This window comes from Manacus vitellinus, unplaced genomic scaffold, assembly GCF_001715985.3.
Source record: "Manacus vitellinus isolate BGI_N305 unplaced genomic scaffold, ASM171598v3 scaffold_10_pilon, whole genome shotgun sequence".
Lineage (NCBI taxonomy): Eukaryota > Metazoa > Chordata > Aves > Passeriformes > Pipridae > Manacus > Manacus vitellinus.
Genome location: NW_021938838.1, coordinates 11,272,362 through 11,416,540, shown reverse-complemented (window position 1 = coordinate 11,416,540; position 144,179 = coordinate 11,272,362). Strand labels below are relative to the sequence as shown.

General features: G+C 37.3%; 1 long non-coding RNA gene across 2 annotated transcripts; it reads left to right on the top strand.

Moving 5' to 3' along the window:
* The first annotated feature begins 61,909 nt into the window (after positions 1-61,909).
* Positions 61,910-141,239, top strand: LOC108641760. Of its 2 annotated transcripts, XR_003916406.1 has the most exons (11): positions 61,910-61,959; positions 62,048-62,270; positions 63,401-63,674; positions 64,884-65,066; positions 67,646-67,742; positions 68,963-69,077; positions 81,580-81,623; positions 89,516-89,557; positions 92,266-92,310; positions 96,821-96,915; positions 141,099-141,239. It is a non-coding gene; the product is annotated as an uncharacterized LOC108641760 (long non-coding RNA). The 2 variants fall into 2 exon arrangements; XR_003916407.1 differs by lacking the exons at positions 67,646-67,742; positions 81,580-81,623 and adding an exon at positions 68,483-68,557.
* The last annotated feature ends 2,940 nt before the right edge of the window (positions 141,240-144,179 follow it).

Here is a 144,179-nt window from a genome sequence, read left to right as displayed (position 1 = left end):
GAAAGCATTCCTGTACAGAACTGTCCTTGAACATTTATTGGTGGAGGAAAGGCTGGTTATTTAATTACAATAGTAAGCAGTTTGCTCCTTAGGAGAGTTGTGCTTTTACCTTTACTCTTTTGAAGAGGTGTAAGTATGTTTGGAACATAATGGAAGTGCTTTAAGAAAACAGATTGAGGGAGTGTCATGTAAATTGATGCAAAAAAATGCTGTCATGTGCAGTTTTAAAGGGCTAAATATCACCTATATTTCAGTGCTCAAAGCCCTTTCAGCACTCATCAGGGTGTGGGATTTACTTGTCTTTTCTTTACCTTGAGAAATTACTGTGAAGTACACCACTGTCTGGCATTCCAGCTCTTTGGCTGTTTCTTTCTTAGTGCATTAGGACACCTTCCTGGTGTTAGACAGTAAAAAAGATGCTCACAAGTGAATAATCATTTATTGGAAGCAGTGTTATGAATTCTGTGGAGAGTATCAAAATACAGAGCAACTTTTTAGTTTGCTTCATTTTTTCAAACATTTCCAGTTGTTTGCAACTTTGCTGTGTTGTCCAATGACAAAAGACAGTCTTTTGTATGAATTGGCCCATCAGCTGCACAGTTGGCCTGCACTGGTTGTGCATAGCCTCTGTTTAAATGTGCCTCTTGCTATGAATACTGATCTGCTCTCTTGAATGTTGTCAGTTCTAGAAAAAAACCCCCAAAACAGGTGGAAAAAGTATTCTGTTTTCTCATAATGACAACTGGGAAGTCCCACCTGGAATAATGTAAGGGTAGTCGTTGTCACCTTCTTTAACACAATGCTAACTTTACATAATATGTAATTTGTCATTTTTTACTTCAAACCCTCATAATTTTGAATTTTTTTTTGTCTATTTATCTATGGAATCAATTATTCTTTAAGATTGCAGAGTATGAAGCTATGAATTGCTGAGATCTTTGGTAGTGAAATTTGCAAATTTAAAGACAATGACAATTTCATTTTCTTACAGTGCTTTTCTAATAGTTAGACGTGTTGAAGCATATAATTATGTGCTAGTGTCAAAGTGAGTTTATACACTTCCAACTCCCTGCTTAAGCTGGGTCATCCCAGAGCACATGGCACAGGATTTGTCCAGATGGTTCTTGAATCTCTCCAGTGATGGAGACTCCACTCCCCCTCTGGGCAACCTGCCCCAGTGTGTGGTCACTGCACAGTAAAGAAGTTCTTCCTCGTGTTCAGGTGGAACTTCCTGTGCACCAGTTTCTGCCTCTTGCCTCTTGTCCTATTGCTTGACACCACTGAGAAGAGCCTGGTCTGTCCTTTTGACAATTACACTATTATTTGTGCACATGTTCAGTGCTACCATAATTTTGTTAAAACAATAGCTGATGTGTTTTTAAACGATGACTGAGCTTTCCAAAATTATTTAAGCCATGTAGGAGTCCTATTATTCTGTAAAATCCCATGAGGCTTAGGCTCTTAATGAGCCTGAATGCTGATAAGATATCAAGAAGCATTTTTAAGCACCAGGGTAGTAGTATGGTAGTTATTCCATAATGTATAGAATAGAATCATAGAATTAACTAGTTTGGAAAAGACCTCTGAGATCATCAAGTCCAGCCCTGCTGTGGTTACCAGACCATGGCACTAAGTGCCACATCCAGTCTCATCTTAAAAACCTCCTGGGATGGTGAATCCACTACCTCCCTGGGCAGCCCATTCCAGTGCCTGATTACTCACTCTCTGTAAAAATTTACTTACTAAAAAGGAATCTCTACATTAGCCATTCTCCTCTTTTGTTCTGCTGAAGAAAATGTCTTCATTTAATTGCATAACCTGGGTATTGTTTACACTATGTATATATATGAAACAGATGCTGTGGGATCTTTTCTTTATAGGGAGCATCGTGTTCTACTCCAATACTGCAGCTGGTTGTAAAAGTACTTGCTAGAGAAGTAAAAAGCACATTTCCAAATGCCTGGGGTCGAGGAGTACGTGAAGTCCACGTTTCACTGCACCACTCTGAGTGCTGTAGGCTGTGTGTGTAAAGAGTGAGTGGCAGCCTGCTCTTTTGTGCTTGGCTGAACCTAAAGGAATCACCTGAGATGTGGAAGAACCCTTGAAAATGAATCCCACTTTCACATTGAGGCCTAATGCAGAACTACAGGAGGATCTTAACGTAGGCAAGACATGGGATCTGAGGCAACCCAGTCTAAACATTTGACATCTACTCACTCTGGTGCCCTGCCACTCAGTTTGCTGTTGTAAAACCCCTTTTCAGACACTGTTTCCTGAACATGCCTATACCTCTTAGCATCCCTACATCCATCAACTAGAGCTGTAGCAAGTGGTGCAGAAGAATATTTCAAAATGTCATTAAATCTATTGGTTATCAGCACAGACAAATAAGTATCCTACATAGGAACACATTTTCATACTGTTCCTTTAGAGAAAGAGGCTGATGTAATAGGAGGAATGTTTTGATGGTGGGAGCTTTCTTTTAAAATTACATTTACTCTTTCAATTACCATATTCATTTCTCATTAATAGGGTATTTCAAGGCCTTGTATTTTTGAAAGGGAAAAGGTTAGAATTATGGGCTAGCAGCTGGTTTTGATAGGGCGCAGTGAGCAAGTTAATGCTTACCAAACATTTGAAATTGCTTTTCAATTTCTGAAATCACTTTGCAGCTCTTCAGCTATTTTTTGGCTGGCTGCACTTTATCATATTAATATAATACTGTGCAGAAAAATATTGCATTTAAGTGTTATGATGAAATCAAGCTGTTATGCTGCATGTGTGTGGTACTGAGTGTATTTTTAATGTTTTTCTTAGCCCATAATTATGTGAGTTTTGGTGCCTTTCAGAAGCTATTTGTCAAGGGAAGAGGTTATGGTTAGTTTTGAGAGGGTAAAATGCATTTTACAGCCTTACTAAGCCTCATTTAACTGAAGTAAACCCCATTTTAGCCACGTCTGAAGGTAATACCTAGTAAAAACTAGCTGTGGGTTTGTTTTTTTTTATTTATTAATTTGGGCAATCCTCTTTCTCATCGGTTTATCCAGTTGGTTGCTGGATCCATGAACCCTTAAATTTACATTACACCACATATGCAGTCTTCTGCCAGGGCCAGAGATATAATTCCAAAAGTTTTAACAACAAGATGTAGAATTATTTGTAGCTGGTGTTCCTGAGAGCAGTACCAATATTGTGCTGCAAAGAGTTCTTGAAGATTTCAGCTGTTCATATAATTCAAAGAAAATGTGCTGTCTGTAATCCCCAAAGCAAACCAAGAGAAAGTAAATCTTTTAAATTATACTTTAGTACATGAATTTTCTATAACAAATTGATTGTGATGGAAGGAAAGAGAAGGAAATCTGTTACAAATTTTAGTAAAATATTTAACTTTATTTAGTAATCTCAGTCAGATGACATAAATAAGGCAGAAAAGCACATTTATTTTCATTATGTGGTCAGAATCATTATCTCTTTTCTCCTGGTACTTTTTTCCCCCCATTCATTTATTTTCCCTTTTTATAAACAAAACATATTAGCCCCCCCCAAATGCACAAATGATGAAAACTAATATGTCTAATCTCAACCATTTACTTCTGCTGAATCTTTTGGACTCTTCACAGGGTGATTTTTCTGTTGAATTTTCTTTCCAGAATAACTTTGTCTGGTGCTGAGCTAGATCATTTATCAGGACCTTGCATTTTTTTAATCTCCTTGGTGTTTGTATCTTCAAAAACACTGAATATTTCAGGTCTGATAATATAACCTGGCTCTTTTTCAGTACCTTTAAATTATTATTACCATGGATGGTTGTGGAGTTGTTCCTTGCAATCTTCCACCTGTTCCGTATAATAGAATTGATTATTTTACTTTTGAATCCAGCAGGTCTTTTACTTTGTGAAAGCCTAGCAAAAGCTCATTGATTTACACCAGAGTTGGTTTGCTGTTTTCTTCAGTCAATACTGTCACATAATAAAAATCTTAAGCAGGCAGTTTCAGCAATGTCCTGTTTAGTGTCTGCTGCTACTGAATACAACCCTGCGGCTTTGATTTAAATAAAAATATAATTTTCTTCCTAACTTAGAATTTGATCAATGTATGGCATCTCAGATGGATCAACAGGAATATTAATTAATTGTCTCAGTCCTGGACAGTTTTGTCTTGGCTGTAACAGACAGAAGCGACTAACAATGTTTTTATTTTTGTTGTATTTTTAAATGCTGGCTCAAGGGAGAGAAATTAACTAATAAGCTACAAAATATGAATAAATTACAGCAGATATTTTGAGAGATGTTCAGATGGCCTAAATCTAGTGTATCTAGTGTTAATGTTTTATTGGCTTGATGCCTTTGAAGGCCTAGAGTCAAACAATAGGAAGCACTTGACACAAAGTAGGTGGAATTTTGTTTGTCTCTGACTGAGCTTCCCAGTTTCACTGAATTTATTTGAACTTCAAGGTTGCTATGAAAAGTTCCCTCTGCAAAAATTGAGACTAAGCAGTGAAGAAGGAATGATTAACTACTTTAAGAATGATGCAGAGGAAAATTAGTACAACAGCACTGCTGTGCTCATTAAGCCTGGCCATTCCAGAGGCACAGAGAAAATCCAGCTCTTTGTTGCTGGATGTCACCTTCTCATATAAAAGTGGAGTCAGTCCCCAGCCGGGAATTGAGCAAACATGTTTAACTAATTTGAAAAAGAGGCAGGGGCCGTGATCTTCCTTTCTTTTGTGAAAGTAGAGTTAGGTTAGACCTATGGATGTCATTGAAAGATGGAATGACTTGGTTGTACACTATAAAATTCATACTGAGGTCACTGACTAGAGCAATGGGAAAATTTCATTTGTAGTACAAATAAATATGATATCAAACTGCACATAAATGAGCTCTAATATTTTTCATTTTTTGATTAAGCAAATATGGTTTGGATTAAAAGAATACTTATTTTTACTTTACCTGAATTTTCTCTTTCAAGATACCTAAATTCCTAATAAAAGTCATACAGTTGGATTTATTTTTGCTCAGCAATTTTTATTTTTTAACACATTATGATCCTATCCAAATTGATAAATGATATACTGTGAACCCTGTTCTGCTTTGTCAGTTCCAATGGTGGCTTGTAGAGTTTTTCTCCTTACATGGAATGGTGGTAAAAGGGACGTTAATCCAGATCTCGCAGGATTTGATAATAAATATGACCATGTTTAAGGCCTGTGAAATCCCACCCTTTCTAATAGGTGGTAGGATTCACCCATTTCATTTGACCATTCTGACAACGTGCAAAGGAGGGAGTTTTCAGGTGTTCAGAGTATTACACACTCATTTAACAGTAACACAAAAAACCTTGAGAGATATGTGTAGCAATGATTAATCAACCATCCATGTAACATCATTACTGCAAACATTGCTTTTATCCAAAGTTGCAGCAATTTCAAAGGGTCTGTTATCAGAACAGCTGTGGCTCAGGTTCAGCAAGCCAACATGTGGGATTATATAGCATTCAGGGTCCTAAAGTCTGCAAAGTGTTATATTCATTTTACATGAAGTAGAACATAAACAACTAAAAAATGGTTCTTTCTATTTAATCTGTTTTATTTTATATTATTTTCCCTTAAGATAAAGTGGGATGATAATTGATTTCTGGTCCAAATTTCTCTGTGTAATAGTAGATGTGCAAAGAGCTTTGGTCCTATCAGCATTATAAGAAAGAAGTTAATGTATTTTATGCATTTTTTGTTGTTCTGCTTCCATGTATGTAATGTAGGGATGTACTTATGTAAATATATGCAGTTATAAGTGGCTTCCAATGGTCAGATAAATAGTTCTTGTATTCTTCTAGGAACAATGGAAAGATCAGAAATGAAGTGCTGACACTGGGACACTGGTTGTTATTGGCCAGAACTAATAATCAGTATTTGAAACAGGGCTATGAACAAGTTTGAGGATTCAAAGACAGGGTATCCTTTATTTTTTATTTTCTGCAGAGAACTGATTGCAGATGCATTGATCTTGAAGTGAGAGATTCTTTCCAGAGCAAGACATAATGATAAAGATCAGGGTACCCATAATGTCAGCTTAGCTTGTGGACAGTGAGAGGACGCTGCAGGAGGTGTATGAAATTTGAGTGCATTAGAGTCCTAAGAGTCTAAATTCTCAAACAAAACTAGCACAATAAGCTCTTTCTCTTATTACACATTAACTTGATTGTGTTTATGTGTTCGTGTTCCATGTGAGTTTCTAAATGTGCCTTTATTTCAATTTGCATTTTGTCCTAAAAGTGTAGATATTAAATTTGAGCAACAATCCTAGCTAGAATCTCCATCAGCAGAGGATGAACAAGAAAATGTAAGCTGATCACGATGCACGGTACCCTTGCCCATGCGGTGACAATGTTTAGATAAAGGCAATTCATGAAAGATTAAAGAACTGACTTTTCAAGTACTTTTAACATATTTGGCTAGATGAATGAGTAATTGAGTGTCATCATATGGTTAAGCCTTTCAAACCATACATTAATTGAGATATTCTAAATGTTGACTGAATCCTCAAAAATATGGAAACCAAATGTGAACCTCACTGCTATGATCTAATTACATCCTCTTTCTCAGATGGTTTCCTTAATAACTTAAAGGTTATTGATGCATTCCTCATATGTTGCAATACTTACATGTGTAGGTCAAGTGTCTCAGTGCATTATTTTGGTGGTGGCTTCATTTTGTCTGGTTCCTTTCAAAGCTTTCTCTCCCTTTTGGAGAGCTTGTTAAAGCAGGAAAGGAGAGAAATGCAACGTGCTTTTATTATTCCTGCACCACCAGGGCCATAAAACAGGCTGCAAAGGTTTTGAATGTCCTGCCTAGCACAGCAGGCACCCTAAGCTAAATATGAGAGAACATCACCTCCTCTCAGACATGGTAGAAAAGAAAAGGCAATGTACATTAGTAGCCTTTAAAATCTGTAAACAAATTGCATATTTGCTTCAAAAATGTGAAAGCAGTTATTGATTAAATGGCATTAGAGTGCCCCTGGCTTTAAAAGACATTTAAAATAGGAGGCAATGCTCAAGATCAATAATAGATTTTATATTTGTGACCTGAAAAAGTAGCACCACCTCATAATTTAAAGTCAAGTCGTTCCTTGTGATTCTTGCTCACATATCAAGATTTTCTTTTGTGTCCTTTACACATCTGTTAAAGCATCTGTGACCAGCTTCCTTTCTGCCAAAAGATGGCAGGAATCTAAGGATTATTTGTTCCATCATGCACAGCTTCGACTGGGCCAAATTTCTCCTATGAAACAATAAATATTTTGTTACAGATCAGTGCAGAATGTTAAGTTCCACCAGTATAGTTCCCTAAATTCTAAAGTAAGGCTTTAAAATAAGCACAAAGAGTGCTTATAACTTACTTGGTGACCTATAGCAGAGGAGGACCTGTTGGTTGCAGCTACAGTGTCTGACTGCTAAGTTTTATTTTATATTGCCCAGAGAGAAGTATGCTTTTTCCCACAGTTGAAAGGTGTGTGTATTTGCTGGATTTCTGACTCAGTCCAGTGAAACTACCCATTTTTATCATTGCTTTGTTTACAAGTGTACAGAGCACAAAGGCTTTTCCTTTAATTTTATCTCAGGGTAAAATAGCTAATCTGTTTTGACATGCTATCTAAATGACACTCAAACTAGTATATGGACTAACTCATCCATAAGTCATTTCTTTTATACACATGTACTGCTGTGTCCAAGAAAAAGAGTTATATTGGCTGCAAGAGTTTGAATAATAATGGTCATTAATATGTCGAATTGAGGGTCACCACATTCATCCCACATATCAAATCCCCTTTCAATGAGATCAGTTCCATCAGCTGTCAGATTCCATTAAATATATCCCCCAGACCTACTGACCAGCTGACAGTAGAGAAACTCAAAACCATACACCCACTATTAGCATTATAAAATGTGAAATCAGCTGGAAGGAATGATAGCAGAACTGAAAACAAAATAGATGAAAATCTATAATGCCCCTGTGTCTTCCTAAACAGAAACCCCTAAGAGTTAAAATGCCCCCATAAAACATGGAAGTAAAAACAAAGGTTGTCACATTGTTTTCTTCATAACCCATAATGATTCTTTTACCTTTTGTTAATGCAAGATTTGCATAAATGTTTCATGAGGTTAATACAATGCATAAACTGAGCAGTTTATTAAGCAACATCTGTGCTGTTTTCTCAGATAATGCAGTGTTGTTTCCAAGTCACTGAAATATAACCTATCATAAGGTTTTGGTTGTTAAAATACTTGTTTTGCAAGGCCTGTGATCACATCTGACATTTTTAGCAGATGCCACAGTAATACAAAAGAATTCCTTAATACCACAATATGTGTTAGCAAAGCACCCAGGAAGAAGTGGAAAGTATTCCACTGAGCTGGTAAAGTTCTGTGCTGTGCATAAGACACGAGAACATCTTGTGTGTCATCTTTCAGATAAAAATACCCTATTTAAGAACTAACACAACTGCCCGTGAGACTTTTACCAAGCGAGATCTTATCGTTCTCCACAGTTTTTGACTTTGCCATAAAGTCGCTTTATAGGTTTTTTTTAAAAATTAAGAGTGGGAAAAACTTCACACGGCCACAGTTTTATCTTGATATTGGTGCCATATGGGAGTCTTTTAGAAAAAAAAAAGAAAGAGAAAAAAGTTATGAGACCAATAATTTTTAATGAAACTTGGCTTAGCTCTTGAAGCAGGTCATGCAGATAAAAAGTGGGTGCATGAATTCTGTAGCCATATTCTTCTGTTTTTCTGGCAAGGATTAAAGAAATGTAGTTTCAATTAAATCAGAGAGTAATGGAGATATGTTTTATATTATTGATTCTGTAAGTAATAATTTGGTCTTTTTTTTTTTTTTTCCCATGTGTTTAACTTACTCTTCACTAAGAAGTATGGTAATTCTGGTCTTTAAAATTTGTGTTCGTATCTGCCTTCCCTCACAAATCCCTGACTTTTTTTGGTTGTTAATTTGAAATAATTTCATGTTTTCATTGCAAGACATCCTTAAACTGAGAGTATGCAGGCCCTAATGACGTATGAATGTTTTATCTTTGGCCTAAAGGTTTTAAGATTACCACTGAGGTAGGAAAACAATATTTTTGGAAACTGTTAATAATATGTTTGCAGCAATTATTTTGCCCTTTATAAGGTTGTACACTGGAGTTTGTGCTTCTCTGTCCATGCAAAATGTCCATTGACCAGTGAGGTAGTAGAAGGGGCTTTGACAAGCAGTCTCTGTGAGAGCAATTAGGCTGATCAAGTATCCCAGCTAAATTCCAGGTTGGGTGACAGTAGTCCAGAACCTGAATGGCTTCTTGTGTTTCCATTTGAGGACATTTGTTTATTTTCTGATCTGTCTTGGATAGTGTTAGCTTGCTTTTGAACAGTTGCCAGATCCTGCAAGATGTAAGGGAGAAAGTTTCTCTGCTGTTGGAAGGGCAGTTCCCTCAGCAGGAAAATGTACCAAGGTCCAGAAAAATCTTAGCAAGTCAGAACAAAATTGTGCAACTTTATATGGAAAAAATCCTATTGCAGACTTTGGCTCAATAGCAGACAGTAAAATGCTGAATCCAAATGAAACCAGGGAAATTTAGGTAGTTATAATGACACAATTATCCCATTAGAATTTGTCTGGAATACTATTGTTAACACATAGTTAGTTTCAGTGTGAACTCAGGATGCACAAGGAATACAAGATCAGACCCTATATAATGAAGGGATCATTTACACACATTATCCCCACAATGAAATGCTGTCACCCCTTGGTGGAAAACACAGCTGCTTTTTAAAAGCTGCTTTACTGTAATAAGTGTGTAACTAGAGCTGGTTGAAAAACATGAAAATGATTTTGTGAAACATTTTAAACTTTTGTAGTTGTTTCCATTTTACAGGTTCATAATAGAATATTTATTCCTCCTCCAGATTTTCAACTCTTTGGTTCATATTGTAAATTATTTTAAATTTTAAAAGATACTTTTTAGGAGAGGTTTTCAAAAACATGTTTCAGTAAAACTAAAAAAATTGTGATTTTCAGATTACTTTGAACTCTGCAGGATATTTGTATTAAAATCAAGATGTATTGCTAGTGTATAATTTTAGAAAAAAAATGCGAAGGAAAGTAATGGCCAAAACTTCAGATAAAAGTGTTGATCTAATTTTGTGTTTGATCTTCAGAAGTCATTAGGGATTTCTTATATCAGAGGACCAAACAGCCATTAGCATTGATGTAACGTGTAGAAGTCAAAGGCACCAGCAGACCCCTGATGGTTTAAGCATAAAGATCCTTTCTGGTCTGGATATAGGGCTCAGAAAGCAGACTTTCAGGAGAACACAAGAAAATAATGTGACCAGTATTTTCATCCAGATAAAAAATTGTTTCTCTTACATGCAGATTTCATTACTTTTCTCATTCCTTTGGAAAGCAGCATATCTTACTTTTGTTTTCCAATTAAAATATAAGCAATATATTAAGGAAAGGCTATTACAAAGAAAATACCCATGAACATTAGAGGTTTCACATTTAGAACAGTTGTGATTTTCCAGCCACAGCTGGAACGATTTTTCTGATTTTTTTTTTTTCTTCTTTCTAATTTTTACTCTCTCTGTCAATAAATGCTGTTCCTCAGGTGTGATGGTGTTAGCTAGTCAGGTGATTTTTGTCACTGCTCTGTACAGCTGTTTTACCTTTTCGATCATCACTTATATTTCTTGGGGCATTTCATTTGCCAGGAATCTGTCCCTCCTGGCACAAGGGACATGCCAGGACAAAACAGTTTGGTTGTCATCAAGTATTTGGACATCATTCTTGGCTTTGCTTGGACATTGTGTTCCTTCCAGTGACTCAGTTATTTACGCCACTGGGGCAACACTGTTGATAACAGGTCTCCTTACACATTCTAGTTTCTTGGCATATAGTATTTTTATTTTGGCCAAGTGGTTAAGTTGCACTAAACCTAATGAACAGGTCTGCAAATTCATCACAGCAGAAGAAAGGTGGTCCTTATCTGTCCCTCTACTGGGACCTCTGCCACATCTCCCTGCTGCTTATTTGAAATAATTTGATTCATCAACCTGGCTAAAGCAATTCCCCACCCAGAGGACATTATAGTTTTCTGAGGTCTCACAAGTACTGACTCGAGGGAAGACATATGGAGGGAGAGGACTTACTCTCAGAAGAAGCAGATAAATTAGTTCAACTTATTGTGAAGCTGTTTCTTAAACTCTTTGGGATTATTTGGCTTAGGTTGGTGCTAAGCTGTAGAAACTTACATCTCGGGTTTACATTCTTAATTGTAATCAGACTATGGCTCTGGGGGGTTATTTCTTTTTATGGAGTGACACATCTCCACAGAGCGAGCACTTCTCTTGACACATTCAATATACACCTGAATTATGTCTGCATCATGTTCAAATATATTTGTTGCTTCTTAAAGGGTTTATTTTTTGTGAGTTGATCCACATGATTAGATAAATACCAGTGCTGGAAGAAGCAAAGGGATAGCAATATGTGACCAGGAGAAGGGACGAAGTAGAAGAGGCTTTTTGCAGTATTTGTTTAGATAAACTGCAAGGGCTTCTATGTGAGTAAACTTTGTTGTTGTGCATTACTTCCAGGATCAAATCCTGGAGTAGTGAGCAATGGGATCAGATTTAATTGAGATGTAGGATTTGAGTTTTATTTATATATTTATTATCTTATTTGAAGATTGAAGACAATGCAAGAAATGGCAATTTTTTTACACCTTAGAAAAATATCATGATGTGGATTCTTTTTGTGTTGTTTTTTTTTTTTTTTCAGTTGCAATATCTAATGAGAGAAATAGGACTTCATATTAGACATTATGAATAGGATATTAAGAAGTCCTAAGCACTGGCCTAGCCCTACTCAAACTAAAATTAATATGAGTTTTTACTTTGATTTCACCCGGAGTATGCTTAACCTGTTAGCAGCCCTAACATAACCCTTTGGCAAAGACTGGAGCTTGAAAACAATCTGGATTATGGATAGATGGCTCTGCATTACACAGAGTTCTGTTTATAAAACAAACTGAAGGGTTTGTTGCAGAAGTGGAAACCTTTTGAGAGTATTCCTCATTAACATTGCCTAATTGCTGCTCTTTGATCTTTAATTCCCCTGGCTCTCTCACCTCCTCTCCTCACTCCATTAATGGATGCTCTGGCCCTCGTTTTCGTGGAGAGGATGAGCCTGTTTCACACACTCAGAACTGGCTGTTAACAGCCATCTGTTGCAAAGACGTGCACACAGGACTCTATTGAAGTCACTGCATGTTGAGATTGATTTCGGTGGGCTTCAGGCCATACTGTCTGTAGCAGACCCTGCTGCAACCCCGAGTGTGTGTGTGTGCCAGCAGTGACTGACACTGATGGACACGTGCAGTCATATGTGGAAAAGGGTTCCTGGGCTTTTGTTTCATTAATTAATCAACACCATTGTCAAATTATTTCCCTTTTACTTTCAACGCGTTTCTAAAGCAGAGAACATTTGCATTCTGGCAGAAAAAAAAAGAAATACTATTTATGTTTGACAAATAAAGGTGTTACTTTTGGTTCCTCTTCGTAAACTGTAGAGAATCACTTACAAGACACACCTGAGCATTCCATCCATAAATCCTATGATAACAGATGACCCTATAAAAACACTGCTAACCCCATACAATCATGGTTTACGCTTTTAAGCACTGTGCAACTCTTCTTTCTCTCTATGGAAAATGGGACTCAAAAGTTGAAGGAGTTGTTAATGCAGCTTCTCCTTAAAATTGGGCCAAAGTAAAGTCAAAATGAATGGGAAGGTTTTCAGTAGATTCAATGGGTTTTGGTCTGACTCTATCTCAGTTGAACTCAGCTGGAACACTGTCTTACTGAAACAAGGTGATTGCCTGAAAGTATCCTCGTAAAAGTAATTATTTTGTGTAGTTTCTTTTACTGGTATTTCATGTCCATTTCTGCTCATCCCAATCTTAAATGTATTCAACATTCCAGAGGAAACCTTCTAATCCAGTTTGAGGCAACACTTTAATTTGCATCAAGGGTCATACAAAGATTAGAGGAAATAATGTGACCTGCCTACTTATAATTTATGAACAGTTCAGCTAAACCACATTTCTGGATTTTAAAGGAAATTCTGCAATATAATAATTGTATCTATTCATGCTATTTGTAATTTCCAAGTGGTAAATCATCATCTGTAAGAAATGCTCTCAATCAAGGGAGAAAAAGACATATAATTATGTCATTTATAATGAATTCTAAGGGAAACAAAGACTTTAGGAGGAAAAACTCTGGAGAAAACCAAGGAAGAAAATCTACACAATAATACCAGTTGCTCCTAAGAAGATGCAGAGCTGATGAAAAATTTGCATTTATTATATGAAACTCAACATCAAACAATTCAGCAAGGGAACTGTCAAAACTCTGGAGTCTAGGCAAACAAGACCTGACTTTTATTAGATAAATTACATACTCTCTTTCTTTTGTAAGCATCAATAATATCAACTTTTTGACAAATAGCTATCTCCTGGGTGCGAGTTCTGAGGATTGCTGCTAATCTTCATCTTTTGAAGCATCCAAAGGATTAAAGGCATATGTCAATAACAGTGGCCTATGAACTCTGTGTGGAAGGTACCACTGTCTCTTTGTAATAGCGAAGTCTGTGATGTGAGATGATTTGTATAAATGCTGAGAAACCATTGAAGAACTCTTGCTGTGCAGAAATCTGTAGACTCTGGAAAGATGCTTTCATACCTTAGGGCTCTTCAATGGCACATGTTGTCTGGCAGAATTGGGCTTAATGCATTCTCATTTAATGACAACTTTAACAAATAGCATCGATTGATAAAAACATATATCCTTAAAATAAACTAAATGGGAAGAGAAAAACAAAATAAAATATCCTCGGTTTTCTACTGACATTTCTGTCTGCTGTTTAGATTTACTGCAGATGGAATTAATTTTAGTGCAAACAGTTTCTGTGCAAGCACTAATTGGTCTTTATTCTCATCTTGTAGATATTTATTAGGCCTGACTCTTCTCTTATGCTAGTATAAATCAGTAACTCAGTTGAAGACACTCTTGTTACATCATCATAAACCTGGTAAGGGAATAGCTTACTGGATGAGTGAGTTACATAGTAACAGCAGTAGAAGAAATGAAGGTGTGGAAACACAGGGGTTTTCTATCTGCTGTGGATGTTAAATACCTGACTTTTTCCTGTCATGGTATGCAGGGTATTATCAGGGCAGAAAGTCAAAAATTCCTGTGAGGTTGTCAGATGGACCTGTATATTTGTATGTGATAGTGAAATTAAGTCATAAAACCTCACTTTCTACTTCTGCTGCTAACATTGATTTCAAAGACACACACAGCTCAGATAAAGAGTAAAGATGTAACTCTGCCTTCCCTGTAGTCCCTGGGACACCAGGAAGAAGCTACTCAAAGTAGTATAAACAAATTTGAGATTTACTGTCCCTGAGAAAAGGGATTGAGTCATTCCTGTAAATGAAAAGGAGAAAGTGAAGAAAGGGACACATCTGAGGCTGCAAACTGGTGAATCCTGGCGACAGTGGATTTGAAAACTGTTGCTGAATAGGGCTCCCACAGAGGGCTGCAGCCTCCTCTCAGGTCCTGACTCTTCCTTTGACTCTTCTTTTAACAGTTTGTATGCCTGGTTTTGTAGGGTTCAAGCACAGGCAAAGCAGGTCATTGCACTGCAATTATTTTACTGTCCCATGTCTGTTTGCTGCTTTGGCAGTGGCCTGATGGCCAAATGATATGGAAGATCACAATAATGGAGAATAAGGAAAAAATACCCAAACAAACAGCATGAAGATAGTAACCTACTTGGATTGATCCTATATGCTTCCAGTGTTTCTTACCAGTGAATGTAAGTTCTTCAGACCACTATCTAAGTCTGAGTGAGAGGCAAATGCTACCATTGCTAATGTTGTGGCTGCTGTTTTCCTGATGTCATTGTAGTTCTGCCTATCAAAATAATTCACCCTGAAAAATAGCATACTGTCAGTGTTGGCTGGTGTCCTGAGAAAATTCAGATTGTCAAAGAAAGTCTGTTCCATCCTCATATCCCTTAGCACATAATTAAAAGCTGAAGCAGGGACCCCATAAGGAAAATAAGTAGAATGAACTGAAGAAGGCAGCTGTTCAGGTGCCTGTCTGTACTCTCAATCCTATCACAACTCTGATTCCTGCAGAATTACTGAGGTGTTCTTTGCACGACACTTACAGTTGTTACATATCTGAGAGTTGACGAATATTTTTTCCTTCTTTTCAGCTGCTAAATGTCATTAAAAACAATTAAAATGTATTAAAGAGAAACATAATGTCCTTGTTCTGTGTAAGAAGATAAAAGGGGAAGGAGCTTGCACAGCTGTGTCTGGAATGGGGCAGAATGTAAGAGAGAGCTTCATTACTGAGGAATGGGGAGGGAACGGATTAAGTAAGTGTAACCTGGATCAGAGAGCTGGATCAGTGATACAAATATATCCAAGACCAAAGTGAGGGCTGTGCATCTGGAACTTCACAAGTATCTTTTGAGTTCTGCTCTCAGGTAGTGATAGTTTCTGCCTTTTGGAATAGGTTGAGACATTAAATGAGTGTGTGTCACAGACACAGTCAGTGCCTCTCTAAAAGGTGGGGACATAGAATTTTTGGTAAGAGAACTGCCAGAGCACAACTTCTTCCCTTTCTGTGGAATAATAACGGTGGACTTCCCAAAGCATCTGACTGATGGCTGCCTGTCCTGAAAATAGAGTCTTGAAAAGCTTTGGGCCAGATATGTACAGCTGTGGGGGGGCTTTGTCATTGTTGAACTACCTGCAGGATATGCCAAGTGCCAGGGAATTTTTTACTTATGGATTCCATTGCAGGCACAAACTGCACTAAACAATACCAAAGACTATCAGAGAACACTTGCCAGCTTATTGTAACAGTTAGAGTGGTTGTGTGGTTTAGGGTTTTTATAGGGTGTGCCTTACTTATTGTTTCTTCTTGGTCACCGTCACCGGTTGCTCACTGCAAGCCTGTGGGAAGGGTCAATCCATACAGGCAGCTAGAAGAAGGCACTCCTAAACAAAGAGTTTCAGACATTATCATTTCTTTTTCTCACCCTTCCCAATTTTTATTCTTTCCAGTAATCTCTCTAACACTTGTAATGACAAGTATTATTGAAAGTTTGATTAACCAAGCAGTTTTTACTATTTTTTTTTTGGTCTGTACTATTCGTGTAAATGAAAACAGTTGTACCTTCCATAGTTGTTAACTTGCCAAGCATTTGGTACTGATGCTTTTAGCAATGCTGCCAAAACCTTTTCTTTGCTGAATTTCTTTCATTTTGTATTGTACACTAGTATTTCAGCATGCAAGAGTTAACAGACTCAGAATTTAGTTCTCTGTAGTTCAAGGCATGGTCTCAACAGTAAAGGGAAACCTCAGTTCTTAGGGCTACATGCTAACTGTTTTCAAGTATAAGATTAACTTGATTTTTTTCTAATATTTTTGCAGTTTTTGAGATTATTTATTTGATAGACTCTTCTTTTTCTTAAGCAGATATATGTGTTTGTAGTGCAGTCTTCTCCATAGGTGTGCTGTTACCATTTTCATAAAAGGCAAAAGTGCTATAATGAATACATACCTTCCTGTATGTCCAGTGGCTGAGACAGTTCTGTAAGGAAAAGTAAGAAATGTAATAAGAAGCTAACACTGTGGGATTTTTTGTGTGGAGTTGTTTTTGTTTTGCTTTTTTGTTTGTTTGTTTTAGATGCTAAACTTTTTTCAAGGCTAGGATATATTCTGAGTATGAGGACCTGTTTCAACATTTATCACAAGCAAACCACTGTGCTATTCCAAACATGATATATTTCACTTTAGTACTGCTGACTTCAGCTTACTAATTGCCTGACAGCATTTTCTTTGTTAAGCTTTAACTGCGATCATCACACTTTTGTTGTACTGACAGTGGAAATATTCAGTAACAGACGACCTAAATACATCATAAGCACAACTGTACTAATCTTTCATAATGGGTGTGCTTTTGGAATTATATGGAACACGTGCATATAATCATTGTCAGGAGCTACATGCATTCAAGTCTCCAAAAGCATCAACTGAAAGCATTATCTGACAAAGCATTCTGATGCTCAATGCACATGACTTACAAAAAACCCCCCAACAAACCCAACAAAAAAGCAAACAAAACAAAAAAACTCCCAACCAACAAAAATCCCCAAAACAAACAAATTAAAAACCTAGACCTATTAAGATGCAGTTTTTATTTTATAGCCAATTGAAGCTGCTTTATTATATCAGAATCAGGAGGATGGACCTGTCATCACCTGCATATGGTGTGGATCAAACTAGTCAATTCCTTTTGTGATGATATGAGCCCAGAGAAATCCACCAACCCTCTTTCTGCTGAATTGGCTAATGTTTCTTGTTTTTTAGAGAAAAGGCAAACTGCATACATCGTGTATGCCTGAAGAGATAGTGTCTGGAGAGATCTAATTTCGCACAAAAAAAGAGTTCTGTAGCTTTGATTGAACAAAGACTGATTTGCTGCTGTTATCACGTTCTAATTGTTAGAAAGGGAAGGTTCAGTCTCCTGACATACAAGCAAAGGTGTGGGAACTCAAAGTCCTGTGCTACGTGTCTGCTCCCACACCAGCTTATTTGAACTAAGTAAGTTTTTGGTTTCTGTGTTCTAAACTCAGCTAATAAAACCTCATTTGTGAAGGCTGCCATAGACTTCTATACAACAGTGAGAAAACCTGCATTATGAATCATGGTGCAGTATAGAAACTTTGTAGTCACTTAACAGCTGTGTGCTGTAAGAGCCTAGAGCAGTGCAGGAGCTGGTCTGACCCCCTGGCAGAGCTCCCTGGGCACTCTGCACTGCAGTGCCCTCACATCTTCAGAGCAGGGAAGGGCATCTCTGTGATTCTCTGTTTTCAACAGCTTTAGTCCTTCATCAAAGCACCCCAAGTTTCTCAGGGCATCATACAAAAACTTCAAATAATTTTAATATACACTAATTTCTCTTACTGGCAGTAATATTGTGCTAAGCAGTACTTCAAGTAGCACCTCAGGTTGAATTACATAAGCAGTGCTGGTTACATGTCAGGGCCTTTAAAATGTTCTGGCACTTGTCATGTTCAGGCACACAGACAGGGATTTTCAAAAGCTCTGCTGTGGTTTATGGCTCAGTCCATTTGGAATATCTCATCCAGGTAACCTACAGTGTCGTCCTTGCCTGTCACTCCATGATCTCTTGCATATTGCTGCATGAACTCAGAAATGATATGTGCCATGTAACATATCTGTCAGCTCCTGCTGTTTACTAAAATATTACCTTTGTGCTCACAGGCACACAGTGTCTATCAAAACAAAAGGGCTTTGGAGAAGATACTCTTTTCTGAAATACTTGAGGAAGAGATGTTCATGAACACCTCCTCCTGCCTTTTTTTTTCCTTAACTGTAGTTTAGTGCCAATGGATAGAAATAGTAACTCAATTCTATGGTGACAATTCATCAAGAATCTTTATTTTTATAAGGCCCCAACAACATTTTATGTATAAGATTCAGTATGCTGTGTGATAAAAATGTCTAACATCAGCCAGTGAGCTTCATCTAAATGAGTACTAAAGGAACAAAGGAAAAATAAGAAAGTTCATTAAATGCAATTCACATTCAAAAATGAGCAGACTGAAATTTAAAAAATGGGGTGAATTTGCAATAAAGTTTTGCATATATGGCATCACAATATTTATATTTATGAATTTGAAACTACTTTTAAAGGGAAGATTTTTAGAATCATAATAAAAAATGACAGCTACTTTTACATTGTAATGGACACAAAACAAGCAAAGATTCTCAGTAAGAGTTACCTGTTTTCTGAAAAACTTTACATACATGTTTACACTTGATTTACCTGTAGTTATCTTATTTGCAGTCAGGTAATTAGCTGAACTCATGAATTAAATTTCTTTTTCTAAATATTTATGCATGTAACAACTCTGTTTGTGGACCTGTGTATATATTCGTGCTGTAGCCTTCTTTGAGAATAATTCTTTGCAAGTCCAGGGGGGTACATCTCTGAATCATTTATGTTCTGAAATAAAGTAGGCATAGATTTGAAAAATCGTGATATTCCAAACTGATTTGACAGACCAATCAGAAGCTGCTTAGGTTGAGATTTTTAAAATTTATGTTATGTTTCAAGTCAATTATTAACATTTTGTTGTATTTCACATATACAGTAATTTATTATTAATTGAATTCTAACTACAATTGCATGAAGAAGTAGCAATTATTACATTTAGCTTTGTAAGTAGTATAATTTAATTTAATTCTCCTATTTATTAACAAAAAAGGCACAGGTGTCAATGTAGAGTTAATACCAAATTCATGGAGGAGAAATAAGTCTCCACATTTCTGTTAGTACAGGGGGAAAGAATAGTAATTTACTTTAATATTTTTGAACTATTTGTTATCAAGTGATATTTTGGATTATGTTCATTTAAAGGCTGGTATATTTTTTTCCTGCTTATAGTTAGCAGTTATTACATTTCTTAGTTGATGTTCAAAGGAAAGCTATGTACTGATTTTTTCATAGGAAAATTAATAATGAATTAATTTAAAAAAAGGACCAGCAGTAAAATTTTAAAGTTTACAGCAAGGCTACTTCACACAGAAATAGAAATTTGTGGTGATTTTTGTGCAGTGCATCACTGTGGCATTGGTCCTTTTGCCAAGCTTACAGAGCATATTTCAGTCTGTGTGACTTTGAAGGATGTGTTCTCTTAAGGCTTAACAATGTCAAGCTTCATAACACAAGAGCTAGTTTGCTTACTTCCTACTTTAAATTGCTCGTAATTTGAGACATGCAAACATTTCCACTTTATAAAGCAAGGCTACTAAACATATTGCTCCAACCTGCAAGTTTTATAGCCTCTGTATATTTAGAAAGCTGTGCTTTATTAAAATAAACTGTAAAGAGGCTTAACTCATTATGGAATCTGCTAGTGTCTAAAATGAAATATCTTCCATTTATTATAGGGATTTAGGAAACTTTGAAGAAAGAATTTAATACTGTTGTTGCAGAAATAGGATGTTAACTGGTTTTTTAGGCCTCTGAGGTTTGTAGCTGGACATGCAATTTATCATGGGACAGTCTGTCTACACTTAGCCTGAAAAAATCACCACTATGTTTTGTGTGATCTTCAAAGCTTGAAAATGGGTCTTCACTCTGAGTTTGAGCAGAAATCCTTTAAAATACTTTACACAAAATCAGTTTATATAGCATCACTTAATTTTAGATTTAAGTAGATAGAATATTCACTTTTCCCTTTCATAATTTTATGTCCCTGATGAATTTGTCCTGGAAGCTGTAAATGGAATGTGGAACTCTTTACTCCACAAAATTTTGCAACTTTTGCAAAGCTGTATTTGGTTGAAAGTACAAGGGGATTCTAGTTCTGTGTTTATTCAGAGAAATGATGCTTTAGCTATTGACTTGTTGACATTCATATTTTGTTATAATTAAATTTTTTTATTCACTTTTGGGCCCAAGACCACTATTGGTTAGAGATGATGTTTCTGAAGGGAAAAAATGCTTTTGTTTTCCACCGTGTTAATTCATGGTCTTTGTGTTGTCCCTTTAGATGTTGCTCAGCTTTTACCATCTGAATGTGTAACTTGTGCTCTATATGGCAGTGATGTTTTTCAGGGCTGTTCCTATGCCAAACAAAAACTATTCATGCTGCATTTTGATAGCTCTTGTTCTTGCAGGAGCATCTCAGAACAATGTTTTCTTCGACTTCACAAGAGGGAACTTGTCTCATCTAAGTGGAAAGTTTCCAAAAGGAAAAAAAAAGATCTCAGGTCTTAATGCTTTGCCAAATCCTCAAAACCATTGAGTCTAAGGAGGAGCAGGACTGAGAGACCTTGCAGATGTGTAGTGAGTTGTCCCAGCAGGAGTGTCTTCCCTCTTTAGCCCTCTGTTACAGGCGGTGGCACAGAAGCAAGAGCACCAGTGAGCTTCTGAGGCTGGGAAGGGGCTGTGTCTGTATGTGCTGTTTTGTTTAGACAGACATATTTTTTGTGCTAGCCAGAGTGAAAAAGTGACTGGCTTTTAGAGTTGTTGCAAAATGCCTGGTTGTTTCAAATACTGTATGTCCTAGCAGATATAAATAGTAAATCCAGCGTGCTGACACAGTCGAAGCTCTGGAAAAGGGGTGGGCTTAAAAGAGACCTGGTTTGCTCTCATGTGTCCCTGGCAGCTGGACTACCCCACCCTGCCCGTGAAGAGATGGAAAGTGTGTTGCAAGAAAAGCTTTGACCAGAGCCAAAGCTGCTGCACCCTCATACAATAGAAGGTTTAAATCTATGTGGGTGGTGTGTAAGGGAGCATAAGCAGTCACCTAGAAATGTGACAAGACCTAAATGAAGGGAAGGAATCTGTCTTAAATGAGATTGCATGAGGGTGTCAGTTTTACAGACCAGAAAGACGTGGGAAGTTTTTCCTTTGCTAATTTTTTTATTTGGTACAAAATGGAATACCTGTGAGAAAAAGAGAAAGCATTGGATGTATTGAAATGGAGTGTATGAAATATGTCTCTGATACCTAGTTTTGCTGCTCCTAACCTATTAATCACATATTTCAAGTAAATTGACCAGAAAGGCTTATCGTGTACCAAGAAAGCTGGACAAAATATATTCACCAGAATATTTGAAGTGGTGTTTACTAGTGAAGTACACAGATTTATGTAAGTTTATTGGCTATTTTTTTTTTTAAACTGGGTATTTCCTATTTTTTTTTAAACTGGGTATTTCCTATTTTCTTTTCAACCACATTCCTTATGATTCGTAAACAAATCTCATTAAATTAAGCAACCTGAAGATAAGAAAGCTGCAGGTGTCATCCAGTTCCTGGTGGGCATACTACAACTTTCACCTGCCCCGTTACCACTATTGACTTATGTGATTGTTACAGGCATGTTTTAAACGACTCCTAAGTGCCATTTTTAGGGCAATTTTAGAAGTAAATGATATCTCCCCATCTATGTTTCCAATAGCTTTTTCATGACTAAGCAATACCTTTATTTAAAGCAGATACCAAAACTGTGATTGAGTATGCAGTGATTGTTCATCTTTAGGTGTGCTTTTCCTCTCCCTCAACTGTTGGAAGCATCAGTAGGTAGTGTGACTGTTATAAGACAGTTTAGTCCACCTTTAGAGAAGATTCTGGCAAAACTTTTATAAGTTCTTTTTAGGCATTTGTGTTCAATTCTGGTGAGCTTCAATGAACCATACATTCTGGAACAGGACATGGAAGTACCTTTTGAATTTGTGTGTGTTATTCAATGAAATTAAGGAATCTAGGACAAAATATCCAGAGGATTGCTAAATACCATTATGCATGAAATTTAGGTACCTTGTTCCATAAGTGAAATCCATAACCCTGAATAAAACATCTTAAAGCTGTCTACAGCTGTGAGCAAACTGAGACACTGAATCCCAAACAAGTAGAATGAGCACCTGAACCCATAACTCTGCTCTCCCCCAGGAGTCACAGGGCTGCAGAATGATGTTTGTCATTTTATCCTTTCTCAACTTCTGTGAATTATGGATTCCTTCTCTGCACTATTTCAGTATAACCTTTTAGGTCTTCACTACCTATGGATACATGATTAGTGAATTCCCTTGGAAGACAAGAAACATTTTTGGATTCTCTCAGGTTAAGGAAGGTTTTAGGGGCATGTTCATTAACTTATTGTATAAAAATTGAGATGTCTCACTCTAAAAGACATAAGAGTCTTGAGATAATCCTTTTGTCTTGATCACAACTTTCTCCTATAGATACACATTGGACATATTCTGATAACCCCTATCAGACTGATGTGCTTTAGAAGCATTGGTTCTTGGGAACATAAGACAATTGCCTTATTCATCATATCATTTTTAGCTGCTAGATAATCTCCAACTACTTCCTTCTGCTGCTGAGGAGGGTGTTTTCATAAAGTGCAAAGCAGACTATTAAACACTTAGTAAACTTTATTAAGAGACATGTAAACAACTATAGACTTCTAGCATCTGTACTGGGTCAGGAAGGAGTTTGAAGAATTCCTTTAAGCGGGTGTAGAAGCCTGAAGAAGTCCTCTTAATCTCATTTTAGATGATGAAATCCTTCTGCAGATCTGAATGTTAACTTCCCAAGAATGGAACTCAGGTGCTTAAAAAAAAGTAATCTGTAGGTTATATTTTGTACTATAGTTTATCCTTAAACATATCCTAGTTCAGTTATGAACCAGAATTATTTCTAAACACCACTTTCTGATGCTTTGAAGTGGCGCAAATGCCTTTATTGACAATGGAGCTAAGAGGCATAATTAAGAAGTTGTTCCAACTGAAACATACATGCAATGTTTCTTTGTTTTATACTTGTTGCCCTTTGATGGCTGCTTTAATGACTGTCATATGCTAAGCAGTTATTCTATAGCAATTTACACCCTTCATCATAAATCAGCTGAAGTTCTGTCCTGCTTCTTTTTCCCCCCCGTTCTCAAACACTTATTACAGTTTCCCCACTATTTTCCTTCTAAAACACAGTGGGGGGCATAACCTGAAGCAGGGGCTCAGTTTTTCAAATATAAATAAAATATTTTCTATTATTTAAAGAGAAACTTGTACTTTCTACCTTCTAATCCAGAGCACAGCAGCAGCACTCTGCAAGGTCTATATGACACTGGGTCTCAAACACTGCAGGTTTCAGCCTAGCTTCACCCCACATGTCTCTGTAATTGGGAAGGAATTAATTGTGGCCCTGCAGGGATTGCAGTTCCTCATTCTGTCTGGAAAAGACAACCTGGCTAGAGTGATACTGGTGTAGAAAGAGGTGAAAGTGTTCTCAGAGACACAGAGCACCTGAGAGGGCTTGTCCTGTGCTGTGAGTCACTCTGGAAAGTTATTAGAAACCTTCTGAGGAATAAAAGCTCATGATGCTAAGGGTGTTTGGGTCAGTAGAAGATGAAATAGTGATCATTGCTACTCTTAGGGGAAAGAACTGACTTGTTTTTTCTGTCCCTGCAGCTCACATAGTATCACCTTCAACTCCAGATCTTTACCTGTAGTTGTCTCCTTTGCCTTTCCTTTTTCTTACCCTCCACTGGTTAATACTGCATGCAGTAGCAGATTTATTCTCTCTCTCCAATAGCTGTCTTGCCAAATTAGGGATGACTTCCTGTGCATTTTTGATGTGCAAGAGATACTGTGTTCCTGGTATTTTCTAGTACACCTGAGTGTGGTCATCCATACTTCAACTGGGTGGGTTTGTTTGTTCAGCTCTTCTTGTTTAACCATTAGTTTTCTGTTCATATGTGTGGTTTTTTTTTCAATTTTCACACATGCTTAAGCTTTCGTGACTATGGTCATGAAGGGGTCAGAGAGGTGATTACAAGTTGTAAAATGACCTTACCAGTAACTGTTTAAGCATAAGTAATGTTCTGAAATTGCCTAAAGCAAAAACTGCCAATTCAGAGGTGATTGTAATGAATCAGGTTCTTCTATACAAAATAATGTGATCAATTTCTCATTTCACTGAATAAATAAGCTGGAAGATCGGGAACTGTCTATGACCTGCTGTTAACCTTTTTCCTCATTATTCATATCAAACCTATGACATGCATGTAAGAAATCTCTGGTTCAATTTTAGCTAATTATTTGTTAGAAGTGAAGGCTCTGTGAAGTGTTACTGATTGTACAAGTGCCCAGGGACCTTATGACATCTGATGAAAATAACGCCAAAGCAGCTACTCGGGCCTCTATGCTTTTTGTCTGGCTATCATTATAACTAGAAATATTCTATTTCTAGGCAGCAAAACCTGTTTGTCTCTCAGTGCTGCTTCTCACAGGTACAAGGTACTATTAAAATTCATTATAGCTCAATTATTGTTGCAATAGGAGTATCAGAGAAAAAAAATTCAGAATAAATTCTGAATTTGCACATATAATTTGTTAATACTTAGCAATTTAGTATTCGAAGTTCTTTGTGTGTAAAAACTAATCTTCATTAATTGGCTGCTTTTATCTTATTGAATGGTTAGGAAAAAACACACAGCTTCACTAGCATGTGTTGAAGACAAGTAATTTCACATGAGATTTTTGGTGTAACTTATTGCTATTTTTTAAAGGTACCTCGATTTGCAGTGCAGGGCAATGTTTTCAAAATGCTTAACAGATTTAGAAATATAGACATTTGCATAGAAATATAGAAGGCAATTGCTCAGTTACTGTGCTGCCTGTAGGCACAGGGTTTTCAGAACTGGGGCTAATATCAACAATCTTAGTGTACAGGAATTCTGCACTGTACTCCATGCACAAACTATAATTTTTCATCACAATATCCCTAAGAAATTCCTGATACCTAGCTTACTAGTGGGAAAGAGAAACCTGGTGAGTTTAAATATCTTGCTGCAATTTACATTAGAGACAGCTGAATGCTGGGGACCTTCTAACTTTAAAATATAAGACCATCATCTGCCTTGCTCAATGAGTGAAGTGCACCTCGGGGATTGAACAATGTTCACCTTGTAAAATAACTTTCAAGTTGTATTACTCCTGCCTAAAGAAACCCCTGGAGACTCTATCTGGCCAAGAAGCACATAATGGGAAGAAGGAGATCATCAAAGAAGTGGAGAGTGAAAATAGAAAGTCTGAATAAAAAAACCCACAGGACTGATCTTTTAGATGTTTAAACCTGTAAGGCTGTTGAGTAATCAAAAAATGTATTGTTTTTGAAGGGCAGAAAAAGAATTGAATCTGAATCAACGTATTAACATCTCTCAGAAAAAAAAATAAATGTCTAACACCACAAAGAAAACAACTCTCCTTATCAATGGAATAGCTACTAGAAAAATAGAATTTAAAATTAGTTGATAAAACACAAACCATTTTTTTAATAACTCACAACTTTCTAGAAATCCAACTTGTATTATGAAATATGATTATTTGTCATACAACTTTTACATAATTTTCAATATCTGTAGTTACTACTGCAAAGTCACTCTCTCAGGCCAGTGGATGCAAACTTCTGAAGGTTGGGGGCTGGGAGGGGTGTTGAACATTGACTTTTTGAAGTCTTATATTTATGAACAGCTTAAACATGGCTCATTATGTTAGCTGGCAGTGGTATGAGGCAGAGTGAAATGAAGGTGAAGTGAACCCTCTTAAGTAAGCTCGATGCTACTATAGCATGTATTTTCAAAAGAAACTGGCACCAATGATATTAGGAAACCTCAGAGGTGACATCATAGATGATGCCTCTAATACCTGGAATGATACTGTGTTTGATTCCAACTTTTCTCTACTTTTGCAGAGGTATAAAAAGCTTTAGAAGCTTTGAGACAGTGAATGTTCAGACCAGTGATATTATATCCTTGAAAAAAATTTTTATAGTTTAGCTAGGAAGCCCTCAGTACATGGGTTTATCAACAAAGGTGGTGGCAGACTCCTGGCTGCACCCAATGCCACCAGGCACAGCTAAAATGAAGTTAGTGAGAAGACAAATGAAGGCTGCTCTCTTTGCAGCTAAGTCGGTCCATGGTCTTCCTTGACCCTGGGGCTGGTGATTGCTGACTGGAATCTCAATGGCTATTTTCTAGTGACAATTTCAGTGTCTGAGCTCATTAATCAATTTCTATTCAGCAGAATCAGTTTGTAGAAAACTTGCAAAGGTTACTTAATCCAGAGGGAACGTGTACTGTGAGACAGAAGACTTTCAGCCACAGCATTAAAACAAAATTTTCCAAATTTCTGTCTTGTATCACATTTTCCATGACCTTATCAGTTCCTGATAGCACAGAACAAATCACCAAAATTGTTCATGGTGATGTTAGGAAAATACAACCTCTACCTGCTTTCCTTAGGAAAAGAAGTCTTTCTGCATTGTTACATCATAATAACTGTCACATCTCTTAACCCCTTGGCTCCAGCATGAAAGAGGAAACAGCAGTGCTGAAATAGTCAAAAATGAAAATGTGAGAGAAGCTTTTCTTTAATTCTGCCCAGTGATATCAGTTATCATCCAATCTAAGAACTGGATTTGAAAGCAATTTGTAGAAACCCGCAATCTGTTTAAGTCCTTGCAGGGTTAATCCTTACAAACACCTGGCACAGGACTTGAGTGACTTAAAAGAATTCCCTAGACTTTGTAGCACAAAGGTGCATATGCGCTATAGCAGGACACCCAGGAGAGGAATCAGATATAGCAGTGGCTTGTGGAAATAAGAAGTGCTTTAATGTTGAAGAAATTGGCTTAATAGTTTCAGTGTGAAAGAATAAAATACTGCTTTATTTCTTATATATGGTAAAAATATTTTTAAATCAAACCTTCCAATATTTGGGTTTAATCTCTGTTGCCCATTGTGTGTGAGTGATTATTAGCTGCCCATGGCACTACCCTGGCAAACTGCCTCCCCCGTGAGGCACAGTGCCAGTGTTGGTGTGATTCAAAAGCTCAGTACAGTTAGTGGAGTCATCTTGTGCTCGTTGTTTATTTTAATTTTAGGGGTTTTGATTTTTTTTTTCGTTTTAATATTTTCTATTTCATTGTTTCCATATGTTTTTTCCTGTGCTTGTAATGAAATCTTATATGGACCTTCTCCTGCAAGGGATGATGAACTGCTTTGTGATCTCTCTCTCTGGTGGGGTAACTAGACAGTGTAGGAACCAGTATAGCATCTTTGTGCTTTTCTAATCAGACCAAGAAATGAGGTATAGTAGACACCACAATCAGCTTCCTTAATGCAGTTATAAAAAAATCCATCCCAGGAAACATTCAAGGACAGGTCGGATGGGGCTCGAAACCACCTGATCTAGTGAAAATGCTCCTGCTCACTGAGGAGTGGTTGGATTAGATGAGCTTTAAAGACTCCTTCCAAGCCAAATTTTTCTATGATTCTAAGACCATCTTGGTCTTTACTTTTAGTTTTCTTATGGAAAAAACCCCAATTATTTATTTCCTTTACCTGAAGTTTTTCCAGACTAAAATTTTTCTGGAGCCTGATCAGTTTTCCTGTCATGTTGCTACGCTGCAGATCATTTCACAGAACCACAGAATTGTTAGGGTTTGAAGGGACCTCTGGAGATCCTCCAGTCCAACCCCTCTGCCATGGCAAGGTCACCTAGAGCAGGTTATACAGGAACACATCCAGCTGGGTTTGGAATGTCTCCAGAGAGGAAGACTCCATGACCTCCCTGGGCAGCCTGTTCAGTGCTCAGTGTGAAGAAGTTCTTCCTCATGTTGAGGTGGAACTTGTTTTGTTTTGGTTCATGGCCATTGTTCTTCATCCAGTTGCTGGGCACCACTGAAAAGAGTCTGTCACCACCCCCGTGACACTCTTGATGTTTGTTCATAGCACAAACACAGCTGATACAAGAACTCCTGATGGAAATAAGAATATGGGTACAATTACTCCTCAGTTTTGCTCACTCCATGAGATGGTGAATCTGTGCGGGTGGTATTGACCTGTTTATCCCAGGATCTGGACTGAGGTCACCTTCGTGGAAGATTATGTGTTGCAGAGTTTAACACCTGCCAGAAACATGCCAGAGTTTCTCTAAGTTATTTAGCGTGGTTTGAAAGTGTGAGAAAGGGAAGGACTTTTCTGTACTATGAATCAGGATGACTTGTAGGAGATGCTTAAACATCAAGATAGCGGTGAGTTAACAGAGAAGTCCAAGCACAAAAATGAGTCTGGCTGTGAACTACCCAGAGAAGAATCCTCTTTGGAATTAATAAAAACGTACAGTACATCCTTGTTTGATTTCCATAAACCTCCTCTTCTTCTGTCAGCTTTTTGGCTTGGTATTTGTTTGTTTGCTTATTTTAGCAGCCTACCCAGGCAGTTGTACAGTCATGCGAGTTTTTAATGGAAAATGATTATTTGTTTTGTGAATTTTTGAAATATGTTAATTAGTGTTAATCTTAAATACATCAAGTCAGGAAGCTATTTTTGTTCATGTAATTTCCTTCCGTACTTTCAGTTTCTGTGATGTCCTGATGAATTCTCTGAAAGGTAATAGCAATTAACTGATTTAGAAGTTGTCATATTATCGTCTACAAAGATTTATTTTTTATGGCCAAGTTTTACAAGGAAGACTGTTCTGTAACTCCTTGCAGAGATATGCATGGATGAGTGGATTGTAAGTGTTACTTCTACAATTGGTTCTGGAGGCATTAGCTAACAGGGTGATTGTGACCCTTTCCCACACATGTTAGCAATGATCTTGTTGCATCAGCATTGCTGGAGATATTGAAATGAGCTGACTTTGTGAGTGTTTCCTGAGTTTAAATTCCTTAACTGTAAAGCAATATCCTAACAGTTATATGCTACACTCTGACAGAGGGAAAACTGGAAAAGTGATTGAGAGATGCATCATAATTCTGTTTTTTTCCCACTATCTGGCTAAGTAGCAAGCAGATTCCATGGCTGTATCTCTGCCATCTCCTTAGAAAGATGCTGTTTGTGATGTTTGTGCTGTTTCCTGTTAGTGATAACAATTCCATTTCCTTGCATCTAATTCTTAACCTATATTCAGCAAAGTGGTGTTGATACAGAGGGTGGCAAAAATGGAACCTTACCTGTCTTCTTTTCCCCCAAATTTGGCTGTAAGCATACAGACTGTTATTGATGAATTGGTTGGTAATTGTTAGAATTAAAATTCCACCCAAGGTCTTTGTGTGTCAGTGCATGTTAAAAACAGTCTAATACTCTTCAAAATAGCCAAGACCAGTTTTGCTGGCTGCTGCTCAGGCTAATCAAGGGCTCACATTCTCTCTGGCTTTCTCCAGGCTTGAAAATACAAGTTCCACCACTTTTCTATGTAATAGATATAAGGCATAGCGGAACCAGACTGGAAATTGGCTTTCAATGATTGACATTGCTTGTGTGAATCAAGGGGGTTGTGCCAAGTATAGAAGTGTTCTAAGAGCATCACTAGCAATACTGAACTAGCACAGACATCTCACTGATGTGAGTATTTAAGTTCTTTTTCCTGAGAACCTAAGTTCTGGTATTATGTTCTCTTGGATGTAGGTGGCACCTTCATCAGTGGCAATTAATGATAAACAACAGAGGAAGAATCAAAGAAACCAGATTAAAAGTCTTTTTTAATCATTTTCTATTGACTTTTATAGGTGGGAAAACTATTATTACTTAGTTTACCCTAAGAATGCTACTAACTGGTGAAGCCAAACTGGTCCTTTGACAATGGGGCTCATGTGCTTTGATACACTAAATAGTGTGGGGGGTTGCATTGATAGCAATATTAAAAGCATTTGCCTGTTATTGGTATCTGTATTAAAGGTATTTGCTCTATCAGTCATTAGGACTCATTGAAGACACAACTATATTTTAAAAAGTCATTCTTTAGGTATCTGCAAGTATTTGCAGAGAGATTCTTGCCTTTGCTCTAGCAAGTAGGATGCACTGCACAGCCTCCCTCTTTGGAATGAGTGTGGAACACTTGCTGAAAGCATAGCATCTATTTGATTTTTAGGCTGCCCACTCCTCTCTAAATGTCAGTAATTCTTTGCAATTAGGATTGTACCACAGGACTGGGAGTCAGACAGAGGATTTGGGAGAGGTACTTAAATTCTGGCTTTGCAATATGTATCTGGCATAATTGACTCTGTTGCATAAAAATTCTGCGTGCCTGTGGAGACACTTAAGTTTCCATCCCAAAATGTCTACTGCAGAGGGGTACCCAAATGCTTCTTTCTCACAGACTATCTTAAGCTGTAAAGTTTTCCAAAGTTTTCCTATTGCAATCAAAGAATGGAATCTCCTGATTGCATTTCCGTCTTGTGTCTCAGTGCAATCTGGAATGAATAAAAAACAAGAGAGGAAAATTTGACACACAGTATTGAGATGCCATGCAAAGCTCTAGAGGGCAGAACAAAAGGGGAGAAAACCCGAGCATTCCAACCATGGGAACATTGGTACAAAAGCACTGCAGCAAAGAAGTGCCAGGTGGTGGTGTGGCCCCTGAGAGAGAGAGTGCTGGTCCTGGACACGGGGTTTTAGGGTGTACTTGTACATCTGGTGTATCCTTGTTGGATTACATTGAACAAGGCTGGTCTGTTCCACCTCTGATGTTGGTTAGTGCTGACCTGCACTGGAAGTGTAGGCTCTAACAAAGTATAAGCTCTACCTGTGGTTCTCTAAACATGAGTGCAAATATAACTTCTCTTTTACATATATGCTAACAGCATTATTTATAGATTGACAGCCCAGTCCATGTTTGAATGCTAGTTTTCTGAAAATGCAAGTTTTGCATGTATCTTGTATTTCAGAACAGCTTCAATATGAACCTCTTTATTTCTACTGACCTCAGCTCTTTGTGATAAAAACACCTCATCTCTGAAGCGGGTTATTTTAGAACAGGGGTTTTATTTGAATTCTTAAAGTATCATTTGCCACTGGGACTCCTGTATATAGTAAGCTAAGGTCATACTCCTGACTGTAATCCTGCCTTACAAGATTCAGAGGCAAGTGTTATGCCATTAACTCTGAGTTTCATATAAAAAGTACGTAGTGGTCATCTTGATCATTCCATCTACTGTAGTGGGGTTTTTATCTCACTGTACTCTCTGGTTTGAAGAGATGGTACTTTTATGAAGTATTTGTTCGACTTGCATATAATGCAACGACAAGCCCTAGAAGTCATGAGTTAAAATAGCAGATATTATTTCCAGCGAGACAAACAATGTGTCTAGACTGACAAAATGGCATATATAGCATGGTTCCTAAACAGTATCTTGGACAAATAAGAGCAGTAATTTACAAAATTGGAATTGATCTCTGAAATATAATCTAAGAGTGGAAAATCTGAGCATAGAAGCTCTGGATATACTGTATGTCATGGATAGAACTATGTGAAGTAGTGGAGTTATTCACACAACTGGATTTGATGGACTAAGTATTTGAAAATTCTTCTTGACCTCAGTATTGAGATGCCAGGCAAAACTTCAGAAAATTGACCCACAAAGAAAATCCAGCAGTGCAACTGAAACTTTTTGTAGCTTCCGCAGGGTCTGAAATAATGGATGTCACATTTTCATTTGAAGAGTTACAAAAAAACCACAAAGAGGTAAATTTTAATTTTAAATGAAGATGTCTTCATTATAAAAAGCAAAGTGATTTAATTATTTCATATGTCTAATTTTTTTAGAAGTTATTTTACTTTGCCAAGGAAAAAAAAGTGTTTCAACTCTTGTTGACCAGCGACTAATGGGAAACTTAGTAATTCAAATAGTTGGAGACAGAACAGTGGGTTGTGACTGCCAGTAGGAACTGTTTTTTTTAATATTCAAAATCACTTTTAACAGCAGCATGCTGTTTGATATTTTATGAAAGTAAAACCAAATGTAAAGCGTGTTCAAGTGTCTACAATCATATGTAATGCAAAAGAAGTTCCCTGACAGAACTTCTGCTAATGGCTTAAATCCTGCTTCTCTGTAGTCCTCTAAAGAATAAAAGGAACAATAACTACTGTCACTGAACACTGTTATACAGGTGAACAGTAATTCCTGTGTTCCTTCTAGATTTGAGAGGGATTACATCCTTTTAAAGTTTGGTTTGTGTGATCCGTTTGTTTGCTACTTGTTGCACACACGGTAGCAACAGAATGTCAGTTTTCACAAGCTGTATGAAAAATACAAAAATGTAACCTAAAAAACGTTTAATGGACGGAACGCTGTTTGTTTTCAAATAATTGCACTAAATTGCAGTGCTTAAAATGCAATTAAAATGCAGTTAAGCTTTGCTGAGCTTTAGCAGCCTATCAGCAGCAGGAGAATTGTATGTGTTTCTTCAATAATTTCATGCCATGGGAGCACCTTAGTTCTTTGATTAGCAGTGAGCAAACAGTCATTAGAAGGTATTTACCAACCCAGAGCAGTTTTTCTGGCTTCATGCACCTTAATTTCATACCATCTCATTGATGGAAAGAGTAGAATGTGTGTTCTTTACATTCTCACCCACTAAATAAAGCTTTCTGGAAACCATTATTCCGTAGCAGAAGTTAGTCAGACTTCAAAATAATTGTTGTCTGATCAGCACAAATCCGAGGCTGGACTCAAGTGCCTTATGTTAAGCACTGATGTGCGCTCACAGTACCCAGTTCTACAAGCACAGCAGAGATCAGAGGGGCATCTCCAGAACACAGTTATGTCTGCAGAGCTGCAGGAGCACAGGACAACAGACCCACCCTCCTAAGCAATTGTGTCTGACAGATGTCCTGAGAATGAGATGTGGGGGGGCAGTTCAGCACAGCTGAGGGTGCAAGTCAGGGGGAGTTGATTTGCTTAGTGAGGTTGTAAGGCTGAATATTCAATTATATATGAATTAGGTAGCTTTGGACAGTAAAGTGCAAAACCTGACCCTGCTGTGTAGATCCCAGGTCTTTCACTAATGTGTAAGTAATAGCCGTAATAACTTTTCCCTGTATTCAATTTGCAAGTGGCGTTTATTATTTAGGTATTATAATAACATTTCTACCTAGATATTAAAATATTTTCTTGTGTGCTTCCTTTTGTTTATCTCAGTGTAAGATTTTCAAAGGAATCTTCCCATACATATATTTTTATTTTAGTAGTAACACTGTGTTAAAACTCATAATAATTTTAAATCAATCCTTTATAATTGGACTTCCATCAGCACTTCAATACTATTTGTGCCTATCCTGTGCTCATTCTTATTTTCAGTGTTCTTCCTATCTGTCATCTGCCCACAAATCTTTAAAAATTCCATCAGAAAAACAAAGAATCATGCATGCTAAAATAAAACATAATCTCCTCACAAACTGCCTCCTTTCTCTCCCCACTACTGAAATATTTTTACCAGATGTGCTTGGATGAAGGGCCAAACACAGCAGAGGTTGATCACATGGTCACAGCTGCAAACACAGTAGATGCTGATCACATGGGCACAGCTGGAATTATCTTAAAAATTTCTGTTCAGTTGGAAATACCAGCTTGTTTTATTTTTCTCCAGCAACCAAATAGTAACATAGATGACATCTGTCTTTCCAGCTGTTCTTTGTGCTTGAAGAACCAACTCCTCTCTCTCAGAAGTCAGCCAATCATTCTCTTAAAACTGAGAAGCCAAAAAAATAAGACCAAGTATGTAAGCAAACTGATGTGGGAATAGATATAAAATCAATCCAAAAAGGGTCATTTGATAAGGATCCTACATTTCCATGTTTTCCTTTGGTTTTCCCATATTGAAATAAATTCCAAAACCACTTCACAGACTTCACAATTTGATTGTAATATGTGTAAAATAAAAGAAAGCAAAATTACTTTCATAAAACAGTAGAACCATTCTTCAGACACCTTTGAATGTCACTTCTGCACGCTGCCCACCTGTTGACCTGCAGTAATGTAACTGTCTCAATAGTTCAATACTCAACAAAAGCAGCCATTGAGAGTATTTCAAACATTCCTTTCCTAATTTGCTCTCAATTTTTGCACTTCTGCACCACAGTACAGTAACCTGTGCTATATAAATTATATGTGATGTTTGAACTTGAACAAGTGAAGGCTCCATATCTGATGTCTTTCCTTTTCACATGAGATTTCTTTGTGCTGCTGTTCAGTGTCCTTTTTATCATCTTGTGTCTGCTGCTGCAAGGTTGGGCACCTGTGCTTTAGAAATAAAGACTTGTGCTCTTTTATTAGAAGAAACTGCATAGATTTTGGTGGTGAATGTCTCTGGCTGGAGGTGTGTGCTTTCCTGTGGGTTTGTAGCACCTGACTGGGTATTTAAAAAGAATTGTGATTTTGAAAGATAATAGATTCTATACTCATTTGAGGCATGAATTGATGGCCAGGTAAAATTTCTGGAGTACATCCTAATAATTACAACAAGAATGTGCAGCTCTAGGTCTTATCTAAATGTGATATCTGTTGGATTTTATTCTTCAACTCCACTGACCTCTTAACAAAATAATTATGTCCTCTGAGGTATCCATGTTTTTGAAAGTATTTTGTGTGTGCTTCCTAAGAGCATGGGCAAAGGCTCTAAGAAAGCTCTTTTCAAACTCCACTGAAGATGCAGGTGGATGGATGTTTTTGTACAGAGTTATCTACATGTCTACCTATCTACACTGACTGTATTTCCCAAGGTAGTGTAGAGGATTCCTATGCTTTGTCCTCTAAGAGACGTGATTCTTGCACTTCTGCAGCTGTTTGTTCCCATGTCCAACATGTTCATTTTCCAAGTGGGAAAGAGCAAAGCACGATTTTAGCAAAAACAATTGGTTTAGTACAGTACAAAGTATTGCTAATTTTTGGGCTAGTACTTTCCTTTGATGTATTTGAAGTATTCATATTTATCTTGTACATACTGAGTAACACGGATTCTGGACATAGTGGGTTTTTTCCCTCCTTTTAGGTTTCTCTGGTTTTCTCTTGTGGTACTTTTTAAGTTTTGTTGGTTGGTTTTATTGTATTGACTTGGTTTTTTTCTCTTTCTCTTTTTTTTTTTCTTTTTTTGATGACTGCTACAAAATAAGAGGCAATTTAACCCGTTGGATTTAAATTATATTCATATTTGCAAAACAAAGAGAAAAAAATAAATGTCAGAGGAGAATAAATTGAATGGAGAAATAAGGAGAATGGAGAGGGCTTGCATCACCTAGATTTCCATTACAAGCCAAAATATAAGGAAATTACCAGTTTCTATATACAGTTATGTATGAGAGTCTGCTGGCAAGAACTAAAAAAGATTTAGTTTGGTAGCTTGATTTGCATTTAAATCCGGTCATGTCTCAGGCAAGCCCCTAACTTTAACTAAAAAATCTGTTTGCCTAGAGCTTTGCCATATGTATTTTGCATTGATAATCTCAACAATGACAATGTGAATAAAAGGAAGTTCAGTGTATTCCCAAGCTACCTTATTGTCCATAGGCAGTTGGGAATTTTGTGCATTGTTATGTAAGCAACTCACTTCCAATGTGTTTTTGCAAACACAAATATTCACAGGCAGAGATGGGGAGGGTGGGAAGGGGAGACAGTAACTGATCCGTGTTCCTGGGACAGGGCAGTCACACAGGGCACGGTGTATTCTGTGTGTTCTGTATATTCTGTGTATTCTCTTGCAGGCTCACTCAAATGAATTGCTGGTTGATTTATATCTCGACTAAACCAGGGTATCTGTAAAACAAATCTCTCATTCCAGAATGGGCACAGAGTTCAGTACTTTCCTATGCTGGGCAAAGTGTTCCACACTGAAACGACACATATCAAATGGCTGAGCTGCTACAGTAGAAAGGACTCAAATGTTGCTTAAACTTGCTAATATATACGCTTTTTTTCCTTTTTTTTTTTTTTCTCCCCTTGTGATGTCTACTACTGCTTCTTGTTTCTGACTACTGTCTGGGATTGTATTTCTGTGTTGATGTTTTACTTGCTGTTTTATTTCCTGATATCATTTTTCCAAGAGTCTGCAACCCTTGTCAAATAGAAGAATATTGATTATTTTTCATTTTGGCAAAATTTCAATGATGAGACTAATTTAAGGTTGCCCCTAATTCTAGGAAGATAGTGCCTTTTTCTAAATACTGCTTTTTTCTTTTTCATTTTTATATTATTTTCATTTAACCAAATAGCTCTGTCTCTGACCTTACTTCTGTCTCTGACCTTATGGCTGATCACCCTCATTTTGGCAAAGAAAAAGGTTCAATAGCACTACAGAAAATGTTCAATCTGAGAGATATTTAATGTTCAATCCCAGAGATATTTAATGTTCAATCCCAGAGATATTTAATGCCCATTTTAAAGATTGAGACCTAATTGAAAAAGCAGTAAGATTAGGGACAGATTCTGCAGCTGCTAATACATTTTCCAGAGTGAATTCCAAAAGTAAATTAACTGAAATAAAAATGTTGACTCAAGGAGTAGGATATTTCTCAATGTGAGTAAGAAGGACTATCCCACTTTTAGTTACTCTCCATAAATGGCTGTGCTGTAATTATAGCATGTGTTAACTTAGAGGCTTGGCTGGATAGGAATATTTATAAAAGCTGACATTTCAATAAATTGACCTGGTTTACAAGTTTCTAAAGGAACAGCAAGAAATATGGAAAAACCACCTGACATGGCAAGCATGTTAAAACAAATCAAACAAGAAGTCCTGATTTGTGAGCCCATGAGTACTCTTATATAGTCGATGGAGAAAACAAATCAAATGCTTGTAAATGCTGTTTAAGGGCTTACACACAACTTGACTTGATTAGAAAACTAAATATTTAATTATTTGTGGTTTTGATTTTATGAATGTTGCTTTCCTTTACTTGTGCTCTCAAGATGTTTGACGTCTGGTGAGAAAACTGTGGATAGTGTTTCCATGTGTGGTGCCCATACAGCAGATTTTGATCCTCATACTCTGCTCACAGAGCCGTCTTCATGCTGGAGTCCCATCAGTGTCTGCAGGAGTTTCTTAATGAAGAATACAGTCACAGAAATCTGAGATTAGAATTTGGCTTGAGAGTTCAATTCAGGTTCCCCCCTTCAGCAAGTATGATGCCATCATCATTTTGGTCCCCTGCTGCTTTTAAACAATGTAAGTTTAAAACAAACCCAGATTCTAGTGCCATCCTGTCAGTGTGACCACATTTGGAAGGTCCCTGTTAGCGTTTTATTTCATTCTTGTGTTCACCCACTTTTTTTCCTTTTTTTTTCTTAATAGTTTAAATTGCACATGGGTTTGGTGGTAAGATTGTCAACAAGACTTTTAAGACCCATTTACTGTTGCAAGATGAACGGGTGTATTTGAGACATTCAGAGCAATCAGGCATGCCAAGTAAATGGCAAAAAATTATGAGTCTAAATGGTTGGTGAGACAGACTTCCTGTGCCTTTGGTTATCAGGTCCAGAGCTGTGTCATCATGAGAAAAACATGTGCATCCTAATTACTCTTTGTCTCTTCCAAAACCTAGCTCTCACTGAGGAGTGAAGAGATCCTTCTCCTACATGGAGTGAGTGCTCTGTGACTTTCTTTAAAACTGTCAAGCTTAAAGCTTTACAGTAACAGAGGCTTTGTTCTGGTAATGCTTGCAATGTGGGTGGCAAGGCAAAGCCAGGAGTGGTCTAAGGCTGTGGCATGGGCTTTGACTCTAAAGCTGAGAGAACTATAAAAAGGCAAAGAAAAAAATGTGGTTGTGTAATAGGAGCCTGGTGCTGTGAAAGAGAAAATTCTTCCACAGGAGGAGCAGGACACTGGTTCGAGGGTCTTGGTGGGTCTGCCCTGCAGCCCTCTGGAGGGGGCAGAGCAACGTGGGGACAACTGCTTACTTTCAGTTTCTCCCTGGTGTTGATAAAATTCCTTGATCCTCTCCTTCCTGGAGACATCTGTTTTTGCTTTCAATAACTCCTGGTTTTCTGCATAAATTAATGCAACAATCACCGTGACTTTGATACTTTTCTAATTATGAATGAGTTTTAAGCTTCCATTTGGTATTGTACACTTCAGTAACACTTACAGGTATGAATATTATATGAACTTAAAATCTTTTGTATTTGTGCAGGACACATACTTGTACAAGTTTTGAATATGTTTAGTGTTGAACACCCCATTGATTTCCCCTAAATCCACTGGCTTCTGTGTTTCTCTGGAACAAAATGGCTAAATAAACCAGCACAGTAAGTCACACGCTCGGGCAAAAGTCTGTAGCTATTGCTGCATGGATCCTCAAGTCCTGAAATGAGCTTAGGGACACAAAAAGCCATTCATATTACAAATTACCCTTTGCTTTTGAACTGTAAATTATCTTTATTATTAGGCTGGCCATGGTACTGCAATTATTAGGTGCCCTGTGTCTAAAGGTTTGAGCAATTAGAAGTCTGGGGTGACAGTCTCATGATACAGAGCGATAAAATATGTCCAGTCAAGACAAAGAGATGGTCTATATTCGTGTCTTCAGCATGTATCACAGGGAGCCTGGAAGCTGTGCTGCTCTTAAACATTTCAATTAGCCCTGACATGGCCACTGTGAGCCCACAGATTATCTCGGTGTTGCTGTTAAGTTTTTATGAGGCTTTCCCCTCAGATTACCCATTTTCACAGCAATCTATAAATCTGAAACTGCAACATCTGATTAATTCTCCCAGAAGAGAATAGTGAAGATCCAGATTTTTTCATTAATAAAGTTTGTGCTGTTCTGAGCTCTCATATATTTTGGCCATTGTTTTGCAGTTTTTTCCCATTCTAATCTCTTTCCAAAGGTACCAGGGGAGGCAGGAGCTTCAAAATCACCCATTTCTGACCTAGCAAATTAGACTAACTTTTCTTGTAGCACCATTTTGCAAGCTGATGGCCATTCCTTGTTGTTTTCAGAGTGAACAAAGCTGTAGTGTACCATTATTATTTCTTCATTACTAACAATTGCTTGGCATCACTTTTCTATTGAGTATTGTACAGTCTTCCTTTTATACACCATATTCTAAATTAAAACTCATGTGGCTTTGCATATTTTTGAGCTTTGAGATCAAATGAACACAAAAATGGAAAATGAAACTGAGCTGAATCTGCTACATATTTCCTGCCATCAAATGGAAGCTCTGAGAAACAAATATGCCTTCACCCTTCCCAGATAGGGAAGCTGAGGCACAGATGTCTCTTTAAAGGTATTCTGGTGGCAGACACAGAAGAAAATTTCCCTCTCAGTGTCTGTCTTATCTGGTGGAGAAAGCTGGATGATATTCATGTGGTATTTTCTTCAAAAAAGACATTCTTTCAGTGTAGTATTAGGTAAATTAGCTGAGTGATAAAAGGGAGATAAGGATCCAGATGTCATATCTAGCAATATCCTTTCAAATGGCTTGTGAGCCCTTGAAGTAAAGCTTCCAGGGTCCTGTAGCATGGGGGCCATCAAAAAGGTGTTGGAAACAGTGAGATTTGTGTGTTTGCCTCTCTGATTGTCCTGTTAAGATCAGAGACACATGGACTAGATAACTTCAGCCCATGAGAAGTATTTTCTGAGTATTTTTAAATGTTTTTGCAATGTGGCAATACCACAGCAATGGTGCTTAAATTTCTGTTGCTTGGAATACTGCTAAAGGACACAGTCTCCCAACTATCCTTTGCTCCCCATAACCTAGGCCCACCGTTTCCTGAATTAATCCAAACAATAAGCTTAGGGGGGAGTTCAACTAGGTCTTTTTCAGCTGTTTTAGACTTGCCATCCTTTGTCCATTTAGTGCATACTGTACTTCCTTGCCTGGAGTGAGGATAAAGTTTGCTTTTGTTTTGCCCTCTCTGTGGTATCCTGCCAAGAACATATACAGGAATGGGCTTGAAGCACAGGGCTGAACTAAGTCAATGAAACAGGTCAAACTGTGGCCCACAGATTGCTTATGAACCCCTAGAAAGGAAGCATTGAAAATCCAGGAAAAGTGTTGTCTAGGACAGTGGTCTGTGAAATACCCTTTAGGTTCTATGTAAATGTTGCACACCCGCGGCCCAAGGGAGACTCATCTTCATCTTTCTGTCTGCATCAAGTCTGAATCCTTATGCTTTCATGTTATCCATGTGGATTTATACTAACATCTATCCTCAGACAACCTGGGATTGTATTCTGCTAGAATATTAAACATATCTTGAGATGCAAGAGCAATGGAGATGAACACTAGTGCAACTCAAACAGAAAGAAAGTCAAATTTGCTGCATTTGTGAGCAACCTGATAATGTATTAAATCTAAATTAAATGTAGACATATTTGTGACCATTTTAATAAGCTTTGCTTATAATTTATAATGAAGAAAAGAGCATATTGAGTTTCCACTATGTAGTCTTCATAGGAATCTGGATGTTTTCCTTGCCTTTAGTATTCTGTGAAACAGTGTAGATGAATATAGGTGTTTCCTTCATGTGCTGTATGCAGTTAGGGGGTTATGTTTCTTTTCAGGTTATATACATTTATATAAAGGATGTTTACCATATTACTCTACTCAGCAGTGGAGAGCCTGAAGCAGCCTGCCATGGTTTTTCAACCACATTATGCATGTTGGTAGGAATGCCTGTCACCTCACATCTCATACCAAATCTACAACCGCTTCATTTAAATTCTGCCTCCATTTGTTGTTCCTTCATATCCTTTATGTATTAGATTTTAAAGAAATCTGTATTAATAATGCAGGATGTAAATATAGGCATGTAAATATTCATTTCTTGTATCAACACTCAACAGGCATAATGGGCATATACTCAGTATACAGAATTTAGAATATGAAATGCGTATCCTTATATTCTGACTCATCAACATTTTCTGCATCTTTTCCATGTTCCTCAGCCTTCCATAATTATGACTGTACACCTCTCTTCTCTCTGTCAAAGAAAGCCCAATTCCTTTATCAGTCTCGTTGGCACTCCTGTCTGCAAATTCTGTTGTCTGTAACAAGCTGTTTCTTTCAAATTGTGTAATAGCTGAACCTAATTAAGTTAAATCACAAGAATTGTTTACACTCCTATATTTATCTTCAAGTTTGCTGCTTCTGCTTCAGGTGAGAAGATATTCATACCTGCCTGAAAGAAAGCTTATCCATTTTTCCTCAAACATAGAATTGGTCTTTGAGATATATATGTTCCTCTTCCTTGCAAACTTTGCCTCTCCCTAAGACGTCCGAGGTTCTTTCCCAAACTGAGGATCATGTCAGACTGCTCTGTAGTACAGCAGTGTTTTATGACCACGATCATCTCAGCAAATCAGTGCTGCCCCAACTCTAGAAATAAATGTATGGATTGTGAATGATATCATTGTTAGAAAAGTCATCTTTTGATAAAGAGACAAAAAAACCAGCTCAGCTCATGCAGGGGGTGGAAGGGGGATCTGCATCATTAAACTGATTAGAATGCTCCAGAGGGTCCTGGGTTTTGTGGAGGACTTAACGTGGCCCTTCTAAAAGGGTTGGTGAGTTCTTCTGTCCCTTTCTCATTACTGTTTAATTCAACAAATCTTTTTTTCTTTTCCTCTTTATTTCTTTATCCCTCACAATCCATTGCTCCTTTCCCCTGCCAGCTGGCTCCCTCAGCTGCTCCATTGATCTCTCAGCCACTCTGGCACTCCTGATATCAGACACAGTGGGAGGCAGAGTAGCTCAGAGATCACCAGGCAGACCATTATAGAAGTGAATCCCAGAGCCCCAGCAAAAAAAAAAAAACAAACCACAACTGAATTTGTTCTTTTGCTCTCTTTCCCTGTAGCAACCCTTTTTGAAATGGTAGATTGGCATTCCAAAGTCTGATGCCTTTAGTAGCAGAAATAGCTGCTTTCTGCAGTAGTTTGTGTAGGGTTATAGCTCTGACTAAACCATGGAAGCCACATTATATTGTCATGAGAGAAAGTCCTGGGTCTGGTACCAGTCCTGCACAATTACTCTGTACACTTCTGAATGCCATGTGAATACAGCACCAGAGTTTGCAATCTGAATTTGAGGGGTACTTAAGAATCAGTATAGGGTAGAGCAGGAAGATTGTGAGAACAGATTTTGGAGATGATCATGATGAACTATGGGTCATCTTTTTCTGTTTTGCTGGCTGATTGTTGTTTGTGCTGTGTAAAAGAAATGGCATGGCAAGAACAAATTCAGATATGTCAGAATGATTTTACATAATTATGTACACTTTGCACCCCCTAGAATATGAAAAGAAAAGGTGGCAGAGATAAGATGCAGCAATTTAGCAGATAGAATTGTGTTTGTTTCTAGTACCATTGATGGTTAGGTACTGCAGCTCCATGTTCATGCTAAAGATCAGGATGTCAGTAGCTCTTGTTTTGACAGCTCTTAAGAGCAGCAGCTGAATTTATTTTTAAATTTAGACTCTAATGTGCAGTGCCAGTGGAGGTGCATCACAGTGACTGTTTATTGAAAGCAGATCTAGTAAGCACAGCCCTAAGCTTTTATAGCCTGTGATGGCTTTGGTTGCCCTGATGTATCAGTCCATATTCTCTCTCGTTTGCTCCTGTCTGTCCCTGTCCTTCCTCACAGGCCTGTACCAGGTTGTTGGAGACAAACTGGATAAGCCACTTTAATTCGTAAAGAAATTAGTGGAAAATAATTTGTTATGTGATATAATTTACACTACAGATCACAATAGTGTTATTGTTCTTTTCACAGGAAGATTTGAGAATATTTCCCAAGGTTTATTTACTTTCATTAGCATTCAGTCCAGATGCAGAACCTTGCTCGAGTTCAGCCAACAGATCAGTGGCAGAATCAGAAATATCCAAGTCATCCTCCTGTGCTCTGTGCATTAGTGAGAAAACTGTGAGCCAAAGAAAACCAGGTTTTGGGAATTCAAAACCTGAATGTGGATCAAAAGTTGACATGTGGTTCCTTTTCAGTGTGGCCTGAGTTGGACAGATCTTAAAACACTCATCTAAGTTATCAACATCTCCATATAAGGATTTCACCAATTTATTTTCTAAATAAAGATATCCTTGGAATGACAAAAAAGGAGTGCCATTAGAGTAAACCACTTATTCATAAAGAGCTGTAGGAATGGGGTATACTAAAAGGAAGGAGAGTAGTAGTACACAGTTATAAATGCCCTTAAAAAAACATTAATATTGCATAAGTGGTATTGGTAACACCTTAAGTATATTTCCATAGGTGTTTCTTTATATTTACATATTAACTAGTGGATATCTAAGATATTATGTTACAGGAATGTCTGTGGTGCTCATGTTTTATTGAAAGACTATGGTGTCCAAAAAAATTTGCCAGACCTTATGGAAAATTAATTTGCATGGGATTAGTAGAATGCAGAATTTCTTCTTTTGCCACAAATTTTATTTTTCACAACCCTGCAACTGTTCAGTGTGCAGTGCCAGCATAACCCTGCCACTGATGAGCAGAAACATCTAATTTCCTAGGAGTTAGACCCTTTGCATTTACAAAGAACACACAAAATTTATTTTTCTTTGGAATGAAATGCTGCAAGCCATAAATGGCAATGAGTTGTAAACAGAAGGTACAGTTTGGATTTTTCTGAATTTTGAATAAGATTTCTTGCATCTACTCTTGCACATAGCTAGGATTCAAAGGGTTTGGCTAATTAGTACTGGCTTGGGCCTGTCTTGAAGCTGGTACTGCTCTATTCATCACATTCAGGAATTCACTGTTTTGATGCAAGATATTGGCATAGAATGTTTGGTTCAGTTTTCTAACTCTATGCATCTGTAGCCCTTGAAATGTCCTGTATTGTCCAAGAAATTTGTATATGGGCAGCATATGAGACTATGCTGCTTTGTAACAGCAAGTGGGGAGCTGATGGGATCCCCAGGAGCATTTCAAATGGCACTGGGTGTCTGTGTTGAGGCACCAGAATAAAGTTCAGCTTCTCTGAAAATAGAGTCTAGGTGTGACCCAAGAAAACCCTTTTTTAGGACTATTTCACAAAATTCAGGACAGGGAATCAGAATTTTTCTCTTAGCTGTGCCATTGACTCAGTTCTCTCTCTTCATATGAATAGAAATAGTAATTCCTACCATATTTTCATTTATAGGCTCTGTATGGTGCTTTAAAGATATAAAATGCATCATAAATATTACATGCAACACATGGCAATTGAATAAAGTAACACTATGAAACTGTCTGATCTTCCACGCAAAGCATGGAATTACCAGGGATGATTCATTGCTGGGCACTCTGTGCTCTGCATCAGCTCCAAACCAATGGTGTTAAAGGGGCACTTTGCTGCTGGAAGGAGCTGCCTTTGTGGAGATGTAAGATGAGAGTCTCGAGCACTGCTAATAAAGAAGGGATGGTGCTTTTAGTTAACACTAGTGTTCAGGTCATTTCCAGCTGAGACAGTTTGTTATTTCTATACAACTCTTTTCTCCATGGAAGTGTTAGTTCCATAGCTGGTCAAATGAAAGCCATCAAAAATTATGAGACATGATTTAGACATATCAAAAATTAAATGTTGTGGTATATGTGTTAGATAATTATTCCTCTTTCTCCCTTATAAATTGTTTCTGTATACCATTCAAGTGTGCAAAACTAAAAGGATCATAATTCATTAACTGTCTAAAGGGTGCATTTATAATCATCTTGGAATGTTTTGGAAGGAAGAAAGTTTTTCAGCATCCAGAGAATAAACAATAACTCTCAAGTTTGACACATCCCTATCTTTACATGGCAGAACCAGGATACTTAATCTGCCTGCTCAAAAGTTGAGGTCCTTATTGAAAAAGCCTTTTTAAAACAAAAATAATTTAAGGGTCGCATTTCTGTTGCGTTTCCTTATGAGGATGTAAGAAAGATCATTTGCAATTTACTGCCAGTGAGTTTTGTGGTTTTCCTTCTAACTGCATCTTAGATCATCTACTTATTCAAAAATCGCAGTGCGAAGGGGAACTGGCATAATGATGTGTAGGAAAGTAATCTTAATTAGCTGGAGATATTTTGGGGGCAGCTGATGGTAATTGTATGGACTGTCCCTTACAGTCACCGAGGTCAGCACCGTTTAACACCATAGGCTGTGTAAATATTTGTCTCACAAGTTAATGCAGCCAGATATAACTGGTGGGATTATATCCTTGACTGAGCCAGCTATTTTCTAATGGCAGAATCCTTACCTGAGACAGCTGATGTAGCTTGACAAAAGTTGTGAGCAAGCTTTTCAGATTTATTTCAATTAATGTTTAGCACTTTAGATTTAAGTACTAATTGATTGCTAGATACTACTAATTTCGTTTGCTTTCGTTGCTGCACTTTATTTTAGTCTATCATGTTTCTGTGTGATAATTCAGAAATAAAATACATTTTTCACAGCCCTCTTCTTTCACAGAGGTCAGGAAAATTATTATTTTATCTTGAGGTTTTTTTGCCTTTTTTTCATAACTACATAAAAGTTATCAGATAGAGGCACATCATACTGTAACTCAGAAAACAAAATTATGTTTCCATTTTCATTATAAATTAAACAATCTGGAAGAATTACATTGGAAACATATGAATTAAACCACATAGCTCTCATCACAGATCTTTGGATTACAGAGGTCTTTGGATTTTATTAAGGGAAGGTCAGAACAGTGACATCTAAATGATAGTTAACTTGAATGCTTTGTGTATGACATCTTTAGGTATCTTTTGGCTCCTGTGAGAATAGAACTAGATTTTCTCTGGGAGACTGGTGGAATAGATATTTTCTAGATTGCTTTCTAGGGACCAGTCACAAATATATGTCTAGAGATGCAGATTGATCCTTTGGACTCTTTTAACGTTGTTTATGTGTTTCACTGAAATTCTATTTCATGTAAGCACCTGAATCTCAAAATTAAGTGCAATTAATGTAATGTTAAGGTTGCAATGGGAGTTCTTCCAGAAGGTAATTATACTTCTAAAAATTAGTATCTATTTGTGAGCAGCATTTGCAGACTTCTTGTTTTTCTTGGATTCATCTGTTATTTATTTAAAAAACCAGAAATAGGATCATACATTTTACCCTAATCTCTGGTCTCTGCAAGCTTCAAGGCATCTTGAAATGGGGATTTCTATTGATGATGAGTGACAGCTTAAACTGTCCACCCATGTTGTTGAGGATGAAGACATGGAGAGCTCTCATTCTCTAAAATAATGCTTTGAAATTTTCTTAGAATCCTGTATTGTAAAACCAGAGCTAAAGAGAGGATTTTTCAAAACATAATCTAATGCAGATGCTTTTTTGAAATCTGTCCAAATTTGATACTTTTGACCCCAAATATCTTCAGAAGGAGGGAAATGGAAGTCAAACCTGAGTATACAGTTAAAAAAACCTCAAATCATACTATTTTATTTTTTGTTAATCTAGAAAAGTGTGAATTTTAAATAGTTGAATACGGATTATGCCCTGTGAACCTGAGAAACTGAATTGTCTAAGGTAGAATTCAGAAGTACCCAAATTTTTTTTAACTTTAAAAACAACAAACACAAAACAACAGATTGCTTCAGCATTAATTATGCAATGAGAGAAAGAATGGCTTAGAAAGTATAATCTCCTCAAGCCAGTGGTATATTAAAATGGGAAAAAAGTTAAGAGGCTGATCATACATAAACTATTTTGTGTAACAATCCCATTCTGAAACAGTAACAGAAAAAAAGGATAAGCATAAAGAGATGGTTGGTTTCTCAGGGAGAGGTGGGGGGGTTTTGTCCATATTTGTCTTTCTTCCCTTTATAATGGCAATACAGTGTATTTTCTATTGCTTGGCATGTAGGATATACACAAAAATGTCACCTTAAATCCAGGTAGTATGCTTTAGCTACCTATGAGAACAAGTGTCACAGGAAACGTGATGGTGATCTTCCCCCAGCTTTCAGACTGTGCTCTGCTTTCCAAGTAACACAGCTGCAAACAGGAGTGCTCTGGAGGCACAGGGATGATGGTTTGTTTTACAGTCTTTTAGTTTATTTAGCAAACTAAAATAACAGTAGCTTTGTAGTCAACTTTGTGGAACAGATAAACAATAGTGACAATTTCATATGATGTATATAGACAGAAGAGGTTAGCTGCAACCCCTGAGTGATGGAGCTTGTCATATTCCCTTCTCCAGTAATGCACAAGGTTAGAAATCAATGTCTTAATCATGGGCAGCTCTGGGCAATTCAGATATATCACACACAAACAGGCTTCTAATTACATTTAAGAAATACATATCATACATATATAAACTGACATAAATATCAGAGTGGTGTTGCTAGCTGTCAAAATGGATAAGTATAATTCCCTCAGTGGCCCTTGACAGGTTCAATACCTGCTACGGAGGTGCTATGAACAGCATTATACGGCTGATTGAGTTATGACAGCTCTAACCCAACAGGGAAGCGAGGCAGGAAGGAATAGCCTGGGCTGCAGACAAATGATGATAAAGTGATCACTTTAAAGAACAATCTCCATAATATTTCATGCTCACTGCACGGTGTAAAGGCAGCCTTGACTGCGGGGCTAACTGCTCTATCAATTGATTTGATTCACTGCTGCAGCTACTCCCAGTCATAATATTTCAAATAAATGGTACCGTGGATAGAAATAATATCTGCATCAATATTAACCCTGAAAGGACTAATGGACACAAGCTATAATTTCCTGGACACCCTAATAATGCATTTTGACTGCGCTTGGCATAGGATGATTTTTCTTTCCTTTTTTTTTTTTTTTCTTAAATAAAAACAGTGTATTGTTTACTTAAACTTTCCTTTTATGGCCCTGAAAAAGCTTTTCAGCTCAGGCCTCATTCATAGTCCCAAGTTTAATTCTGCTAGATGCTATTTTCAAGTGTTTGTTTTTATCTGAATATCTTGTATTAAAATTACATTAAGTATCTGAGAGAAAAGGCATGATAAGCATTTTTTGGATGTGTGTATTATATATCATTTATCTGTGCGTCTGTGTACAGAGAGAGGTTATAGCACTCAAATTATTTTCTAAGTTATATTTAAAATAAACAGAAAGAAACTTAATTATAAATGAGAATGGAGTCAACAAAGTATTTTCTAGAAGCACAAGGAACCAGTAAATTCCAATGATTATACAGGATGTTAGATTTTCTTTTCCTTTAGAAATAATAAGTACTGTATGAGACAGGCTTAACATATAAGAAGTGCAAGTGAATTTATGGGTTCATAATCCTAAATCAAACCTGATTTCTATTTTCCATGCAGTTTTTCACATACACTGTAACATAATGGATGTTTATTCTGTTCTTTCATTCATAACACCCTGTTGACATTTAAGCCCCTTTTAAGGATCTGCTGTGCTTATTGTGAATCAAGTTGACATGTATAAATTGTATAATTTTATTATTGTTATTCTTCTTCCACTACTCACTGAGTACTTGAGTATCATTGGATTGTGCATTTTAAAGTAGGAGCCATGTCCAAGTATTCAGAAACTGTTTAAAGAAATGCTATTAATGCATGTTAAGAAGTAGACTGAATGTATTTAGAGAACTCTTTCTCTTATTACTAGTTTGTATCTGTTTAAATATTTTCCTTATCAGATTCTCTGTTTTTTCTTATTTGTCCCTTAAACATTTACTATAAATTAGAGCAGGAGATACTTAGATTTGAATCTCATGAGGTTTGTTTATATTTAAAGCTTAAGCAGAAAGAGGTATTTTATGAACAGTCCTTAGTGAATGCTCCAACTGCAACACTTCACCAACCTCTGAAGTGGTCTTAAACAGGCTTCAAAGGACTTCAATTTATAGTTTTCCAGAAGATCTGGGGAATATTGGTATTTCTTAGGATGTAGAATAAAACCTGAGGGTTCCAAGTGGGTTTGAAAGGCTGGCTTGAATCTAAAATTGAAATTGAAAATTGGTGAAGATTGGTATTGGCCTAACTCCTCTATTCACACCAGTCTAATAAGCCACAAAAGCACAGTGTTCTCCTCCATTCTAGACCTGAGTAAACAAGCAAGCTTGTGCTTGCTGCTTGCTAGCTCGCTTTCCTAGAGATCAATATCAGATTTTATCAGCTCTTTGCCTTTCCTGCTTGCTTTCTCTTTCCTTCCTGAAAAGTTTTCTTTCTCCCTGATCACACTGCATGAGGGTTGTTTTGTTTCTCCATTTCAGACCATTTCCTCTAACTTCATCTTTGTCTGGTGTCCTTTTCATACTTACCATATCACAAAATTATAGAATGCTTTGGTTGGAAGGGCACCTGGAAGATCACCCAGTTCCACCCCCCCTGCCATGGGCAAGGACACCTCCCACTAGACCAGCTTGCTCAGAGCCCCATCCAACCTGGCCTTGGAACACCTCCAGGGGTGGGGCATCCACAGCTTCCCTGGGTAACCTGTGCCAGGGCCTCACCACCCTCACAGGGAAGAATTTATTCCTAATATCTAAACTAAGCCTACTTTCTTTCAATTTGAACCCATTTGTCCTTGTACTGTCACTCTATGCACTTGTAAATTGTTTTGCACCGTCTTCCCTGTAAGTTCCCTTCAGGTACTGAAAGGCCACAGTTAGGTCACCCTGAAGTCTTTTCTTTTCCAGGCTGAACAATCCCAGTTCTCTATCCCTTTGATCAACTTGTTGGCCTCCTCTGGACTCAAATACTCATCATTATTTTGATCATATCTTTCTCATATATCTCTGTTTTGGTGTAACTCTTCAACATGCAAACACAACTGTCTGTCAAAAAAAATTGTTCTGGACTCTTTTCTAGCACTTCTATTCTTTGTTTTCCTTCTCTGTCTTCTCTAAATCAGTTGAATTACTTTCTGATGATGTTCTCTAAATCAATTTTAGATTTCCTCATTTGATTCCAAGGAGTTTGTCCTTTTAGAATCAGAATAGCTGAGTTTGGAACAGACTTTTAAAGGTCCTCTCGACCAGCCCCCTCTGCAATAAGCAGGGAAGTTGCACTGGCTCTTCATCTTCATGAGTGTGTCCTTTGCTTGCACTTTGCTCTCCTTTCTGTATGTTGGCTTTAAGATATAGTCCACAAATAGGAACTCAACAATTATTCGTCCTGGGCTTACTTCTGCCTTCTTTGATGTATATTATACTGGCCTGTCACCATCTAATGTTTTCCCATGGATGTTCAATATATCACAGTTAAAGCAGAATTTTAAACTTTTGCTGAAAACTGTTTACAACAATGAAACTTCTTTTCAGCATATCTCTTGTGGACTGCAGTGTCTAATGTCCTGGTGCTGTCACTGTCATAGTCTGTTAATCTAAATATTTGATGGCCAGGCCACGTCTTCGTCCTCTTGATTATTTCTCTGACCATTTCAGGGAGTCTGTCCCATCCCATCTGCAGCATAAACTCTTTCCCAGATTCTCATCCTCCTCCTTTCATTATTGCACACTATTTCTTTAAATATAATATTATTTCACTTGCACATGATCAGAAACCTTTTGCAAAGTCTGTTTACCTAGACTACATCTTTCCCTCCTCCCTTGTTTTTCTTCCATTAGCTCCATCACACTTGTAGTAAAATACTTGTTTTCATGTTCACTCTTTCCTTTCCCCTTATCTATCATCCTGCTCTCAGTATCAAGACATCATATGCCTCACCAATCTTGATGAGTAATGAATGCCTAGTTTCCACCTCCCACTTGTTACTTTTTCCTATGAGCATTTCTCTCTGTCAGCCTTCCTCATGCTCACAAGGAGCTTGCCATGACCATTTGCAAAGGTAATTCATTGTTGTCTTCTAAAGCCCCCCTGAAATTTCTCTTTGGCTACAGGTCCAAAAACTCACGATCAAGCTCCCAAATTGAAATCTTGCAAAAGTGAGGTTTACTATGTATGAGTATTTTATTTCTTGTCTTTATCATCAATATTGTTTTTTGTTTTTTGGGTTTTTTTTTTCCTTGTGTACTTACTCTCCAATCTATCTGTATCTTTGTTTATACTGGGGTGATAAGTTATTTCAGGTGAAGAAATAACTTTTTCTGTGTTTGCACAGTAGCAAACACAATAGCACTGTAGCAATACAAGTAGTTAAGATAATATTATTAAAGGTAAGCTGTGACACAGTCTCATGTAATTAATACAGACAAGTTAAACTCGAGAAAAAAAAGTAATTTATTTATTTTCAAATATTAATTATTTAGGTGATCTAACTTCCACAGTAGAGTCTGAGACTTAATACTAGTTTCAGATGTGACAGCACAAAACACAGCTTCCGGACTGGGCCAGCAATGTGCTTTTTAGGACTGATAAATTATGGAGTTGCATCCATTTTCCAGCTAATGTAGATGAAGTGTAAATACTTGATGAAAACCGAAATGTATCCCTTTACAGTATTGTAAATGGGGAGGTGGAAAGACCCTCGATATTTTAAGGACCAGAGAGAATCACGGGAGCAGCTTTAAAGATTAATTCCTTGTGTCTAGTGTAAAACAAGATTAAATTAGCTTGTGTGAGCTGCTGTTAGCAGATGCACTATTACATTATGCATGATTCTTGACTGCTCGTAGCATGAACAAACTGCACAGTGTTCCATTAGTGATTTTCAATGCTGTGCTAAGCTTTAAGTCACATAGACAGGCCAATGTATTGGGTTTACTTTGTGGATGTGTTTTCCAGGCAATTTCACAACCTACCTGATCACTGTTATTGATTGACCACGTTTGAAATGGATAAAAGAATTAACCTGTGTAAGGGTAGCAGAATGGGGTATATACAGTATCCTATATACTTAGGAAAATCAATAGTACTCTAATGTAGAAAATTTAACCAGACAAGACAAAACCATCTTCCCACCTGCATCAATCCTTGTGTTCCCTCCCAGTGTAACACATTATAGTTATACCATATACTTATGTGGGTTTAATGTGTTTTATCCTTTGACACTTCTTTTCGTAGTATCCTCTGTAACCTTGTGGATGTGCTTGTGTGCATACTGTAAAACAAACTGAGGAACTCCTGGACAGGTACATTTTTCTCTCATGCCACTTTTGAAGTGAGAAACAGGCAGCTACACACATCTAAAACTTGTTTCATCTTTCAAGGTGTAAACATATTCCCATTTTCTGTCACTTTCCTGCTTGACTGACATCTTGTCCCTCTGTTAGTCCTTAGATTTCTGCTCTCACATTCATTGTGCCTTGTCCTGTGCAGTTGTCTTCCATTCATGTGTTAGGCTTCAGCAAGTTCCGTCTCCTACTTATGATATTTTGCCACCCTCTTCCGCTTTAAAGGAGGATGAAATGCATCCAAAACACATTCTTAGTGCCTTTACCTTATCACACCTACTTTTCAGGCTCACCAGCTAAACAGTGCTGCTTTTTGTATTCAAGTTAATCTTTCCAGTATTGGCCAGTGAAATGTTTGCCACTGAAAAGAAGTCCAAGCTTGTAAAGCAAATATTTTTGTGGACAACCCCGTAATGTTGTGGCTATTTGAAATCTTTACCAGCAATACTACTGAAGCTAACATGAGAGTTGTTACTTATCCTTAACACTCAGATAGTGAGTTTTTGTATTTTACTTTTGTCATATAACTAGGTTCAGGAAATCAGCTTTAGTAAAGCTCCAGTGGTATTATGCTTGTTCCTCCAGCACCAAGAGAACGTTAAACATACCAAACCTCTGGGCTTCTGGGAATTCCTGCCTTCTTGGCCAACTCCTTTTCCTTCTTGGCTAACTTTCCCTATTCACAACCTCCTCTAAAGGAATAGCCACCCAGAATGGCATTTCTGCCTCTGCTTTCAAGAAACCCAGGAGACTTCAGGAAGAAAAAAGTGAGAAGCAATAGTGTTGCTTAGGCTGTGCTTATTCCACAAGATGGGAAAGAAAAGGATAAAGAAGGGGACCTGCTTGCAGTTTTAGAATGTGCTTCCAATCACCAGTTCATATTGTTATATGAATTTAAAATCCAAGTGTCTTTTTTTTTTTCTTGTAAAAGCTAGAAATCTCAAAATTTTATTCTGTTTTGGAATTAATGTTTCTTGAAAATATGCAATACATTTCTTTGGAATGTGCAATAAATTATCTGTAAACTCTACTAGGAGGTTGGTTACAAGGAACAATATATGGTGAGCTGGTGCAGTTACTGTCTTTTTAACAGAGCTGAGGCCAAACTCAGTCCCTATCTGTGTTAATATTCTGTTGTATAGTTCTGCAATAATTTCACCCACAACCTGTAGACATTTTATTTTCTGTAGCTCTCTGAGCCAGTGGCTTGGAGCTTGGAAATTTTCTACTAATTTCAGGACTGATGGTCACTCCTGTAATACCCTTTTTCTCTGGAGACTTTCCTTGTAAAATGGCCCTTAGAGTGGCTGCTCACTGAACTAATGTTGAGTTAGCTGATGGCTTTAATATGAACTAATAAAATGACACAAAACTGGCAACACTTCTTGGAGGTAAAACTGACTGCAGAACTTACTACATGACTTCAAAATGCTGTTATTATTGTTTAAAGGAACCAATAACTCAAGGCCCTTTTTTTTCGCACAAGGCAAAGGGATGTAGAAATTAGAAAAAACAAATCAATCATGTGGATTTATATATGGACTCTTTCTGCTCAAATCTCTGCCCAGACAGGATCAACTTGGGTGGTAAGGTCAGCAGGGTGACAGAGCTGGCTAGCAGTGTCACTGCTTTACCCATGCACACTGTCCAAGCGCTGTGGAGTCGTCGCCAAATCCCAGCGTGATGACAACAGTACTGACAGAGGAGTTTGCAATATGCCGAGGAACACTGAGAGCAGAAAAAACAAGCTTCCCTCAAACCCTAATATCGCTAAAAGGGAAGACAATATTCCAGTTCGTGGACATTTAAGAGAGACCTGTGCAATTTCTAAGCAGTCAAATATTCCTACAGAAAACAAATACTTTGTAAAAAACCTCGCTATCGATGTTAAGCAGTTTCAGAGCAACGCAGCAGATACTGAATCAAAGACCACTACGGTTCTTTATTGCTGGGGGGGGGAAAGGTCCAAATATTGCTTGGCAAATTACTGTTTGCTAGGGGCACTATTACCAGTTGACACAATCATTGGTCAGCAAATTGGTCACATTATCGGTTAGTAAATTTGAGAGTGCAGAATTATTTATTGGTAAATTAGAGATGGCAGAATTATTGGTTGGTAAGAAAAGAATTGCAGTGATTGGTTAGCAAATTAGAGATGCTTGGTTTTGTCTGTGGATAAATCAAGGTTGGTCAGATATTGGAGGCCAAATTAGAGATGGCCATGTTATTTATGGATGCTCTGGTGAATGCTGAAATCCTGCTTTTTTTGTTACAAGCAAGTGAACACTGGGAGGGTTTGCCTTTTTTTCCCCCTGATTTATATGTACCTTTGCAGTTCACAGTTGAAGAATTTCTGTGGGTATTAATATGGAAGTAAACACATACTCTTGCTCTCTTAGTTTTTAATGGAGCTACGTGTTAGCTGAAATTGTGCAGAGTACCAGGGGAGTTCTGAAATTGCTTGTATGAAGTGAATATTAAAGAAAGGTGTTAGATTTCCAGGGCTAAAACCTGAAGCCTTTGCAATTCCAGCATTAGGCTGGTGCAGTGCAGGCAGTATGAGCTGCTCCTCACGGGCATAGTCAGCAGGCACCAGGAGGAGCTGGTGATGTGAATCCTTCCTGAGAGCCTTCCTTGCTGCTGGTTGAGAGCTGTAGTCCTGCTTTGTCTGTGAACTGAAAACAGCAAAGATATGGGGGAGCAGTGCCTTGAAAGTGGTAATTTCTGTGAGATGTGGGGATTTCTGTGGGCAGTGGCCTCCAACTACTCAGCTTTTTGCACAAAAGCCTCTGTGACAGGGTCGATGTCCAAGCGCTGTTACCATACAGGGAGAGGTTTTTGCTGAAGAACTGCAGTTAAAACCACCACAGACTTGCTCAACAGCTATGAAAGCAGCCTTTTTTATGCCATTGATATCAGGAATGGCACAAACTTTCTGTTGAAATAGAGTACTGCAACACAAACTGTTTTCTGGGATTTTCATGTTCCCAGTTTTGAGTTTTTCTCCTGTCTTTCCCTTTATGTGAAGAATTGCTACTTAAAAGCAATCCTGCTTTTTTATAGTGTATTAGAACAATTCTGAAGAAAAAGTCTGTTTCAGTGTCATTCTAGAACACTAAGAAAAATTCTGTTTGACAAACTTTCCAAACAATGCACAGAACACAATGGTTAAACAATTAAATAATTTTAGAGTATAACAATGCTGAAAACAATAATAGAATATGTGTGAAGAAAAGTCTATGGCTGTTTATATAGCTCTTGAATTCTAGAATGGAGACTGATGCTAATTAATCAGATTTACTTTTCCAAAGGGACACTACATAATGCTTTTGACAACAGTACAGATGGAGTCAGGGAGGATGTATTTTAAAACTTTAGGAAAGTCTTAAATTTTAAAACATTAAAATTTACTTTTTATATGAACTCCTATAACAACAGTGCCCTTACCTTTCTTGTCTACTAATTCTGCCAAAAATGATGTGTTTATTTGGAAACAGTAAAGTATGTCTGACATTTTTAAGACGCAACTAGGGGGGAATTTTGCAAAAGTGAAGGGGGTGAAAAAGAATTTTTGTCCTGCTAAAGATGCAACAAAATCACAAGATATCTGAGTTTTGTAAATCTCCTGGATTGATATAACACATGCTACTCATTTTTTGGTATTATCATTGAATCCAAAAGTTAGGACTTGGAATATACCAGAACATTTCAGTAACACAATGATTGTTCAGTATTGAGTCCAGCTTGAACGGCTCATCTGGAAAGTTTTAGCTGAAACCGTCATAATTAATTAGAAATGGTTTGACTATTTCAGAAAAATATAATTGTAGGGCTCCCTGTTACCCTGGGTAGATCTCTTCTCCAAAAATGAAATAATCCTATTGGTGCCAACCACATTCTGCTCTCAATTCTCAAGATCAAGTAGGCTCATCCTGTAAGGCATCTCAGCCTGGATTGTTACATACTTTGGAGTCTTTATAGTGGTGATTTGTTTCATCATATTTCGATCCACAGTCAGACTTTCTCAAAATCTGGGATATTCAACTGGGACAAATTGTCTTCAGTCATTATTCAAAGGTAGCATGGATGGGAAATGCAAATGAGCAAAAGGACAGCCGTGGTAAAATGAAGAAGTGAAGATGGTATGGAAATAAAATAGGACTTGTGGATGGCATTTAATTTCCTCCCAACAAAACCTAATAACTTGTAACAGAAAACAGCTCAGTGCAGGAAGGTAGAGGCAGGCCATCCACTTTTAGTTAGAAAAGACCAAACTTTTGGTCTACCCTTATTTCAAATACAGATGAGCATAGGATTTAACAAGAAACTGCTGCTTGGAGTTTCAGCTGCTAAAATAAAATTGAGAGGTAGGTTGATTCCTCAAGCCATTTATCTAATGTGTTTTTTCCAAGCTCAGTGCAGAAACTAGATTAAATCATTCTACTTGGGCTCAATGGGTCTACCTCTCTTTTCAACTTCTTATAACAGAAAAAAAATCATATTTATTAATTAAAAAGAATTATTATTGTCAGATTAGTATCAGCAATAGTATATGTCTGCCACTATTTATTAATTAGTAAAAAGCTTAATAGCAGGAGTCGTCACAAAATTTAAAGCTTATAATGAAAACTCTGACAATTTGTAAGCAGGAAATTTTTGTTCTGACTGTGGCATTCTGAATTTCCATTTTGCTGGTATTCACTAAGCACCGAATAAACTGAGAACTCTGGTTTTAAATGTAGGTATTCCTAATCAAATCTTCACCTCTCTGCTTAGGTTAAATATGTCACATGATATTGTTTGTGTCCTTTGATTAAAGAAATTGTAAAATTACCCAATTTGAAACTTCTCTGTGCTAAATGTCAATGTTACAATTTACAGTTCTCAATTTTTACATTGTTGACTGATTTACGTAGTGTATCTAATAAAACATTAGACAGAAAACATTTCATTTATATTACCAACCAACATTGTATAACATTTTTTGCAAGTATTTGCTATTTGTAGAGACAGATTGTTGGCAATTCAAGGGTTACAATTCCTATATTTCTAGGAAACTAATATTAGAGAATTTTCAAAATTATTATAAGGATTTTTCATGAAAGGAAAAAACTGAAAAGACCTATAGGTATAATTTACATTCCCAGGGGTTTTTCTGCCAGTTTAAAGTCCTACTTTTTATAGGAGTATACAAGTAATCATTCAAAATTTGAGGCAACAAATTAAAACCCACACTATACTGTCATTGTAATAACAGCCAAATAGATGAAGTTTAAAATCTAAGTGTCCAAGATGATTAAAAAATTTACACTTCCTCATTTGAATGGAATAACATGAAATGTCTTCTTCTGGCTTACATACTGGGATCATAAAATAATTTATAAAAATAAAAATAAATGTAAAAATGTATCTTCTTGCCAGTTGTGGACATTGAAAAGCTAAAGGCTATTCAAGCTGTGCTGTGAATAGACTATTCTCTAGTGTAAGAAGAACAAGTTCTTCCCAGGATTCAAATAAAATATTTTTCATCTTCACTGTGAAGAGCTTTTTCCTCTGCTTTTCTTTATAGGAATAAAAGGCCTTTCTGTTCTTTCAGTTGAGCGACCTCTGCCTTTTAGGGGGAAATGGAGTTTCTGCTCCACTCACCCATCACCACCACCCAGACATTCTGCAGTTTTGTGCCTGAGTTGGGTGAACAATTGGTCCAGGGGATGGGAGGGAAGAAAAGTGAAGTATGTGAGCACTCATACATACTTTTTTCCACAAAAGAAGGCAGGAAGGTTGGTGACCTTAAGAAAAAGAACTCGAAACATCTCTCAGGTAGAAATGGTTACATTTTGTAGTACAGCAATGTGATCAGGATTTAATTTGAAAGCTTGCTGTTAAATGGCTTAGGCAGCACTGCAGTTACATGCCAAAGGGATCCACTTTATGCATTCAGATATGCAATGCACAGTCTGTAGTATCATTCATAGTCCATTTAGGTGATTTTGTTACGCTGCAGTTTGTTACAATGTCACTAAACCATCTCAGCAACTCATGGAACAGAGGTTTTGGTTGCTTTTTAATTTGCTATATTTTCAAATAGCATTCATTTGGTGTTCTTCAAGCTAATCTGGACATACTTTGATGGGCTTGAATTTTCAAGTTGGAGATTTGAGGACCTAGGGTGTAAAACCTGTGCAGCTTAAGAGTTAGTAGAGAAAAGGAGTTCTTAAGCACAAAGTCATCCTGGGCAAAATCTAGCCCTTCTTGTTGTGGTTTGTTGGCAGCTGAGGACTTTAAGAGAACATGTGAAATAAGAGTAAGTGTCCACACTTCTAAGACCATTATCATGGTACACTTATATTGTCCCTGGCAATAAATGTGGATGAAGAGATTTGAAAGGGACACAGGTTTGGCAATACTTATATGAACAATTATTCCTTCACGTCTAACAAATTTTTTAATGTTAATTTGTAGCTGCATCATGTCTGTCATGTACTCTATGGATGTCGGTCATGGTCATTATGAATCCTTCCTAAACATTATATATGTTGTGCTTTGGTACAAATACACCTGTCTGCACAAAGTTATTAGAAAGTTTTAAGATGTATATGCAACATTTAAAATATGCAAATAGATTACATTTATCCTTTTAAAAATTGGCTAATGAATTACTTTAGGCAGCGATGTACGTCTATTCCTGCAATCTGTGTGTTTTCATTAAATTTAATTAAAATATTTTCATTTTGTAAAGTAATAAGGAAATTAAAGCAAAAGTCTTTGTAGGTTGCTGTTTTTATTATGTTCTAACCTTAAGTAGAAAGAAAGCCAAGCCAACTAGTTGTTCTTGCTTCTATTAAAGTTCCTGTTGGCACCGCACTGATGGGACACATTAATCTTAGTATTAATGCTGAGGAAAAGAGGCTTAGAAGCCCAGGATGAATAAATCATTCCAGAGCCCATTTGGATCTGTTGGCACCTTCCCTGCTATGTTGTTGCTGGATAAAAAGGCTTCTCTAAGTGTTAAAGGGTTGGATAACAAAATTGGCTTATTGCAGAATGGCCCACAGTAATTTGTGAGTGGTCTGAGTGGGTGAAAGCAACAGGGCAGGATGGTGTGAGCACAGCGAGCCTGTGAGCTGGCACTGATAAAAGTACAGACATACATTTTCTTCTGCTCCACAATCACTGTGTAGTCTTTGTCACTGAGACCAGTGGTGCTGGTGGTGCTTCCAGTCTAGCTCTGAGGTATTTGTTGACATTAGAGAGGAAGAAGAGTAGCTGAAATGCTTCCCATTTGTACTACACAGATCCATCTCCAGTCACTTCATTAAAATCTTTGGAGGCTTGGGGATCAGCCACGTATTTTTCATTTAGAAAGTCACGTTATCCATTTCTTTCCCATGAAGATCAACTCTGAACAAGTAAAATCATCAGACTCCAAGAGTAACTTCTTACTTCAGTTCCTTCATATCTTACTGTTTTCTGGGCAGCTTTTGGGGTTTTTTTTCAGTCCATTTCTTTCTGCAACACACTCCTTCATTGCTCTGTTTTGCAAAACTGCCATGCTCTCAAAATCCTTCTTCTTAGCAGAGCCTCAGAAGGGGGTTTTAGCTGCCAGTTTCTTTGCCTCCATCCAGATTCAATTCAGATGCAGTTCTGGGCAGGTTCAATGTAGGATGCAACCATAATATGTCTCCATGAGGTTCCTGGGGTGACCAAGGTGAAGAAACAGAAGGAAAGACAGGGAATGACCTGTGCAAGTCAGACTATGGAACTGGGAAGTTCACAGCCTTTTCACCACCCATCTCCGGATGCCAATAAATCAGTGACTGGTGTGATGTGTTTTCACTGGCCCCAGGTGGGCTCTTCTGTCCTCTGGAGTACTCTGTGCACTTAAAAATTAATGGGGCGGGATTGGTCTCTGTGGGTGAGTTTTTCCCAATTCCCACAGCTTTAATTGCTGTTACATGAAACAGTGGCTGCAGACATCAGAGCAAGATTGTCATACAGTAGCAGCTGAACCTTTTCAATGGCAGTCAGTGAACAATTACATGCTACAATTTACACTATCTTCTCTGGTCTTTTCTTTCTGTTCTTTAACTGATGAAGCACCTATTATTAGCAGGGCAATAATCAAACACTTGAAATAGGCATATAAAAGAAGATTTGGGGAATAACACATGCTACCATCTAATAAGCATTTCACTCCCTCAAGAGATGCACTGAAGTGTAGAAATTCGAGCTATATCACTGTATTTTTAACTGACAGAATTGCTGTTGAGACAGTTATATTTTCTTAATGTATTTTATTCATAAAAAATCTTGTTTTATAAACACAGATCAGCTTTAATGCAATAGATGCAATGTACAACAATTATTTTGGATAACCTTTAGTTGTTAGATGGCACAAATCACAGTTAAAGTAATATTGAAACAGAAGGAAGATGAAAAACAACATGAAATGTCTCAATACATTTTATTTTCAATGAAATAATAGAATATTACTTTACCAGTCCTAACATAAATGGGGTCATTTGAATGCTATCAACCTGTACATGTGCTGTAATAGATAGAAATACACTTTTTCAAATCAGCTGGTTGTCAGTAGACTTGGGAAGGGAGCACTGTTTTTCATATACATGTGGTCCTTGTAAAGCTGTTGGTTAACAACAGTTTGCAATCTGAAAACTCAAGCAATGAGCAACACCAACAACAAAAGAAAAAGGACGAGAAACACTGGCTTGTGTTTGTTCAGTGTGACTTTCCCAAGAAAGTAATAATAATCTAGTTAATTTCTTAAGCATGGGAACAAATCCCAATGTGCCTATCTCGATACAGCATCTTATTTCCTTTCTAATTCTTTTCTTCTCCCTGTGTCTCTGGTCCAGAACTGTGCTAAGTACAGTGGCTTGTGCATTGACCTAATGCTGGGCTCAATTTGTAGAGTACAGATTGTGAATAAACTGTATGTCTAATTTTGTTCAAAAGCTTCCAAATTGAGTATATATTAAAATTACTATTTTTAGAACAACAATGTAAAAGAAAACAACAGCAAAAATCCCCCACCTGTTAACTTACACTGTTAGAGCATATCTTCACCAGATGCTGAAAGTAAACTTCACTTACTAGTATTTTTATAGTCCTGTTATATATTTGGGCTTCTGATTTGAATATTACAATAAATAAATTACATAATGTTAATGATTTATATAAAGAGAAAGCTTCTATCAGGTAGAATAGCAGAGTATGAGTTATTGCATGTTAACTATTTGGTATTTGGAGATCATGGAAACCGGTTGTGGGCAGTGGAAAATGTTTGTCATTTTATACTGTGTCACATTAATCACCCTAATCTTTTATTTTTAGGTGTAAGATGTGATTCTTCATTCCAGGAAACCCTAAAAAGATGTTCCTTTGCATGGAAGTAAGTACTGAAAGTTAGGACATTCCTTTTGAAAGCACCCCAGAAGCAGACACATTCATTAAACCTATTTCTGTACTGCTGTCCCCAGAAAGGCGAAGAAACAGTGAAAAAGGAGAAGTCCACACTGGGAGAAAAGCTATTTTATATAGCATAATAATCTTGTCAGGAAACAGAAAACAAATTCCTGCCCCATCTCAAGCTGTGGAAAACCTTGAACTCACAAGAAGCAATAAGCTCAAACCATATAAGAGAAAGCGACTCAAACTTTTGATATTAAAAAAGAGGATCTGTAATTCTGAAGTGATTTGCAAGTAAGTGTTATTATAAACAAAAATCCCTTTCTGAATTCCTCACTTTTCTTCTCCATTTTCATTGTGTTGTCCTCCCAAAGTGCCAGGGAATAAAGATCCCTGCAGTGCTCTCATCACACGGTGTGTCGTGTCAGACGAGCTATGTGAGCCTGGGTCTCTGAGGAAGGGCCAAGTCTTAGGTATCTTTTATCTTAAAATAATGTGATATCTAGTGCTTGGTTCCACTTGCTACCAACTGGAAAAGCAGAAACTGGTCTAGTTTTTAGTACCAGTTATTATTACATTGCATGATGGGCCTGAGTCTAATTTTACTCTGATTTTACACAGCCATTGACTTTAATGGACTTGTTCCAAATTTTTCACTGGCATAGCTGTGAGTAGAATTAGGCCCAATAACTGTCATGTAAAACAAAATCATTCCATCTTGTAAACCATAAAGCAGGTTACATGGTAGTTAAGTGTGGGCCAAATAAATTCATCTTTCAGATGATGTGTTTAATGGCAGCCTTGGATGCTTGCAGTCAATTAAAATTTCCTGGCACATTTTCACAGGACAAGGAACGTTTGTTACTAATCATGTCCAAAAGAAATTCTGGCTAGTGTAATTGTATTTTACTTAGCTAAAATTACCTTTGTGATTATAGCTAGGTAGTTATTCTTCACTCTATCTTTTGGAAAACCCACACTATTATGTTGTTGTTGGTGGTGCAGATGATGGCTGTGTTATCACCCAGAAGCACCATGCAGTTGAGCTTCTCTTACTCTGGACTGTTGAACTGCAAAGTGCCTTTAAAGTCTTAAATTGGGAGGGGGAAAGGAAGTGTCAAGACTGCTGTTTAAATATTTAGGGACAGATCCTCAGCTAATATAAATTACCATAGGGTTGAAACATGGTCATGTCCCTTTGGTTTCATTACTCTTACCTATTTATATAAAATATTTTATGATACTTTGGTCTTTAAAAAAATAAGAAAACAAGGTACAGGCTGTTGCACTTTTTCTAGTTGTTTCTTCTTGTGTTAGTCCTGAATTTGGCCTAAAGTAACTCTGAAACTCTTCACCTTAGCTACCATAACAATAAATATTCTTTGAAAATACTTGTCTTTCTGCCTGTCTCTTTGGAAAATCAGATCTGCATTTAGGACCACTCATCCAAGATAATGTGGATTTTCCCAGCCATTTGGAAGGTGGTATAGTGTGATCATGCTAAGGAATTCATGCTGGATTAAAAATGTCTCCAAAGAAGCTGCCCCATATGAACTTCTAATGGATATGTGGAGAGCAATGTGTTCCTTGCATGCTCTGTGGAAAAGCCTATCAAAACTCTAGATATGAGAGATTAATTGAGGAAAGGTTTTGAGGGAAAGCACAATGGTCAACTCCAACAGCTACAGAGTGGCTCAAGTAAGTATGATACTGTTCCTCTTAATAGATAATATTTTATAGGTTATTTTTACATCATCTGTAGTCTGTACAACTTCACTCTTTCTACCTGTCAAAATGATGTGTGCAGGCAGGGAGCAGTGGCATTTTTGTCTCAGAGCAGCTGATCAGTTTTGTGAGAGTATGTTGGGAATACTATGTTTCAGCAAACTCCAGATACATCCAGGGGCAGAAATCATCATTGCACTCTAACAAACAAACAAACAAAAAAAGATTTTGCTGGTGGTAAAATCTGGTGGTAGTGCTAAAACATTATGCAGATATTTGTATGCATTGAAAAAAGCCAAGGAAGTGCCTGTGAAGCAATACCTGCACATTTTAGTTAAATGTATCAGGAAGAAAGAGTGCTTGTGATCAAGCCAGAAAATTGAATGCAAACAGTGATTTTGGCTTACTAGCTGCAGGTCTCCTAACCTGAAATATTATATTTTTTGGATTTCAGTTCCACAGTACTATATACTTGGCTTCTCCAGTTCAAGTCCATAGCAAATTATTTGCATGCTGTGCTGGGATTAAAAAAAAAAAAATAATAAAAAATTGAGAAACAGCTGCTGTTGGCTCTTTAGTCTGACTTCAACTTATTCCCAAACTCAGCCAACAAACACAGTCCTCCTACACTTGTAGAGCTTCTGGTTTTTCTTGGCCCATACAGCCCTTTGTCCTCTGGCAAAATTTCACTGGAAACCTCATGTAAATAATGTTTGATCTTTACCAACTCATCTCAAGGAGGAGGACCCATGTTTTAGCCTATTTTCCTTCTCTGCAGCGAGGAAAGGAGGAAGGTAGAAATTTTATGTGTGGGAACAACTGTGTACAGGTGTGGTCTCAAGACCCCCAAGATTTCTTGTGACCTTGTGCTTTCCAAAAGTTCTTCAGCAAGGTATTTACCAGGATAATCAGTGACTGTAGTAAGTGTAATGAGTTCTTGCTGTGTTTTCTACCTATATTTTCCATGCAGTTTACCCAACACTCTTACCCTGTCTACAGCGAGGGGACTGTGAAAACCTCCTCTTTATTAAGTTCAATGCATTATCTTATAGGAAGAGGAATTAGTGCACATCTATGTAGGAAAAAAAAAAGTAGGAAACTATGGCTATTAGCTTTTGATCACTGTTACCCTTGCTGATCAAACTATATTTATGTGAGATCAAATATTCTTTCATCCTCCAGAAATTTGAATCAAATTCTCCAAATTTGATTCAGACTTCAGAATGGCCCCGAGACCAAGGAATATAGGAAATGAATGAAAACACAGAAATATTGGAAGGCCAAAAAGGCAAGAAGGATTCATGCAGAAACTCAACTGTCTCTGATATCAAGATTAACAATGAGATTTGTCCTGCTGCTTCTCAGGTATGCACACTCCACAACCATCTAACCAAGTTCTGCCTGCATGAAGTAGAACGCAGCAGTTTTTCATGTTTGGCTGATGGCTTCTCTCTTTGCCTTCCTTCCTTTCCTCCTGTACCCTTTGCCAACAAATTTTAATTGGTTTCATGTCGTCAGGTTGCATCTCTCTCTATGCAACTGGTCCATAACTATCTATTTTCGTTTGCTCTCCACAGCATTCTCATTTTCTCACTATTCTGACTTCACTGCCTGCTCATGCTCAGGTTTTGAATATGCCAGATTAATTGCCCTATCCCTTAATCAGAGGAATCTGCATAGCGAGTCAACCTTTTTTTCCCTAATATCAAGATGGCAGAGCTATTAAAAAGCAATGTCCAAGAAGAGAAAAGGAATAGGTTGTAATAGTCATGAATTTGTTAACAGCAACTTGAGACAGTGAAAAGTTTGTCCTGAAAGGGATTGTGGCAACTTAACAGTTTACCTTCACAGAAGCAACATAAAAAAAATGGTTTAAATATCTTTAGCAGTAAAACCAGGATGCTCTCATGGATTGTATTTTCTAAAATGTGATACAATGGCACAATATAGGAACATTCAAAAAACAATTATTAATTGTTAATAGAAATGAATAAATACACAGTGAGTTCTAATTGCCAGCTCTGTTATGAATTCATCTTTGTTTAAGGTTTTGAAGGGTCTGACTCAGAAACAAACTTATCCTGTTTGTAATTCAAGGTATTTTTAACAGCTAAAACTGAGTTCCTTTAAAAGATTGTTTTAAAAATCACTTTGATTTCAGAGGTCTTCAGATATCATACTAGATGTGTATCCCAGATATCTGAGCTGTGTGGGAAATGAGTATGCTCTAATTTACCCAATGTTTTGGAAAGGCAACCTGAAACTTAAGAGACATTTAGATATCACAGTGGCAACCATAGGAGTGTCTGGACCCAGCCAGTCAGAAGTCCCAGAAGTACTCTTTAGTTCAGTGTCTGGGCTTAAAATGAAAAATTGTCAGTTTTCAATTTTAGAGGGAAAAGAAAGTTGTTTGTTTTTTGTTCATCTACCAGGGGAAAATGGTTAAAAAACCAACTAACAAACTAACGAGTATGCATTTTCAGATAAAATGCATTTCTGTTTAGACATCTTGGCAAAAGAGGAAATATTCTTATAAAATTACTTTGGTCACTGAAGCTGTCTTTTTCTTAAAATATTTTGCAAGCAAACTAACTTGGCAGCTTGGATTCATTTAGACTCATGCACCTTTATTCGTTTTTCAGGTCTGAGAAATAATCAGATACTTACTTTGGAAATGTAGCAGAAAATCATATGATTCTGGGTTTGGGCAACCCAATCCACAGAAATACATCGAGCAGTGGTTTGTTCCTTTCATAAACATGATATTTGCTCTTCTTGTATCATTGCTTATTCATTTGGATTATTAACAGGCTTTTTAAAACTATTAAAGCCTTGCCGCTCATCTTCAAAACTGCCTCTAGGCATCTTTGATTTATGTGGTTAGCATTTACTCCCTAAGGTCTTATCGACCTTGGCAGTGTTAGAAATCATATTTTCACATGCATGAATTGCCCTTGACTAATTTCACCAGTACAGTTTGAACATAAATAAACTTTCTTTGGCAGTTGCATTTTTTACTTTTCACTTGTTTATTGTTAAGAAACACGTGAATGAGTGTATGGAATATACAGTAAAGTAAATCTGCATTGAAGTTTGGTTAAGAATGTGCATTATTGTTCCCCTTGAATGTGTTCATGATAGATGGAAGGATTTTTTCTTTTCTTTCTTTTTTTCTACTTTGAGTTGGTTGTTTTTTTTCCCTAATCTCCCTTTCAGGATCATACAATTCACAGTGACTTTTGATGTTATTCTCCCCTGTAGTAGTTATGCATTTCTAAGACCAGAGTGAAATTAATTTTCTCATTGTAAAATGGGACATGTGCTCCATGATAGTCCTCCCTATTTGGTTAGCAAACATGAGAAAAGATAAAGGTTCAAAAAATTTGGGGATTTGCAAAATTTGACTTCCAGTAGAAAGCTTGCCAGGGCCACAGGCACTTTGTAAGTAGATACATCAACCCACATCTCAGGAGAGAAATGCAAGAACAGAACTTTATTATCAGCACCCAAGCATCAAGAAAATATCTTAGGCTGTGTAACCTGGTGGCTTCCAGACTGGAAGGATGGAATATGAACATCACATGCAGTTCCCACAGATGTAGGATGTGGCCTGCCAAGCTGAGCAGCTTGGCATCAACAGTGACAATAAAAGGGTTGGAAAGCAAAATTCCTCACTCCAAATTCAAGCTCTACAGCTGAGCCATTATAGCCTGGTGTGTAAAGGAAAGCACTGTATTAGAGACTGCATTAACTCCCATGACATTAGAAAATTCATGGGGTTTGGGTACTTTCTGAAATGTGTTAACACTGCTAGTAGAAAGCAGGTTACTGTTTTTAATTTACTTGATTGAGGTAAAACTTATGTAGCTGTAAATAAGTAAGGTGAATCTAACAGCAAATAATTATTATTGAGTCATTCAGATTTTGATTCTGTGTTATTACAGGCCTGTTGGAAGTGTACTGAATAATTTGCTGGCAGTCTCTGATACAATATATGCAATCATCTGTAGATACCTCCTTAGTGATGCAACTAGAGAAGAGGTGGGTGAATCTACTACAAGATTGTCACAGTTCATAGAGCATTAGTGGAGGCACAACTTAGTGATGTGTTTTCTACAAGTAGTCCTTGACTAGGAATAGGATTTTTCCTTCTCACCTGAAGACATATATTTTCAGTTCCTTTTACAATGTTTTCATCAGACATTTTCCTGACCTTTAGCCAAAATATTATTGACACCAGTATGAGTTTCATTGTCTAATTCTTGAATCATTTTTGAGATGGAAATAATACCTTCACTTTCTGATATTATTTTCAGAAAATCTGGCATCAGTGCCAGCACTGCCTCACGAGCTATGCAGGACTATGGCCAGGGCTGGAAAAGGATTCACCTTTCAGTCCTATCTCCAGTGATTCTCAGGGTGCTGCACTGCACCCTCAGGAGGAGCATTCAGTAGTGTTTGGGCCTCGGTGACTTGGCTATCTGAAAGACAAAGTCATCTGAGTGACTTTCTCAGTGTGGTGAACTGGCACCTGTATAAGACTGAAATTCCTCAAAGAGGCACAGGAGCCATACTTAATATTAATGACTTGAGTATTTTAAGCAGAAAAAGATCCTTTGAACTGTTTAGTTTTCACATGGAGAATCCTCTTTTCCCTCTTTTTACATTGAAGATTTTTTTACAAAATAGTGCTGCCTTTTTTTCCTAAGTGATATCCTACAGACTTTTTCCTGGATTCCCATCAGTCACTAACTATCATTTCTGCTGATAATATCTTTCAGATCTTTGACTTCGTAAAAAAAGTCTTTTCTGTGACAATTTAATATAAAGAGTAATCTGATAATGAGAGCCTGGAGGTAAATGTCTTCTTGTGTTAATATGCTTTTTACAGAAATATAACCTTCCATGAAGATTGAAGCCCTAGTTTACAGGATTCGAATCCAGCTGGGCTTCAGCCTAAAGAGAACAGTCTTCAGCCTAAGAAACAACTGTTCTACTATGACTTTCACTTTTAGTGCTGTATACTAAGTACATAGGTTATGTGCTCCTTAAAGGCCTTAGCTTTAGCTACCATATTATAAACTATCTAGTGTTTTTATTTAAGTTGAAGACTGCTGAAAACTCTTGAGAGCTTCTTGTATTACCTGTGTGAAGTGCTGTCAGTATGGCACACCTTTTGTTCCTCTTAGGAAAGGCATAGGATAATAGCAAGTTGGCAGTGGATAATTTTCTAATTATGTGGTATGCTCCCCATTTCACAGGCTCACTGGCTGTTTCAGAGTAACAAGAGGATAAATTCAATACTGATCTTCTATCCACACAATGACACCTTCGAGGGTCTGAGAGAAAGTTCCAGTCAAATCCACATGCATTAAGGTAAGGATCTTATGTAACTTTTCTTTATAAAACCTTGATAGACTGAATGCTTTAGATAGAGTAAGCAACTTTGGTCGCTGTGTTTTATTGAGCAAAATGTTTTTAAAACCAAGGTTTAAGCATCAGGTCAGGGTGAGAACAGAGAGAGCTGCATCTCTATCTGAGAACAATTGCAGTCATTGCCTGGAAACAAAGCCTGAGGGAAGATGACCACTAAATATTTTCAGAGACATAAAGAATTAGCTTATTTTAAATAGGTTGCCTAATCAGTGTTTTGATTCAAGCTGATGTTCTGGACTCTTTTACTCCATTCTGTTGTTATGCCAGATGAATAATTTATTACAGTATTGTCAAGGCAGATAAGGTGGCTTTTTCTCATTTTTTAATGTTATTTGGATTCACAGGATAAGATTATTACATAGTTTTCCTTATATGCTAATAGTGTTAGAGCTAATCTCATGTCATTGTTGTCATTGTCTAGGTCTATTACAAAGAATTCCATCAAAAATTGCTCAATAGGGTTCAACTACTATATATATATCAGTCTCTATAGATTTGTCTTTGTCACTTTAAGATAAGAAAACATAGAACTCTGAAAGGATTTGCAAAATGAAGCTATATAAAATCTTCACCATATTGTCTCACTTTTATGTTACCACAATATTCCACTGCTGTGCATCTGCTCTGTATCACTTGGCACGTTTGCTCCAAAGCAGGATTGACTTAGGCTTACAATGAAGATCATTCCTAACTGCAATGCTACCTTAGGGTAAACAGTTGAACCTGACTTATTTAAAATAATTGCTTATGTGGTACTTTACCTAGATCTTGCCAGAGAGTTGCAAATACATACTGTAGTTACAGACTACTGATCTGAGCATTGCTATGGGCTCATTAAGTCACGGGAGTAATGCTTTGATTAATAATGTATTTATTTGTAATTATTTTGGCTAATTTAGAATTTATGTGCTGCCAAACCTTAACCAGAATCTAGATTTAAAAGAAAGCAAGCTATCGTAACTTAAGGAATACAATTTCATTAGATTAGTTATGTTGGTTTCCTCTCCATCTTGGAAGTTGTTCTAGGATGAATTTTGATGTCAACTTTTGGAATTGAGCTTGGAGTATTCAGAAAGCCTAATTTATGCTTAGTGATACTGACTTAGCTGTAGTCAACACAGAGAAGGAGGAAAGAAGAGGGTTGTGGAAGCAGTTCAGAATGGAGACCTGAACTAGAGGACCTGAAACACTGTCTGGAGGAGGACTAACTTCACAAGGTTAAATTTAACCTTTGTCTTATATTCAGAGGTACTGCAGAAATTCTGAGCCTCTCACTGCCAATCAGGACTGACAATACTCAGCACTTTGCAGAACTGAGTGCAGCTTTAGTTGGGCTTCCACAGATGAGACCATCCGAGAATTTCTAGTGACTAGAAATACAAGTTTCTGCCTGATAATGGCAAGGAAACATATGCAGGATTTTTGCAAACACAGATATTTACAATAATAGAGACAGAGGTTGAGGTATGTGCTAGCTTTGATTATATGGAACACTGGTGGTATGGTGAGTTGTACCCTTGGAATGATACTATTATTTATTTCTATGCTCTGTTTGATCATTCTTAATATACATGTCCTCCTAGTCCAGATAGGCACACAGAAGGATTGTCAAACTTTTTTACAGATGGGAAATTAAGTCACTGCCTGAAGCAACATAGGAAGTCAAAGATTCAAGAGACTTCCATCTCCCATTCCATATTCTAAATTACAGAACCATCTTTCCTTCCTCATTTTTTGTAGCTATCCAAAGTGAGCCACAGAAACAATGTACTTGTTTTCTCAGTGAAGTAGGTTTCACAGACATACAATAAAGGACATTTAACAATCTTTCTACAGTTACACCTAATTACTCAGGCTCTTGAATATGCATTGCAGAAGGACCTGTGAATTCATCAGTCTCACTGTTTAGCTTTAATTGCTTTACTTTTTGTTGTTTGATTAATTTGTACTGTTGTTGCATTGATGTTCTCATTGTTCTACTTAAAATAATTGAACAACAAAACCTTAAAATTCTTTGCATGTGGTGTCTGTAAATTTACACCTAAAAACCCTTGAATGTAATGTTTCCAAGCCACATAAAGAAGAGCAACTCACACATGCCTGTGCAAACACCATTCTATTGTAGTGTTTATCACAGTAAACTAGTGGTTTTTTTATTGAGCTTTGTGTTCTGAGCAAGATGCACAAGTGCAAAAGGCAGGAGAGCCCGGGGCTGTATTTGATCACAAGCTTCACACAATCTGACTGGGTCAATGAGTTTTTCCAGCCAATTTAGACAATTTTCTCTGTGCAGACAAAATCCCTGGATTTCTCCTTAGTGTGCATCAAGGTAAGCTTCACTAAGTATTTCAGAAGTCTCTCTTTTTCTCTCTTTATTTCTTTCTTTCTTGTAACCACCTCCTCTGGTACAAAATAAAAGAGATATTTAGGACTGTTGTGCACTTCTATACATCTGCCTTAAATCAGTATGGTCACTACCACTGTATCTTGTGTTTAAACAGAATTAGCTGTCCACAAGTATATCTGGACTGCCTGGGGGATCACATGTAATCTTTGCTATACATAACTCCACACAGAGTGGGAATGCAGGATATGCAGAAGAATGGTTGCCAGCACTATCTGCAAACAGCACAGCACATTATTTTCCAGTTGATGAAGACAAGGTGCTACAACTATGCCTCGCAGCATGACAGACACTGTTGGAATGAGTTCCTTTCTTCTAGAAGTTCACCAACACAGTTCTTGATTAATCCCCCTTTATGCTGCTGAAGTGTAGTTTGAATTTAGAACTTTCTAATGTTACACTTCTCTGTGTTTTTCTGTTTCGGTATTTTTTTTTTAAGTATGTAAATCTGGCCAGAATTTTTGTTGAAGTACTTGGCATTTTGGTACGGAACTATTAAATGTAATGAGGTTTGAAGCCCAGTTTGGAAGGCAAACCATGTTTACCTTTGTACAGTGCATCAACTATTTGTGCATCCAAAGTGAAACAGTACTATGTGTAGAGGTTTTGTGGGGCATGGGGGTATATCATACTATATTTTCCCTTCTTATTTGAATAGTAATTATTTTAGTTTTGATATTCAGGTTGCAAAGTTTCTGAGCCTGAGCCTGAGCCCAAGTAAGGTTTTGCTGTGATGTTACTGGATTTAGTTAGCAACATCCTAATGCAACTGAAAAGAAACAGGAATAGTTCAACATGGGACTTAATTTCTTGGTAGTGGAGAAATCCCCTTATTCTTAGAGTCACTGCCTGTATGGTTCATGTGACAAAAAGAGAAGCTGTTAAATTCTTTATGGCATCCATGAAAACTGATAGTGGATTGCTAGAGGCTAAACTTCTATTCTTAATTTTGGCAGTATTATATTGTAGACAAAATTATGGCAATTACTTAAGGTGTAATAGAAATCACTGAAAATACTAAATAGATTTTTCTTTCTTGTAGTTTCAAATAGAGTTAGAGAACAAGTATTTAGGGTTAATGTTTGGTCATTTAGTGCATCCATATGCTGATAGATAGTGATGCATTTAATGAAAAATGGCAACAGTTGGAATGTTTGCGAGGAAGGGGACAGGTTAAGGTTTGTACTGGTGACTTTAATAGTGCCATTTCTTGCATCTTGAACAATTTAATTTGGAAGCACTATGTTCTTGGAATGAGATAAGAATTTAGTATGCTGTGCATCTTCACTTAATACATCTGCTGTCTATACAAAGCAAGGTGGACAAAAAGCAACAAATAAACCCATAGAAATTGTATCAGGAGCACTTAGTTTTACATCCTATTTAGTGCAAAGCCAAAGCAAATCAGCCCATAACAGAAACAACCAAAAAAGAAAATGAATGGATCTAGGGAAATGGACCATCTGAAGCACCAAGTGGGGCATAAATAAAAATTTTATTAGTTTTACGGGAGGGTCTTAGAAACAGACCTTTCCCAAAGTAGAACTAGGTTATTAGGTATATTTCCCATTGGTATGTGATATCCATAACCAATTCACAAGTATTGGAAAGCTGAATAATGGTGTCACTTTGACTACTATTGTGCATTGTAAATAATACATAAAAAGGTCATTATTCTTCCTTCATTTTTATCAGCCTTTTTCGTGGTCAAACTCTTCCTTGAAGATCCTTTGGAAAGGAAAAAAGTGCTTTCTTTTATCTTGAGTCGTTTGGCTGCATTAAGTTTTAACAAAAAGGAAAATAACAATAAAAAAAATAATGTATTCTCAGCAGAATCAGAAGACTGTAATAGGGATTTCACTACATGCCATACAGAACCTAAAACAGGTTTCTATACTTCAACCCACCATTTAGACCATATTCAGCTCAATGGGTCTTACATTATATGAGGTATAATCCATGCATTTCATCCACACCTTCTGGAAGGAGCTACTACTTGTGAAATGAATTCACATACAAATAGACACATTGTTCTGAGAAATGCCACCAATGATCTCTTGAAGATTTTGAAGATGAACACTTCAATAGTCAAATTTTTTCGCTTCTTATGCCCTTTCAGTTTTGCATTTTCAGTTTACTCAGGTTTGGTTTTCTCTCTTGCAGGTTTGCCCCAGCCTTCTTGACTTTCAGTGGCATTCTGTTCTGTAAAAGTGTCTTGCTAAGTTATGCCAAGACAAATACTAGCAGAACTGTGTCCATGCTAGGAAATTGCACCAGTGTAACTATAAACTGAGACAGTTAAATCAGCACTGTGTGTAGGCTTAAGTACTTTGCTGGATTTTAGTCAAAACACTTTAAAAGTAATGTAAAATTTTGTTTTTGTGCCAGCTGAGGGCCAAACTGAGCCACCTGTATTCATAGTCTGTGCTTAGCCATTAGTATGTTTCAAGTACATTCAAAATTTAAGACAAGGGAAAGTCCCACAGAAGTCATTTAGAACTTAAGGATATGCATCTGCTTAACCTCTTTCCTGACTCAGGAGGGACTTAAGCATGTACTTAGAGAGACTTATATGCTAACATTTTGTGCTGAATAAGTACCTTTATTTCTTAAAATGGCAGTGAAAAAAATTCTTATTTTGAATTTAATAGGAAAATTCCTAGATTCATTCAGCCAAAGATAATTGCTGTTTGGAGAGCTTTCCATGCTCACAGTAAAAGTACATTTATCCAAGGAAAAAAAATACCTCTCTAAATCAGTACAACCTACAACATAATATTATTTTTATTGACACGTATGTTGTAATGCTAAAAGTTGTTATGTGTTTGACTCAACCCAATAATTACACACTATAAATGATATTCAAACAAGAGTGTATTGCATGGCAAAGATTAATTAACCAGAGGTTACTTTACAGCATTCTTTAGGGAAAAACATATTTTACTCTACGGTTACAGCCTGTTGCCTTGCCAGAGTACTTTAAAGTAGTTTTGAAATTTGTTTTTTTGAGGCAATAAATTATTCCATGGGATATATTCTGTAGTGCAAAATTCTGCCAATAGACCTACTTCAAAAGTTATGAACTACATAGTTGACTCTTGTTGGGCCATAAATGCTCCAGAGATTATCCATTACAGGTCAATTACACCAGAGAAGAATTTCACATCCACACACTCAGGTGAGCTCCATTGGGCCAGAAAGATTACTGGTCCTCTCCCAAATCTGAGAGATTTCCATCCAGTGCTGTACCCTCAGGAATAGCTCTTCTTCTTCTCATTTTTTAGTGTTTGAATAATTCTGCTTGAGATGCTAATTAAACCTGTTGAATCTAATTCATGACACATTATTAAATACTTTTTAATCTTTCCATATAATGAAAAAATACTGTGCAAAAATAGTATCCAAGCATCTTCAGGAAATAGGGCTTTATGAAATCAGCTCCTACCAAATCATTAGACTTCATGGTCCAAGCTCTTTGGTAGTCTCTTAGAAGGAATATTTGTGTAGTACCAAAGGAATTCATTCACATTACTGTTTGTTTCATCTCTCTAGTCTGGATGCCTCAAAACTTGCTTTTTAGGTGTGTTGGAATTTGATTTGTGCTGCAGAATGTGCTTACACAGACCTCTGTGAGACTTTTTCCTTTCTATACAAAAGGTGAAACAACTTTTTTTTTTCAACATCTTTTTCCTTTCCCACAGCTCTACTGCCTCTCTTCTGTATGGGAGCACGATAACATATTTAAGCAATGCACAACATGGCATTTTAACATTAATCCTTAATGTTATTTTATTGAAGTGTGTAAACCTGTATATTTTTCACTGTCTCATACATGTCTAATTTCTTTTACTCTGTTAAATTCAGGCGTAATTTAGGACGGAAAAATGCATTTTAGAATTACACCTGCAGCATGTATGACTTTTTCATGGCATGACAGTGATGTTTCAACAATCTATACATATTGATTTAGGCTGATAATAAACAATTTGATTAGGCCCTATCTATAGGCTGTCATTTCAATCACTGTCACTGGTCCAATAGAGTGGAAGGCAGCTAGCAGACACATATGGCAAGATTTCTCAAAATAAAAACTCTGGCCTGATTAGAGCCCTAGGTTCAGTGAATTGGACAAGACAGCTCAGCTGCCAGGTTATTAACTCCCTCAGAAAATACTCTGCCTTTTCCCCGGGGCCAGCCTGAATATTCTGATCTGGATCGATAAGCAATCTCCGGTGTGTACAAAATGCCAGCTAGAATCATTTGTCTCAGTGCAGTCTCCTCACAAAGGATAAAACACCTGCAGTATATGGCCTTCCCTCCCTCCTCCCCCACCTTCCCCTTTTTAACTAATGACCCACAAAGAAGGGAGAAGTAACTGAATCTGTTCCATCATCAGGAAGGCTCTCTCAGGTTTGTTTTAATGATCACAATGGCTACCTTTCAATCTTATAAAAATTATATCAGTCATGGTTTCCCTGTGGCATGTTTATGTAAGTAATGTGAACTGCAGTGTAATGACAAGTGTACAGATGTCATTGTAAGAGGGCCCTTGGCAAGAAGATATCTCAGAATGTCAGAATTTTAATAAAGCGTGGGCTGCTGGTAGGGTTCTCTTTGGTGGTTGTCTTTTATATTTGTAATGTGTGCTGTGATCTGTTGCTAGGGCTGGCCGGAGATTTTTCACAAGTGTTTAGCAACAAAGGATATTTTACAATTGATTAGAACAGAATTATTATTTTCCAGCATTGTGCTGTTTGCCCAATCTGGTACATATCTGCAGTTAGGTTTGTAGTGGTGGTGGATTGTTGCCATGTAACTTTTACTTTCTTTAGATACAGACCAAAAATGGATTTTTTTAATCTGAGTGAATTCAGAACTGTTCAAAGGTTTTGGACATTATTTTCTGAAGAAAGAACAGCACTTTATAAGTGCCTTACCCTTCCTTCTTTTGGTTAGAAAGCGTAGCAAACTTCAGAGTCCCTGCTTTAATATCTCAGTACTGTTCTATTTTCCTAATCTCAGCCAAAATCAAAATTGTAGAAGGGAATGAAAATACCATTAGTAAGAACAATCCTTACAAATATGGGACATGTTCAACACTGGAAAGAAAATATGATTGTGATATCCTGATGACACAGGTTCTCTCTGTCTTTTCATCTGGATTGTGCAAAAATTAAGAATCACAGGTGGTGATACTTGTCTCAGAGAGTGGTCAGCTGTAAAGTTAACACAGAGCAAAGAATTCCCAGGGTTTGATGTGTACAACTTCAGCATTTTGGTTCTGGTTAATCGACAACCCTTATCTTTTTTAATATCTAGGAAAAGGATATGTGCTTTCTCTTTCAAAGTTCTGCTTAATAGATGTCTTTTAGTTCTTATGTCCTATCTTCACAGTTTGTTCTCTGGATATACTTATTGTCTTATATGCTTGAATTTAAATACAGTAAAAAAAAATGTTGTTCTATTAATAAGCACCCTTGACTCAAAATCAAATAACTGCAAAATTGCAGAAAATCCCCAGACCTCCAAGTCTCTCTCCTTCATTGGTTTTGTATTACAGCTGGAGTCACAAAACAGAAGCTCCTGTTGCCTAACAAGTCTAACATCATATGTCCGATGTTGTCAAGAAATAAAAACTGAATCTCCTTAGCTATCTAGACAGAATATTTACTGAGCAAATTCTGACATTAAGTACCTGTTTCTGAGTATGGGTAAGATTCTTTCACGAGCAGAGGCCAGTTTTAACCTGTTTTTCCAGGCTACTGAACTAGCTCCTCATCCAGCTGTAAATGAAGGCATCCTTCTGACCTCAATGTATTTGACTGTTTACCTTTGTATGCCTGTAGAAAACTTACCTTGAGTTAATGTAAACTGGAGGTCCATGCCTACTTAAAAAAGGAACAAATTTTGCTTGTGACAAATTAGAAAGAAAGCATTTTATGTTTGTACTGGCATCCCTTGGAAAACAAAAGAAGGTTTGCATTTACTCTCTGTCCTTTTTTGCTGCATGAGGTGTCTTTGCCCTGATAGTGTCAAGAAATTAGAATACTGTCTTCCAGACAGCTTCTTTCACATTTGCCATCCAAAACTTGGGGAACTAAAGATGCTTTTAAAAAAGAATAATGTAAGGAATGACATTAATGAATTGATTTCTCAATGTAAAAAAAACATTTCCCATCAAGACACTTATTAGAATGTTTATCTCGGAGAAAATGTGCACAGTTTATATGAAAAGCTGATGTTATGTTAATTTCCATTATTATATACAGATGATATTGAGGAAGATGGAACAAAGTGCCTTTAAACCAAAGCTGATGATATTTTTTTTTCTTGTTTGCTACAGTTTTATTGTAGTGAAATATGTTCATTTTAGCAGTGGAAAACTGCCCTAAATAGACAGCATAAGAGCAATAAGATGCAGAGCACAATTTTAAAATGATGTGCTCTGAAAGTAAGGCTTTTAGACATTTTGGTTTATGTATTAAAACTTCCCACAAATTTGATTGAGAATGAGCCTTTGATGGATATTTGCTGCAGTTATGCTGCATTAGACTCGATTTATCCACCACCTCTCATTGTTGCTATTGATTGATTTTTAAATTAGATGAAGGCAATCAGTAAATACCACCCAATCAAGTCCTAAAAACATACAGGAGATTAGACAATTTAGGGTAATCAATGAAAATATTCTGTGATTTGCTACCACTCAATTTTGACCATAAATTACGACCATAACTTGCAAGTTAGTAAGCCATAAAACAAGTGGATGTGACAAGAAAAACTATAAGAAATGAATTAAGGAGATGAAGAGGAACCACTAGTGTTGTCATTTAATGAGACAAAATTACTCTTTACACATATCTTGCATTTCTGGTTGAGTCTTGCTAACAGTAGTGGAGTACAGGAGCACTAACCTTTGCTCATTTTTCTAGGGTTTTTGGGGTTTTTTAGTAATATAAAAGCCGTTCTTTCGTGTACCAAAACAGTTTGAACAATAACTAATCTACATAATTTTATTGCAGCAAATAAATTAATGTAATTTTAGGTTTAAAACTAGCTGCTTGCTAAAACCCCTCACCTACATCACAGACACTTGCAAACACTAATTTCAAAGTCACACTTCTATACAGTGTTATATCCTACAAACTTTAAAGTGTAGCAACAATTTAATGTTATTTTAGGTCAACACTTTGAAGAAGCTGTGCTTATACACATTCTCTGTGATACATGTCACCCATTTTCTATATTCTCACAACAGTCTAATTGAGAACTAATAATTCACATGCCTTAAAAAAATCTGCTTTAAAGCTTATTTACCAGTTGTAAATAGGTGTCCAGGTTTTTTTCTATTTATGAACTTAAGTATCTATTTGGAGTTTCTAGGCAGAATCCAGTATTTCTAGGCTGAAAAGCTGCTTATAAATACATAAACAATCATTAACAGCTACAGGCTATATAAGAATAAATTGGTGAAATAAAGCAACTATTTATCAAATTTGCTCCCTTAAAAAAAGTAGTACAGATGTGATACTGCTGAGTAGCATGCAAAAGTCTTCCTGGTTAATGCCTTTATGATCCTCCTTAGAATAAGGAAGAACATTTGGAAAAGGATAATTTTTGGGAGTGTTGATCATAGAAAAGGATTATATAAGGTGCTTTTGACAAGAGGAAAATTCATATGCTTTTTTCTACAGGGAACAGAAATCTGAGAGGCCTGGAAACTGCACAGTACACCTGGAAAGGTGATGAGAATGTAACACAGGACAGCATGGGAGGAGGAAAGAACACCTTCTCTGCACTCACAGTCACTGAAATACCAGAGTGCCTGATGACAGAGCAGTTATTTTGCTGGCACACAAATGCAAAATGCACAGGTGGAATAAATATTGAAAATATGTGGATTTATGTTGACTGTGATTTCCCATTGCAGTGGAGAAAGCAAAAACCCCAGAGTCAAAAGGAGCATTAGTGATGTTGCAAACAAAAGATTAGTCAGCAAATACTGACTCTGCATCCGCAGGTGGACTCTGTGTGAGATAATCCAGAATTAGAACATTGTGAGGATTTCATGCAGAGATTCCAAACACTTGTTGTAGTAGACAAATGCCTGGCACTAGTGTACCAAAAAAAAAAAAAAGGGGTAGTTCTTAACTGGTTCTTTTTTAAAAGTCATCTCCTTTAGCCTAGGGCTTTAGGAATCAGGATTCACTTTTCTGTGCAAGTGTGTGGAACAGCAGAACAGAACAAGTCCATGTAAGTCGTGGCCCCCTTACGAAAACATGTTTTACTGTGTCAAAAGCACTTCCCACCTGAATTCTGAATTTAACATTAGAAAAGTGTCCAAGTCTGGTCTTTCAGATTTTCTGTGCTGTTTAGTACATCCATCTAACGCATTTGAGTCTGAAGAAGAACTAAGTGAATCCCTAGGAAAATACAAAACCTACACCTACATTGCTAAATACTTTTTAAAAAAAAATATAATTGAAATGGTCTTTTCATTAACTCCTGCATTTTAGCAGTTTCTACAGGCTTATAAGATTTTAAGAAAGAAGTCAACTCAGTGCTAATAATACTTTTTCTTCCTTCCATGTCAATTTGGTTCTAGAGGAAACTTCTGCATATTACATCATTGGCATAATTTCTGACAAGTGTGTATAATGAGATTGGAAGACAAACAGTTCTCAAAAATAATATTTCTACCTCTGTAGGTAACAGGTTTTTTCTGAAATTTGAGACTTTTACTTTAATTTGAAATCTCCTTTGAAAATGCATTTCCAACTTTCTAAAAGATTTTGGATGTGATTGAACCTTTGGTGGAAATTTGCAAGATACACAGCTAAATTGTGAAGGCAGGAAATGAAACAGCTCAGAATCTGAATGAACTCTGGAGCATTTACATTCTCATATTTAAATATTTGCCTGAATTACATGTGAGCTATAACTTTTCACTCACTGCAATTTTTTGCATTCTCTCTAATTAACAGTACTAAGACAAATCAATGTTTACATATTTTAATATATCAACATATCGTGTTCAATCTCCTGTTTCTGTGAGTTAAAAACATACAACACAAAACCCCAATAACCTCTAGAAAGGAGGACAGGAAAGGGAGAGAATAGAGAAAACCACTGACTTAAAACAAAGACAGGGACCTACTTGCAGCTCCTGATGGACTGGTGCAATACAATGAAGCTGGTGTATTCAATATAACTTTTAGAATAATTGCCTGGGAGGTAACCAGAAAAGTACATTTTACTTTATCATGGTACATAAATAAAAGGGCAGACTAATTAATCATATAGCTTACTAAAAGTGCTTTTTATTTTGCCATTTAGTATGCCAGAAAGATCATTTTCTTTAATGTATATACCCAGTATTAACATGATTTAATCCATCATGTTCTGTATTATGAAATTACTTTGTTTTACTCCCTGATCCAGCTGAAGATCATTAACCCACACTATTTTCTAAGTCATACATCATTTGAGTGTATTACCTCATATAGCAAAAAAGCTACTTCTCTTGGTTATACACTGCAACTAAGAAATCATTTTTTCTGGATGTTGCTGACAAGTAGAGCTGTTTTCATTAGAAAGCAGATGGTTCACTATTTCGATTCTGTTTTACCTTCCCATTTGCTCCAGCTCAGAGTTCTTTGCTGCCAGTCACCTCATTACCTCTTGCAACATCCACATCCTATATTCCAGACCTGTGTATAAAATGTGCTAAACATGCAAGTACTTTGCCTTCCCCCAAGACCTCCCTTTTTCACTCTGCATCCTCACTTGTTGTAAGTCAGTCTTCAGGAAGCAGTGAAAGCGAAGGCAATCATCTGAACAGGAGGTTAAACCCCCACAGTTTGCAGGTGTCTGTTAGCTGAGAGTGCCAAAGGTGTCATTTTCACCTTCAGATTTTAAGCTTGGATGTGAAGTCACACTGCTGGTGAATTTGCCTCATAGAGCTTTAGGGCAGAATCTGGCCTTCTATGATTTCTTGCAGTTATGATGTTCATGATATTTTCACTGTTGTGTTCTCAGAGTCTGTATCATGAATGTTCTGCTTGGGCTGCCCTGATACCCTGGTAAGTGTCAATAAATAGTGGTCTGCAATGTAAATGAAATGTCTGCATAATGGAGTAATGGGTCATTTTGAGTCAAAATGAAGACTGGATAGTTACTGAAGATATGTCTTGGACTTTTTAGAATAAAAAAGAATAAATGATGTTTTGAAATAGTTGCACTTCAAGTAACAGAAGTAACACCTGCTAAGTTTCAGACTGATTTCAGTTATCTCTAAGCATTTGCCTTGAGAAGTAGACTCTCATTCTAGTAAGGCAAGGAGACTAAATGCTTTCATTGCTTATATGGGAAGCCACATACTAGAGATTAAATCCTTAGAGGTGAATCCATCAGTACATAACTTCAGTTCTTCTACAGCATATATGTTTTTGTTTTGATCATTCTATACTGTAGATAATACTCAGACATTGTAATAATATATTCTACCTGCTTTGTGTAGTTTTCTCTGGTTTGTACATAGTCACAAACTCCATTTTTATTATTGTTTCAGGAAGTTTTGGGGGGGGGAGTTTCCATTTTTTTTCTTTTTCTTTTTGCACATGCTTCATAACTCATGCCAAATTTACCATTTATTATTACCTCTTACACTTGCCATATGTAAAGATGTTATCTTCTTTATTCAGAGTGAAAACTAATAAGATCTTGGCAGAAATAAGGGTAGAGTATTGGGATGGGTATTTGATTTTATTAATTTGAAGGACAACCTGTTCGCCGATCTTAAACTGTATCACAGGTGGGATGTGATTTAAAACAATTATTCTTGTAGAATTTTCACTGGAATTGAAGGAAGAGTAAAGGCCTCTAATGAACATGCTTATAAAATTCAAAGAAAAGATCATAGATTTGGAACTGTTCCAAGCATATATGAACCTGTTTAGTTATGTTTAGTTATAGTTTAATAATCCACTGTACAAAGAGTTTTGAAGGAGTTGGGGGGAAAACATAAATCTACAATGTTAACAAAGCCAAAGCTGAAGGTCAGCCTGCAGTTAATAACCATGCTCAGTGATATTATTTTAATGATGCCACAATATTTAAGCTACTGAACTTGACACTGTAAGTAGCTATACATGTTGCACAGAGTGAAGAAGTGTACAATTGGTTGGGCTTGACTTTCACATGTCTGTTCATAGTGTCCATGGATTCTGGTCTACTCTCAGTCAAATGTAGCCTCAGCATCCAGGCTGAATAAACCTCACCTGAACAAACCTCACAGCCATAATTCAGCTGCAAATAAAGCAGGGCAAAAATAGTAGATGCAGGTGCTGCTGCTTACACATTGTGAGCCAGAAACTGAAAAAGTAAAGCATAACACAGATTATCTTCTGCAGAAGGAGCTGGGTGCAGCTGTCCCTGGGGCTTCAGAGGCAATGCCTGTAAACAGTAAAGTCTCTGTTGTAGGACTTTAAGCTCCTCTTGTTTGTGTGGACCAGATTGCCAAAGTGATGAGAAAAGACAAGACTCCACAATCTTCTGGAGGGACTGCATTAGCCCACACTGAAGTATGTGCAGCTCCAGCTGCAGTGCCAGAAGTCACCTAAGTGTCCAGTTTAAAGGTGGCCTGGGCATGTGTGTGCAGCCTGGAGTGTAGCCCAGTCCATAAACAGGCTCACAGGCCATTGCTCTGCAGGCAGCTCAGGCTCTGGCTTTGCATAGCTGTAGAGGTGAGTGCTGTGAGTGGCATTAAGTGCCCTCTGTCCAAAAGATTTCTGTGCCAATACCAGGTTCTCCAGGGCGACTTCCCAGCTATGATAGTGACTGTTAAATGGAGTTACCCTAAGCTTCTCTAGATACCATAATCTGCTCTCCCAGCTATCAGTGTATCACAGGTGTGTTGGTAACTGTCATTTTCTGACAGTGATGCCCAAACGATTTCGGAATTTGCCTCCAGAATGCTGAGACAAAAGATGGTCTCTTTGGTTTGTGGCTTTGAGTGCTCCACAGAATGGGATTTAGCACTGATGTCATGTAAGCCAATTTTTTTTTCTGCTCTACCAAATTCCAATTTCTGCAACTACCAAATTCCATAGACAAAAATAATTATCAAAACTGAAAAAGGATATGGCAATAACAAAAAAAAAGTAATACTGTGAACTGTTGGTATGAAGCTTTGTTTTCAGTATAAATAATTTAGTGGGGTTTACTTCAGCGATTGTGAACTTAATATGCACAGAACTTCCCTCAATTTTTCTTGCCTTGATTTTGTCCCTACCTGAATGCTAGCAGTATAATCACATAACATAAATTATACAGTATCAAACCCTGGTTAAATAATTCCAGGCAAAACAAACGAGAAGCCATGGAAAATTATGGCATAAGATCTTGACAAACCAAAATAGACAGTGAAGTACAGAAGGTGTCATTCTAGGATTCGTGTGTTTGTGCATGTGCACTGACACTCCTGATGTTCCTATAAAACACATGGAGAAATTCTGTCTGGTATTCTATGGGAAAAATTTATGTAGACTCTTCAAAATTATATCAAAAGCAGTTAAAAATGCAAACTTAAAAAGTGATATAAGATAGCAATTTATTTATAAAAATGTCCTTTGCATTTTTGAACACTGTTTAACTTCCATGCATGTTTTGCTGTTTTCAAATAACAAATTGACCTTTCCAAATTCATAATGAGGTATGAAATAAATGAGAGAGTACTGAAGGTGAGTAATTCATTAATCATAAGCAAAACAGGGATGAAATCAAGGACACAGGAGCACAAACTGTAAAAGTAATAGGTTGCATAATCATGGTATTTAATATTAACTACATTATGTTTTTCATGTGGGTTCTGAGAAGCTGGTTTTTTATGTTTACATGAAACTAATCCAAGGTAAATTTTATTTCCCAATATTATTTTTCCTAGTGGTTACTCTCTTTTTAATAAACTAGAAGATAACGAATTATAGCTTGTCACACTGTTATGAAGATTTAATAGAGGGGTTAGCAGGAACATTTAAGCCTACTGAAACTTTTGATTTAAGGTATTCCACTTTTGACTAGAATGTACCAAATCATGTAGCTATATCCCCTTCTTGTTTGTCATGGCAAATCTCCCATTATGGACATAAATTCACCTGGAATTGCTTGTTTTGGCCAAAATAAATTGTTATTCATATTCCTCTGTCAGAGAAGGACAGAGAAAGAACTATTAGTTGAACAGTTCTGGGTCTTTATCCTTCAAGACTTCAATCCACAGTGATTACACAATGTGCCACAAGGTAGTTCACAGTTTACAGGTGATGTATTTAAATAGTTAATACTGTTGGATATAATAAAAATAATTTGTTCCCCCATGTCAGATTTCAAGAATATTTATTCTCAAGAACAAACCAGGTTAGAATATGACAAGGTGAACTGGTGGCACAGCAAGGAGTCAATCAGAATCCCTGAACAGATGATGCTTTTCCCTGTTCCATCCACTTTCATTTGGATGGAGCTGGTATTGATGCTGCTCTTACTTGTTATTTTGTAATTTGCTGGACTGAGAAGGAGAAAGAGGAGAAAAGTGCAGAGTGAGAGCTATGCCATAACTTGCCATTGTACCACTGTGTTTTATGGTCCCCAGTATGATACACATTCACACCCTGGTCAGCTTTGTGTGTCTGTAACTCTGTGTAGACAGGCAGTGATGGGGGTGAGAAGCCTTCCTGTGAGTCCAGTGCTGAAACCCCAGCCCAGCTCACAGTGGGGCCTCGTGCCCCTCCCTAGGGAGCACATGGAGGCTCTGGGCAGCTCTCTGTTCCCATGCAGCATGGGTGACACTGGGGTTTGTGCTGGCCTTGGTGGTCCATACGAGTTTGTCTTTCCTGCAGACAAAAGGTGGAGTTACCAGCAGATCACTCCTCACCTCAGTCCTGTTGGTGGTCACAGGAGACAGTACTCTGTGTCCAGGCTTGTGAACTTGCTTGTGTGCACTGAAACCAAGCTGCAGGTGCACTGATGTGCCCTGGGATCTTGTCCATCTGTGAACTTGGGGTGCAGTCTGTGTTTGCACCAGTCTGGAAAAAATGTTCCTGGGTCCTGCAGTCAGTTGGACTCATGTTGGAGTTCTGATGCAGGAGCTGCACTTGAACCGCTTATTGGTGCCTGAGTTGTCCTCCCACACGGGGTCTCTGTGCCTGGCACCCCTCAGTGTGGCACAGCCCCCCTGGGAGATGCTGTACCCCACAACAGAAAGGCTGTGTCACCCGTGGGCCAGAGCAGCTGTGCTGCAAGTGCTGTGACTTGGGATCTGACTCAGAGCAGTCTTTGCTCACACTCTTTTTAACTATAATTAATGCATGTTGTTTTGGTGCATATAAATGTCTGACTAGGCAATTGCCTATGTTTTGACCATAAAACAGGCATTTTTAGGTCTGTTTAATAGTGTTTAATATTTAGATAAAAATCATGATTTCTCAGTATTTCCATTCATAATTTTTGCAACTTGAAGCCAAGTTCTGTCTGCAATTCTGTATTCTGAGGGAAAAAAAGTAGCTGTTGATTAAAGGTATGTACTCTATCACAGTCATATGTTTTCCATAACCCTTGATGAAGAAAGTATCTTCATTTTTAAAACTCCCATTTAACTAATTTCCTATTTTTTCTGCTTCAACATTTCTACATTTTATAAATTATATTCATGTTAGATTCACACTGTGCTTAAGGTGTTTCTTCCTTATGTGAGAAAGTATATATAAGCTGCAAGGTGTTAAAGCCAATAATTGTTAGTGATGTTTTTCTTTCTAAAGAAATATAAAGGACACGATGTTCCATGAATAGACTGGTATATTATTAAGTCTGAGGAATTTGCCCAGATCTCTTAAAATCATACATTCCACTCCTGTGTAAGTGGAGAGATCCTCTTAATATATTTACCTTCATTTTAGATGCAGGTGGTTTAAATGTGATGCTCTGGTTTAGATTCCAGAGCAAATAGGTTACCTATGATATTATCATTCCCAGAAATATATTGCCAAGCACTGCCTTTCTCAAGCAATATGGTTAAAGGGTTCACTCTGTCCCCAGTGGTCCTCTGCTTGAATGCTTTTCCCAAGCTCCAGATCAATCTTTAACTCCTCACTTTTAAATTAAGGTGAAATACTGTGGAGAAGAAAGGGAACATAAATACTTCCAAAATCCAAGCAAATAGGTTTTCTCACTCTTCCTTCCCCCTCCTAAGCAAGCTATGAAAGCCCATGAAGTATTCTCTGTGCTGGACCCAAGTATTTTCAAATTTTTTGAACCAGTTTCTAATGTTTCAGCAGAATATATTTTTTTCCCAGACACCTTCTAATGCTGTTACAGAGTCTTCAACTCAGTATCAGAAACATTTTGCTATGGGCATGAGGAGTCTGTCACTTTAGAAAATTCCGAAAAATATCAGTAGCATATCAGAAGAATTTTCCTCTTGTAGGTAGCCTGCCCTGTTCTTTGCATGGTATCTTGCATGGGCTTCCTCTGTACCTCGAACAATCCAACTCTGCAGAGCTTCTGTTTTTCTGCTTTCAGAAGCTGTTCTGGCAACAGATGGATGGTAACTTTCTGTTCAAAAGTTAAAAGGTGAAAGGAGTTTGGCTTCTGGGGGGACTTGAACTTGTTTATGTCTTCAGCATATTTGAAATTTCTGTTAAAATATTTACCAGTGTATTCATGAAACATGAACAGTTGAAGGAATGTGTTTTAAGCTAATGCCCTCTCCCAGGTTAATGATTAATACTGTGAGAACTCAGCTTGGCATTTACTGTATCATGACACAAGTAAATTGAACTCTAAGCAAGCCATTATCTATTTTATTTATTTGCTTTTTAAAGTATGCCATGTCAAATTATTAACTTCTTGGGTAGAAGGGTGGTAAAAACATGGGTCTGGCAGTCCCCATGGAGCCTTGTGGGACTCATTTATTCACACTCTGTGTGGTTCTTATAGGAGAAGGCTTTCTGTTTCCAATGCAAAATCTAGATCTTTAAACACATTTTACAAAAATATTCATTTCTGTCTTAATTACTGTATTAAAAAAAACCATTGCATTCTCTGTCTGTCACTTGTTATGATAGTAAACTGCACCTTCTGTTCTCTGCATATATACAGTGCTATTTATTTCCTGTGGGAATGAATTTTTAAATTATTTTAAGCAGAGAAGGACTAGAGGTTCTCCATATCTTAGGTACTAAGAAACTTCAAGGTCAATTTTGACTCATGCTGAGATTTTTCAAATAGTTTTGTTTTCATTTAAGCTTTATGTATGTTCAATTTTTAATTTCGTTCTGCTCCTTCTCTTTATCATCTTTGAACAAAAGTTTATGTAGAAATTGAAAGGGCATTTTACTATATGATAATAATTTAAGTAATTCAGTCATCAATAGTAACTATTCAATATTTCTCCCTTAGAAAACAGATGGAGTTATAAAACTGATACAGGTAAAGTAGAGGTCAGTAGAGAAAGAGATTTAGTAAAGCACGTTTTGAAATTTGGGAAATTTATTTTCTATGTTTCTGACTTAAATGACTCATAAAAAGTAGTTTGAAAAATGGCCTAACTGCTCATTTGAGTTTTTGGACTGTGCTAATGGAAACAAAGAAAAAATTTTGCTCATTCTCAGTATTTAAAAAAGTCAAAATAGCAAGTAGAGAATATGCTGTAAAAGGATGTAATCATCAGGAGAAAAGATGACTTGAAAATTTGGCCATTGTTGAATGTCTTTGAAATTCTAATTTGTGTCAACAAACACGCCTAATTCAAAATCAGCTTTCAATGGACCAACTAAGGGCACTTTACTCATTTATTTCCCTGCCAGATTTTGATATTATCACAAACATGTCAACACTCTGGCTATTAAAAAAATCAAAATTTTCAACCTTCCTAATTCTGTAGGAAGAGTGTTTTATTTCACTAGAAAAACAGATATTTTGCTTGGAATGGAAATATTACTTTTCAGGAAAGACTGCCTGGAAAATTCTGCCTGAAATGTGAAAGCTTCAGAAAGTTACAAAACCCTAAAATTTTTAGAATTTAGATTAGAAGAAAAATACTTGGACAGTATTAACTATCCTATTGCTAAACCTGTAACTAGACCTCCCTTGTCTGCAAAGACTTTAAGGTTCTAATTCCATTTTGCAATTCCCAATTTGTTCATGGTAAACCAGCCACAGTTTAAAGGCTCAAAGGTGTTTCACCTAATTTTTCTTATATCTCCAGATAGTGCATGGCCAAGTTATTTAGATACAAATAAGCCTTGAGAATATCATCAAATCCATTCTAATTTCATTCATGCCTTGGAGATAATAATTTAAAGAGCTAGTCACTGCTTGCAATTAAGCATGGAGAAAATAGATCCGTCCCATAATTTATGTCTGCAAAGGTTGGGCTGGATTTGTAATTAATGTTTGCTCCTTTTAATGAAATACTCCAAAGGTCTGCACTTCTGTCATTCATGGAGGTAATTTTTCAATTGATTAGTAAAATAATACTTGAAAAGTAAATGCACCTGCTTTAGCACAGAAATGTCTTAGTCAAGTAGAGACAATGATTGGAGTGCTAAAAAAATATCATTTCAATACAGTAGAGACTGGAGTTTTACTCCTCCAGAATTCAGAACTCCCACTAAAGAGAAAAAAGAGAAAAGGTAATTAAACCTCCAACAACTTCTTCAGCATGATTTTATCCAGTTTAATTCCTGAGTGGTTTTCAGCATAGCTAAATACTTTTAGGAACACATGCCTGAACTGTGCATTTGTACAAGTGAAATATGTCTGGAAAGCATATGTTACATCAAGACATAATTTTTGTATTTGTGTACCTTAGAATTTTGAGGGGGCATGAACAAATAATTTAAAATTGGAAATTTGTTTCTGTTTGGAATAAACACTTAGAATTTGACAGCTCATTTGGATTCTATTCTTATTTCCATTTCAGATTTAAACCTGTTCAAGCAGGCAAAATGGCAAGACTTGGGAGGTAGGTTTAAAATGGCTTGTTATGTCCTTCCTACAAAACAACCACTATCAAAGAAAATTAAATAAAATAACAAGCCACTTCTGACTGTTTTCAGGGAATTGATAAGGATTTAGTTTGAATTAATCCCTCCAGAAGGCATGTTCAATGACTTCTCCTGCTTTGTTAATTTAGTCATTTTGACACAAAGTCTTACTATTCCTCTACTACAGACACCTCACATTTTGGAGCAGTGAGCACCGTGGGAATTGACTGTAAGTTGATTAGACAGAATGCAGAGCAGAAGCCACAACCTATGCCAGATTTCTTGGGGGCCACAAACAAGGTGATCCAAGAGGTTTTGAACCCTGTGTCATCTGGGACAAGCATTTTGCTTTCAGAGAAAGAAGCATGAGAAGTGAATAAATGTGGTGAAAGAAACCCTTATCCGGTGCTCAGCCCAGTGAAGCAGAGTAATCCAGACAGTGGAGCAAGAGAGTGTGTGTCATCAGAACATTTAACTTTGAGGATAAAAGTTTATAGTTTTAATGCTATGGTTTTAAGTGTTTGAATCATCTGAAGGATCCAGCTATTATTAAAGCATGAGCAAAGCAGCATCTAAGGACTTTTAAAAATCTGCACCTTGAACTTAGTATAACTCCCATTAAAGTCAATGCATGCTGAGTCAGACTTTAATTCTTTTTGCACCCTAGAGATTCAAAAGGTGAAAATCCTGGCACTACTGATGTTTTGCCATTGACCTTGTAGGGTCAGGATTTCATGCTAAAAGCCATAAAATGACACTGACATTTCGTCATTGCTGTCTTGGATCAGATTCATAACAGTGACCCAGGAGAGAAACATCTACATAATCCATTACTACTGTGCATCTACCCAACACTGTCTCACCACCTTGTTTAAAGAGAGGGAATAATCTATGATTCTGAGCTGCCTTTATTTTAGCTCAGATGAAGAAGAATGGAAAAATCCTGATATTCATTTTTCAATCACTTTATTTAAACGTTCTAAGTAAATTCTTGGTTATTTTATATTTTATGTCAATTTAATTGGAAAATTCTCTTTTCAAAATGAAGGAGGTTTTGTTGGGTAGTTTTGGTAATTTTTTCAATACTATTCTAAAATAGGTTTGTAGTAAAACCGGAAGGCAAATTTCAGATTTATAGTCCCTTGTGAATGAAGTTCTTATGATTAACAGCGAGAACTGTGAAGAGTTTTTATAATTCCTTAATGATCCTTAACGAAATATTTAATTAAAGACCAGCTGGAAAGATATTCTTGGTTAATAAAAGGAAATCAGGGGATGAATTGATTTCTATAATGGCAGAGGACATGCAATATGTGATAGATGCTACATATCATTAGTAGTTAGATACAATAAACTGATAAAATATAAAATTATCCTGCTGGCCCCTATTAAATTGTTTTCCAGATTGAAAATGCAAAATATTGGCTGTGCATTCCAGATGATAAAAGTAATAGATTCCAAACTCATGGATACAAGTATACTGAAAAATGCAATTTAAACCTTCTGCAGGAAATAGTCCTATGTATAACGTGGCTACTGATTTTCAGGTTTTTGATGCTGTAGAAGAATATGAACCAAAATGTGTTGCCAGTTAGAGTGAAAAATAAAATCTGAAACAACTCTACTGAATTCAGTGGAGTTCCTTGAATTTGCTGAAATGGATAAGCTTTCCCCTTGCTGTTCTGTGCATATTTCTCTAAAAACACAGAGATGAACCAATGAAAATCACATTCACAGAAACAGAGAATCACTGAAAAAGAAAACCTTTCTCATCTTATTAAAGAAGAAATGAAGCTCAGCAAAAATTAAGTGAATTTTAATTGCATGAGGCTTTGCCTCAGATTTGTAGGATCACTTGATGTTGTAATTTCTTGGCTATTCTAGATAAGCAAATACAAGAAGATTTGTCATCTCTGTCCTTTCTGCTAGTCTCTATTGCCCTACATTGCAACTTTTACGTGGTTTTAACTTTGCAAAAAGAATTATCTAATTCATCACATACTAATTAGTTATATAATTTAACAGCTTTTTTGGTTATAAGCTGCGTATTTTCCTTCTGTGCTGCACACAACTGACAGTGAAGGATATTGAAAACATATACATAAATTTGTCAACTGCGATCTCACAATAACTAGATGACAAGAAAAAAAATCATGCTTTTGGTAAAGCCCATCTAGGACAAATTGTACAGGAAATTTCTCCCAGCTGCTGCTTGTTATGCACTGGGACAACTGCAGCCAATGTAATACTGTGGAAGCAGGTCTGAAACCCAGGAAAAGATCTGTGAAAATACAAACCTGTAAGAGAAAGTATCCAATGATGGAGGCAACTGCAGTAGAGTTAAAGCAGTCCTATTAAATAATGAGCAGTAATAGGTGACTGTCTGCTCTAAGTCACCCTTTAAAGCATCTACTACCTGCTGCAGGCTACAGGATTAATTCTGAAACATGTAATTTAGCAAAGGATCAAGACTTCAGTCTGTTCAGTCTTCAGCAGCAAATAAATTGGTGGCAAATGCTTTGGCATAGGTTGTTGCATTACTTTGTGGCAGTCCCTGCATCCAGTGCTTTCAATTATAATTCTGGTTTCTTCCTTTTGACAAAGCTTGGTCCTCTGTGTTCCTCAACTCGGCTTATTTTATTAATTGCAACTTTGCAAATTTTTAATGTCTGTTTCTTCTTTCTAGGCTCATCTTCAAATACATGTATTTTTGAACCCCACATTTTCAGAGGTAAGAAATTCTCTCTGTGAACTGTCTGGTCAGGGGAATAACTTGTCCTTGTTGTTTAAAGTCTGCATCTTTGCTTTAAAATTCATCCATTTTGCTAATTATAGCCATACATGCAGTTACCCAGTTTATGCTGCAGCTCTGCTAGTTAAGGTACTCAGCTTCTTGTGTAATTTTAAGATGTATTTCCAAAGCTACAAAGCTTTGAAGAGCAACCCCTCACTGCATCTTCTGCATCACTAAAATTGGAAAGCAAATCACCTGCTGCCACTACTATTTTTAGTAACATTCAACTGAGAACAATGTGTAGCTCAAAGCAGGGGTAGAGACTCTGGAAGCATAAGCAGAAGGTGTCACTGAGACAGAACTGTTATTCTGCAAAAGGCTGTGTCACCCAAATGAACCAAATATTCTGCAGAGCTACAACAGACAGGTATCAGAGTAAAGCCAAACAAGGTACAGGGGGCAAAGTGTTTCAAGTTCTCAGTTCTGAGCATAAGCATTTTAATATAATTTCTATTTAAAAATGTTCAGTTATGATATTCCCTATTAGCTTGGTTTTTATAACTTTCATCCCAGTGATAGGCTTGCTACCCTACTAGAATCAATGGGTTTGCATGTGTTTAAGAACAGGCATAGCTTGAACTGCAGTTGATCTACTTATTAAAGCAGTAGAGGTTTACATGTTTCATTAGAAATCATAAATCCTGCCTGTGAGTTTTGTGCAAACTTTGTTTATCCTTCATTAAAACTTTTCTCTGTTAAGTAACTGCAGATACTGAGACATTAGGTGTACTCATATTACTCAATTTTGTTTCTCTGACCTCCTTCTGAAGGAGTCTACAGAGACTAATTTAAAAACCTCCCTTATATTCCTAGGGGAAAGTGGTGTGAACATTCCTGTTTGTGTCAAGCAGCACTCAGAGTGCATATACTGACTTTATTGGAGTTACTTGGGCTTTCCACCACTCAGTGAGACCTTGGTGTCCTATGAGTTTTATGTAGTTGAACATCCAAGTCAGGAGTGATATAAAGTTTTTCAGGAATGTGTATTTAAACATAGGTTAATAATAAGATTTAAAATGTTTGTTTTCCTCTTAGCATCAATGAAAGCATATATTTATATGCTGAGCTCTTGAAAATTAATTTCCTGGACTTCTCTAGGGATATAAGGATTGTGTACAATGCACGGTTTTTCCTTGTATTATTTATGAACAGAGGGGTATAATCTGGTAGCAACTCCCTTTGTGCACAATTTTTTAAGCTCTTGAAGTCACTTTAGTTGCACTGAACTTTGAGATGAGAACGAAGCCCTCTTTCTCTTTATTGAGAGTTTTTCTTAGAATGTGAAACATGTTTACTTCCAGAATACCATGTAAATTTTCTTAAAGAGGTGCTTTGCAAATAAGCTATTATGGTACTAAAGAAAACATTGATTAGTTCTAAATGGCAGTAACAATTCAAGTGCATGTAAAGACAAGTGCATTTTCTTTCCAAGTTAAGCCTCTGAATTTAATAATTGAAGGAAAAAATACAATAAGGTGCAATAGAAGAAGCTTCTGTGAAGTGCATTATGCAATTATGAGTGCCATAACTACAATTGCCTTACCACATCATAGTATGTTTTCTACTCAGACTGTCTTTTAAACCAAAATATTTTTATTACTTTGTTATTTGGAAATATGTACTATTTGGAAAAGGTTGTATTTTCTGTGATGATTCTGTTGATTTAGGAAACCACTCTTGGTTGAGGAAATCCAAAAACTCAAGACACCATTCAAGTGAATACAGAATCCAGCTGAAGCAATCTGTTTATTTTTAGTCTTGTCAACATTGTTTTATCATGTGAAAACTCTGTTTTTAGGGGATTTCTTTCCCAGTTCCCTCAAATCATTACATATTGCTTAGCATACGCAAGACCAGAATTATTAGAAGACAGATTTTGGCTGTTTATTGTGCTACTTGACTTGGAGAATTGCATAAGTCATTAACTTTCTAGACCAGAGCCTGATTGTACCATTCACAGAACCTGTGTGCTGGAAAGAAGCTGTGTGATGGCTGTGTTTACATAGTCAAATTTGTTGCAAAAAGGAATACTATAACCTCTTCTTCATCACATAAAACAGGCCAAGAAGTAGGACTACAATTATAGTAGCAAAGATTTAGATTGGACTTAAGAAAACCCACAAAACAACCCAACTTTTATAATGGTAAGATAATAAAGCACTGAAATATATAGCCTGGGAAATTTAGAAGTCTCTGTCTTTGGAAATCTGCAGGAGCAGGTTAAACAACAGCTGTCTGAAATGATACAGATACACTTGTCCCAACTCTCAATGTTTATTTCTATTATTCAAACAAAACTTCTGTATTTCATATCAGGGTTTGGATTACAGAGTTTGGTCCATTTTGTTTTGGCTTTATCCAGCTTCATGAGTAACCAGCAGTTACATGACTTATATAATATGTAACTGTGAAAATATAAATGACACATTGGGAGATAGCAAACATATGTTATATTTCAAACCATATACTCATGGATACATTTCTGGCTTTCTGTTCACTTTACTTTTTGTGTATGCATATACATTATTTTTGCATGACTTGTGCATACTTTGTTCTTTGTTTATGTGTTTAAACTGATGTTAAACACAAGATACAAATAGCAGTTTGTGTGTAATATTACTTTTTTTTTACATTTACTTCCCCACTTAATCCTAGCAGCTCATGGAATTTCTTACAATTATTAAAGGGAAAGCAAGTATTCAGAAAGTAGATATATTGAGGGGTGGGAGTGAGACAGATGAATAAGGAGATAAGCAGGAAAAGAAAAGATATAAGAAAAAATGTAAAGGATAGGGAGGATGAATTTAAAGCAGTGAATTATGACCCAAATTAGGATTCTAGGGACTGAAATTCAATTTTGCATCTTGAAAATGGAAGAAGCAACAGAAGACTCAGCCTGGATGACAGAGGAAGTACATGTATTAACCAAGAGGTTGTACTGGATGAAACTCAAAACTATAATGAGGAAAGGTGGTGGGAAGGTCTTTGGCTAATGAAACAGTTTATCTGCTGGTGGAAATAAAAGTCTGCTCCATAGTTCGGGGATTTTGATGTAGTTCCAATAAGAAGCACATTTTAATTGTGATTAAGCTAAGGTTCCTTCATATGAAAGAAATATTGTGGTTGAAGTGTAAAAGTAAAGTATAAATGTTAAGAATAACTTTTCACAAAGAAAGATTTCCAAGAGTTCCTTTTTGTTCCTTATTAAAAATGTGGGGCGTAGGTTAGGAGAGAGTGGTAGAGTTTGACACAGCCTTTTAGTGAAGGTGCATCTTGGTTGCTCAAATCACAGCTATAACCCCTCTGTGTGTTGCAGCTCTTCATATTTCATATCAAATTTTCTGTAGTCACTTGATGTGTTTTCCGTGGATGCTGCTATGTGCATACAGATATGTACACGCTCATTTACAGTGATTTCTGATCTAGCATAGTTTTGTACAGACCTCCAGCTCAACAGCATTAAAGATGATAAATGAATGTATAAATCTAAGGGGAATGTACTAAAGTTAATAGTGAGGGTGGGTTTTTTTGCATAAAATAACTATGGTTTCCAACATTTTTCAAAGAGGTTCCTTCTCAGCTTAATGTGTGCTGATAAAGATCTATTCTATACAACATTTCCTTCTTATCTCATCACCCCATATCTGCAGTTTTTCCTTATGTCTATTCCTTTTAAAATCCAATTTTCTAGTTATACTAGTATTTATTAAAAGCTTGACTGTGGGGTCTTTGTTTATCCAAAGATCTATTTTTATCATAACTGTTTGTAATGATTAAACCTCAACAACTTAAACACTTTACACAAAATAATGTATTTTCAATAAATTGAAATATTAACCAATCATATGTAATGGTTCAGTTCTAGCAAATGGATTGCTAGAAATCCTTAGGGTTTCATATAAATTGAAAACTGTATTGACTGACCAGGCTGCACTCGAATTACATTGCATTTGGATCAAAAAGCATAGAAAAAGTTCTCATTATAGTTCCCTGACATTAATTTGAGCATTTTTATATGTGTGTCCTATTAAGTACTTTAAGTGCTTTTTGATAATTGTGCTTTGTAGTTTTTACAGCACTTCAGCCTATTCCCAGTTCAATTTCCTCTTTTATCCGATGTTTGAAATATTGATTTCTGACAGATAAAAGCAAACCTTATAATCTCAGCAGCATGCAATAAGTGAGTAAGACGGGGCTGCAGAATGCATCAGGGAATGGTCATATTTGAAACCGTCTTTGTTTTATTACATTTCGTCAACAGAATTTACTTACCGCTTGCTGATATTTATGTAAAAGCAGGACTCCTGATAGTCCAGTGATATTACCAGTTCCTGGTATACTTTTGCATTTAGTAAGATAAAAGAAGAAACTCCCTTGGTGGTTGATGATTGCAGCTGCTTAAACTGCTGTCAGCTGGCTTGAAGTAACTGTGATTTATCTTCCTCAGATTGTGCAGCATTGTGTCCGTGAACTTCCAGAGTTTGCATTAAAAAGTGACAGAACATCAGAGTGCCAGAAGCTTCTCATATTGTGGCCCTGAAGGTAAAAGCAAAAGCAACTCTGCTTGTTCTATGTTTGGGGAACACTGTCCAAACCCTCTGCAAAACTCTCGTGACATGAAAGAGATCTTAAAGAAATGGGTTGGGATTTTGAACATGGACTAAATACAATTAAGAGATGCTAAGGAATATAGACTTGGTGCTTTGTCTTGCATGTTTTCATGATGTTTCTTCTGCAATTTCTAAAAACTTGAAAGAGGAATTCCGTTCAATCCAATTTCTAGTTGATTAGTTAATGATATGTTAGGAATTCAGTTTGCCTTTTTTTTTCCTTTTTCTTATCCTGTACAATCCAGTGTCTCACAAGTAACATTGTATTAAACATCTCTAGTCAGCTCCATTAACACCTGCAGTAAAAGAGCAGAATATACAGGAAATTAGCTGCTTCATTTCTGGCAGTATTTCCTTTGAATCTGTGAAAATTTAGATCAGAATACTGTTTTAGAAGGTGAGAAAAGTTCCTCAGGTTACACAGTAGCTTTGGCAATCAATAGTAAACCTATCAAAGTGAGAACACAAGCCTCCATCCTGAACACCAGGTTAGGAGCAAACTGAGTGTCTTTTGAGAAATACACTTTTGAGAGGGATCAATTTACCTGAGAATAGAAGCAGGTGAAATAAATGAATGGGGGATATGATTTTTAATAATTTAGACATTTCTGAGATGAACATTGAGATTTTACTTAATCCCAAATTAGCAATTGCTAATTCAGTCACATGTTTTCGTGTTCAATCCTGGAAAAACTTGAAACAACCACCTCATATCTAGACCTTCACACACTTGATTATAGAATTGTTTTCATACTTAGGACATTTAAAAATGTTATATGAGTGAATTTTAATTATTATGATGGACTAGAACTCTGCCAGTCACTTAGCAGTTAAAGTTTAATCTCCAGTCAATTGAAATTTTTGTTACTAACCAATTAGCATTTAAAATTTTAAGTGATAAGTATTTAACTGCATTCTGGACATAGTGGGTTGGTGATAGAAAAGCCTGGCAGGGTTCTGGGGAATGGTAGGTCTGGAAAAGTGATTTGGTTAAGGCTATCAGGGAGAAAAGAGCTTCTGAGCCCTACAAGCTTTGATCATAACTTATAAATAAAGGCCGATGGAGCTGAGCTTGCTCAGTAGCAGAACGTGCTAGAGATGGTGCCTGTAAGGAAGGGAAAACAGTGGAGTAATTAGGAAGGCGTGGTTGTCTAGGAGTTAATATGGTCAGAGCTAGAGGTCTAAACACAGGGATCAAGGTGCAAGGCCCAGTCAGCCCTCTCTCCATCTGGGCTTGGCTGCTGACATCAAGGTGTGCCAAGACATTTACATACCAACGTGTAAGCAGAGGCAGAAAATGCTGTGGCTGATAGAAAATGAAGACTGACTGGAGCTAAACTTTGCAGCAAGGTTACCTCGGTGATGATTTGACAGTTGGGAAGCTTGGACCAGCAAAACCACAGAACTGAAATAATTCAAGATTTGTCAATAAGGAAAAAGACAAAGACACTGTTGGTTGAATTATATGTATATTATATGTATATTTACCTTGAATATTCAAGTAAAAATCTATAAGCCCCCAAAACAGCAAAATAATCTCTCTTTATGTTTTGGAACGTGCTGGCTGCACCCAACCCAAATTTCTGTGTCTCAGCAGACCAACTCAGAGATATGTGTACATGTGCAGGTTACATTCCTGTACATTCCACATATGCAGGTAAAGCATCAGCAGCAAGGATTCTGCAGTGGGTGATATAACTGTAGACAATCTCCATTAGAATTTCAAAGGAGCTATTTAGCATTTTTCATATTGGGTAGGTTATTTACAGTTCACTATTTAAAAGGAAAAAACATTGAGAAAGGTTTATCTTCTAATAAATCAAGAGTATTATGACGTCAAGTCACAAAGCCTAAGGGTATGAAGGCAGTTGCAGAAGCTGCCTCTTGCAAAATATTATGTATACTATATTATACTGGCTAGCTGAATTAAAAGTGCTTCTGTGAAGAATTAGAAACAATTAGAAATGAAAAAATACAATGTGGAAAAAATAGGACTGACAATTTTGTTGTTGAGATTCTTGTGGGAATCAAGCTGGAAAACAAGCCATTGAATACACCAACTGATATTTTCTAATGGTCTGTTTGAATTTGACGTTATATAATGTTGTATGCATGTGCATTCCAGTATTATAGCTGACAGAACTATCCTAATGTTTTTATCTGTGAAATTTCATTTTAAAATCTCAGTGTTTCAACTGATAGCATTGAACGCATCCAACTAATGCTGTTAAAACTATGAAGTGTTTGGAACAGTTTCAGAAGACCAAACTACATATAGTTTGACCCTAACTTTGTATATGGGAAGGATTATATTGGCCTCAACCATCTAATTCTAAACTCTGGGACTCCAGTAGGCTGCTTGAGGACTTAGTGCTCTATGTGTATATTTGCAAGTATTTTTAATATTTCTTCATAAAAGGCAAACTGGTAATATTAGAATATGTTTATATAATTAAAAAGTAACTTATCTACTTCGTAAAAACAGTGTAGACTGAATTCCTTTTTTACCTCGGTCTTTCCACCTTCCTCTTTCTCTTTATTCTCTTTGATGTCTGCAGCTGTTGTCTGACAAATAAGGCCAGCAGCTGCCTGCAGTGCTACTGTTTTACCAGCTGCTAAAGGTCTGCCTTCACCAGGCACCGGGTCCTCTCCCGGCCCGTGGTGCAGGGAGTGTTTGTCAGCCTGGTGGCACACACAGCCTCCAGCTGACAATTCAGTCTTGTCACGAGCTCTCAGCCTGCAAGTACTCGGAGCTCGTGTGCTCGTGTTGATTTCCTTGTTAAACAAAGTGTCCAAAGTGTCAGAAGAATGAATTCAAGCACGTTACACTACATAACCAAATGACAATATTTCTCTCATTTTAGCTCCTTAATATCATCTTCAGCTGAGTGGGAAAGAGCGCAGATTGCACGACCCTGGGGAACTTTGTTTCAACATTTATTATTGGGAAAAGTATGCCTTTCAAAAGATAAAATGTATTTCAAATATCAAATCTCTCCCTGTGCTGAGCTAAATGCTGCCTTGATGTATGCACTGTACACTCTAAGTTGACAGATGTGAAGTACAAGTAAGAGCAGAATTCGACCAGCTAAATTTAACATAATAAGATTACGAATACTACAAGGGCAAAGGATTTTCTAAACATTAAATGCTACAGTGTGCCTGAATTCTGTTTTCAGATTTAGTCCTAGATAGTCTGGTTGTGGGGCTGCACAGTGACAAACCAGCAAAGTATCTCTATTTTGAGGTAGGGATCTTAAATGTGCAGTGTTTAGAGTGACAGCTACTCATTGATGTACTGGGAGGATTTTATCTAAGTTTACCCTAATATTTAAGCCTTTTTTTCCCCCTTCCTTTCTCAAATAATTAGAAAACATTCTTATCTCAGAATATATTCTGGAAAGTGTTTGATTTGCTTGAATTATTTAAAGTTATAATACGAGGGTTTTTTTCTGAATTCTGGGGAGGTTTTATTGTTGTTAATAAAACCTGTTTTTAATAGTGTTTGCAAATGCGGAGCACATGGTTCAACCGAAACTTTTGCCTGTGACTGGGGCAAGGTTTTATCATAGTGACCCACTGTCATGGCCTTGTCTTTACTGCTCTTACCATAGAACAATCACAGAAGGAATTGCCACACGAGATCTTGTACACCAACATTTTTTCAGCAGCTAAATGTAACAAAATAAATTCGTATTTCTGTGCAAAACAGCCACTCACACGGGAGCAGATAGGGAATATTCCAGTGATATAGGCTCCTAACAAGCTTTTCTCAATTTCACCAGTAGTGGAATGTCCAAAAAAAAAAAACCAAAAAACAAAACAGATAGTAGCCTGGTAGTTAGTGCTTAGCAAGGTGAAATCTCAGGATTCAATAAAAACAAATTTTTTGGAAAGGTTGTAGTGTTTAGCTTTCAGTTATCACTGGTTAACAGAGTACATTCTCAAATAATGGGTTATTCTTAACTTTTGGGTTCACCTTCCCTTGCAAATGATTTGTGGGAAAACGTAATTCAGTGGGTAGTTTCATCAATATTTTGTAAAAGGCCTAGAAAAGCACATCAACACAAATATGCCCAAACATGACAGTGGTGGTCCAGGCAGTCACCTGAGAAAGAGAAATGCAGACTGAGCATGTTATACCAGAGCAAGAAATGGAACTATGGTTGTTTCCATTACCAGTCAAATGAGCAAATTATTGGGATGGTGGATCCTTTGAGTAGTCATCCCTCATAATCTTTTCCAAACATTCCATTCTCATTTAAATAAAAAACTGACTTTCCAAAGCCTTTTCTGTCAAGCTTTAATTACTTAGTTCATTGTTCAAATTATTCTTTTTGTATACTGCAGTTGCAAAGTAATATGTAGCATACGGACAAAAATGTCTCCCCTATAATGATCTTCACTGTAACCATGCACTACTGGGGCAGGCATATGTGCATCCAAGAGGTTAAATTTAAAATTTATTTGCAAGTACCACAATTTCAGTGGTATTTGACCACTTATTTAAAGAGTAAATGTGGCTTTTAAATTGTTCTCTTGAAACAAACCTTGCTGATGTTGGGATTTGGGGAGATATTTTACTGAAATGGATTATTTTTTAAAGAGATAGTTTGGGGAGGGTGTGTATGTATGGTTTTTTGTTGTTTTGTGTTTGGCTGGTTGGGTGGTTTGGTTTGTTTTTTTTGTTGTGGCAAAGATAAATCTGAAGTTTAGTAAAGCTGTTATTACTAAGGAGAGAAATAAACCAGCTACAACTTCATTCCTTGAATTAATCAGATCTTTCTGGAAGATTGCACAAGCTGACTGAAGGAGACCATCCACATTTCCCCTTTCCCAGTGATCGCATTAGCTCAGCCTGCATGGCCTCTCTGCCAGGTTCCCACAGGACTTCTGATTTCTGACTTGACTTCTTTCCTGACTACTGCCCTATCCCCTCTCCATCTTTGTCCAGTGACTCTTCTTCCAGCCCTAGAGCTGTAATCTCTTGGGATATTGTTTTTAAGGTTATTTTAGCTAAAGGTAGCTAGGTTTTTATTTACATATTTTATTCATAGATCAGAGGTTTTTTTCCCCCTTTATTTTCTTTTTAGAAGTGAGTGGATATTGGTGTAGCGTCACACTAGCAATAGCTTACCAACAGGCTTCTTGGCTGTTCTGTGGACCTACAAAAGCCTGTTTATGGAACTCAGGTCAGTCAGAAATGTACTTTGACAAAGAAGGCAAAGAAGATTGTTGTCAAAATTAAGAGGATTCACAGAATCAGCATTTTCTTTATAGGGGAAAAATGGAAGAAAACAACTGCATTTTTCAACATATGCAGGATAAAATGTTTTCATTTTTCCTTCCTACATAACTTCTTTTCAGAATTTGGTTTTTGTGTGTTACACAACTACAGTGGAATTGATTCCCTACCAGTACTGGCAGGACAGTAGTAAGGAGAGCCTGGGAGTTGTGTCTCGTTACCTTAATGAGGGAAAGCTGTGAAGTGAAACAGCAGGAACTTGATTTGAGGAAGCTGCCGTTTTTGAGTTTGGTCCGAAAAGGTTGCTGACTGCATGCAGCTCAGGAGCCATGGGGATGTGAAGAGATGTGCCAGTGGGCTGGTGAGTGAGTGGGGCTGCTTTGGGGGGGTGGTACCCACGAGCTCTTTCACTATGGACTGAGCCACTGAGGCCACTGCTTGCTGACACCAGGTTCAGAGTAAGCCATAAAGGTTTTATCTTTTTGTTAGAAGAAAGAATTCTGGGCTCAAGGAAGAATTCTGGCCTAGGATTAGAAAGGTATGAAATTTGTGTAGTGTGTGCTAAATGAAATGAAAGCTGCCTGCACAGCCCTTCAGGGGCAATCTCTTAGCACAGAACGTTGTCTTAATTTTATCCTCTTAAGTCATGCAGCGAGCACCTATGTGCTAAAAAAGAAAAGTAGGTTCTTCTATAGTAGTATTTTATATAAGGATCAGGGCTTGGTTCAACATTCCTGAGGACTGTGTATTCAGGATCTGGGTGTTTAGGAAAGTGCAAAGAGATTGACTAGGAAATGCTTTGAAGTTTTTTTCCCACTGCCTTTACATATGGCTTCTTATGGAAATGCCATCTTCTCCTGTGAGAAAGGGCATACTGTGCTTTCACCCCTGACTGCATGGGCACTGTACATCCAGTGGGATAACCTGCAGGAGAATCCTGTTTTTGTCACTGGCTTATGGCATGGAGCCTTTATTTGCGCAAGTGTCTTCTCTTCTCTGACCCTTCTCATTTCTTCACAGTAAACTAACTGTAAAGCACTGTTTAGCATCATATTGCTGCTTAAGACAAGCTTGCTCTGCCTTTTCAAGAGGATCTATTATCTATGTTTTAGTCCTCTGTTAAGATCAGTATTTGCTTTTTTTCAGCTCTGAGCCCAAGTGGAGGGAGTTCCCCTTTTTCTACTAGATATAACATAAAAAAGTACCTGTAGGGCACTGTACAGTCCTGGCGTGTGCTTTGCTTTGGTACTGAAATATGAGCAAGAATTAATCACCAATGCAACTCACTAACATGAAAATGAGTGTTGTACATTGAAGAACAGGTAAGCCTGACAACAAATACTGTATTTGGCTATTAATGAATGACCCTAATTTAAAGAGAAGAGAAAAAAAAGGGTAGAGATAAAAATTGTAAAATGAAGTTGTCCCTGTAGTAAGACCAGACATTCAGCTGCTATAAATTGGCAATGATCCACTGGCTTCCACACAGCTATGCTGATCATGCCAGCTGAAGGACTGACCCTGAATGTTATCAAAGTTTTCTTGGAGGTGGCAGGAAAATAAATCCTTTACAATTTCCTCTTTAAGAACTCAGGATTTCCGTTTTTATAACTGCAAACTTCCAGAGTGAAATGTGGAGCGCAGAGACAGGCAACACCACGCTGACTGTATTTGATTAGGGTAATCCTTTTTTTCCTTCTATGTGGTTACTACAGCCAAGCAATTATTTATCATACTATCAGTTGCTTGAAGCACTGTAGACTACAGGTTAAATATTCTCATGTCAATGTGAGCTTCTGCTCCAAGGTCTCATTGAAATCTAATGACTTTCATCTTCAAAAGAAATTTTAATGAGCTCAGAGTATCTACCCTTCTGTTTTAATTGTTGTACTTTGTACACTTCACATTCTGCAGATCAAACCCACCTATTTTTCATTTTTTTTCCACCTGAAAATACTGTTGACAAGCTCTTTCCGGAGCTCTCTTCTTCTGTCCACTTTTTATTGGTCATATTCATGTAAGATATAAATCCAGAAATATGCAACACATGCACATTTAAAACCCGTAACAGATCTAGTACTTACCACTGAAGAACGTAACATGTGCCAGCCACTGTTACTTTGATTAGCCTGAAATCAGAGATGTCTCAGATGCTGGTGTCTGTAACAGTCAAATAAACCCATTAAATAAGTGGTGGTAAATGTATTTGGTACGAGTATCAAAACTTCTTCTGGACTACACGTGGAACAAAGCTCAAAAAGAGGTATTGCTGTGCCTCTCTATATAGGCAGCTACATATATACTGTTGTCCTGTTCTTTTCTCACTTTGTGGGCTGCTGTGTGCATGTCTCAGGTGCCATTTGTTCAGTCCCATCGGCATCTTCACACATTCTTGCGTTTTCATAATCCCCTTTTTGCTATGAGCATCCTTCTTTCACTCATCCTCATAAATATTAATTACTGTGGTCTGGTTGAAATAAATACAGTTAGACAGTTTTTCAAGTGGAAAGTTATTGGGTTGTTTCTAAGAAGCTTGAATTCAAAGTTCTGGTCAATATTTAGAATGTAAATGAAATGGGTGTGACCTGGGACTGGCTGCCAGCAGTTGTAGGGGTTGTAGCTCTCTCAAGTATCTGGCCTTAATAGTTAAGTTTTCAGTATTCTTAACAGGCAGCATTTGATTTGTTCTGTTCCACCAACCCTTTAGAGAAAATTGTCTCCCATTCAGTTTCTTATAAAATTTTATAATTTATGACATTTTAGTACCTTGCATCGAAGTGTGAAACTTTTCTGTGTCAGAGAGAGTGAGCCTGGGAAGTCCTTGGCGTTGCATGATAGACTGAATGAATACAGGCTGAGGGATTCTTTGGTCAGTTCTACAGATCTAGAATTTATTTCTTATTGTGCTCATCTGGTTGTACAGCAGATGACACTGCGGAGAGCTGTACAATACTACTCCAATTACAACAGCTAGCAGGCTGTTAAAATGATGGTCTCCACTCCTTACTAAAGGTGGGCCACCATCAAATCTGGGTATAAGATGTTAATATGTATTAGCAAAAAGTCCAACATTAATGTTTTTACGAAGTTTTTGTTACTGCATGAAACCTTCTTGGAAGAGTTTAGCATGTGCTTGATTGTGGGAAATGAGGAATGCAGCACAAAAATATTCTGCTTACATTTCAAAAACGTATAAAATGCATCCATCATGGAAGATGGAATTGGATGTGTATTACACTGAAGAATGGTTCAGACCCTTGAAGCTCTACAAAATCTACATGGTGTTTAGATCAAATATTAAATCTGTTTTCAAGATAACCGAAGTAAAGCAGTGAGACACAGATCTAGATCTGATCTAAGTATTTGAGTATTTTTAACATTATTTTTAGAAAAGAAATTACACACTAGTAGTTGTGCTCATCTCCTTATATGATGCTCCGGGTTTAGAACTAAATTACCAGTTATTAAGGAATTTTCAAAATTGCCCTTTTTTTAGCTACTAATTTACTATCAGCCATCCAAAGACAGATTCGTAGGATATAAATGAAATGCTATAATTATACAAGGGAGTGGGTCACTGACCTTTGGATTGCAATATCTTGTCTCTTTTGTCCTTTCCTTATACTACCCAGTCTACACGATGAAATTGCATCTTTTTCTTCGGTTGTCTCAAGAATGAGGTGGTATTGGAAACTAGTGAGGCATGGCACAATGTAGGTGTTCATAGCTTGCAATAATTTACCCATTTTCATTTTGTTTGATTTTATTAACACCTGTGTCTCCAGGGAACACAGGGAGCAGGGGAGGAAAGGAGAGAATACTTCAACAATAATCTAATGATCAGCACTTACACTCCCCCCCAGCCCTGCTGTTATGTCAAATGTCAAGATACCTCACAGCCAAGCAATTTATAAAACAAAATGCGTATCTATAAAGGAAGAGGTGCAGATGGTAGAAAGCTGTGTGTCATGCCATGCACACGTACATGGAGGACAGCAAGGGAGTCATTAAAAATATGGATTTCTTTTGTAATGCAGTGGCTGTTTGTCAGCTGGTGTAATTGTCATACATCAATGGAACCACTCAGAAATATAACATCTGAGGAATTAGTCACTTAATGAAAGTTAATCAAAATTCTTTATAGAAGAGTGATAAAGGATTCTTGAACAAAATTTGGAGACAAAGGAAAAAGCATATAAGGAAATATGGGATTGCAATCTGCTGAAGTTTCATCTGCATATTAGTTTCTGGAGTATTTCTGAAGATGTTGGTATTCTAGGCAGTAGAAGACAAAGATTTGCTATCAAATTAACCAAAATACTACATCAATAAAAGCATATGGAAATAGAAGGTATCGAATGAGGTCTAAAATAGTGGGTTGCACACTAAGAGAAAGCTGAGTTTAAACAATATACGTGAATTGAAAAGTCTGTATTCTCTTTTGAGCCACTTGGGGTTTGAGGTCTTAGGACTGAGTCCTAAAGCACAGCATATAAGGGTGTGCTGCTCTGCAAAGGATCTCTGAGCTAACCTGGGATAACCCACCTCTGCAGTCAGAAGCAGGGTAGCGAGGTGATACTGCACTTTTATTGCCTTCACTTTGTGGAGCTTTCTGGTGCCTGAGCTCGTGTTTCTGAATGCACACCTGCAGCATAGAGGTGGCAGCTCATTTAGAGTTACCACAAGTATTTATATACATGGCAATACATCAGAGTAATCAACCTTATCAGATCTGTGGTTTAACATGCCTGTGAATCATTGGTTTCACTCAGTTGATTTTTTTAATAATCGGGCTTTTTAATTATAATTGAACATGGCTAAGGTTTTAAACAAAACATTATTTAAGATTTAAAAGATCAAATGTTTTTTCTCCCTGAAAATATTGCCTGGTCAAGAAAAAAAAAAGCTACCGTTGTTTGTGGGATTAAATTCAATCTTGTGATTTTTCTCAGTTGTGTGAGGGGAACATGGGTAGAGAAAAAGACAAAAGGTTGTGCAACAGCAAAATGAAAACCACGACAGAACATCAGAAAATGAAAACTAAAGGCATATTCAAAGAGTTTCTGGGATTTGCTATGATTGTCAGTTCTCTTAATCACAGGTTTTGGTTGTGAGGTACCAGTTTTGTAGCAGGCAGCAGGAACTGAAGACTGTGACAGTCCTGTATTGCTTTAGTGCTGTAGGGTCTAAGTTCTGGGAAGAGTGAAAGGTGGTCAGCAGCTGTATGAACAGGCAAACTCTGATGTTATCTTCCTCCTCTGTCTTGATCTCAGTCGATCATCTGTCACATGTTGCTGTGTAAATGTGCAAGAGTGAAATGAAGTCAGTGGCCTGGCCTCACTGTTCACTAGGAGCCAGAGCCACATGGTGTGCAGGTGGGCAGTAGAGTTGCCCTGGCAATGTAGGAGGGAGAGGAGTGTATTAACAGATTCAAGAATTTACATCCACATGTGTATGTGCCCACACTGTTACTTTCTGTTGGTAACTGGTGTTTCTGAATTGAAGCACCTCTACACTGCCTTCTCTTTCTGCAAGCAAAATGAGTAACACCATAAGTTGCAATTGTCAATGGATGCTAGTTTGAAAAATGATTCATACACAGTGTTCTGGCCATCTGTGAGCTAACATCTGGATGGAGAGCAGTTTACTCCCTGATGGAATGGTGCTTCTGTCCACCTAGTTGACTTAACTAAAACTGCAGTCTGGCTTTGGTGAAGAACTGCATGTAATAAAATGAGGTTTGTCTTTTCCTTTCCCATTGTATATTTCTTTGAAACAAATCAATATCCCTAAGGAACCTTGATCAGAGGATTATTGGGAGTGTTTAGAGGTGAGCAGTTGCTGTGCAGCACTAGGAAACAAACTGAGGCTGCAAACAGAAAGCAATGGAACCCCTCTGACCCAAACTGCATTCTGCTGAGTGAGGTGAGATGCTGAACAACACCTCCTTCTCTAGAGATAAAGGCAAAATAATGTTGCATTCATTCTCTTGAGCAATGCTTCTGCTTGCTCTTATGTCAGAATCCTCAGGACATCAAGAAAAGCATAAAGCATGAAATCTCACCAGAGCCATAAGCCTCTCCTCACCTCTCTCATCCACTGTTACTGTAATCAACCTTCAGATCCAGGTGGCTTTTGTGGTAGTCTTTGAGAGATATTGGCAACAAGATTCTAAAACAACAAAACTATTCAATTTTATATGGCGTGGGGGGCTTTTTGTTGTTATTCCTTAAGAAATTCCTGTTGGGAGAAACAAAACAATGTAAGACTTTGAGTTCAACAAATCGTTGCAAGAAACAAGTAGGTGCATTTTCCCCCAAATGCCACTGCTGGTGGCTTGTGCTTCCTTTTTGCCATACTGTCATCAGTAACACTATTACTAAGTATGCTTATATCTACCTAATAACCTTATTGCAGTTGTGCCAGGACTGGTAACACGTGATGGAACCTCGCAATAACTCGTATGGAAATAAGAAGAGACTATTTTTTGGGCAGCCTGACAGTAACATTCAAGATGCTGTAGTTGCCTGTGCCTGTTCCTTATTTCTGCCTATGCCTATGGCAACAACCTCTTCTTTCCAAATCCTGATTCTTTGATTTTAAGAAAGGCAGCTTTGCTGAGTGTTGGGGGTGTCTGGCATGTCTGAAGTTGTAGTGTGTCAGTGAAGTAGCCACAGGATGATTGCAAAGATCTAATTTGGAAATTGAAATAGCAGGAAAAATGGAGCTCATGTGGAAAGGACTGTCTCAGTAGTGCTCTTGGAATTCTGTTCAAGAAGGTGCTTTCTGAAGTTGTTGCTTAGAAGAGTCAATGACTGATCTCTTGATCTGGTAACTAGGGAAACCTCCTCAGTCATCTGTATGTTAGACATCCTGCAAGCTTTTCAATAGCATATTCAGATTCATCATTGGAGGTAGGCAGGTTTGATTCCTCAGCATTAATGGTTAATTTCCTATACACTCAGAACAAAATTCTTTGCTAAAATCACTCTTTTTTTTTTCTTCTCCCCACACCCCCTCCATACAATTCACTGCACCACTTTGATCTACTCTGAAACTCACAGGTTATGTCAAATACCTCACATTCACTTCACTAATCTGTGCAACCACAGCAAACATTTGCCCAAATAGCCATTTAGCTTTCCAAATAGTCACAGGTATGCAATTTTGCAATCTTGTATGCAAATTATTTAGCTGTGACTTTTCCTGTGCATAGAGTTAATAACTGTAGCTTTTGCCTAAGATCTGTTTTTTAACAGTAAAATATTCACACCCAGAGGATGGGATGCCATCCAGAGGGACCTTGAGAAGTGGGACCGTGAGGTTTAATAAACCTTGGGTAATTTGAGGACCCCATTGTTTCCCTCAGCAAAGAATTATGTGATGAAATCAGTACAAACTGACTTCAGCTTGAATTAAAAGCTCCCTTATAGGGAAGGGCAGAGAAACATCTCTTGATTTTATCTTCATTGAGGGCACTTCACTCTTTTACAGTTTGTTCTTTAAAGGTATACAGACTTTGGTGCTAAAGTAGATCAGTGTTCAAACTGATCTACTACAAACCTAACTATAAAGATTTAGGGTCTCTCCTTCCAGGAACAGTGACTTTTCGTATATCCTCCCAAAATCTGAACATCACACAGCTACTTGATACTGCACTTTAAAACACAATGGAAATAATTTAGTCAAATAGAATGCAGTTGTCTGTGTCTTGTTTTTGACGAGGACAAGAGGGTTAACAGCATGATAAGTAGAATGTGGTCAGCTGGGCCAGTGGTGGCTACAGAAATTCAGACCTTTAATCTTATATCTTACCTGAATGTGTTTACTTATATTACAAATTTCATGCATTCAATTATATTACAAATATCCTCATACTATACAGGGAAAATACTTCAGTTCAAAACCTGAGGAAGAATCTCAGTGTACCGTGTCCTCTGTGCCACTTTCTGAAAAATTATTCTTTTCTGAGTACTGCTTTTTCTTAATTGTACATATGGGATCTGATGGACCTTGGTATACATCCAAACTAAAATACTAATTCCAATAGAACTGTTAATTTCTTGCAAGATTTTAGGCCTACTGTTCACTGTAATGTTAGGTTACTAGAGACATCATTAAAACATTGTAGGTAAACTGTACAATTTCAGTTCATGAAAGAAGAGATGTCTTGTATGCCTATGTTAACCTGTTTCTCAGAAACTGATAAGTAACATATTCCAAAGAGTTTAATTGGATGCTGTTTATAAACTGACTGTACCAAATTTGGATTGATTTCAAGATTGCTATTATTATGCTGAACTGAACAAAGAGAACTCAGTTTTAGTGACAATTATGATCATAATGTATGTAATGCATAGATAGTTCTCATGTCTAAATATCTGACCTGATGCACCACATGAGAGACCCAATGATGAGGATAACCTAAGTCACCACTCACTGTACTGTAGTCTTTGATAGCTGATTATAATAAATATGCAATATATTGCTAATGAGAATCCTTTAACCCACTTTGAGTGGTGGTTAATGTAACCTCTCACTTTTTTTTGGAAGTTCAGTGCTATGAGCTCTGTGGTTCCAGTAAAAATATGAGAGAAATTCCTCACTGGGGATGAGTAGGAAGTTTCACTCTGCAGTCAATAAGCATCTGTCTTCAGCAGGAGCAAGATTCAGGTGTCTGCCCAGCTGACCTGCTGAATATGGTGTTCAGTCCACCCTGCTTCACCACGTTCTTCTTTGAGACATTCTGTGAACCATGTGTTCTACTCTGAGTTTATAAAAAGGGTTACCTTCTGAATTCACTTTCGGAGGTATTTACAAGTCCTTCTTTGCCCTTCCTACCACAGACCACTTTGTAGTCTAGATTTCCAGTCTACATTGACCATTCTCATGGGTAACTGTTAATTAATTTCTCTGCTTCCTTGAAAATGTACTAGTAATCCAGCCTACCCAGGTTGTATATGCAACAAAACCCAACGTGTTTCGTGACTGGAAAAATCCTGAAGAGACAAATTGAGTGTACATTAGTTCACTCGTTCTGAGGGCCTAGTGCTGACAACTACTTCATAATGATTGCTATATTTTTATTCAGGTTTTTAAATTTTTTTTTAATTATTTCTTTTTTTGGTTGTCATTCACCAGAAATAAACGCAAAGATAGAGAAATTTCCTTACATACTTAGATCTGGAGATAACGAAGAAAAGAAAGCTTCTAAATATCACAACATTATGAGATGGCAAGGGTCTTTGCAAAGAGTGAATACAGATGTGTTTGAGACTTCAATACGTGAAGTTACTCATCTTCTGTAGCTGAAAGAATTTACATGGCTTTATTACTGGGGTATTACTTGTACATAAAAGCTAGATATGTTTGAGATGCTGTCAGCAAGTTCTTTGACGGTTTGGGCATTGACAAGATGGAAATAAACATTGCTGTGAGCTGAATAATGTTTAAAGAACAACCACATCTCTTCCAATTGCTGCCAAGATTAGCCTTTAAACAGAAGTTAGTTGATAGGCCTCTTTTAAGGACAAAGTTCACCAAAGGATTTGTAACAATATTGTCTCTAGATGATAGTAACAAAAAATAAAAATAGTCTAACTAGCCATTCATCCCTCTGCTGAGCTACTAAGTAAGGGCAAACAAATAATATCCTGGTATCAGATTTGTTCTCATTGTAATAGTTTTTTATTGTGGCAGAAGTCTTTCAGTGCAGAGAAATACAGAAATGAGAAAAAGACAACGTTATAGTCAACTTTGGAAATCTATTTGTAGAAAAGTGGTTTCTGGCAGATAAACATTGTAAATTTCAATACTTCATGTAATGGCAAACCTTCTCTCTCCTGGAAGCATCTCTTTCTAGGCATAATGACAGTATTTCAATTTTAACATGTTATAATTAAGTGATGCTCTTTACCCTGAGCAGCGCAGTGTGAGGCACCTGAGTGAGGAGGTTCATTTGCCAAGGTAGCACTGACATGGGTGTGCCAGTTCCACAGAAAACTGTCAAATGTATAGAGTGCTTTGAGAGAAAAGCTCCCAAATGTAGCTTCTCAATACTGTGCACCAGACTTTCTCCTTGAGGAGGAGGTCCTTGGGGGATGTGCAGTAAATACGAAAAAGCTCTAGTTACTGGAACAAATTTGTAGTTTCATCCAGTATAATTGATACCACTAGAGCCAGATTTTGAAATGATCACTGCAAGAGATCTTTTCAGCTGAGATGCTGCAACCTGATCTTTCAGGAGCTCGGTGACTTTGCCATGAAATCCACCCCAGTGGGCATTGACCCACTGCCACAGCACAAAGCTTTTCATCAATGCATTTGCATACAAGTGATGGCTGACTCCGCCAGCTGTACTGCCCACATGCATGCCCTAGCCCTGTTTTAGCATGCTAAGTTCCTTATGGCTTCATTCTTTCTCAAAGCAATACAGTTTCTATTCCACACTTCACACTGGTGTTGTTCTGTGCAGCCTCTGATCTGCTTAAATAGCCCAGTGTAGCCATGACTAACAAACCATTTGCATTCAGAGCACCAGCTTCAGGGGAAAGACACATGGTGGCTATCAAGGGATTTGAACACAGAACAAAGTACAAACACTCAACCTGTTTTAAATAAGTAATCTTCCTTGCTTTAAAGAAGTTTGAAGCACCGAGCTGTGGTTTGTTCTGAAAGGCCCTTCTCCGACACGCTGAGTTCTTTCTTTCAGTGTAAGCAACCACCTCCTTCCTAGCAGCTAGAGTAATCAATAACCTGAATTCAGATTACTGAGAGTGCTGATTTAAGTGGGTGAGAGAGAGAGGAGTGGGTTTAGTTCCATAACATTCATGGTTTGTGTGTGTGTTTTGTATTTATAAAGAGAGATGACCTTTGCAATTTTTAGTGATAATTTTTTTTCCATCTGAATATTCAACTTGCTATCTGTCTAATCAAATCCATCATTTGGGGCATATTCTGTATTGTTCTGCAGGTCAGTCATATATAATCAAGCACAGTAACACCAATTCAGCTTCCCTTGTTCACCTTCATAATACTATTGAAATCATGTGGATGTAAAAAGAATTGGGGTTTGGCCTCTTTTGTGGGCAGTTTTATTCACTGAGTCACTCTTCAAGCCCTTTGACCTCCCTGGTATTCTTATTGTCAGAGTCTCACAGGTAGACCAAATTTGTTGGCTATGCATACCAAAAATTTCTGTTAAAGGCAATGGAAAGTAAAGTTTGGTTTGGGGTTTGTTTATTTTTTTTTAATGAGGAAAATGTTCTCTGGATCAAAATATTACTGAGATCAGTGAAAAAATTGGTTTTGTGATTTCAAATGTGATTCTTTAGAGTCTCTTAATGTGTACACACCAGGCTGCTGTTTGTTGCTTTAATGCTCTGTTAGGTTGTATTTTTTAAGGCATGAAATTTGCCTAAGAAAAATTGGTTGAGATAACTTTAGAAAAATAAATTTTAGATAGATAAAAAGAGAAGTACTGTACTTAACTTCACACATAGCATTGCCAATGAAGTAGTCAGTAGAGACTGAGCCTGAAATGGAAGTTCTGGGTGTTGAAGGTTGTGTTTTATGAATACAGTACATTAATTGATAGGTATGAGGTAGCAATCAAAATGTAAATAGAACTTGGTTTACATTAGTGCCTAACTTTGCTGTATAGATGTATTATATATGCTTTTAGGATGCTGAACTCAATTTCAAAGCATATCTTTAATTCATGATTTGTTAAAATTAATTCCATTTGTGGCTTAAAAAACATTGTGATTAAAAATAATGTTTTTTTCTGAGCTGAACAAACTTCATAATTTCACATTATTCCTGTACTGAAAGCTAAACCTCTTGCTTGTTCTGAAAGCATTGCAACCTTTTTTAATATTGTGAAGTAATGTTCAGTTGATCGATTATTTTCACTGTGGCAGCTGCACCTTTAGTAGATTCTCATGCACCCAACACTGGTAAAAGGCAATAATTCATTATTGTTATTGATATATGCTTCACATATTAAAGGATCATATTCAGAGGGACATGTTGTAGTTTTTCTAGTTACGCATTTCTGGCTTGTGTATGATAGTGGGACAGAACTCCTGAGCTGCTCTGCCTTCTGCTAACTGAATGCAGGAAAGAGCACATATATCAGTTGGATGATTTTTACCCTTTACATCTCCTCCTCCCCAGATGCCCTGATACTGAGTGCCAAGCAGCTACTCTTCACACTGTTGAAGAAACCCCTTTGGGGAAGGCACTGCAAGAGTCCTGTGGGTAGGAGCAAATGAGGAATTTAGGAAGATCTGAAGCTAGGGGCAGAGTTGTCAAAGTTGGTGATTGGGCAAACTGAGTTAATTTTCATTGGAAGTAGAATTTGTCTTTAGTAGCATGTTACCAAATCCTGGATGCACTGATGAATGTGTGTAGAACAGTAGTGAAAGTATTCATTTGGGTTTGGGAAGATGTCAGTGCACTGAAAGAAGGTAGATTTAGATTAGATAAGGAAGAAAATCACTGCAAGGATGGTGAGGCACTGGAACAGATTGCCCAAAGAACCTGTGGATGTCCCATTCCTGGAATTGTTGAAGGACTGGTTAGATGGAGCAACCTGATGTCTGGAAGGTGTCCCTGCAGTGATCTTTTAGCATGAGCAGTCTCAGCACAGAGCTGAGTGAGTGAGTGGCCAGTTCTCATCTCTGATGGAAGGTTCTCTTGGGGATAGGTTTATGTGACGACCTACAAACCTCCAATTCAGGAGGCAATTATGGGTTATTGTCTGGATTATGCCCTTTATTCTAGGGCACCAATCAGTTAATAACCCATCTACACTAACATGTGAGAGATGCATACCCTTTCCCCTCGTTTGCAGCCTGTATTACATGTGTTATTCAAAAAACAAATATTTACAGTCAGATCAATGCATGAGCCTTAAGTACATTACTGGAACATTTACCCCAGGCTGGTGTTTTTTGTTCTCTGAAAGCTAACTGACCGCTACCAAAATAATTTAAAAATGCTAAAATTATCTCAAAAATCATGTGGGAAAACTTTAAATAATAAATGCTTATTTTGTAGCTAAGCATACTGTTACTAATGGCTACATTTAGTGATGGAGACTATAAACTGTAAATCATACCAGTGTTTCCCATGGCAGAGCAAGCTGCAATCGTGATCTGACAGTACCCTTTGACCTCTCTAAGGAAGGCGTAGTGGGAAGTATGTGAGGACATTATGCTTGATTAGTCTCTCCCTAGTTTGCCTGGGTGGGAAGATAATTGAAAACACAATGGACTTTGGAAATTGAAGGTTCTGAAATGCACTTTGCAAACACATGCAATTTTAAATCTTTACTGTGTCATCTATATCAGCAGTGGACATTGTCTTCATTACATAAATACAATTCTTCTGCTAATACAGTGCAAATAGGGGTTAGGCAGCATCTGCAGCTATTGTAATTCACACTTCAAACAGCAGCATCCGTTTTATATTCTTAAATTCTGAGAATTAAAAAAGAGCTTGGAACAGAAGAACTGATTGGCTGGTTGATTTCACATTCACTGATTTATAGCATTAAAGAAGTTGTGTCCACTAAGTGATCTTATTAAAAACAAACAACCAAAACAAAAAACCACTGTAGCTTATACTTAAGGAAAATCAGGAATTGGGAACAGAAGGAATTTGGTTTAGTTATTTTAATACACTGCATCTATAAGCTAGTACCAAGACTATTATTCTGGATGTTTTCTGGTCTGTTGAGTCCTAATGTAGCTAATCTCCAACAGATAGTGCTGCCCAGGGTTCCTGTAAAACAATCATCTACAAACATATTTATTAACCTTTGTTATTTAGTTTTCTGCAAAGTGCAGGCCACCCTGCTGAACAGTCTACAGCATTTATTTACAATGCTGACTCCTATTAGATATCATTAGGTACATAATAATTATAATAATTATGTGCATTGCTTAGGCTACCCTGCTAAATAACAACCACTTTTATTCAGAAGTCATAATTGCAGCAGCTAGATTTAAAATGAAATCTAATTAGATTTCAGTTCACCCCCTTTCACACATAATCTATATCCACTGTATAGTGATGAAATTGGTCCAGCAAACACTAATTCATTTAGCCTGAAAAAGTGTTATCTCTATGGTCTGTTAGGTAAAATTTACAAAACAGTAAATGTTTTGTAAAAACAAACAGAATTGTTGATGTAGAACTTCAGAAATTTCATATGCCTTTTTGAAGAAGGCATAGTGCTTTTTTCCAGAGGTTTCAGTGGTAACCACATTGGGGTTATTCAGCCATAGCTGTATTAATGAACATAGTAATTCTATAGCTTGATAGTGAGGTATAACCTTGACGTTAACTGTTTCCTGAGTTTTGCAAATTTGAATTTGATCATAAGTGAAGCTGTAGTCTTCCCTGTGTGAAATTAAGAAAGTCCCCAATCTCTTGAGCAGGGAAAGGTGGAAACACAAACTTACAAGATGAAGTAATCTTTAAAACTACATGATTAATTTACTAAACCTACTTTCTTTTGAAGAACAGAGCCAAGAATTAGCTGATACATTCTTGACATTAACTGTTTTCCGTGGTACCTGACTCCATCTGCATATATATATAATCTTTATGAATAGCAATAGCTGACACTGATCTTATTTAACCTATGACCATTGAACATTTTACTATGTAAGAAGTCTCATTAAATGATTTTAGTAAAAATTTTGAAACCTTGAATGCAACTAGGAAGGCAAAAAAGTGAGTGGAGTGGTCAAGGAATAATAAAAAACAGATTCAGTTCTGAACATGTAACAGGTTAGTATTTCACAGATCAGGATTGTCTACCAATTATTTCTTCCACCAAGTGTTTTGGAAAAGGGAGCAGGTTCTCTTACGAAGGCTGTAAGTGAAACTGAGTTCCCGTAACAAGTTGTTCAGTGGCACCTTTTTTCCAGGTAGTCTAAATGTAACTGGGAACAGTTATCAGTGCAGATAAGACCCATGCTTGCATATTTGAAAACTGCAGACTCTACTGCTTGGTCCAGTGTGAGAAGTGGGGTAGGTGCATTCATACCAGTCCTGAGGGTGTTTCTAGTCTGAAATCTATTCAGAGTGTTGTGCTGGGGCAGGAGGCTGGCCCATGGCAACCTCAGCCTCTCCTGGAGTTCCTCAATCCCCACTCCAAAGCAGCCTGATACTTCCCAAACACTAAGCTGATTATGCACAGCCACATCCAATTCCAAAACCATTTCTTCCTCTTTCCACAAAGCCCCTGTGGTCCTTTCAGCCCTGCCTAACTCTCTGCCATGGATTTCCACCCACTTTGAATACGTAAAATTGAGGTTTTGAACTTGCAAACCTCTCTGGTGACTGCCTGAATTTAGCAACTTCCAGACTCTGCAGGTGCTGTGTGACATATTGTAAGTGGCAGCATTTTGCAAGTGGCAGCATTTTGCCTGACCATCTTTGATTACTGTACTGTTTTATGCACCTTGAGCATCATCTTCATGTAGTTTCTGCTCGGTAGAGGGAAGTTATAGTTTTCCACTGCAAAACTGTTTAGACTCATGGTTTCTTTAGTTGCCTGACAATGCTGACCTCTGTGTCATAACAGTTCGAGTGCCACTAGGTTAATTCTAGCTTATAACCATTAATTCTAGGCTATGATGTCTATATAACCCTTATCTGGGGGTAATAGCCTATCCTTCCTTACTCCTTCAAAGAGGTGCTGAAAAGGTTGCAATTGGTCAGTCTGTGGGCAATGTTGAGTACACACCTCCTGGGAAAACATTTTGGTCTGTCTTTTCACTATAACTGTCATCTGCAGTAATCTAGATGACTTAAAACTACATTGTTTGCTTCCTGCTAGGAATCCTACTGCAGTGATAACTAGATTAGTATGGCTGACCTAAAAGAAAATGACTTGATTGCTATGGTTACATTGAAAACACAGGGCCATATGAGCACACACAAACACATACATGTATACACACACACCCACCCACCCACACACACACACATATATATATATATATATACATATATATTCTCTGAGAGACTGCCATCAAAAGTTTTCAGCTAGAATTTTAGAACCTTTCCCCCTGGAATATTATTAAAACAATGACATCAACCCTTCATGTAAGATTTCCATTTCTGTGCTTGATTCTGATTGGCCAGTTCTTTTATCCCTTAGTGATTCTGAGCATGCACAGCTATTTAATGCATTTATTTGTCTCCGTTGTACTAATTGAGATGTATTCATCCAGAAAAACATGGGTGACCAGTACTGACAGGCAAAAGATAGTAGGAAGAATTCAAAAGTAAATTTGTGTTTTGGAAGAATAACCAACAGACTTTGAATATCTTTAAAGTTCAGCTTATTATTACTCTGCAGTGCAACACTGTGTACTGCTATCTTTAGTCTTGTGGCACTAGTGATACTTTCTTTTTTCCTCTGAGGTGACGAATCAGAGGTTATGGGCATCTGGAGTTACCTGAAAAGATTATATTGACTGTGATAGAAATGCATATTATAGGCTGACATGGACCAAAGTCTTGTCATACATGTACCATTAGATATGAGCATCCATACCTAAATAAGATGGACATTTAGCTTTCAAGACCACTTGTAAATCTCTGATGTTTATGGATCTTCAAAATAAATTGTTCTGAATCTTCACTTACTGAATGGCATTCCAGATGTGGCTACACAAATGGAACAGGTTGTCCAGATGTGTTGTGGTGTCTGTCTGTGCAGGTTTTTAAGAATCAGCTGCAGAAAGGCATGGCTGTTCATTTCTGACAGCAGTCCCTGCCTGAATGGGAGGTTGGACTAACTGACCTCCAGTGTTTCCTTCCAACTGACTCTCCTATGGCTTCATGATTGTCTGGAAAATAATGCTCATTGTTTTGTAAGGAGTATGATTTCTATAAATTGACTAAAAGCTTCAGAATTGTACAACAATTCTGGTGTTTGTCATGAGTTTTATGGGATAAATTCATCAGAACCAGAATATCAAGACAGGTCTGCATTTTGGCCATGAAATGTTAGACTGGGAGTTCCTGAGTGATATGAACTTTGGAAAATCTGCACTGATTAGTTAACCTTACTTGGCTTTCAGTGTCAGTGATGGCCTTTCCTGGTTGTACTTGTTTGTTTGTTTGGTTTGGGAACTCCCATCAAGAAAGGATCAGGACTATATTGATTTTAGAAGTACAGAGGGATATCCTTGACACAAGGGAGTTCATTTAGGTAGAAATACAGTTGAAACAAACAATATCCTGTTATATGATCACTCTTAATTTACATTCAAATGAACATATTTGTCAGCAGGGAAACCAATTAAGTATCATATATATGATATTATGCAATATCGAATACACAGATAAGAATCAATTCTGAATTTCTAATAAACAATTAAGGATTGTAATTTCTTGCTAATAATAAGTTTGACCAAAGTTGCTACCAGACCCTGGTGGGAAGACTTGCATGACTGGGAAATTATAATAGCAGATAATAACTTATTTAGGAAAACCTGAATGGATGAAAAGAAAAAGGATTGCAGTCTACTTTAATTTAATGGGTTTACTTGTTTCACTGTCATTCATGATTTGAAAATGTATGGTCTCACATAGAAAAGGATCAGTGTTATGGCAGACAAATCTTCTGATAGGTGACCTCTATAAACAGGAGAACCAAGCTTCTAATCAAGCCCCTGGTTAGAATATCTAGTCAGAATAAATATATTACCAAGATTAAAACTTGCATGGTGACTGCAAATAATAACAGTGTTAATAACAGAGATGTAAATTAAGTTAAGGTTTTATGGTTTTAATAGAAACATTCATAGTTTCAGAATGGTTGAATTCTTTTGTTAAATATCAGGAAATCAAGGGCAATGGGATTGTAGGTGGGGTTTGCTGCTGTTGTTTGGAAAGAAAGTGAAAATAATTACTAAAAGATATATACAAATATGTAACAAAGGCATTGTGTACAGAAGTAAAGCTGAAGAAAGAATAGATTTCTGTTGATGACTATAAATTAGAAACTGTAAGAACAGTTTGAACTTTATATTTTTAAAACACCAAGAGCAGAAGATCCTCGGTGTGTGGTTTTAGTGTGCTATCTGTAATTAATAAAATCAGATATAATTATAAATAATGGTACAAATGTTCAGTAATATTCTGTCTTTGGGAAAAACTGCTTTGTATTTTTGTATCATACGATACTTATGATAAATTACTGTTACTATAATTTACATAACAGAAATCTAGAGGATTATATTATGTGTCTACATTGATAAGGGAATCTTCAGTCTAAAAATAAATAAGAATCAAATTGAGTAACTGCTGAAATTAGACAGGCTCAGGTGATACGAAGTGTAGGTTTCCAAAAGGGAGACATTGAACACTGAAAACAGGGACTGTCTAACACTGAAAACATAGAAAGCAGTGTGTGAATATTTTAAAATGTCCTAATTCAACACAAGTGAGGGTCATTCTCATACAACATCTGGCCTATGTTGTGCAGGTGATCAAAATGTTTCATGAAGGCAGCAAGTTTACTTTGTACTCACAAAGAGTTGAGAAGAGATCTGAAGGTAAAGAATTGTTCTGTGGAGAGTCACAGACTCTCCTCCAGGACAGGTTTCCGAGTGCCTCAGTACCATTTTCCGTAGGGTAGTTATGCCATGACCTTACTAGAGGGAAGGACCAGTCTTTGTGAAGGCCCAGTGATTTCAGCATAAACCTTTGTAGACTCAGGGAGGCACCTGGACAAGTCTAGGAACAGTGCCTGCCATTGCAGATGCCAGCATTCCTCAACCAGCAGTGACAAAGGGAATTTAAAGCCTTTTTATGGTTAAATCCATCCACTCACTCAAACTTGAGGTGGTTTTATTGTTTGTTTACTGCTGGGGACTTATCTTGGTGTGAATACCCTCCTCCTTCACCTCCCTCTAATTTTCAAGGTGCCTTGACATTTTGGTCTCTAATCTTTTGGAATCTCAGGGTTTCTCTGGGTGGTTCAGGACTCACAGGTGGTTTCTCAGAACAGTGAACCTGATGTAGCTGGTGTGGCTACAGTCAGTAGGAGAGGCTGCTGATTCAGCAAGAGACAGTTACAAAAACACGTCTGAGGTTAGGCAATGCTGTCAAAAACAAGAAAAAGGAAGGATGGAAACAATCTCTTAAGGTGTCTGACACTAGTCTTGTTTGAAACTGGAGTAAGTCAGGCTGCCAAAGTGAGCAGTGGTGCGGTGTAAATAAGGTCAGAATGGGGTCCAACATCTGACTGGTCAGGTGTTAATGAGATCCATGAGAGAGACAGTTTGCAGTCCTTTTGCAACCAGCATAAGTTAAGGTGGGATTTCTGTGGCTACGTTCAGCAGCAGTTCTGAATAGAAAAAATGTCTGGGTAAATCCCTGTGTTGCTGTGTGCAGAAAGAGTGCTGCTTCCTGATCTTCAGAACATTTTGGTATAGCTTTATTTGTTAAATATCATGCTTAAGTAAGCAGCACTAGAACATGGCAATTTCTGGAAGCACAAGCAGTCTCATGTGCTTCCACTGACAAATGTTGGAAAGGGAAGAAATTGCAAGACTGAATGTGGTTTTTTTGTACTTTTTGATATGCTGTTTCTGTATTATGGAACTCTGATCATGGCTGGTATATATCTCCAAATAATTCAATTTTAGTAAAGTAAAGTTGGGGAAAACTATCTCAGGAATGCAAATGTTAACAGCACATGAATAAATACATGATAAACCCGGGAGCTCGAAGGGCCAGTCCTCTCTTTGCTTGTTTCTATGTCATTATCTGTATAAAAGTGTCAGGACAGTTTTAAAATGGGAACATTTTTAAATAAATATTAACAATAGAAGCCCAAAGAGAATGTTTTTAGAAATCTACTAAACAATCCTAACAAGAATTTTTTTTGTGATCATTTGTTAAATCAGCCTAAGGTTTTGTTGTTCACTTGCTTGTAGAGGTAACATAAATACTGGAACAGGTCCTGTCACAAGAACCTTTATCTTGATTTTAGCAGCAGTAGAATTAGCTTGGCATGAACAGTTTGTGGTCCTGTATGTTGCATTGCCCCAGGACTTGTATCAATCCAGAGAACTTGTTTTGAACTATGTCTGGAAATTACTGAATACATTTTCAAATGCTTCTTTATTGAATTATATGCTTTTTCTATGGAACAGATAGTGAAAAGGCATATATCCCTATATTTTTATATAAATTGAATGTATAACTTAATGGCTTACAGAATGTCATTTTCCACAAATACATTTAAAATAGTTCAGTTAAATATTAAAAAGGTGGAGGTAAAGCATGAGTCAAACTTGGTCAAAAAGTAGAGTTAATATCTTCAGCACAACATACTCTGTTATATACAAATTAGTGAAGTACATTTAAAAAGGGAAACTGATCTTGCCTATTTAGAAATTGGTCCCTGACTCTTGACACTGATGTATTTCACATCAGGGAAGCACATATCTTCCTCACCATATTCGTAAGATCTCTGAAAAGACATTTTTCCTTCAGCAGTGAAAGAATACTCTGATCACTAGATAAATATTGGGGTTGTGATTTGACAAACTAAAATGCTACCAAACAAATGAAAGATCTTTTTAAAATTTCTGTATACCTCTGTATATGCTGAAGCAAAAATCAAAGCAACTTGCATTGAAATTTAGTCCTTGCTCAGATAGTTATAAGGTACAATGCACCTAATAAAAAACATTGGCAAATAAGCATATTAATGTTTATGCCTGCACTGTGAGAATTCTGTTCCTCCTCATATTATTGATAAAAAGCAGCCTGAAATTTTTACTTCTTTCCTTCAGTGTGGTGTGACAATCACTGAGGAGTGGTGCTGCAGTAACACAGGCATTCTGCAAATCCATTTATTTTTGCAAGTGTAGGTACACAAGATCTTATCTGCCTAAGTTTACAAACATTTTCTGAAGTTAATATAAATCATCTCACTGCAGACATTCTGAGATATGTCTCTCACTTGAAACACTTAGTGATCCACAATCGCCTCAGACTTTAGAAGCAAACAATTATAGCAGTGAGGAAATCAGGTGATTTTTCTCTTTTAAAGATATGTAACTGATCAGTATCATTGTTTCCCACAAAAGTGACTCAGAGAGATGAAATATATCCATGTTCTTACCTCTTATATACACAGAGTATATCAGGCCTCAAGATACAACAATATTTACAAGCTCATGCTCTTGTTAAGTGGACCATGCTGCCACATAGTGGAAGTCTGATACACCCTGTCTTCACCCATTTTATTAAGTTGCAGGAATATAAAGATGAAATAATGGGGCTTGTTCATTTATGTAATAATTAACGGCACATTTACACTCCTAGCATATCACTGTTGATGTTTACTATTTGATCAAGTATGATGGATGCCTTGTGGTTGCAGATTCAGATTAGCATAATTTCATCACCAAGGGACCCATGAAAAGGTTCAATTATAGAGCAATCTCATTAATACCAGGGCTTGTTAAACTAATAGAAATAGACATCCCAACAGCTCTGATATGTATACGTGTGCTTGGAATATAATTAATGGAAAAGTAACCCGTACCTGAAACAAGCTTGAATGATACAATTACATGATATACTAGACTGACTGAGACAAATGCTGTTAGAATATAGAGAATGTTGTGTTAGCTCTGCTCAGAGAAAAAATGTCAGCAAAAATATGGGCAGCCTTCTTCCAAAATGTTAAAAAATATTTTTTTCTCTTTAAGTGACACACATACCTTTCTCTTTTATTTTTTTGCCTTTTGATGAAAAACTGTTTAACTCGTGCTGTCCTTTGACAGGGTAGCATGAGAAACAGTACCTTCCCCTCTCCCCTTTATCATTAGCCTCTTCATTTTTAAGCAGCCATTTTTTCTAGAACTTGGGAGAAAATTTACCTCCAAACAAGAACTGTGGTAAGGAAGTTTGCAGAAGTTCTACTTATTGTAGCTGTGAATGTGAGTGGGCAGCCAGCTCTTGCTTTGGAGGAGCACATTTCAAATTTCTCAGAAAGGAGAATAGAAAACTACTGCAAGTGGCACCTGTCATTCATGCATGACAGGAACGAGTTTGAAGTCCAAGCAACAATCTTACTCTTGTAGATTTTCTAGTGACAGACAAACCCTTTCCCTCAGTTTTTTCATCAGTTAAATGCAATAATAGTGAAACTGTGTGCAGAAACTCTTTTCCCAAAGCTAATTTTTCCTTACCAAGACAATTAAGAATTCTTACAAATTTTTTCTTTAAAAAACATCCATTTGTATTATGATTACCATGTTATATTTACCTACAAACACACCTCATTTACACTCTGTGCTATACCACCGTATCAGACTGATGATGACTTGCAGACATTCTACTTTGAATTGCTCAGTGCATTGAACACCTTCTCTTACCAGCTGAGAAATTATCCATATCCTGCTTCCTCTCATGTCAACAGAGAATCTGTTCTAAATATTTAACACAAAATATTTCTTTGACTTTGACAAACCATAGTATTCTGAGCAAACATTTTCTGAAAGGTGCCTTGCTAGTGCTACTAAGACCTATTTTAGCAGAGTTGTGCACTAATAGCTGAATGGCCAGTCTCATGAGCTCTGGAATCCTCACTAGTTTAGTCTGTATGCAGCAGATTAGTAACTGTATGGGAAGGGAAGTCCATTATTTGCATGACACACTTCAGCAGCAGATTTGGAGTTATGCAGTAGAGAAGGCTGTTAAAATCATTTGGGACAGGCTGGATGTAAGTGACTGTCTTTGTCATAGTATTGTACTGGAAGATGCAGATTCCCTTTCCCCTAATCACTGAGAGACTTGATAACAGCGAAGGACATTTGGAACCAGCTTCATATTCATCTCTTACTCGCTTCACTCTTGTCCATCCATTCGATGTCCAATAGATCAAGCTTTAGTTTGAGAAATGGTGAACTTCTCAGTGGATAACTTCTTGTGTATTCAGGGAAGGCTTGTTCAGAATTCACTAAAGTGTAAATTTGTTAGTTCCATCCAAAAAAGCCCCATGAGCCCATTCTTGTTTGACTTAGTTTATACTGCTTAGTAAGGAGTTTCAAAAAAACCATGAAAAGCCACTCTGAAGAATAAGAGTGTCAACACAGTCATGCGTCTAAGAAAACTTTCCCTTTCAGGCAAAGTCTTGTGACACAAGAACTTTGGCTCTCAATGGAGGAAAAACTTCCAGATTTTGACACAATCCTTCCCTTTATTGCTCCAAATGGCTTTAATTCAGTCTTGCTAGAAAGCCAAAACTGATCTCTGCAGAAGAGAACCATGACTAAATGTCATTTAGTTTGAACCTCTGTGAAAAGGAGTGTTGGATGGTCACCATAAGTGCCAGGTTGTGAACTCAGAGCTCTACCACTTCTCTTCATGTGCCTTGTGTAAAGCTCAGTTTATTTTTCCTGTCTTCCAGTGATATTGATGATTCAGGATGACTTATGCTGAAGCCATTGCTTATGGTGTATAGTGGGTTTAGACAGTATTTAAAACAAACAAAAAATCCACCCCCCAAAAAAATAACACCACAGAAGAAAAGGTACAAAATCCCTATGTAAATCTAGGACTAATCACTCCAGGAATAGTTCTCTGTGTATTACACTGTAGTAGGACTGCCTCTTTTCAATGGGATTTATTTCTTCACTGACCTCACCAGCTGAAATTGGCTTTGGTCATGTCCTTTGAATTGTGTCTGATGTCCCTATGATGAAGCTCTTAATCAGTTAGTGCTCATAAAAACCTTGCATGTCTGCAGAATGCTGTAGAAATTGTAAACTGCAGTATGGAAATAAGTATTGTAAGCACGGACAGCATCTGAGGCAAGAACTTTTTGGCAACCATAACTAGCTCCAGTAAAATGGGTCCTGTTCAGAATACAATAACTCTCTAACAATTCATTGTTGAATCCCTCATTTCCTCTGTAGACCTAATTTTTGCTTAAATTAATTTTTATGCTGATGTGTATATGCTGATTCCACCACATGATCTTATTAAATCTACAGTGATGCATTTTTTATCACTTCTGTTAGTCAATTTTTCTGCAATTTTAAGCAAAATAACACAATTCCAAAAATACTTGAAAGCTCATGAATGACTCATACTGTAGTTCATTGAACACCATAAAATATTCAGTGACTCAGAGTCCTAGCACAAACCAAAGGTCCAAAAAAGACTCTATTGTTCACAATACAGAGGTACAAAATCTGAAGACTTCTAAATCAGGCATTAGCAGCTATTCCTGCTTTTGCAGTTGACACTTGTCAAAATTCTAGCTAATCCCTGTGTGGATTTTTAAAGCAATGTAATGAAACCTAATAATTTCATAATGAGAAACAGCATGTTTGCTAGATTAATTTCAATTTGTAACATTGATTAGTTTCATGCAAGAATGTAATGATCTGGACTGGAGGAATATATGACACTGGAACACTGGAAACAGTTTTCAAAGCATAAAGCAGCTGTGTTACATAGTTCTTCTACTTAGAATTACAATAGCAGTGTAGCTCACTTTCTGAATGATTCAACTTCCATGTTTTGAACACCAAAAGCTTTTATTCTCTAGAGCAAACCGATCCCTGCAGAGTCCAATGATCATATCTCTCGCTCAGTGGATTAAGTAGGAAATGACTTAGAATACCCTGATCAAGAACTGAGAATATTTGAGGAATGAAGTTTGCTCAAGCTTCTTTCCCATCTGAAAATTACACTTCCTATGGATTATGCATAATGTCAGTTCCATATATGGGTATCTTTATTCAATTTCATTATTCCTGATCTGCATTTAATCCAATATCACTTTACACTAGATATATCTACTGATGCGACTACACCAACATCCATGTAAGGATGCCATAAAGGAAAGAAGAACCTGTCTGTCATCCTAAAGATGGTATATTTTCTTTTGAACACAATGGTATTTTGAGGTGTTGGCCAATCATACGAACAGCTTTGATGGGTAAAGCCCATTCTGAAATTTTATCATAGTGCTTAGTAAGTCCAGAGACAATTCAGCTGGTGTTCAGGTGGTGATAACATTTGGGTTGAGCTGAGGTTTTGATAATGAAACAAAAAGGTGGTTGAGAATCGTGGCTGTTTGTTCTTCCTTAGAAGTACCTTTGGAGAAGAACAAATGCATCAAGGTACCTTTTTAAGAGGACTAAGCATAATTGGAATTTGAGGATTTCGTTGGAGGACTGAGGTTCTGCTTAAATGTAGTCTCTGAAGCAGATAGAAAATGGTAGATATGAGACTAAGTGGGTATCACAGGAAATAGTAGACTGTAATACTGTATTACTGCACCCAATAGAGTTAGAAATGTCAGTCTAATAGAGCAGTCGTATTTCTTATGTGTAGATTTTTAAAATAAAAAATTGGCAGCCTGGTGCAGATGACTTTTAAATGAATCCATAAGCATTGATACATTCCCTTGCCAAGGTACAGTATCATTGATCACAACTGGGGCTCATTGTTATTGAGGTTTCAACAACATTTGTATTAACAAGTCACCTTTGTGTCGTAAAAAGGCAGAGGGTTGATAGGCATTAAGAAAACAGCTGCATCGTAGCGAGCAGCCAAGAGCACAATGGGTGTCAATAGGAGGTAAAACTACTCCCGCTGAGACAAGTGAAGAAGAAAAATGAAACAGGAGGATTGGTTCCAGCAGCCCTGTCTAATTGTTTATTCCTTTCCCATTCCATCCTAGTCACTTAAGGGCTACGGCTTCTGTCATGTAAAAGGAAAAAACAAAGCTTGGGCTGCTTGGGGTTTCTCTCACTGTAAATGAGCGGAATTTGGGTGCTGGGAAGCTGTGGGCAGGGTGATGGCATGTTACCTTTTCCTGATTAGCTACAAGGCATTTGCTTCAGATAAGTGCTGTGTGAGCGTATGACCTCATAAGTGGCCCCAACCAAACACTAACAGTCTACTTTACAGAGGAGATTAGGGTCCACTAATGGTGTCACAGCATGAAATAAGATGCAACATATTAACTGGGGGTGAAGGAGCAGGAGTGGGGGGAAAGCCTGGAATAGAAAAGGGCAGCTAAAAGGTAGAAAAGAACAGTTGGTAGCACAGGATATCTACAGCTCCTGAATGTAAGCAGGTTTTGCAGGAAATTAGTAACTTCAAAGAATATGGGTACTGACTCCACTGTACCTCGCACCCAAAATTTTGGCTGTCCTGAGTGTGCATGGCCAGAGCAGGAAGCCCAGTGCACATCTCTGCTGTATCTGAGCTCCTGGGAGTGGGGCAGAACGTGCCCCCAGCAGCAGGTCCCTCATGGCTCCACACTGTCCTACGTACCTGTTGGTGCTGTGGGCAGCAGTGCCTTGCTGGATTCACCACGTTGTTCCAGTAACTTCTAACAGCAGGAAACTGAAACTTTATGAGACTTACATTCAATACAAGCTGACTTGATCCTACTCCCCTCAGAGGCCTCTGTTTCTCTTTCAGGGTTATACCACAAGCTGTAAAAATGAAAACTTTTTCATCACTGAAGCTACTGTGCTTCCCAGGAAGAACAAATCAGACATCTCCTATAATCTGCAGAGGGATCTCTCATAATTTTGAGATGAATTTTGTAAATAGGGCAACCAGAACAGTTGCAGTCAAAAGCTGGCTGTCAGATGAAATGTATCTGACAAGTTATAATATAATACAATATAATATAAAATATATCACTGTTATTTTATCCAGTGAAACCAAAGGAGCTGAAGCAACTTTTAACAAATTGGCCAATGGTTTGTTTTTTTTTTGTTCAAATATTCTTTTTTGGTTCTAAAACTAGTAAAATTTGACCGAAGAATTTCTGCTCTAGTTTGTAGGATTTCTAAATGTCTGAAGCTCATGACATTTGGGCTGACCCCATTCCCTAGAATGCTGAGGTTAGTTGTTTGGCCCATACATGAGAAAAATGTTTTGGCCCTTTTCATTTCTCAAATTTTGCCATATTTATCAAATGGGGTGTACCAAATGAACACAGTGAAAAATACTGCTCCAGTAACTATTTGTGTGTAGGTATCCATGCTCACTTTCAAGTCCATACTCCTCTAAGAATCTGCTTTTACATGCTAGGAATTAGGCAATAAACTCTATATTGCATATTTTATTTGCCAGCTGTCTTAATTTTGCATACAAAACCAGTGAGTAAATAAATACTTGAATTAGATTCTGATTTATCACAAAGAAATCTTAAAACATTGCTAAGAATTTTTCAATTTATGGCATGTATACGTGGTTTTGCAGTCTAGGTACAATTTAAACTTCAGACATAGTTTAAGAGTTCTAAGAGGAGAGAATCTTTTTCTGAAGGCTGATTTTACTGTTGTTTACAAGCTGAGAGCATGTGATTAACAACACTGGCTTTGAATGACAGGGCACTGGACTCCTCACTAGGAGACATGTTCATCTATTGAAGCACTGAGGTGTAACAGTGAGTGTTGCTGCTGATGTGGGCAAAGATCCAAGAGTGATCTGCTCCTTCAGCAACTTTTATTTTCAGGGAGGTGAAAAATATAGGTGGTGAACTAAAGTGCAGATTCTAATTTCTGTTCCCTTCTCCCACATATTCATATATGTATGTATGTAGACATCTATATACCCATACACACATGTTTATAGACATATGTACGAAACTGTGAAGTGACCATCACATAACAAATTTTTTGAAAGAGCATATTAAAAGCCCTGACTAATTTCAGAGTTGGGTTTGATACGAAGCAGATAACCTAAATGCATCCCATGCCAACATGCATCTGATGAAAACATTTGTCTCTTTTGAAAGATGAATAGTTGAACTGTTGTTCTTTTCATGGGGACAACATTAATTTGGTATATGCCCTCTCTGGAGATTATACCAGTCACTCAGACTTTCTAACCTAGAGAATTCACTTTTGTCTGCATGGAAAGTCATGAAGTAAGTTGAAGCTCTCATACTGTTTTCATTAGAAAAATGCCTCCTCTGCAGGATGACTCACCCATTCCCCTCCACCTCAGGTAAAGAATCTGTGTTTTCCTGTAGCCAATACTATTGAAGAGTTGGGTATTTAAAGGTGTCCTTAATTGCTGCTAATGGGACACTGGGCAGTTTCACATGCCTACAGTGCTGCCATCTTGGCTGATCTGTGTGCTTTAATGTATCATATGTGGTAGGATTCATGGATCAGGAATCCATAGGATCAAATTCCCTGAGGAGAACGTGTTGGTAGCTGCACTCAGGGGGCAGAAATAAATACAGGGCTTCAGTTTCTTGTGTCCTGTCACATGATTCAAAGATTCAAGTGAATGAATCTTGGTGAGGCAGGGAGCTTGGGATTTGCATGGTGTGGTCCTGCTGCCTAGGGACTTTATCCAGTGACTCTCAGTGGAAAAAGGAAAAATAAGAAAAGCAGAGCCAGAACTAAAATCCAGAGAGCGCCCTGCAGAGTGGCACCTCTGCCCACCATAGCTCCTGCTGTCTGATAGCCAGCCTTCCTCCAAGGGACGCTGAACACCCTCGGGCCAAGGTGGGAAAAAATCAGATTTTGCCACTTCAAAAGCTCCCATTACTGAACTGCAGTGTAAAAGAGTCAGGAGCACAATGCACTCTTGCAGCTGTCATTGCAGAAGTTATATTCCACTCAGTTCATAATGTTGAGTTCGTGACAGAGAGGGGCTCTTAGACATATCTTGTCTTCAGCACATGGCTTGGTGGCCCACAGGTCAGGGCAGTCAGTGCACTAACTGTTCACAGCACTCGTGTGGCAAAACAGTTGGGCTCTTCAGATGGTGCTCCACAGTTCCTGCACAAAATTCAATTTCGTATGAGAAAAGTCAACTCATATTTTATTATATGAGGTATAACACAGAGAGCACATTTTCCACATAATTTTCAGTCTCAGGAAGACACTGCAAGACAGTGGAAATGCACAGTTACTCCTACTGCTATAGATTTTTGTCACTTTTGCCCTCCTTTGAGGTCCTTGAAAACTCAGTCTTGCTATCATTAAAATACTGATTACATTGTCTTCTAATTTTATTCTCAATAATGCTATTAGACAAGTAAATAAACAAGAAGCATGAGATCTGCTGTGCTAAATCATGTGCCAGATGAACACAGAAGGCTCTCTACATGCAATTCCTAAGTCTCACGTATTTCTATGATCATACCCAAATTTCATAAAGAAACAAGGATTAGAGCATCATTCCTGCAGGACACAATGGCATTCCTTATTGAAACCTCATTCAATATATCTGCTGCAGGTTAAGAACCGATCACTGCTCCCAAGACTATTTGAAACACTCTGGCCACTGACCTCAGTTGTTACCACTCTCATTTCCCAATATGCCACAGATTTGTACTTACACTCTCTCTGGGAGCTGTTGAAGCTGCAGGAGGCTGGACGTGACATTGGCTCTGATCCCAGTGCCCTCACACATGACCCCAATCAGCTTCGCTACAATTCTCATGATACCCACAGGGTTTCCAGATGGAAAGAGAAAAATAAATGTTATCAGCATGATACAAATGGAAAAGGGTTATTTTTTTTTCATATTCTCTGATGCTGATACACAGGAGTTATTAATTCATCTTTTTGTATAAGAATAGTTTCATTTATTACAGCAAGGAAAATATAATGGGCTTACTTTGATTGTCAGATTCCTTTTTTCCTTTTTAATGCTAAGAGGAATTATCTTTTAGTTTTAACACATTTTCTGCTCATCAAATCTCACAGTCTATGATATAGAAGGAACTGGTTATTAAATCTATAGCTAACTTGTACCTAATAGTGAATATTAGTTGCAACCAGCTAAAATGACAGTTGCATTTAGAAGTGACTCCAAGTCACAAGTCAAGTAATAACCAGCAATATTTTCTCTCTAAAAACAGCTAAATGAGGCTATAGAGGCACCTTTTAATAACAAAGGAAAGGACATTTCATAGTGTTTTTAACTGTTTCATGACGTATTTATATGTGCTTTGAAAATAAAGCTCTGCAGAAATCAATTGGACATATTCCTCATTTGCATTAGTGCTCATGAGTTCTCATTCCACCTTCAGGGTGTAGCTGTGCCTGGATTTATCCTGTAATCTCCCATGACCAAGAGAAAGTTTTAAATAAATCTATAAAAAATAACATCTTTGACTGGCCTCTCATGAAATGTAACAGTAAATTTTAGACCTCTTGAGGAATTTTGATTTCTACTTTTTTCGGTCTCCAGAGGCAGAAGAGAACAAAAGGAAAACATAATTAAATTTATTCCTTATCCAATTTTTCTGTTGTGTTTTTTTTTAAATAGGTATATGAAGAAATAATATCATGTGAGATGTCTAGATATTGCTTACCTGCAATTAATATATTTTACAATGTCTTGGTCTCATTAAAACTTAGAATACAGTAATCTGTGTACATCAGAAAAGTGATTTTTCCCTATCTCTTTTCCCTTGTGGAACACCTAACTATTGGGATGTAATATTAAAAGATGAACACTTCTTTATGTCAAACAGGTAGGGGAAAATAAAACCAATATAGCCTCACACTGTTGTGAGGAATAAGTGAACAGAGTTGAACTTTACACCCTTACCCTGAAAAAGTGTTTCTTTTTGTCATGATAGGCTGAAAAATTTGGATAGTGATATGTTGCAGTGGTAGCCTCAACACTTATATCCACCAGGCCCGTCATTAGCAGGAAGTTTTCCCATCAACACAGGTCCCATCCCTGATGTGCTGGGGCTGATTTGAGGGCTTGATCAGGACATCTTTTCTCCATCCCAATTCAATGTGTGCTGGGATTACTAAATATGTATTGAATTAGTAAAAACTGTGATAAATTTCTTAATCTAATTAGCTACAATTTTTAATCAGCTGAGCTAACATCAAACATGTTTTACAAATATACTAACAGCACCTTCAGAAAAAAATTTGGTTTATAGATTGTAATTAAAGTAAATATTTGATCTATCATTGCACAAATAGTGGCTGGCTGAGCATAATATCACTGTATTAATCATCTCCAAACCATGACATAAGTAACTAATCAGCTCAAAAGCTAAAGCTACTTTGGTTTTCCTGTAAATTATGTAGTAGCAATCTCACTAATTTCTTTCCAGACACTGTTTTCCCTTCTTACTGTCTTGGTAAATGTTGTGGGCACAAGGAGAGATTCGCTCTTCAGGATCCTGAGGAGAGCAGGTACAGGTGAAGTTTCTCTGATTCACTGCTTTCAAAGTTCCAATAGAGCTAGTGAGTGTTGGAGCTGATAAGGGAGCAGTGCTGCTTCTTGACAGTCACTCTGTTTGTTGTGTTCAGTTTTGGTAGGATAAACCAATGAGCTTGGCAGCAACTGAAAAAAACCCGGCTGTATCTCTTCCTTGGCACAGCCCAGGATTTTTAGTTGCAAGTATGCACTCACTTCTTGGTCTATAAGTCTCTTTGTGTCAGATCTTGAAGTTTTGGCCTGTTGATTAAAATAATCTCTGCTAAGGAATCTTTCTTGATTACAGGAATTTTCGGTGCAGTTTGCACTGCAACTATGCTATACTGAGTCAAAGCTATTTGCCAGCTAGGCAGTTTACTGAGTGAATATTTACTGCCAGAGTTCACACATAGCTGTGCACATGTGTAATTCATACATACAAGTTCTTCATTAAAGTAAGACTAAGGTTTAAAAGTTTTCAGAATTGGGGCCTGAAAGGAGCATTTCTGCCCTGCTCCTACTCTTCTCAGACCCAAACCAGTGATCCAAAAAATAAGCAATGTGCTGAACTGTGGAAAACTGTCATCATCACCTCACTTTTCATTTAATAACAACCAGGTATTTTTACTGCCAGATACATGCTGAGATTTTGATGACATTTATATGACATACAATGGCCAGTAAGGTTAATCACAGATCTATATTCTTTAAAGACACCCATGAGGATAGACTTCTGCACCTGCTTTCTATGTAAAGATGGCTTTCCCAACTGGAACTCACCTCACCTGTTCTTGAAAACCTTTCACTTTTAATGTATCTGCTTAATAAAAATGCTTTCACTGACAGTGAAAAATGGAACCTATCAATGTGTTACCAACCCACATTTCCATTGCTACCATCTAAACTTCAGCCACTACACTCACTGAGAGGCAATGATGCTATTACAGCCTGACAAGGGCATATTGAGATACTTGGGCATAGATTGCACAACTGCTCTTGTAATTCTATCTTTTAGAATGGGCCTTGCAGTAGAGATGATTAAAAAGTGCTGGCTAACAGGGCATAGCAGGGATCAGTTTGAGAGCTCAGAGAGTGAACAGAAATTATGAGTGACCCAAAGGTAAATGTGTGTGCATGTTCCCATTAAGGATAAAAGAAGCAACAAGTAAATCCACTGCCAAAACCAAACAGATTACAGTTCAGGCTGTGTTTCTAAAAGATCTTACCCCCAGACACTGCAACTTTTAATAGCTCTGCCAGAGATGTCAGCAGGGCTACCCTCTGGCTGCATTATAGTTACATGGTTCATTTCAAACACTGCAAGCTATGTACTGTCCTAGCAAAAACCTCAACAACTGCAATTAAACAATTTAAAAGTCCTAAGTCATAAAGAATAGACAAATAGTTTTCTTTACAGTGTCCTGCTTAAGTGGGCACTGTCTGGTCACTTCTCCAGAAAGGAACAGTGCTCTAACAAGCACACCTTTGGACACTTTTACAAGGAAGCACCTCAGACTCCTTCATGCCTGTGCATTAGAGATGAGCTTGAATGTGTTAAGGTCTCACTAAAGATACTTGCATGGAATGCTAGATGGAAACACTGGATATAGTCCCTAGGCATCAGCAGAAGCCACAGTAAGACAAAGGTGTCCTCTTGTCCTACTCCCTCAAAAAGGATATTACTTTCTTGCAGTCTAAATTTCAAACTTTCAATTTTGGGTGATATTTTGGAGGAATGATGTATGTTTGGCATACAGAAGATGCAAATACAACACTGAGCAATACAGGGAACTACAACTGGATCTCCAAATCCCTGAATGTTTTTTTTAAATCACTAATGTTGGCTATTGCAGTGTAAGGTTGTCTCTCATTGTGCCCCAGGAATCAGAATTCCCATCCTTGGTCAGCCCCAGTTTGCAGCCCTGGCCTCACCACACAGCCCAGGTGTGTGGGGTTTGGTACCTGTCCTCTGCACAGTCCCAGCCACATGCTCCAGAATTCAGAAGTTCCATGGCCTGAAGTACCTGGTCCCAGCACAAAGTAACCTCTGCTCCCACTGCATAGCCTAAATTATTAACTAATCCACGGTAAATTATAATATAGCAGTGATATATTCAGAGCTGGCTTAGCCTTTTGAAATGCAAATTACCAGGAAAGTAATAACTAGGTGCATTTGAGCCTATGTGAGAATAGCCAAATGTTGAGTCTGTTTTTGCAAAGCTGAAGATCTGCTGTGTGCATCACAGTGCTGTTTAACAGCACACACAGAGATGTACAGCTCAGCCAGGCAGTCCCCCCGTGCTGTAAGGCTTCGCTTCCTTTCTCATGGCTCTCTTGCCTTTGAAGTTGAGCTGCAGCATGCTCAGCTGTGCTCAGCAGGAGGGCCAAAGGTTTGAATATTCAGATTTCATCTTTGTTTATAGAGTGGGCTTTTGAGATGTAGGAATTCTGTTACATTGTCCAGTGTCTGGGGGAAGGGCTGCTGAGGCTGTTAATGGGTCCCGAGGAGCCTCATCCGTTACACAAACCACTGTAGGCCCCTTCTGCTCCTGCCAGACATTAATGGCCACATGGACCTACATGCATAATATCAGCTACTTTTAACAGACCTCCTTAATTGCGCCTTTGGTTTTATTTCTGGTTGTTTCATACTGGTTGCATTCTGTAGCAGGCAATATTTAGTCCATTCAATTTGACTAGTGCTGGTTTGAAGTTGATTTTGGTGCACTATGGCTTTCTGCAGTGGCTGACTCACACACACGTGAAGTTTCCTTGGCTTCCATCAGGAAAAAAATATGAAATTTGATAATATAACATGGAAGCTATGGATTTTCTAAAGCCCCATGTGCTTCTTAAGTGCATGCAATGCTCTCGAGTAGACATGTATGTAACAGCCCAATTAATGAGTAAGTGCCCAGGGAGGGAAAGCAGAAGAGTATATGCCTGCCCTGTTCTTTCATTCCAGTTCTAGAGAGGCAGAGAAGAGTTATTATAGTTCTACCAAATGACTTGGAAAGAACAAAACCAAAGCAGAAATCTGGAAGCTCTCCTGTAATCCAGAAAGCTGCTGCAAAACTCCTTGAGATGTGACTAGGATAGAGGCTGCTGCGGCTCCTTTCTGCCTCCAGTCCTTGTTTTACAGGCCATAGTCCTCTCCATAGTTATTCCTGCCCTTTTCCTTCTCTTTTCTATTCTTTGTCAAGCATTCATAAATGAGTGAGCAGGAACAGAAATATTGAACTGGATGAACTGTTTTAGCACTGGATGATTCTATGGTCCATGCAGCATAATTAAAGGTCAATGTGCTCCTTCCTACTTAGGGTCACTTTGGGTATCGGAAGCTGCACCCTAGACTTCCCCTGCTCAGGAGGAAGTGTTATTAATGCATGAACTGACCTATTCTACCTCTTCCTACACCTCTGGAAAACTATTTTTTTTCTGTAAATTGTGGGCACTACCCATTAGGAAGTGCTGCATACAGTTACAGTGCTATACAGAGCAATTTAATACATTTGTGTAGGGTGTGTGCTGGTCCCTGTGCCTTTTCTTGCCTCTTCTGTTTTATCCTATACAAAATAATTCAGCAGCCCAATGGAGAAGCCACAAGTGAGGTGCCATTTTCTGAACATTGCAGTAATGTAGCTTCAGTGTCTGGCAGAGGGGCTCGTGTTGAGCCAAGTGTGAATCAAGCACCTGCTATTAAAAAGTAACACGCTAAAGCAGGATTCCATCAATTTACTGTTTGGGTTTTTTAATATTCATAAAAATATATTTCTTGAGCAGCAGGAATAGCAATGAAAGGAAGGACAACTAACATCCGCATCTTCTCCATGTGATTAGAGTATTTGCATCAAATACTTTATTATGAAGGCTGGAGAACAAGAAAAGCACATTCAGCGTCATATGTTATGGCACAATCCCTCTCTGGTAGAGCAAACAATGGGACCTTTATACAAGCTGACATATTTTTTGTTTCTAATATATTCTGCTTCTTTGTGTCTGTGTGTGCTTAAATAGCAGGCACAGATGTACTGTTTCCAAAGGTCTTTGACTTGTCATGAGAATACTGTCTTTACCAGTAAAATAAATTGATTACTAGTGACAATGTTAACTATTATACAAAGAACACAGCTCTGGTGGGCTTTGTTTGATTTTAAAGAAAAGGTGATTATTTCTTCCTTATGACAGTTTGAAAGGTTTGCCATGTGGATATGGAAAGATTTTACTCATGAATATGCAAAGGTATGGCAACAGGCCGGGTAGCCAGATCTTCAGATTGACCGTTGGCTCTGATTGAGTTAGAAGAAGAAGAAGAAGAAGAAAAACATGAGACAAACACAAAAGATACAAAACCAACATAGGAAGTGGTTGTTAAAATATTCAGTTGTGAGAATATTGTGCAATATTAGCTTTGGGGTATAATATCAAATTGATGGCATGATTACAGGGAAAACAGTGCCAACTGGGATGATGTACAGTGCATCAGGTTCATGGAAGGGCCACCAAATTCTTGAATAATATTTCTGCCTAGGGATTATTACTTGATGCTCTGATCTTTAGCCCTCTGAGCAGTGACATCAGAAAACTGGCCTATGACACAAGGCAATATACCTTTCTTATCAAGATGTGTTGCAATTTTTTTGGGAAGCATTATATTTTGCTGAAAAAAACACAAACAACAACTTGTGCAGGTGTAGCAGCATGTTATAGAGCAGAGAAATTAGTGAAAGAAGAGTTAAAAAATCAGACACAAAATACATACTTGTTATGTTGCAATGGCTCTTCAGACATTTTTCCTTTTATAATATGAAAAATAACAAAAGACATATTTAGAGTGAATCTTTTACTAAAACCTGTACATTTATGCATGTTTTTTTCTCTAAAACATATTGAAAAATTTCTTTTTCTACAGATCTCATGTTAAATAATTTGGGATATTTTCCAATCTAATTTAAGCTGCTACAAATATTTTCTGTAATGAGATTGGAAACAATCCATTTGCTCCCCCTAGAAAGTGCTATGAGTTCTCCCTTGATTGCAGTTCAGATCATGCTGCTAAACACCAATTTAGAACACAAATCAGGCTCCTTGTTGATTGCAGTTCAATTCACGCTGCTAAATGCCATTTCTCCGATCAGCAAGATGCTGCTCTGTGGGCTGCAACCTGGGCCTCCCAAATCCATTGGTCCATAATTTTTGCATAGGTTGCAATCCTAAAATTAGATCTATCCTGTCAAATCATAATTAAGGATATAGTTCTCACCTGATCAGCCAGCAAGCCTTCCCTTTTTTATTCAAATGTTTTTTAGTGATTTATCTAGTATTAGTGGCAACTGTGCATTCCTTTGGGACATATAATCTGCCTTTTCTTTATATCATTGACTCTTGTTCAAATATCTATGACATCATTTATGCATTTAATCTTCCTCCTGTTTAGAAGAATTTTTCCTATGTTAATTCTTTCTCAGGTTACTGAACATTTTTTGATTCCCCTTACTGTTCAAAATGCTAATTGTTTTCCCAACTGGTCTTCAGGGCAGGGTGAAAGAAAGAGAAAAGCTTTCCTAAAATGTAGATCCCATGGTAACCTTTTGCTGATGGTGCATCTTTTTTCTGTTCTTCACTGTTAAACCCTTTCTGGCCTTGCATGGCCATTGCTGCCCCATTTCACAGCATTTGATTCCTGTCGTTGTCCTGTACAGGACCTCCAGCCCCAGCAACTCTGTAAACTGCTGGTAGTGTTCTGTGGGAATGCTCTACAACACCTGTTTATGGCATATTCACTTCTGAAAATAAGATTACCAGTGAAATTAGCCCCTGTTCTACCATAGAAATCTCTAGGACAGAGTGTGAAGTGTTCCTGTACCCATCCTGTGATCGATGTGAAATCCAGTGTATGGCAGAAGCTGCTGGTCGTGATGGGTTTCTTCTTGTCAGATGTATGTGGTACATGAACAAATGACCACAGACCAGGATGTTTCACTTTCACAGCCTTGTCCGTCTTCTGATAAGCCAAGAATCACTGAATCACAGCATGTTAGTTCTGCAGAGACTCTAAGCATTATTCAACGAGACACTCTCTCTAAGATAGTGTAAAGCTTAATTTTTTGAAGTGTCAAGAATGTAAGTTCCCAGTGGACAGGTACTGGGAGGGTGTGATTCTTTGCTAATTTTGAATCAAATTCTTAGTCTATAAAAACTTTGTTATGCATAGGAGGTGTTCCTTAAAATTTCAGTACAGTTCAAATCTAGAAAAACATCCAAAATGTGACTTTATTGGGTATTTCGTTTCTTACCCATGCCACATGTAGGAGTGGACATGGAGACTCCCTCGCCCCCCATCCCCTAATATTCCTCACTTTTAGGAAAAGGTTTGACTATTACATTTGTGTAAGTCGGTGTTTTTTCAAAGGTAAATGAATTATTTAATTCTCAGACTCTCTTGAATCTTCACACTTCCCAACCCTCACTTCTATATTGCTTTTAAAACTTCGAGTGAATTCTGTTGCAGTGTTATGGGCCAGAGAGATACTTCTGTGTTTAGGAAGACTGGGCTTTTGTAATTCCTCCAGTTCTCTGCTTCATCATCCTGTTCTTACTGTACTTGTCCAGCCTTCCTTAGATGTCCCTTGGCCTGGTTCTTTTCTGATCTTCACATTTAAATCAGCTAAACTCCATTCCATATTCCTACCTTATTCCTAATCTATGTCCACTCTACCTCTGTTGACTAATCTTCTTAAAACATAGAATATGTCATAAAGAGCAGAATTTTAAAAGGAACAGGTGTCCAGACAAAGCAAGGAAGTAAATAAAATCTCTGATTTTTTTGCAACCTTTCTACGCTACTCTTCTGATTAACAAACCTGCTTTACTCTGTATGTTTTCAAATTGCTGAGAATTTATTATACAGCATGTAAAAAACACCTTCTTACTGAAATCCTGCAGAGACTTGGATGGGATAGGCCCTAAACTGGATGAAAGATGAAACATGATAATAAAGGAGAATGAAACCAAGTTTGCTTTGTCATAGCAATTTCTAATCAATCCTTATGTATCATGTGGTCATATTTGTAATGAAAATATTCTCAGGAAGTAAGAGAAAGCATAAAATGTTCATTCAAAAGCACCTACCAGCTGCATATTCTGTATTAATAGAAAGACTGATATACCTAACCAGGGGTTCACATTTCAAACCAGTAGGCCTAACAGCTTCTGAGATATAAGTAAATGAAAATTCATGATTCTGTATTGTGCCCAAGAGCCAACTTTACTGCTATTGCCATATAATTATTTATAGCTGCAAACTATCAAATGGAATTGCTTACCACCACCTTACTATATGTGGTAATTGATGTGAAGTGAGGCATTGCGTCCCCGGCTGACCCCAGCACACTGAAAGTCAGATGGATTATATCTAACTCAATTATGATTGATATTATCAAAATCCGTGAAGCACAACATGGTATAACAGGCTTTCTAAGTGTATCTATTGATTGTTTCTCCCTCTGTGTGTGTGTGTGTGTGTGCATGTGTTTTCCAAGGCTGTTGCAGTGGAGCTGTCTCTGGGGAAAAGCAAAGCAGTATTGCTAACAATTTCCACGTGTAAATATATATTTCTGATGGCTTAACTCACCCTCATTGCCTCACAGGGACTGCTGGAACTTGTACTGGAAAAGCCCGGTTTCACTGGCAAAGAATTTTGCTGCAGTAAGAAAATTTGCCAGTATGGTTGGTGGGGTTGAAAACCAAAATATTCTGTGATCTGCTGAGCTGTGACTGGAGTAGAACAAACGTTCCTGTGTTCCTGTTCTGTGCCATTCCGTCAGTCCATCAGAGCACAGCAGTGGCTGTGCAAGCCCTACATCCTGTCTCCTGCAGATGTTTGCAAAAACAGGCATAAGGCTGGAGCAATGAAATGAAGCTTTCCTCATGGCAGTCTTACTGTTTCCAGCAACCCGGAGTTCAGGGACTGCTGTTTATATCTGCATCATTGTGTTTAAGAATTTCTGATGGGCATTTCTTGTCTGAATTTTCTCCAGTCACCTTCTGAACCCACACACAATTTTAACATCCAAATATATGTTTTGATAAAGTAGGAAACATATAAAGAGATATCTATTTCTATATACCTGCTGTTTTGTAATTTCCCAGATTGATCCCTAACTGATGTAGTATGAGAAAAGGTGACTTTATTCCCAATTAATCTTTTCCATGCTAAGGCATGTTTTTATAGATTCCTCACAAATTCTTTCTCAAGCTTTCCTGTCCTAATTAAAGGAATCTTATCTAATTAATTTTTCAAAAACCATTCAAAAATGTTGTTGTCATTATAATTTTTCTCTATGTTATTCTGTAATACCACGTTTGAGATCAAACACCGAGAAGTATTCATGATTCAGGGATGCTGTGTATATATAATATGTTTCCATTCCTCACCTAAGCATTGAGTTAATGTTTACTGTCCATAATTACTCTCCCACTTTGCTAAGTGATAATAAATTATTTAGGGTTGCATACTGTGTTTCTGGTTTGGGGTATTGTTTTCTCTTCCCTTCCCCCACCTGTGCAATGTTTGCTTTTGTCAGCATCTTGTCTCTTCAGCCATTTTCTTAACAAGTTGCTCAGAGATTCTTCACCAAGTCTTAATCAGTTTATGTTTTCACTGTCCTAGGTAATATTCTACTAGATATTAAATTGTCTCCATAATATGCACTCCCTCATTTCTCTAAGTCAGTTATGAGTATATTACAGCACAGGTTCCACTACAGAGCTCTGTAGGAAGGTACATTCCCTTCATGATGAAAAATCAATTATTTAGTCATCATTTAGTTCCCAACATGTAGGATCTATGAGTTTGTATGCTGACGGAGAGGCTTTACTGCTTTACCTGTCCTTTTTTTGATTTTGTTTTTAAGTTTTGTGGTGGCCTGGATGCAACATAGCTCATTCAGTAACAAATTTGGGAATTCAACAAGGCATCTCACTGGCCTATTCTGTGGACCCATTTTGCGAGGAGCATTCAAAGAGTCAAATTATAAAGTTGCAACAAATGAGTGTCCAATCACTGTTCTGCTGGAACAGGTTGTCCTTCAGGTGTTTTTCAGCTGCTAGGAATGTCTACAAAACAGTTTTTTGTGAGATTGTAATGGGAAATCTGGACGGCTTCTTAGGAAATAACAGTTATAATGCTAGGTATTGACATTTTAGAGCTTTTAATTTATTTAAGTAACAGTTTGTGTTATTCTTATTAGCAAAGTATACATTTACGTTATTTACAGAGTTTCTGTAGTGTTCCTTCTCTTTTTCTCAGCCTCTAGGGACTTTCCCAGTACTGAACAAAGCAGCCGTGGGACTGATCTAAGTGACCTGTTCTTTGCCTAAAAACAACATCTGGGCTACAGGAAGTTAGTTTAGGAATGTTACCCTCTTCCTTGTCAGAATATAGTTAGGAGATTGCAAATGCATCCATACTCCAGCTACTGCCAGCTGTCAGACACCCCTTTTGAGTCCCGAGTTACTTGGAGCTGTTATAGTGTTAAAGGAAAGTTACATTTGCTTTCCCACCCTCCCAGACCAGCCATACACCAGATCTCTTGAACAGATGGATCAATGTGAGTTCCTAGGCCCATGGAATTTTAGTTCATATTAGCTGTCAAAATATGAGATGGCATAGAAAAAGTAGCTTATTATTTTCTCCTAAGTAATTTTGTTGATAGAAATAAGCTAATCACAGCATACTTTTATTAGCACTTGTGTGGAAATATTTTTAAAAAGTTGAAGAGGGTGCACTGTAAGTAATACCTCCTCTTTTTATAACCATCAGCTTTTGGTGAACTAAAGAAATAAGCATCATTATTAGAAGATTCAATATCCATTTCACAACAAGAAATTCACAGACCTGTGAAGGTTCTTGCTAACTCTCCATTCTTCTAGAGATGTACTGTAGAGATTTCCTGATATATCTGCTACAAGAATACCTATAAGGCACTACCTAAGACATGCTGATAGAAAGCTTATTTTATGATACAAGTGGAATAGTATTTACTTGGGCTGTACCCTCAATATCTTCCAAGTTTACTTATTTACTCTATCAGAAGTTCTGCATTTTCCTTTTATGAAACTTAGATCTTAAGGAAAGATGTCTTGGTCTTTTTTTTTTTTTTTTTAGTGTAACAGAATATTACCTAACCTAGTAAGTGGAAGAAGTTACATTTCCTGACTTTGGTCATTCAGAGCAAAAAATTCCAACTTTGAGTGAGCTATCAAAGGCAATATGTCTGTATCACACCTTAATTTTGGCTCCAGGTGTCAGCTAACAAGTAGGCAACTGGCCATGGGATTCTCAAGCACTTTTCCCAGGTAACTTTCATGCTTCTGCGGCACATGACATGGAGTTCACATGCTAGTGACTGACCCAGTGTTTAACAGGGATTCACCACTGGAAATAGTCTTTGAAATTCATAAATTCAAGGCAAGCCTGTTTTATGGGGACTGATAATGCTGTATTAGTTGCTGGAAGTTAATGAGGTCCTGTGTTTGAGTACAACCAGATTAAAATGAAAAACGAACCACATTACATTCTGTTTCGACAATTATTATCAGTTGGTTGTAATATAAATATGCAAATTTTTCAGCTTGAACTTTAACATCCTCTGTAGAGACCATTCATCTCTTTAAAGTATTAATTTAAGTTGTAAAAGGATCCATACATCATTGCATGTCATTTTGAA